We start from the raw sequence: 144179 nt of genomic DNA on the forward strand, positions 1-144179 counted from the left end.
AGGTCAAACCATGATTTAAAATATTATTAGGGAAGAGGGACTACACAATGTCTCAATGGCCATACCTACTGGTAGCTCTAAAAATTGATTGCATGAAATTTTCAATTTTTGAGCTCAAAACATTGATTTTTAGGTTTTACTTGTATCCTCTATGAACGATCAAATGTCTAGGGTATAGGGTTTATCAAAACTTCTTACATTTTTTGAAGAAAACCCTAGTAATGATATATTTTGTTGTTACTTTTTTCCCACTTAAAGTCATGGGTACTCTTTCCATGACCGGGCCATCTTATTCCCTAAGCATTAAGTGATGATCAACCGGTTTGTGAAATAATAATTTCCCTAAGTCATGCGCATAACATTTCTATTACCGGTCTCCTTTTAAAATACTTATGCTCGCGCTTGTATTTTCCTAAGTCCAAAGAATCCTAAGTACTCTGACCGTTTGCTAAAGACAGGATAGATCCAATGGCTACTGCTTCCCTGTGATCAAAGATGCGAGGATTTTAATGACCATGACATTGCGAGATTGTGCCATGTGTTATGGACAGAAACTAGCAAGGTTAGCAGTGTAACCAGTCAAAATAATTTTATTACCAGTTCATAGGCTGTAAAGGTTGATCTACTAACAGTCCCATCAATTTGCACATGCTCAGAATGAATGGAGATGTTTTATCCTGAGGTAAAAGGTGCTTGACTTTTAAATCCTGGAAGAGTTAATGGGCAGTATGCAAAGCGGTAAAGATTGAATAGATCAAACGGCCCTCGTATTCCAGCGATGGAAGTTGCAAGGAGATTAAAGACCATGGCATCATGAGATGGTGCCATGTGTCCTAGGCTAATCAGGAAGACCTACAAAGAGGTTGTTGACGAAGTTTGGTCGATGGATGATATGGCACTGTTTAGTTAGGATTTTGTGGGTCCACGGATATAGATGGAAATTCAAAGTGCTAAGTCGGTAAGAAATGACCATTATATTTGCCAAGCTGGATGAGATCTACGGTTGAGTTTGAAATGAGAAGTTGGGATGGATTTTGGAGGCACTGGTCGTAGCTTGCGGGAAAAGGCAGAATGAATGGGTTTCAGACTTGTCGATTCAAGATTGATTAGACAGTCAAAGATGATAGCTCAGAGATGCCATAGAATTTGATAAGCAGTTCAGATGAAGGATTATAAGCAGAGCAATATTGTAAGGTAGTATTTTTTTAGGCTAGACCAGCTATTAGACGAAATTTTGTTAGATTTTCAGTAACACTTTTCATAGACTTTGTAACCCAAATAAATAAGGCACTGGTATGTTGGATATTGTTGGCATATGATGAACCGACATGATGATATGATGATAATGTATGTTTTCATTGATGTCAATAAGTGAAAGTGAACCGGTATGCAGATTGGAAGAAGATGGTGAACCAATATGAAGATATGTAGCGAACCTATGTCGGGGTTTCACTAAGTGTGACTACCGGTTGGTAGTCTCAGCTCTAGGGTTTCTAGTTTGGCAATCCAGCTTGTGCGATGTAACCGAAGACATCCTGTGATGAGTTAGCTAAGAGATGTGAATGAGATCGAGGTGCCACGTCAGTTTTGTGCATGTGAAGGATTTCCTTGAGAATCTTGCATGTGAAGATTGATTTCATTAAAAGTCTACCTCAGGAATGAACATTCTTCTTGGTGGTATGAGAAGAGAGTGTGATGGGTTATTGATTCCCATATGTAGTGAAGAATGAATGATGCAGATTGTCTTGTGATCTATTTAAGATTGTATTTCTCTATGCAAAGTGTTTGGACGTTCAGGATTGGACAACATGTATTATAAATCTAAATTCTTAGAGTTTAGGGTTTACACTACCAAGCTAATTGTTGTCTATAAGGTCGATGATGTTTGTTATTGTTTGTTGTTGGAAAACTTTGTGTGTGTATCTGAGTGATGAAATACTTTCCAGACTAGTAAGAGGAAAACTGTAGAGTGTGATTGTAGAAGAGAGGAACTGAAAAGGCTTTGCCTTGGCATGTAGTTGTTATCAGATCAGTGTTTTACCTATTGTCTTCTAACCATTTCAACAGTTCAAAAATCCCTTTACTGGGTAGCTTTAATAGGCTTATTGTAAATCCTTTAACCGGGTGACTCAAGATCATTGAGTTCTTCAAATCCTCTAGCGAGGTAACCTTTAATAGGGTTTCAACCTTTAACAAGGTATATAGCCATCCCTTAACCGGGTGATCTTTAACAGGATCAGTTCCTAATAGAACCTTATTGTAAAGTCTTTAACTGAACTAGGCTCTTAACAGAGCGAAGCTCAAAAGAGTTCAAAACAAGCTTGTGGGTATTCATCCCCATCGTGGTTTTTCCCATTTAGGTTTCCACGTGAAAAATCTGTGTGTCATGAGTTGTGCATTTTTCATGTGGTGATTAAGTATTCCATGTTTGAGTGATTATGCATGCAGAGCTAATAGGTTATGGTATTACTAGTATACCACATGCATATGTTTATGGGTGAAGTTGTTATCAAGTATTGAATTTATTTGAAGTGATCTAACTTATCAGTTTATGTTGTTTGAAGTCTTACTGTGTTTAACCGGTATTACCATGGTTAAGTTCTAAATGAAGACAACCGATTGGTATTGTTTTAACTTGATAAGTTGTTGAGAAAGTTTTTGTCTGTACTGATTCACCCCCCCTCACAGTACCAATTAGGGTATTTGTTGTTCATCATTATTCATCAATTGGTATCAAAGCAACTCCAGGTCCTCGGTGATATAATCTTAACCGCTTGAAGTAAAAGATCCTGCTGTAATGATGAAGAGGGAAGGTCCTAAGTTCAATAGAGATAACTTCAAGATATGGAAGGATAGAATGAATATTTACATCAAGAGTATGGGTGTTCAACGCTAGAGCTATGTTGAGAATGCCTGTGTGATTCCCACTGGCACTCTGACCGATGATCAGAAGAGAGAGATTTAGGAAAATGGGCAAGTCATGGAAGCCCTTATCAACATCCTATCAGATATTGAGTTTATTGATGTACAATACAAGGACACTCCTAAGGATGTATGGGATGCACTGGAAACTATTTATGGTGGTGATGAGCATGTAAAGAAAGCAAAGGAAGAGAGCCTTAAAGGAAAATTTGAAGACATGAGGATGGTTGAAGGAGAGACCATTCAGTAATATGGCATTAGGATTAAGATTGTGGTTGGAGATATCAAAAGTGCTAGTGGAATGATTGAGGATGCCACCATTGTTAGTAAAGTCATGAGATCATTGTTACCAATCTATGCAATCAGAGTTGCTGCTATCAAGGAATTAAGGTCTATTGATAAAACCAAGGTATCCTTAGACTCTATCATTGCAAAGTTGACTACATATGAGTTGAATAGCTATGATGGCAGTGTTCAGAAGGCTGAGTCAGCTTTTAGAGCATGTGTTGCATCATCCAGAAAAAGGAAAAGAAACTAGTACCAATTATGAGTCCAGACAATACAAAGATATGGATGATGAAGAGATTCTAATGGAGTTTGAAGCTCTTCTTGCTAAAAGACTTCCGAAAGGAATTGGTAAATATAGAGGTAAGCTTACTTTAAAATGTTTCTCCTACAACAAGATAGGACATATAGTTGTTAATTGTCCTAATAGTGATAATAAGGATAAACCAGAGAGGTTTAGAAAGTATAAAGGGGGAAGTAGAAGAAATTGTCTTGTTGTTGTGGATGAAGGTGTTACTGATGAAGAATCAAAGGATGAAGAGAGTGAAGATATAGTGTTTGTAGCTTTAAAGGAAGAAGTATCTGACAAGAAATCCCTTGTCTCTCGCATTGACAACTCCAATGAGTGGATTATAGATAGTGGGTGTTCTCACCACATGAATGGTGACAGGAGAAAGTTTCTGTCTCTGGAAGAATATGATGGAGGTGTTGTCTAATTTGGCAACGATACACCATGCTTGGTAAAAGGCAAAGGATCCATCTCACTGAATGGAAAGAGCAGTGCAGATGATGTCTACTAGGTAGAAGGTCTGAAGCATAACCTTTTAAGTGTTGCTCAGCTTAATGACAAAGGACTCACTCTGAAGTTCAAAGGTGGAATCTGCAATATAATTGGAAAGAGTGGTGAACTTATTGCCACTGGTAAGCAGACTAGAGGTAACCTATTTTAGTTGAATTCCAAGATTAGTCAGTGTTTGATGGCTAAGTTTGATGATAGTTGGATATGGCATAGGAGACTCTATCATATGAACTTCGACAATATTGTTAAAGCTGATAAGATCAAGGCGGTAAGAGGATTGCCTTTGCTGAACAAACCTAAGAATTCTTTATGCAGAGAATGTCAACTTGGGAAGATGTCTTCCTCAACTTTTAAAGGTAAGTCTTTTTCAGCAGAGAATTTACTTGATCTTGTGCATACTGATTTGTGTGGTCCTATGAAAACTAGAAGTATTCAAGGAGATAGGTATTTCATGATTCTTACTGATGACTACTCAAGAATGATGTGGGTCACATTCTTGAAAGACAAGTCTGAAGCATTTGGAAAATTCAAAGCCTTCAGAGCATTAGTAGAAAAGGAAAGTGGCCAAAGGATAAAGTGCCTAAGAACTGATCAAGGAGGAGAATTCACTTCTGATGAATTCAACAAGTACTGTGAAGAGAATGACATCAAGAGGCAATTGTCTGCCTGAAGGACACCACAACAAAATGACATAGTAGAAAGGAATAACAGGATTGTAGTTGAAGCGGCGAGAACAATGTTGATCCAAGGAAAGGTGTAATGCCCCTACCCTAGTCGGTCTTGTAAAACTTGTTTGACCTTGGTTGACTTCCTATGTGGCATTCTTGAATGGTTGATTTACTGTTATGTAATGTGGTAGAGTAGATAATATAAATAATTGTGCCTACCTATTATTGTGCTTTTGCATCGATTCTTGTGTAAAGGTAATTGTTTCCCTAATTCTTGCTATAAATCTCGAGCTAAAGCCTTCACTGAATATGTATATATATGTATTCTTGCGTCACACATGGTTGCAGGAGATTGGAGGTACTATACCACCTAGGTGTGAGGTTCATCTCCATCGAGATTCGCAGGGTGGAGTATATCTCCTTTATCCTTAGAATTTGGATTAGGTGGTCTTAAAACTCTCGTCTTGCCTTAGCCATGATCAGGTAAGCGTCGTGTGTGGTCCGTCGGGTTCCTTTTTCATTGGGTTATGTGTCATGTGATTGGTGGACTTTCTTGTTTTGCGTGCTTTGCGTGTGGTGGAATAGAGTATTCTATCCTAAGTATTTAATTTAATTTAATGTGTTCATTTACGCATTTGTAATTGAGAAATCAAAATAAATAGGTTTCTTTTAGGAGATTAATCATTAATTAAAAAGATCGCTTTATTTATGTTGTAGCGAATTTAATTTAATGGTTAATTTTAAATAATGAATTTAATTAGTTTATGCGTTTAAAAAAAAAGAAGAAATATTTAAGTTATTTGAAATATAATTAATTTAACCTCTTTTGCATTTTGGAAAAGAAAGGTTAATTTTACATATTTAAGAAAATCATTTTTTATTAGAAAAGCAAGTTTAATTTATAAGTAAATTTGATATAGTGTGAAAGATGGATTTTGGGAATTAATTTAATTAAATATTTACCCTTGTCAATATTGCGAAATATAAATGTTGGCTTAATTAATATTGAGAAATTAAAAAAAATTAATAAGAGAGAAGCATTTTAATTTTAATTAGAAAATCAAGTTAAATTATTCGAATAGTTGAAAAGAATTATTATTTCCTTTTTATTTAAAAAGTGCTTAAATTTTGAAATTAGAAATTAGGTCAAAATGTGATTCATTTAACCTAGGTTGAAAAATATTTTGGGGGGTTGTTGAATTTTTGGAAAAAAAAAATATGGGGATGGAGATTTGGGGATTTTGGCAAGGATGGATTTCTACAGTTGCAGGTTGGGGGCTCTTCTTCGAATCTTACCAGGAATGCTAAAGAGGTAGGATCTCAGTTTTTCCCTTTTGTTTCTTTGCTAAATCAAAATAAAAAATGGTATTTGGTGGATCTTCATGAAATGCTGGTTTAAAAATATCCATGAATGTTCTTTAAATTTGAGTATTAGTTGTGAATATTGTTTGTTTTTGGGTTCAAGAATGTTTAAATGGTTTCGTGTTTGAGAAAATCTTGTTATCTGAAAGCTATTAGTTTTTTGGGAAAATCATGAACTTGCTGGGAAAATTTCTCCATTTTATTGTTTTGAACATTCTGGAAAAATATATATATCTGTGACTGTGAATGAATGAGATTTGGGTTTTTGAGAAATGAGAGAAAATGTTGTTTTAGAATGTCAACAATATCTCCAAATTTACAAATTGGGTTTCTACAAAAAATTTTAGATTTCTTTGTGACTTTGCATTATAACTTCTGCATAAATTTCGTAAAAATAAAGTTTTGGGTTTTTGAGAAATGATAGAAAAAGTGTGGCTATTAAAACAATTTTTTTTTTTTTTTAATTAAATTTAAATTTTGATTTTTTTTTTAAATAAAATAAAATGTTTTAATGTTATCAAATTCTAATTAATATATTTTATTAGTTATATATTATATATTAATTATTAATTAATGTATAGATTTAAATATATGTTAATTGTGATAATTTTTATAATAATATATATTAATAAATATATATTAATTGCTGATTCCCAATTTGGAGTATACTTTCAAATGCATAATAATTATTGTTTAGTCATTGCTTTATTGATTTAGGCATGTATATACATAGAGAAGTATATGCTAATTCATACCTTTAGATCGTGTTTTTGTTTAGTATATGCAAGGGAATTATATTTTAATGGGAGATTTTTGAATTAAAATATAGTTATTATTTGGTGATGTTTAAAAATAATATATTATCCAAGGATATATTATTTTCGGATTTTAATATTATAGGTCATCTGGGAAATTTAGAAGTGCAATACTAAAGTTTAGGAGTAATTGGAAAATGAAATGATTTATCATTGGATCTTTCTTTTGAAAACTAAAATGAGATGCTATTAGAAATAACGGAAATTTAATAATGTACCATTGGAAAAATTAGTAAGTTAATGATAAATCATTTGATAAAATAAATGGGTTAGTTTTACTCATCCTCGGCATTGGGAAATAGACAAATGGAAATATGGCAAGTTTAATTTATTAGTATTTGCTTAGTTTAAAGTGATGGCAAGACCCTATTATGTTTGTTTAGACTCTTTCGTCCATTTGGTTGCTTGTGTTTGGTCATAGTCGGTCAAGTCCCTAGTTAGGGAACCGTCAGACAAGAGACTTTTGCAATTGCTTTTGATGTGTTCAGTTGGATCAACTTCTATGAAGGAATCATTTATGTATTTATTGACTGAAGTGGTCGTTGTATAGTGGTTGTGTTCGCCTATAAGGCAAGATGTAAATGACATGAAACTTATGTAACCTTAACTATATTAATTGCCAGAGGGGACTTACAGTTGAGCAGACCCAGAGATGTAGCCCTCTAGGGGTGAACTCCGAGATCATTTCTGTGTTATGTGATGCTTTTGTCTCTCTTGTTTCATTCTTAGTGCTAGTATGTATGGATGTATTTTGTAAGTGTGTAATGGGGATTAGATGAAGTTAAATTTAGAATGTAGGTATATAGTCCCCTTGTTAAACGTGGTAATTATGATCATAAAAGATTGTAGATATGAATATGAAAAGTATTTTGTTAATGTTAATGAAAAGAAGTAAGCATGGGAGGAAACTCACTAGGTTGCAATTAATGGATTAACTGGTCATAAAGCATGTAATTTGAACGTAATGAATGGATATCAATTATGGAATTAACTTGTCATAATACCTAAATTGTAAATCTAATGGATGAACTTCTGTTAGTTACTCACCTTTTTATCTTAACAAATGAACATCGTCATATTAGTTAAATTTCACTAAATTGGATGAAATCCAAATAGTTATTTACGTTTTATTCTAAATAAATAATCTTCACCAAATTAGCTTCATTCTAACTATAAATGGATGAACTCAATTGGTTATCCACATTATAACCTTAATAAATGAACTTCATCATAATAGCTATAATTGAACTAAAAAAGGGGAAACTCATTTAGCTATTTATATTTCAATCTTAATAAATGAACCACATCATATTAACTCTATCTTAGCTATAATGGGTGAACTCATCGAGTTAGTTATATTTTAACCCCAATGGATGATCTCCATTATGCTATTTACATATTTAATCCTTAATGAATGAATTTCATCTTATTAGCTATATTTAAATTAATTGGATGAACTCATGTGGCTATATTACATTTACACCTTAATGAATGAACCCATTAGGCTATTTACATTTTATCCTCTATAAATGTACTATGACTTATTAGTTAGTTATGTTTTAACCCTAATGGATGAACCTCATTATGTTAGTTTACATTTTAAACCCTAATAAAAGAATCTCCTCTTATTAGTCATAATTTAACTATAAAGGATGAACTCATTTGGTTGTTTACTTTTAAACCTAAATAAATGAACCTTGATATATTGGTTACATTGTATCTAAAATGGATGGACTCGTCAATTTAACCATGCTTAAACCTTAATGGGTGAATTATTAAGTTAACTATGTTTTAACTTCATTGAGTAAAATCCCTCTTGTTAGCCGCTTCTGCGATCATAATAGATGAATGCTTCATAATCTCTATAATGTTAATTCATTGAACAAATCATATCCATGTTCCAAGTAATAACATATAATTAAGTTATTTAGTTTAATTGGATCTAATTTCGTGAGTTGAGTTAGGTGCTAAGTTACGTAATCATGTTAGGAAACTCCTTAGGTTCATTTAGCCTTCCGCTGTGTTATCTAAGCGTTAGATAACTCCAATGTATCTTAATGTTGTGACTTAATATTAACACTCTTATTATTATTATAAAAAAAATATTTACACTCATTTGAGTGTTTTAGCTTTAACCCTTCGGGGTTTCCTGGCGGGGCATTACAAAAGGTTGTTCACACTTTTTGGAGAGAAGCGGTAAGCACTACAGTCTATACAATGAATCGAGTACTTATCAAGAAAGGAAAAGATCAAACCCCTTATGAGTACTGGATTGGGAAGACTCCCACTATGAGTTACTTTAAGGTATTTGGGAGTAAGTGCTATATCAAGAGATGTGAGAATTTGAGCAAATTTGATGCTAAATGTGATGAAGGAATATTTCTAGGATATTCCACTAAGAGCAAAGCCCTCAAGTGCTACAATAATAGAACTCAGAAGATTGTTGAGAGCATCAATGTCAAGGTTGATGAATCTCTTGAGAAATCTGAGGGAACCAACAACAAGCAAGTGGAAGGTGAAGTAGGAATAGCTTTCTGGGAATTGGTTACAAAAGAAACAAGCAAAGATCTCAATGTTCCTATACCGGTAGAAGTTGTGGTAGGAGAAGAAGATGATGGAGAAGAAGGAGAAGAGAAAAAGAAAGAAGAACCAGCTAGAGTCATTCCTAGATATGTGAAATTACATCATGATCTGAAGCAAATCAAAGGAGATAAAGATGTAGGGATACTCATGAGAAGAAAGGTGAAGGAGAACTCTTGCATGATCTCAAAATTGGAGCCTAAGACTATTAAAGAGGTGCTTATAGATGAAGATTGGACTAAGGAAATGGAAGAGGAGCTAGATCAGATTGAAAAGAATGCAACATGGTCTTTCGTACCCAGACCTGAACATAAGAATGTCATTGGTACCAAATGGATCTTCAGAAATAAACTGAGTGAAGAAGGTACAATTATAAGGACACAAGGCTAGGCTTGTATGCAAGGGATACTCTTAGGAAGAGGGAGAAGACTATAGAGAAACCTTTTCCCCTGTGGCTAGACTAGAAGGTGTTCGAATGTTACTTGCATTTGTAGCATTTAAGGGATTCAAGGTATATTAGATGGATGTGAAGTCTTCATTCTTGAATGGAATCCTTGAAGAGGAAGTATATATAGAGCAACCAGATGGGTTTGCCCTATCAAAAGATAGTGACATGGTGTGTAGATTACACAAGGCCATGTATGGATTAAAACAAGCACCAAGGGCATGGTATGAATGATTACACTCTCATCTTATGAAGATTGTATTTGAGAGAACAAGTGAAGATAGCAACATCTACTTGAAATCAAGAGGTGATCAAATTCTGATATGTGAAGTGTTTGTAGATGACATAATCTTTGGAGGAGATGATGAAATGAGCCATGCATTTGCAGATGTAATGAAGAAAGAGTTTGAGATGTCTCTGATTGGGGAGATAAAATTCTTCATTGGTCTACAAATTCAGAAAATAAAATAGGGTGTCTTTATTACCTAATCCAAGTATGTCAAAGAGGTATTGAAGACTTTTGGCATGGAGGAAAGAAAACTAGTTGGTACATCGATGGTGACTGATTGTAAACTGACTAAGGAAGATGATTCAGTGTTGGTGAATGAGAAGGAGTACCAATCAATGATCGGTAAGATGCACTATGTGGTGCACAATAGACCAAATATTGCTCATGCAGTGGGCATAGTAGCTCATTTTCAGAAAAGTCCTAGAGAATCCCACTTGGTAGCAGTCAAGAGGATTCTTAGATATTTGAAAGGAACAATTGACTATGGATTGTGGTATCCATATAATGGTTACTTCAATCTCAAAGTGTATACTGATGCCGATTGGGAAGGTTATGTGGATGACTGAAAGAGCACAATCGGTGGAGCATTCTTTCTTGGTGGAAGATTAGTATCATGGATGAGTAAGAAGCAGAGCTATATTTCCTAGTCTATAGCTGAAGTAGAATATGTGGCAGCATTTATGAACTGTACTCAAGCAATCTGGATGAAACATGTATTGGAAGGTTTAAAAGTACCTATATCTGAGTCGGTGAATATATTTTGTGACAACACAAGTGCAATAAATATTTCCAAGAATCTGGTATTACATGCTAGAACTAAGCACATTGAGCTTAAATATCACTTCTTGAGAGAGAAAGTTCAAAATAAGGAGGTTGTACTACAACATGTTTCTAGTAAGGAGCAGCTGGCAGACATATTCACAAAGCCCTTACCGAAGACTATATTTGCCTTTTTGAGAGGTGAATTAGGGGTTCTGCCCCTTCATGAAGTCAACTAAATTTGTGTGCTCCGCATCAGTCAGGAACTATAGTGTCAAATCTTTCAGGATTGATGTGTTGAAGGATGCTACTCCATAGGGGGAGTAGCATAATAGAGAATGAAAGCTTGTGCCTCCACTTTGGCATTGTTGTCAAAGGGGGAGAAGATATCTGATGAGTTATGGGGAGAAGATATCTGATGTATGGGGAGAAGATATCTGTTAATGCAGATACACTGGTCTATGATGTCTACAGTTGCAATGCTACACTGAGTATTTCCATCAATGTCAAAGGGGGAGATTGTTGGATATTGTTGGCATATGAAGAACCGACATGATGATATGATGATAATGTATGTTGTCATTGATGTCAATAAGTGAAAGTGAATTGGTATGCAGATTGGAAGAAGATGGTGAACTGGTATGAATATATATAGTGAATCAGTGTCAAGGTTTCACTAAGTGTGAATACCAATTGGTAGTCTCAGCTCTAGGGTTTCCGGTTTGGCAATCCAGCTTGTGTGATGCAACCAAAGACATCCTGTGATGAGTTAGCTAAGAGATGTGAATGAGATTGAGGTGCCATGTCAGTTTTGTGCACGTGAAGGATTTCCTTGAGGATCTTGCATGTGAAGATCGATTGCATTAAAAGTCTACCTCGGGAATGAACATTCTTCTTGGTTGTATGACAAGAGAGTGTGATGGGTTACTGATTCCCATATGTGGTGAATAATGGATGATACAGATTGTCTTGTGATCTATTTAAGATTGTATTGCTATATGCAAAGTGTTTGGACGGTCAGGATTGGACCACCTGTATTGTAAACCTAAATGCTTAGGGTTTAGGGTTTGTGCTACCGACCTAATTGTTGTCTATAAGGTCGATGATGTTTGTTATTTTTTGTTGTTGGCAAATGTTGTGTGTGTATCTAAGTGATGAGATACTTGCCAAACCAGAAAGAGGAAAACTACAGAGTATGATTGCTAAAGAGAGGAATTGAAAAGGATCTGCCCTGGCATGTAGTGCTATTATCAGATCAGAGTTTTACCTATTGTCTTCTAACCATTTTAACAGTTCAAAAATCCCTTTACCGAGTAGCTTTAATAGGCTTATTGTAAATCCTTTAACCAGGTGACTCAAGATCATTGAGTTCTTCAAATCCTCTAGTGAGGTAACCTTTAACAGGGTTTCAACCTTTAATGGGGTATATAGCCATCCCTTAACCAAGTGATCTTTAACAAGATCGGTTCCTAATAGAACCTTATTGTAAAGTCTTTAACCAGACTAGGCTCCTAACAGAGTGAGCTTCAAAAGAGTTCAAAACAAGCTTGTGGGTATTCATCCCCACCATGGTTTTTCCCATTTGGGTTTCCATGTGAAAAAGCTATGTGTCATGAGTTATGCATTTTTCATGTGATGATTAAGTATTCTATGTTTGAGTGATTATGCATGCAGAGCTAATAGGTTATGGTATTATTGGTATACCACATGCACATGTTTATGGGTGGATTTGTTATCAAGTATTGAATGTATTTGAAGTGATCAGACTTATCATTTTATGTTGTCTAAAGTCTTACTGTGTTTAACTGGTATTACCATGGTTAAGTTCAGTGATGAAGAAAACCGGTTGGTATTGTTTTAACTTGATAAGTTGTTAAGAAAGTTTTTGTCTATACTGATTCACCCCCCTCTTAGTATAGATTAGGGTATTTGTTGTTCATCATTATTCACCATGGTATTTGCTAGCAAATGTCATTAAGTTTTTAGCTTCCGGTTTATCTTCTTTATGATTTCTTAGAACGAATCTTATAAACATCGGAATATCATTTGCTAAGTTTTATATATTTTCTAAAAATCGTCCCACCCTCTTTGATACTCCAATTTAAGGTCAAGGATCACTGAAGGATTTTCCATCCTTGAGCATTCTCCCTTTTTGTCGAGTCTTATTATGAGATAATCTGCTTTGTTTTAGTAAGTTCCTGAGTATTGTTGCAGAGAGCAGGAGATCTTGCTGAAGGGATCACCCTCCTTGGTTCTGTAGAGCCTAAAGTGCAGAAGGACTTTCCATCCTTGTTATTGTTGGTCCAAGCCTGAAAGACATTGATAGTTGGAGGTGGATCTCCATAGATATATGGAGGAAATCAATTTGGTATCTGCCCTATAGCAATGTAAACCCATCGTCCATTTTGGGAACCAACAAAAAATGGTGACTCTGATGGGGAATGAAATGAACTATTGAGAATCTCTGGTTAGAAAAAAATTACCTAATATATAGTGGAGATTTCACCCACAGAGTGAAAAATATTCTTAATTTGTCCCTTGTTGGTTTGAGTGAATTCTCATAAATGTCACTGAGAAATTTGTTGTAGTTCTTTTTCTATAAAGAGTTTGGTCCAGATTTGTCCATTTTTCAAGATTATATGTAACACCTCACATTTGTAAGTGGCAACTCTGAGACTCTGAGATCTATGCACCAGTGTGTGTCTGCTTGAAGAAGAACCAATAAATTTGCAAGAAAGATGAAGCAGATTTCAGCTCTTATGATGAAGTACCCTGACAAGTTGAGGATAGAATCAGTAATGCCATTTGATGATAAGGAAGTGATGTAGTGCTATGTTGAAACAAATCTGACCTGTGAAGAAATTCCAGATTGTTTGAGTATTTTTCCTTTGCAAGGAGGTGGCGAATCTGTCAAAAGATCAATGTTAAAGGTTTGAAGGATTGAAGGTGATTTTGCAAGTCCCAGGTTAAAGAAGGCAACAATAGCTTCAACATTTCCAGGTATTTAGATTTTCATGAGTCAAGTGTATTTTCATGAAAAAAATTTTAAAAAAAATGTTCCCTAAAGAGTGAAAGAAGCACTAAGGAAGGGAATGGTAGTGATTATTTTACATGCTCCTGTGATTCACTTTCCATTTTTTGTATTAGATTAGATGGAGTATGTTTTGAGCCTTACAATGTAATAGTTCAAGAGAAGGGAATGAATGAAAATATGTATCATGTGCATGTGTTTCCCTATGAAGTGTCAAATATAAATGTGCAACCTATGCTGAGTCATCATAGAGATTCTTTAGGGAAAGATATAAGCCATTGAATTTTGATGGTATCCAAGGTTTCCCAAATCCTGTTCCTGCAGGGGTTAGGGAATAATTACCAAGATTCAATGGGAAGAGGTCAGAATCAACATGACAACATTTGCAGGAGTTTTATGAATTGGTGGAAGATTTTGAAATAAATCAGGAAGATGTTTTCATGAAGTTGTTTGTTCAGTCTTTGAAGGAAAATGTCAGACTGGTTCTCCTACATGCCAGTATGCTCTATTTCATCATGGGATGAGTTGAAGGTGGCATTCATGGAATAGTTTTGTGAAAGAATTAATCCATGCTCAGTTATGAAAACATTCATGGACATTCAGAAAGAAGAAGATGAGTTAGTACCTACTTTTAATCTCAGGTTTGCTAGGGCATTGGATGACATTCCTAGCAGTTATAGACCAAATGGTGCAGTATGCCTAGTTGTTTATTTGGCTGCATTTGAAGAGGAAGAGATTTATTTGCTAAGAGATAAGGATCCTAAAACCTTACATCAGGCTTATAGGATAGCAATGGATATTGAAAACAAAGTGAAATATGGAATCCCTAGGGGTTATCTGTCTGCAAGGGTATATTATCATAAGATGTTAGGGTTTGAAGCAAAGCATGAATCTAAAACTAAAGAACCATGTCAAGGCCCTTATATCCCTACTAATTACATTAGCCCTATTACTTATTATGATTTGAACAAAAATATGAGTGAAGAGAACTTGTCCTAGACAGTGGTTATTCCTCATATTGATGAAGAAGAGGTTAATGAGAAAGTATCTAACATATTAGATGTAGAGATGGATGTGGTGTCAATCACGTTACTGAAAGACATCAACAGTGATTTCTCCAGCAAGAATACCACACAGGAAGTTGGTTTGCAGTCTTGTATTTCAGATAGATCTGACAGTGAGTGTCAAGAATTGGAAAGTTTTACGTCTAAAATGAATGCAAGTCTACAGGATTATGATATGAATTCAGATGATAAGATCCCATCAATTTTAGTCAATAAAATTATGGAGATAGATAGATGCATGATGTGTACAAATCAGGAAGTTGTCCTAATACAATCTATTTCTAGCATCAAGGACCGAACTGTTATAAATTGCTCTCATTTCCAAAATGTCTGAGAGGTGACCTCTATGTTTGAGGGAAATCTAGTTCAAAAGAGTCAGAACGATCACAATAGTTGTGCTGGGGCTTATGCATATCTTAATATGGAACATTCATATTATGGAAATCATAATATTAGGTGTTGCTCCACTTCAGATTCTGATTCCTGGATTCCAGATGAACCTAAAGATAAGATGAGAAATAACTTTAGTGAAAATATCAATGCACTATTTGATGAAGATGCAGATGAAGATCAATTGGTGCTTTGTTATAATATTTGTGAGAAGGGTTTTCATATTGTTCTTAAACCTTTGTATGAATAAACAAATGAGAATCTGGATATTATTGTATCAACTTTTGAAATGGAATATTATAAAGATAAAGGTGTAATACCTTATTTAAAGATAGGCAGCGATGATCAATTTTCCCTTGTTGCTGACATCGTTGATATTAAATTGGATATAGAGCAAGAAAATGAAATATATGAAGAGTTCATCTCTGATCCTTTCCCTCCCCTCAATAACAGTTTGTTTATTATGATCAATAAGAAGGTGGATTTTTCAGAGACTCCCTATTTCAGTGGGCAAGTTGATATTGTAAGAGATGCATGTTTTCTCAGTTATTTTCCAGAATATGAGATTTTCCTTTTTCAACAAGATGATGTTTTTGTAGAAAAGGATATCGGTTGTAGTCAGGATGTGTGCTATGTTCAGTACACTGCATATATGTCACAAAATAGAAAATTTTCTATACCATTGCACAAGTTTCAGATTTTCAGTAGTAATTGAAGTGATAAAATTAAGCATAGTGGATGGATAAAAGTAGCCAGCAAGTTTGAAAAAGTGTTTTCCACTTATGTTATTAAATGATATTTGATTCTTTTAGAAGAGAATTATATTTTTGATAGGGGAAAATATCGATTGACATTGGCTGATGGTATTGGGCCATCGTATGTGGTTTGATCTTGCAGGCCACAAAGCATTTTGGGGTAGATTATGTTTTTCTGACTCTATTCCCAATGGATATATAAATAAATCCCCTCTTAAATTGCCCGTTCATGGAGAATTTTTGAGGTTCTACTTTTCTTAAAGTAGTTGTTATCCATGAGCATTAGTCAGGTTTGCTTTGATAGTGTAGTTTCTTTTCTGTTGAAGTTACCCTGTCTAGGTAATTTCTTTTTGGTTTGCCCTACAGTTGGTCTGCTTCACTCAAAGATTCTGTTCTCTCGCTTCATTCTTGTAAAATGAGCATCCCCAACTAGAGCCACTAATAGCTCTGAAAATTGATTGCATGAAATTTTCAATTTTTGAGCTCAAAACATTGATTTTTCAGGTTTTACTTGTATCCTCTGTGAGCGATCCAAGGTCTAGGGTTTAGGGTTTATCAAAACTTCTTACATTTTGTGAAGAAAACCCTAGCAATGATATATTTTTCTGTTACTTTTTTCCCACTTAAAGCCCTAGGTACCCTTTCCATGAGTGGGGCCATCTTATTCCCTAAGCATTAAGTGATGATCAATCGATTTATGAAGTAATAATTTCCCTAAGTCATGCGCATAACATTCCTATTACCGGTCACCTTTTAAAAATACTTATACCTGCACTTGTATTTTCCTAATTCTAAAGAATCCTAAGTACTCTGACCATTTGCTAAAGACAGGATGGATCCAATGGCTAGCGCTTCCTTGTGATCAAAGATGCAAGAATTTTAATGACCACGACACTGCGAGATTGTGCCGCATGTTATCCGTGGAAACTAACAGGGTTAGTAGTGTAACCGGTCAAAAGCATTTTATTACCGATTTGCAGGCGATAAAGGTCAATCTACTAATAGTTCCATCAATTTTCATGTGCTTAGAATGAATGGAGATGTTTTATCCTAAGGTAAAAGGTGCTCAAATTTTAAATCCTGGAAGAGTTAACGGGTAGTATGCAAAGCAGTAAAGATTGAGCAAATCAGATGCCCCTCATATTCCCACGATGGAAGTTGCAAGGAGATTATAGACCACAGTATCATGAGATGATGCCACATGTCCCAGGATGATCAGTAAGACCTACAGAGAGGTTGCTAATGGAGTTTGGTCAATGGATGATATGGCACTATTCAGTTAGGATTTTGTGGGTCCATGGATATAGATGGAAAGTCAAAGTGCTAAGTTGGTAAGAAATGACCAATAGATTTGCCAAGCTGGATGAGATCTGCAGTTGAGTTTCAAATGAGAAGTTAGGAGGGATTTTAGAGGCACTGGTCGTATCTTGCAGGAAAAGGCAGAATGAATGGGATTCAGACTTGTCAATTTAGGATTGATTAGACAATCAAATATGATAGCCCGAAGATGCCATAGGATTTGATAAGCAGTTCAGATGAAGGATTATAAGAAGAGCAATATTGTAAGGCAGTATTGTTTTAGGTTAGACAACCTTTTAGACAAAATTTTATTAGATTTTCAGTAACACTTTTCATAGACTTTGTAACCCATATGAATAAGGCACTGGTATTTGCTAGCATATGTCATTAGGTTTTCAACTTCCAGTTTATCTTCTTTATGATTTCTCTGAACGAATCTTATAAACATCAAAATATAATTTGCTAAGTTTAATGTATCTTTTAAAAATTTTCCCACCCTCTCTCATACTCCAGTTTAAGGTCGAGGATCACTGAAGGATTTGCCATCCTTGAGAATTCTCCCTTTCCATCGAGTCTTATTATGAGATAATATGCTTTATTTCAGTAAGTTCCTGAGTATCGTTCAAGAGAGCAAGAGATCTTATTGAAGGGATCACCCTCACTGGTTCTACAGAGCCTAAAGTATAGAAGAAATTTCCATCCTTGTTATTGTTGGTTCAAGCCTAACAGATATTGATAGTTGGAGGTGGCTCTCCATAGATATTTGGAGGAAATTAGCTTGGTCTCTGCCCTGTAGTAGTGTAAACCCATCGTCCATTTTGAGAACCAACACCTACCAATGTCAAATCACATTTACAACTACTACTAGATTGGATTGACTGTACATATCAGATTTTTCTTATACATCAATCTTGAATATTTTATTCAAGTTGGTTGTCTTGGAGATCTGTAACTCTAGAGATTTCATTCTCTATCTTAATATGATCTCATACTTTTCATATGTAGTAAATGCATCCAACCTTTCTTATGATCATTCTCTATACTAAGTTACTATTTTTAGCAACCCCAGTCTCTCTAATAGATTTCATTTTTCCTCTGTCAATTTCCTAGAGCCCATCAACCATCTGCAACTCAGTCACCATTAATGCATTCTCCATCCTCTCTGAAAAATTTGACAACTACCACATTAAAATCCACCATCACCGACTTCAACATATCAGATATCTTCTATGATTAGCCAGGGAGCTATATGTCTCCACATTCTTCATCCAAATTAGATTGTCAAGTTCGGTCGACCACCATGTAGATCATTTTACCTATTGGCATGCAGACATCTTCTTATTCAACGTCCAAGTCACTTGGTCAATCCTAGTCAATCGTCCATGTGGACCTCTGAGTCTATCAACATGCAAACATCTTCTTATTCAGTGTCCAAGTCACTTGGTCAATCCTAGTCAATCGTCCATGTAGACCTCTGAGTCTATCGGCTTGCAGACATGGCCGCAAAGTTGATCACAATCTTCAATGCTGTCAACAAAATACCCTTTCATTATTTTGACAAGTGTCCTCTGATTCGCTCCGTACATGCCATGTCATCGGGTCAAACTTGATCAACACCTAGGTGGGCTATCGGGCTGCTCAATTACATTGAACTCCATGCACATCGTATGTATGTTCTACTCACACATGACAAGCTTCTGTTTGATCTCAATAAGCCTTCCTCTTTCTTTGTTAGCCCACACCATATTAGCATAGTCTCTTAACCCATACAGGGTAAGGTTTTCCTCTTTTTTCTTTGCTTTTCTTTATCATCCGAGTTACTCTTTACATCTATTTGTAGGCGTGAAATAGTGGGATCCTTCTCTCACTTCAATTTCTTGTCTTGCACGACCATCACCTTGTCCTACTTAGCGCCATGGGATAGCAAGATAAGGTTTTCTTCATGGCATTCTTTCACTTGTTAGCCCGTGCAGCATTCTGTGTGCCTCTTAACCCACTGGGATAAGGGAACCTGCAATCTTCCCTTTAGTTTTTTTGTCCTGTGCAACATTTGTTGGTTACTTTTGACACCGTGGGATAGAGGGAAGCACTCCTTGCTTCATCTTTGGTTACCCCGCAAGACCTTAAGTCTCAAATCAAACAAGTCGTAGGATAGCGGGAGTCACTATGCCCATCTTGGAGTTATCCCGCGTGAATGATATGCCACACTTTGTGTGGCACGGGATAGTGGGGGAATCATTTCCCTTTGACTTATCTTGTCCTGCATGGTCAATCAAGACTGAACAAACATGCTACGAGATAGCGGGGCTTTTTTTAGTTAGTCTTTTATGTTATCCTACGAGGTAACCACTCTTTCATCCTTCTCGGCGTGAGATAGCGGGGAGCCTTGAGCTTCTTTGATTTTTGTTACCCCATGAGGTCTTTCTATCCATCCTTCTTTGCTATAGGATAGTGGGATAGACCATTTTTCTCTGACTTTGTTATCTTGTAGGGTCATCTGCCTACCTTCCAATTTGTCATGGGGTAGCAGGATGCCTGCTTATACATGATGGGTCCCATATGTACAACTCACCAATGCGTAACTGTAGACTGATGCTGGCACATGTATATATGCAAACATCTAGACAAGATAGGGACCACTTGAATCCAATTCAACCTTTCTAGTTAAGCATGATACTCTGATGAGTGACAGAGGCCGTCGAGTTGAACTACCATTCTAGTCAAATTACCATGAATCAATGTATTTTAATCTGCAATCCTCATGAATCAAACCCGACGGGTCCAATGCACTATGAGGCATATGTAGATCAATTTCAACACTAATTGCACTCTGTAATCTATGTTCTTCTATAGCCTACAATGTTACTTACTACCTAACCTGCGTATTATGCACACCTACTACCTATTTCTCTGCAACCTCTCTGCAACCACTTGACATTCCCTGACATCAATGACAATATTACCAACAATATGATTTACAAGAGTAGTTTCTAGAAGATCTTTTGCTCTGAAATCTAGTATTTTGCTAATCTTGGTTGAGCTTTGCCTTTTGTATCAAGTATTGGTATTAGTTGTGGCAGTTGAATTGCTACTTGGATGTTTGTATTGCAATATGATCTATTAATCCTATACTCCGGAATGTGTGGAATTCATATCTTGAAGGTAGAAGTCATTGTGCTTGGAATTTGTGCCCATGGGTTCATGTCTATGGTTCTAATAGACCCTTGTTGTGTTCCAGTAATAGAAAGGTGTGTTCTAGTAATTAAGAATTGTGTATAAGATCAGTAAAGGATGAACTGGTTACTCTTTTTTGGTCAAGTCATATTTGTATAGCATGTTGATCCGAGCAATGAACTTGTTGTATAAACCTTTTGTGTTTGGTTGACATATCATCTTTGTGTATGTGCTTACCAGTATATATATAGAAGACATGTGTATGTGGATGCAAGCAATGTGCAATATCAATAGTAGAGAGCAAAGGTGTGACTAAGTATGGATAGTGCGAGTGTAGATAGTGTTGCAGAGATTACGTATTGGATCTATAAGTTATTGTTTTGATATCTAAGATTATCTTGGAACTAAATTCATGCATTTGGAGATGAAATTTTCTTCAGTTCATTTTTTCTATTGTCGTGATCATTCTGCAATAAGCCATGTTGTAATATGGCAGTGATCCATGTTTTAATCAAACAGTGAGCCACCCCTTTTGTAAACACCATATAACTAGTTATATTATTTTTGAGAGTTAACCCACTCTGTGGTGTTTCCCATTTGGGTTTTCCACATATAAAAATATGGTGTCTATCTTGTGATTATGTTCTCTACATTTTTGTTTCATGTTGATAAGATTAATTGCTAAGGTTAAATTTAGTAAAAAATTTTTATTGTGGTGGGAATACTGATTCACCCCCCCTCTTAGTATTCGGGTCCAATCAACTATGCTTCTAACATTGATCCCATCCACAAAGCCCAAATAAAGGTTTTTTGGGAAAATTTGTACCATGGATAAGTAAAGATCAATTTGGATGAGGCCTCGAAAGGAAACCCCGAGACTTCATGTGCTAGGTGTGCAGAAAAAATGAATATGGCAATATTTTAGCAATACGGGCCCAAAGAATCAGGGATGGAACCAATAACAAAGAAAAATCACAAGCGACTCTGCTTGCAATTAAGATAGAAAATAAACTTTTAGTTTCAAAAATTCATTTAGAAGGGGACTCTCGGATAATATTGAATGCTATCTCCTCGGGAGATGCTCAAAACTGAAAGATTGAGGCTTTGAATTGAGGGTCTGAAATTAATACCATGGATGATATTAAGTGGTGGGAGGATTTGAATTTGATTCCCTTCAAGGTGAATGTGGAGGATATTGGCGAGTGAGAGGAAGATGGGAGGGTAATGTTTTGTTAGAGGATAGATGGCATATGATGCTTGTAGGGTAGAGTGAAAGATATTTTAAGGCTGATATCTACCATCTTGAATCCTTAAACAAGTTAGGGTAGTGTTGTATGTGGTTTTGTAATTAGGATTTTTTTTATGTTGCTTGAAATTAAGTTATTACTATAGACACTCAAAATTGGTCATCACTCATACATCGCTAACCTATTTTTTAACATGTCTTCTATGTCGCATTTGATCTTCATCATATGTTGACATTGTGTCATTCCTCTGGTTTCAGTTCATTTCAAATCCAACCCTAATTAGTCTTGTTCATTTACATTTGGTCCTAAATCATCATGATTGGCATTCTCTCATTTTCAAATCATCTGAATTGGTCTCATCTTGACAATTAGACTTAATTCTTTCTTTGTTGATAACTAATCATCATTAATTATCAACCTCTTTATCTATCAATTTCAATCACTCCCCTGTGACACTCTATCAACCTTTCATTACACTTTATTAATTGATCTTATCAATTCTTTATCAAGTCCTTGTCAATTGATCTTATCAATCTCTTATCAAAATGATTATCAATCTTGAGTCTTTTTTCGATCTTTTGTCCTATTTTTTTGTCAACCTCAGCCAATTGTCATTAATTTTGATTATTTATTAGCCAATCAGTCAACACTATTAGGACCTAATTCAACAATCAGGTTGGTATCTTAAATTATTCAAATCATTTCCCCTCAGTTGATTAATTAAATAATTATTCAACTCCTTTGTTGACATGTCCCTTTCTGAATAAATAAATTTATTTTTATTTATTCACCCCCTTTGTCTATGTCACAATTAATATTTTTATATATTAATTGGCTAATTTGAGCTATGAGTGGAATTAATAATTTTAAATTATTAATTCCACCTCATTTCCCCCTCCCCTTTTCTCTCCATTTGTCATAGTTTGTGTTGAGTTTAAATGGAATATTTGGAGTGCAAATGGAAGTTTCCATTTTCTTTTTGATTTAATGACTTTTTCTCTTCACTTCTAATGGCGATTTCTCTTTTAACTCATCCTTGCACAAAATCTCAACCATCACATTGAGTTGATCTTGTCTGTTCAATGTGATTTCAAAGTCTATAAATTAAGTTCTCTCATTTCTCATTTTCAACAACCACGCTTCGAGTAGTCTTATGTTGTCTCTTTCAAATAATTTTTTTTGTAATCATTTTGCTTTCAATCACTTGCATTTGTAGGTGACACCCACATCAAATTTGAAGGTGAAAGAAGAACAATGGAGGCCAATGAAGGGAGACATTTGTGATTGGTTTGCATTTTTGTTTAAATGTCTTATCTTTCATTCTCTCATTGAAGGTATTAGGATAGATTTCATAGCTTGTTATGTTTTGAGGTTACATAATTTGGGCTTTGATGTTTTCTCAATTTCCTACATACAATTACATATAGCAAAGAAACATTAAGAATATGATCTACTGGTGTATGGAGTTGGTTGATAGAGTTGCTCAAAGATCTAGTAAATCCTAGAAAGAGGTGTTACGGAAAATGTTATGCAATGCGGCAATGCCACTTTTGTAATTCCAATTTGTAACCATTTATTATCAATAAAAATACTACAAACTTAACCTATAAAAATAAAATAGATAATAATAAAAATCCTATGCTATATGAATATGTTAGGGAGAATTTTTTTTTGAAAAGAAACTTAGATTTATTTCTAAAAAATGATTAGAATTTTGACATATCTATGTTGAAAGTGTTAGACAGTTCAAATAACTAGAAGACAACTAAGAGGGGGGGGGGGGGGGGGGGGGGGGGTGAATTAGTTGTCACTGATTACCAGAACCCAAAACATTAATACTAGAATGCTTAAACTAGATATCCGAATAGGAGTTAAACCAATTAAGCATAAACAACAATCACAGAATAAATACCATCCACATGACACCAAGATTTGTACGTGGAAAACCCGGTAAAGCGAAAAACCATGGTGGGAAGCCTACCCAGAGTCAGATAATAATTTTGTAGTAAGTATGTGATTAACAATTGAGGGCCTTGCACTTGTAGGAAGGCTAACATCCTAGAGCACACTGCTCATCACAAAAGGAGCCTCACTGATTACATAGAAATCTAGACTACAATCCAGAGAAATGTTTGAACTACAAAGATAGCATCTCCTTGTTGGTATTTTATTGAAGATTGCATTGATGAACTATCGTATTGTCATTGATGTCAATTGTAACCAGTAATAATGTTGTTATGATGTTGTTTTGCAACTAGTAGGAGAGCTAGTTAAGGAAACCGATATTACTTAAGAAGCAGTGAGATTAACCAGTAACCCTACCTATTGATCTGCCAAACCCTAATCGATGGAGCTTGGTGAATCGGTTGTATTGGTTTATGATAAAAAGGTGAAGGGTAATGATTATGCATCATATGCATGTTGTATGTGAAGAGTTTCAAATGGTTTTTGGCACATAGAGATAATGGTTTTATCTAGGGAATGAGTGAGTACATTGCATGAAGTGAAAACTGTGTGATGAGCTACTAGAATCGATGAAGTGGTGATCAAGGAGCAATGGAGGTTGTCTAGAATAATGTGCAATGATTTCTATGTAATCCAACACTCGTACTGAAACCAATTTTTTTGTAATCTCTATGAGATCTTAGGTTTGTGATGTGTTACCGATCTATTATTTTGCTTATAAGTTTGAGGAGTTGTTTGGTTGTAGTGTTGGCAATTTTGGTTAAGTGTAAGTGTGATTGGTTGCCGAACTAGAAGGAGTATCTACAGTATGTGTGAAGGCAGATAGGAGCATGAAAAGGATCTAATCAAGTAGTGTAGTGTTATTTATGAGATCAGCAAACCCCTGTTGTTCTCTAACAATTACAACAATTAAATCCCTCAACCGGGTAAGCTTTAACAGGCTTAGTTCTATCTAAATCCTCTAACCAGGTGATCCATTAGCTTGGATTTCAAATCCTCTACCGAAGTTACTCCTAACAGGGTATTGCTTCTAACAGGGCATTATAGTCAATCCCTTAACCAGGTGGTCCCTAACAGGATCTGTTCTTAACATGACTTTTTGTAAAGCTTTAACAGGCTTGGCTCCTAACAGGGCAAACTTCAGAAGAGTTTAGAATACTTGAGGGTATTCATCCCCACCATGGTTTTTCTCATTTGGGTTTCCACTTCAAAAATCATTATGTCAAGTGGTGAATGGTTTTTGTGGTTATGTTTGCTATGGTTAATTTTCATAGCTGTTAAATCCACTTAGATATGATAAGATGACCGACAGTAATTTGAAATGTGATTTTACTATTGTTAGTAAAGTATCTGAATGTTTTTGTTAAATTTTTGGAGAGTTTCAGAGCCCTTATACTATTATTTTGATATGTGAGTTAAACCGGTAAACTGTCAGTGCTATTGAAGTTTGTAGCTCAGTGTTTGAACAAGTTACTTCTGAGATTGGCTTGTGAGATTGTTTTAGAGGTTGGTGAAAGTTTAGTCAATTTTCTATCTACTGATTCACCCCCCCCCCCTCTCAGTAATTGTCCGCATCCTTATTGATTCATCATACCATCAATTGGTATTAGAGCATTTTAGGTCCTCTAGTGTCTAAGCCTAATATCTTGAGGTAAAGATCTAGAAGAACATGATGAAGAAAGATGGTCCTAAGTTTAATAGGTAAAATTACAAAATATGGAGTGACAGGATGAAAATATATATCAAGAGTCTAGGAAGTCAAATACTGGGAACATGTTGTTACACAATATATTGCACCTAGTGGGACTATGTCTGATGATCAAAAGAAAGAACAACAATAAAATAATCAAGCAATGGAGGCCATTATCAGTTCTTTGTCTGATTCAGAGTATGTTGATGTCCATGGTCTGGAGACTACTTATGATGTGTGGAAGAAACTTGACAAAATCTATAGCGGTGATGAGCATGTGAAGATTTCCAAAGAAGAGAGTATGAGAGGTAAATTTGATGGCATGCAGATGGTTGAAGGTGAGAATATTCAATAGTATGGTCAAAGGATCAAAGAGATAATTAGTGAGATCAAGAGTGCTGGTGGTAAAGTGGAGGATTCCATAGTGGTTAGTAAGGTGTTGAGAACCATTTTACCGGTCTACGCTATCTGAGTTGTAGCCATTCAGGAGCTAAAGTCTATTGATAAAACTAAGGTAACTCTTGACTCCATCATTGGTAAACTTACTGCATTTGAATTAAATGGTTATGATGGTAGTGCTCAGAAATTCGAATCTACATTTAGAGCTTTAGTTTCTAACCCACCTGTGAGGAAAAGAAGAGATGTTAGTCACAGTTATGAGTCTAGATCCAGCAAAGAAGTTGATGATGAAGATAGTCTGATCAAGCTTGAAGCATTGTTGGCCAAGCGGTTACCTAGAGGTACCAATAAGTATAGAGGTAAATTACCTTTGAAATGTTTTCATGTAACAAGATTGGACACATTGCAGCTAACTATCCTAATGGTGACAACGAGCATAAATGTGAGAAGTATAAGAAGTACAAAGGAAAAAGGAAAAATAGATTGCCTCATTGTAGTTGATGGTGGTATCACTAATGAGGAATATGAGGGAGATTCTAATGAAGACATTGTCTTTATTCCATTAAAGAGGAGACATCTGATCAGAAGGCATTAGTTTCTCGCATGGATAGTTCTAATTATTGGATCATAGATAGTGGTTGTTCACACCACATGACCGATGAGTGGAGTAAATTTCTTACTTTGAAGGAATTTGATGGAGGATTTGTGAGATTTGGAAATGACTCACCTTGCGTGGTGAAAGGAAAGGGAACTATTTCTCTTAAAGGAAAGAGCAACGTAGATAATGTCTACTGGGTTGAAGGATTAAAGCACAATCTATTAAGTGTAGCTCAACTAAATGATAGAGGTTATCCATTGGAATTTAATAATGGAATGTGCAAAATCTATGGGAGAAAAGGTGAACTTATTGCAACCGGCAAGTAGGCAAAAGGTAACCTATTTCACTTGAACCCTAAAGTCAACAATTATTTAATTGCAAAAGTAGATGATAGTTGGCTTTGGCATTAGAGATTTTGTCATATAAATTTTGGTAACATTGTCAAAGTTAGTAAGTCCAAGTCAGTAAGAGGTTTGCCTCAGTTGGAAAAACTAGTGAATGCTCTGTGTAAGGAATGTAAGTTAGGGAAGATGACATCCTCCACTTTTAAGAGCAAATCTTTCTTAGCAGAACATTTGTTAGATTTGGTTCATACTGATCTCTGTGGACCAATAAGCACTAAAAGTATTCAAGGTGATATATATTTTATGATCTTCACTAATGATTGCTCAAGAATGATGTGGGCCACATTTTTGAAGGACAAAATAGAAGCCTTTAGTAAGTTCAAGGCATTCAGGGCATTAGCTGAAAAGGAAAGTGGTAAGAAGATAAAGTGTCTGAGGATTGATCAAGGAGGTGAATTTACTTCAAAGGAATTCACTAGATATTATGAAGACAATGTAATTAAGAGGCAACTTTCTGCACCTAGGACAACACAACAGAATGGTATTGTAGAGAGGAACAACCGGTCAGTTGTTGAAGTTGCTAGAATGATGCTAATACAAGGAGGAGTAGCAAAAAATTTCTGGAGAGAAGCTATCAGCATAGTTGTTTACACTATGAATAGGATATTGGTAAAGAGAGGTAAGGATAAAACTCCTTATGAATACTGGTATGGTAGATCACCTAATGTCAGTTATTTTAAGATTTGTGGTAGTAAATGTTTTATCAAGAGAGGTGAGTATGTTAGTAAGTTTGATGCTAAAGTGATGAAGGAATATTTCTTGGTTACTCTACCAAGAGTAAAGCCTACAAATGTTTCAACAACCAGACAAAGAATCATTGAAAGTGTTGATGTCTGAGTAGATGAGTATCCTGAAGTTTCTGGAGAAACCACTAAGGAGAAAAAGAAAGATGAACCTTACATTCTGATTTTGGAACCAGAACTAGTGAAGTCAGAAGCTGGTGAAGTGAATGTTGTAGTACCCATTCAACCAAAACAGGTAGATTTTGCAGAAGATGATGATAGTGAGAAAGAAGAACCTAAAGATAATGATCATGTTATTCCAAGGTATGTGAGACTCAATCATAATCTTGACCAGATTATTGGAGATAAAGATGCTGGAGTGTTAACTAGAAGAAGAATTAGAGAGAATTCTTGCATGATCTCCACTATTGAGGCCAAAACTACTAAGGAAGCATTTGGAGATGATCACTGGATCAAAGCTATGGAAGAGGAGCTTGACCAAATTGAGAAGAACAATGCATGGACCCTAGTACCCAAACCGGTGAACACAAATGTGATAGGTACTAAATTGATATTCAGGAATAAAGTGAATGAAGATGGAGTAGTAGTCATAAACAAAGCAATATTGGTATGCAAAGGTTATGCAGAGGAAGAAGGATAAGACTATGGTGAGACATTTGCACCAATTGCTAGATTGGAAGGTGTTGGGACTCTACTTGCATTTGCATCATATAGGGGATTCAAAGTATATTATATGGATGTGAAGTCAACATTTATAAATGGAATACTGGAAGAGGAAGTATACATTGAACAACTAGATGGTTATGCTTTGACTGATGCAAATGATATGGTGTGTAAACTACACAAGGAACTATATGGTTTGAAGCAAGTACCGAGAGCATGGTATGAAAGACTACATTCACACCTGATGAAGACAGGTTTTTAGAGAACCAATGAAGACAAAAATATATATCTCAAGACTGAAGGAGATAAGATACTGGTTAGTGAAGTGTTTGTGGATGATATCATTTTTGGAGGAAATGATGAGATGAGTGATGAATTTACAAATGAGATGAAAAGTGAATTTGAAATGTCTTTGGTAGGAGAGATAAAATTCTTCATAGGTTTGCAAATTCAGCAAATGAAGAGTGCTATTTTTATCACACAGTCCAAATATGTGAAAGCGGTATTGAAGACATTTGGAATGAGTGACTGTAAACTAGTTGGGACACCAATGGTTACATGTTGTAAACTGTCTAAGGAAAATGTTGCCGCATCTATTGATGAAAAGGAGTATAGATCAATGATAGGGAAATTGCATTATGTTGTTCACAACAAATTGGATATTGCTCATGTATTTGATTTAGTTGCCAGATTTTAGAAGAACCCAAAGGAGACACATATGATTGCAACTAAAAGGATATTTAGATATTTGAAAGGAACTATTGATTATGGATTATGGTATCCATATGTAGGTAAATTTTATTTAAAGGTTTATACAGATGCAAACTGGGCAAGAAATGTTGATGACATGAAGAGCACAACCGATGGTGCATTCTTTCTTGAAGGAATACTTGTATCTTGGAGCAACAAGAAGCAGAGTTGTATATCACAATCCACTCCTAAAGTTGAATATGTTGAAACATATATGAAATGTACCCAAGCAATCTGGATGAAACACATTTTGGAAGAATTCAAGTTGAAGATCACAGAGTCAATAAAGATTTTATGTGATAACACGAGTGCAATAAATATTTCAAAGAACTCAGTGTTGCATGCTAGAACCAAGCATATTGAGCTGAAATATCATTTCTTGAGGGAAAAAGTGCAAAGTAAAGATGTATTATTGGAGCATGTATCTACTAAGGAGCAGCTAGCGGATATATTTACTAAACCTCTGCCTAAGAGTACTTTTGAGTATCTTAGAGGTCAGCTAGGGGTGGTGCCCCTACATAAGTTCAATTGAGAAGATGTGGAATACATCAGTCTCGAAGCTAATTGAATAATCTTGAAGCAGGATTGGTGTAGAGTGGAGTTATTCCACAGGGAGAGCATCAAGTTGTAGATTGTTGATGTAGAACAGTGAAGTATGACACTGCATGTTTTACTTTCACTTTGGCATTGTTGTCAAAGGGGGAGAAGAACTATATGATTATGGAGAAGAATTGTATGATTGATAGAGAGGTTGATAGTAGCCAGTTATCTACTGAAGACATGAAGGAGAGTACATGGTAAAATGTAAACTAGGATTCCTATACCTATGTATGTGCATTATTCTCAATCATCATAATCAAGGGTATTGATATTTGTATTGCCCTCAATGCCAAAGGGGGAGATTATTGGTATTTGATTGAATATTGTGTTGATGAACTATTGTGTTGTCATTGATGTCAATTGTAACTGGTAATAATGTTGTTATGAAGTTGTTTTGCAACCAGTAGGAGAGCTAGTGAAGGAAACCAATATTACTTAAGAAGCAGTGAGATCAACCGGTAACCCTACCTGTTGACGTGACAAACCCTAACTGATGGAGCTTAGTGAATCAATTGTATTGGTTTATGATCAAAAGGTGAATGGTAATGATTATGCCACATATTCATATTATATGTGAAGAGTTTCAAATAGTTTTTGGCACGTAGAGATAATGATTTTATCTTGGGAATGAGCGAGTACATTTCATGAAGTGGAAACTGCGTGATGAGTTACTAGAATCAATGAAGCAGTGACTAAGGAGAAGTCGAGGTTGTCTTGACCAATGTGCAATGATTGCTATGTAATCCAATGGTCATACTTCAACCGATTTGTTTGTAATCTCTATGAGATCTTAGGTTTGTGATGTGTTACTGACGTATTGTTTTTCTTATAAGGTCGATGAGTTGTTGTGTTGTAGTGTTGGCAATTTTGGTTAAGTGTAAGTATGATTGGTTGCCAAACCAGAAGGAGTATCTGCAGTATGTGTGAAGGTAGATAGGAGCATGAACAAGATCTGATCAAGTAGTGTAGTGCTATTTACTAGTTCAACAAACCCTTGTTGTTCTCTAACAATTACAACAGTTAAATCCCTTAACTGGGTAAGCTTTAACAGGCTTAGTGCTATCTAAATCCTCTAACCAGGTGATCCATTAGCTTGGATTTCAAATCCTCTACCGAGATTACTCCTAATAGGATATTACTTCTAACAGAGCATTATAGTCAATCCCTTAACCGGGTGGTCCCTAACAGGATCTGTTCTTAAAATGACTTTTTGTAAAGCTTTAACAGGCTTGGCTCCTAATAGGGCGAACTTCAAAAGAGTTTAGAATACTTGTGGGTATTCATCCCCACTGTGGTTTTTCGCATTTGGGTTTCCATGTCAAAAATAATTGTGTCAAGTGGTGAATGGTTTTTGTGGTTATGTTTTCTATGGTTAATTTGCTTAGCTGTTAAATCCACTTAGATATGATAAGATGACCGAGAGTAATCTGAAATGTGCTTTTACTATTGTTAGTAAAGTATCTGAATGTTTTTGTTAAATGGTTTGAGAGTTTCAGAGTTGTTATACTATTATTTTGATATGTCAGTCAGACTGGTAAACTGTCAGTGCTATTGAAGTTTGTAGCTCAGTGTTTGAACAAGTCAGTTCTGAGATTGGCTTGTGAGATTGTTTTAGAGGTTGGTGAAAGTTTAGTTAGTTTTCTATCTACCAATTCACCCCCCAGTCTTAGTAATTATCCGGATCCTTATTGATTCATCATACCATCACTCCTATGCCTGAGTACAGTTCTGGTTAAGCTCAATACCGGAGGACTAAATTCTCTTACATAAACCCAATTTGATCTCCAATGATCAACCAAATATTTTACCTGAATGATATTATATTATTCACACATTACATACCCATTTCCCATTCTTAAAACCATTAACATGATGATCTACAATGAGATATTATATATACAAACCCTCGACCATAAACAATCAGGTCGGCCACTAGACAATTAAAAAACCATGTTAGCCTTAGACCAAACAAATAATATCCAACACATAAGACATCCCAGAAGCACATCGAGAGGTCCAATCCATACGTTTCATTAAAGTCGGTCCATGACGTAGATCAACCGGGACCCAATATAGGTCCATACACTAAAGCAATGATCTCCATCCACCAAGTCTCTAACATGATCACCATCAACATCATGAAACTCCACCAGAAGCTGCACCAACACCACTTATGCAATTCATCAAGGATCTTCATCAAAATCTCTACCGGTGAAACCCTCGTTAGAACCAAAAGCTAGGATTCTAAGCAAACATGATAGCATCTGATCACCAGACCAAAACCATCTTACTGAATATGAACATGAGTATCATGAAAAAGTTAATTCCATAACCAAATCATATTGGAGCCTACTGGATCATGCCGGATCCAAACCAACCAGAAACCACTCAACCTACCAAGACCAGAAGAGTGTTGGTAAAGCATCCAAATAGCTAGTGTTGGCATTAATGATAAAACATCAATGCAACACATAATCAATTCCTCCAAATGGCTAACAATCTCCCCCTTTGGCATTGGTGGCAACACTAGATGTGAAAAACATCTAAGTACCAAGAAATGCCAAACAAGTCTCCCCCAATGGAAGACAACCAACAATCTCCCACAACAATGAAGTTTTGAAATAAAGACCAAACTCCCCCTATGAATGATATCTTTGTAAAGATCTGAATTATACATATATCTCTCCCTCTTTCTTTTTCTTTTTCACATCAATACCTCTCTCTCTTTGACATCAATGCTAAAAATATGACAAAAATATCAAAGAAAAGACATAAACCACTGAATCACAAAGCTGACTACTCCCCCTGAGTAGTAGCATCCCCACATCAGTGCCAGAATGAAAAGTATCTTTGATAATGCATATTAGACTGATACCAAGCCGCATCAATCAAGTCTCTACCAGAGGGGCAGAAACCCCTAGTCTTTCTCTCAGGTACTCAAATGATTCTTTAGGAAAAGGTTTAGTGAAAATATCTGCAATCTGCTCTTTAGTGTTCACATAAATCAGTTTAACTTCATTTTCTTCCACATTTTCTTTCAAAAAGTTTTACTTGATAGATATGTGCTTTGTCGTAGAATAAAATATTGGATTCTTTGATATATCAATAGCAGCAGAGTTATCACAGTGAATAACTACTGGTCCATTACAATCCACCTTTATATCCTTCAACATTTGCTTCATCCATAAAACTTGTGTACAATTAGTAGTAGCAGTAACATACTCATCTTCAATAGTAGATAAAGAAGTACATGTTTCTTTCTTGTTGATCCATGAAACCAACTTCTTTCAAAGAAAGAAAGCTCCACCGGAAGTACTTTTCCGGTCATCAACATCTCCAGCCCAATCAGCATCTGTATATGCACATAAAGTAAATTTATCATCCTTAGGGTACCACAAACCATATTTTGATGTACATTGCAAGTATCTAAAAATCCTTTTCACTGCACTGTCATAATGTTCTCTAGGATCACTTTGAAATATTAATACAATACAAACATCATTCATAATTTCAAGCCTAGTCTGAGTCAAATAATGCAGACCTCCAATCATAGATTTGTATCTTGTAGGATTTACCAATGCAGAAACATCTTTCCTTGTCAATTTCTCACTTTTAACCATAGGAGTACTTACTGGTTTAGAATCTCCCATACCAAATTTCTTCAACAATTCCTTAACATACTTAGTTTGATAGATGAAAATACCTTTATCAGTTTGAGTAATCTGTAAACCTAAGAAAATTTTCATTTCTCCAATCATAGACATCTCAAATTATTTGTCCATATTCATAGAAAATTCTATGCACAACTTATCTTCACCTCCGAAAATAATGTCATCAACAAATACTTCAATAATTAGTATATCATCATCAATGATCTTATAATATAAATTACTGTCAGCATTACCCTTAGTAAAACCAAGCTTCAAAAGATATTTATCCAACCTTGCATACCAAACTCTAGGTGCTTGTTTCAATCCATATAAAGCTTTCCTTAACCTGCAAACCATGTTTGTATCATCTAATAGTGAAAAACCATCAGGTTGCTCAATATAAACTTCCTCATCAAGATCCCCATTCAAAAATGCACACTTAACATCCATTTGATAAACCTTGTAGTTCTTATAAGCAGCATAGGCAAAAAATAGCCTTACAACTACAATCCTAGCTACATGTGCAAAAGTCTCTCCATAATCAATTCCTTCCTTTTGAGAATATCCTTTACAAATCAATATAGCCTTATTTATTATAACTTGACCATCCTCATTCAATTTATTATTAAAAACCCATTTAGCTCCAATAACATTCTTATTTTTAGGTTGGGGAACCAAAGTCTGTGTGTTATTTTTCTCAATCTGATCTAATTTTTCTTCCATAGCTTTCAGCCAATATTCATCTTTACATGCCTCAATTATTGATACCGATTCAACTTGTGAAATTAAACATACCTCATTAGTTGCCAGTGTTCTTCTTGTCATCACTCCATTGTTCTTATCTCCAATGATGTGATCTTCTGAATGATTCAATCTCACATACCTAGGAATCCTCTGACTCTCTATTTCTTTTCCCTGTTCTTCAGTTACTACAGAATTCTCTGATACTTCCAGAGTAACTGGTTCAACACTCTTTTTTGGTAAGGGTTCTACCAGTTCAGATATAATCATTTCCACTGATTTTCTGGTAAGGGTTCTACCAGTTCTACCTCTATTCAACTCATCCACTTTGACATTAACACTTTCCACAATTCTCTGCAATCTCTTATTATAACATCTATATGCCTTGATTTCATTAGAATAACCAAGAAATATGCCTTCATCACATCTAAGATCAAATTTGCCAATGATATCATCTCTCCTGATATAATATTTACTACCAAAGATTCTAAAATACTTAACTCTAGGTGTATTGCCAAACCATAATTCATAAGGTGTCTTACTGGTTTCTCTTTGATATGTACTATGTTGAATGTATAAACTGTTGTTCTCACTATTTCTCTCTAGTAGATATGAGGTAGACTAGCTTCCATCATCATTGTTCTAGCAGCATCCAAGATAGTTCTGGTCTTCCTTTCCATAAATCCATTCTGCTGAGGTGTCCGAGGAGCAAAAAATTGTCTTCTTATACCATGCTTCTCACAAAAGTAATAAACTCACCGGATGCGAATTCCCCACCATGATCTGATATTAAACATTTAATCTTCAATCCTGTCTTAGTTTCCATTTTAGCTTTCAAGATTTAAAACTTTTCAAATGCCTCATATTTTTCTTTTATAAAAGTAACCCACATCATTCTAGAATAATCATAAATGATTAGCATGAAATATCTATCACCTTGAAAACTTTTAACTCTAGCAGGGCCACACAAATCAGTATGAATAAGATCAAGAACATCATTAGATTTATCTTGTATACTCCTAAAAGAGGTTATGACCTGTTTACCCATTTGACATTCTTTACATACTGGATTATAGGGCTTCATAATCTTAGGTATATCCCTAACTGCCTTAGTTGAACTGATCTTCATAATGCAATCAAAATTCAAATGACACAATATTTTATGCCATAGCCAACTCTCATCAATATGTGTAATCAAACATGTCTTCTCACCAGAGTTCAAATGAAATATATTACCTTTTGTATGTGTACCGGTTGCAATCTCCAATCCGGATATGTTAATGATTTTGCATTTTCCATCCTTGAACTGTAATTGAAATCGCTTATCCACCAATTGTCCTACACTAAAAATATTATGCCTTAAACCTTCAACATAATAAATATTTTCAGTATTGTTCTTACCATCCAGTGATATAGTTACTTTTCCTTTGATCATACATGTTTTGTCATCTCCAAATCTAACTAGACCGCCATCAAACTCTTGCAAAGATAGAAAATTCCCTATATCTCTAGTCATATGATGTGAATAGTCGTTGCCAATTACCCATTCATCCTTGTCTTCAATTTTAGCAGCAAGTTCCTTCTCTTCATGTACATTCTCTTCCAGTGCCCGAACATCTTCCTTGATAGCCAGGGACACCCATTCCTTCCCATTGTCAGAACCACTAGCAAAGTCTTCTGTCGGTTCATCATCAGAATCAGTAATTCCTTCCTCATCCTCTATGTAGCATGATTTGTCTTTGTTTTTCCTTTACTTATACTTGTTCTGGTATCCAGGGTTAGGCTTAAAATATCTTCTAACTCTTTCTTCAAATCTTGAATTCCTTTCAAGACATCTAGATGCAAAATGACCAATCTTAATTATTACATGCAAAACATTTAAAAGGTTCTTTTCCTTCATACTTACTTCCTACCGGTCCTTTAGGTACTCTTCTAAAAAATAGTGCTTCAAGTTGCTCAAACTCATCATCTTCTCTCTTCATATCTTCCAATTCCTTTGCATATAAAGCTTTCCAATCTTTCTTACTGGTTGCAGATGTAGATGCATGAAAAGCATGTTCAGTCTTCACAGCTCTAGAAGGTCCAAATTCTTCAAGCTCAAAAGTACATAGTTTCCCAACCAAGGTATCTCTGTTGACAGATGTATTATCCACTATTCTCAACTCATTAATAGTAGTAGCCTTCATTTTGTAAGCCAGTGGTAGGGCTCTCTAGACTTTAGAAATGATTTCATCTTCTCTCAGAGTTCCACCACAAAATTGAATTCCCATAACAATCTCATTTACCCTTTTCATGAATGCAATATTCCTTTCATCTTCTTCCATCTTCAGGTTTTCATATCTCACCTGGTAACCATCAAGTTTAGCAATCTTCACTATAGGCTCATCTTCATTAAGAGTCTCCAACTTATCCCATATAGCCTTTTCAGATGATTTTTCAGTTAATCCCATTATTTTCTTATCAGAAAGTGCACATAAGAGGGCTTCTCTTTCTCTACAATCATTCTCAATCTCCTTATCTAGGTTTGCCAGAGGAGGACTGCCAGATGCCAAATTATAAGGTGTGACACCATTTTGTATGATCTCCCAAATTTCCTTACCAAGATATCTCAGATGAGTCTTCATCTGAATCTTTCATACTGTGTAATTTGTTCCATCAAGCCTAGGAACATCTCTCTAAAAGATAGCTCCAAATGAACTGGATAAACTTGAACTGTTAGTCGCCATAGGATTTTCCTCAAGTGGTTAAGCTTTCTGTAGAGATGACCAATGCTATGATACCAATTGTTAGATAGTTCAAATAACCGAAAGACAATTGAGAGGGGGGGTGAATAAGTTGTCACGGATTACCGAAACCATTATCAATTAAAACTTTAATATCGAAACCCAAACATTAATACTAGAATACTTAAACCACATATCAAAATAGCAGTTAAACCAATTGAGAATTAAAAAAAATCAAAGAATAAATGCCATCCACATGACCCCAATATTTGTACGTGGAAAACCCAGTAAAGGGAAAAACCACGGTGGGAAGCCTACCCACAGTCAGATAATACTTCTACAGTAAGTATGTGAATTACAATTGAGGGGCCTGCACTTGTAGGAAGGCCAACAACCTAGAGCGCACTACTCATCGCAAAAGGACCCTCACTGACTACATAGAAATCCAAACTACAATATGGAGAAGTGTTTGAACTACAAAGATAGCATCTCCTATGCCTGAGTACAGTTTTGGTTAAGCTCAATATCAGAGGACTAAATCCTCTCACATAAACCCAATTTGATCTCCAATGATCGACTAAATCTTTTGTTTGAATGATATTACATTATTCATACATTACATACCCATTTCCAATTCCTATGACCATTAACATGATGATCTACAATGAGATATTATATATGCAAACACTCAACCATAATCAATCAGGTTAGCCACTACATATAAACCAATTACATAATTACAAACCATGTCAGCCTTAGACCAAACAAATAATATCCAACACATAAGACATCTTAGAAGCACATCAAGAGGTCCAATCCACACATTTCATTAAAATCAGTCCATAACCTAGATCAACCGAGACCCAATATAGGTCCATACGCTAAATCAATGATCTTCGTCCACCAAGTCTTGAACATGATCACCGTCAGCATCCTAAAACTCTACCAGAAGTTGCACCAACACCACTTATCCAATTCATCAAGGATCTTCATCAAAATCTCTACTGGTGAAACCCTTGCTGAAACCAAAAGCTAGGCTTCTAAGAAAACACGATAGAATCCGATCACCAGACCAAAACCATCTTACTGAATATGAACATGAGTATCATGAACAAGACAATTCCATTACCAAATCATGCCGAAGCCTATTAGATCCTACCAGATCCAAACCAACTAGAAGCCACTCAACCTACCGAGACCAGGAGGGTTCCAGTAAAGCATCCAAATAGCTAGTGTTGGCATCAATGACAAAACATCAATGAAACACATAATCAATTCCTCCAAATGGCCAACAGAAAGACACTCCAAATGTATTGCAAAAAAATGTTGTACACATGTGTTGATTAACTATAAAGAGGATCCTATATTCAGACATGTAGTGTCATGGTTAAAACACTTAGTTGGTGAAGCGACCACTGAGGTTCAAATCCCTATTGGGTCACAGAGCTCATATGCCTCGTGCTTTGATTGGGTCGTTGTGCTTGCGGGTTTGATCAAGTGAAGTGTGAGGATGAGGTCCCTCATTTTTGATCTCACCAATTCATATCTCTAAGTCAAAAGTGTTTCACATGGAGTTGGAGGGGGTGTCATGCTAGCATCATCGGTCACGTTAAAAAGTTTACTAGGCATAGGAAAAAAAGACTGTAAAGAGGATACTCATCAATTTCTACATAGTTTCTTGTATAAATTTTTAAAGTAATTACTATAGCCTAACCTGCTCTGATACCATGTTAGAAATTAAAATCTTAGGATAATAATCATTATAAACAAGATATAAAATAAATACATAAAGAATCATACAACCATAAATTAACACATTACATAAGATATACATGGGGAAAACCCTTTCGGATTAAAAACCCCATAAAGCATCATTTTATTAAACACTTACAAATGTAGTCTATCATAAAATAGACTTGAACCTAGCGACACTCCTCCAATACTTCCACATGGCCAATAATACATTTTGTGCATAGTGATGCAACTCGCTACAAACCTCCAAATTCACACACCGCTCAAATGGGAGATAACCTCCTTAAATATAGGAGGAAGGATGACTTCACTAGTCACACCTTTTCAATAATCCCCATTCACAAATAATTAATAATTTAATAGTTATTAGATTATAATTATTTCAAATGGGATATGCTCATAAAGGATATAATATATAAGGTTTTATAACCTTATATTAGAATATTATATATAAATGTTATAAGGATGCGACCCCTAATAATATTATGTTCTAACAATTATGCTTATAGTGAAAATAATTGGGCAACAAATTTGTTAGCACCATTTTTAACATTATTTATATTTTGTGAGAATTTACCATCTATGGATACATGCAACCATATTAATTCAAATATCCCATCCTATAAATGAAAATGCATGAACATCTCCTAGAATGTCATTTCAATTATTCCAAAGCTAATATCCATTAAGATTCCAAAATAATGTCTTTTCTACCCATGGGAATAGAAAATATAGACTAATATAGATAATTTTATCCCAGGATATTTAATACTATGGTATTTTCCTCAATAATTGATTATACCCCGCCCACAATCATGACCTGAAACTCTAGAGCTATATTTAAAAACATCCATGCGAGAATCCACTATATTATTGATGAATTTGTGAATGATTCTTGAGTCTATCAATATTATTTTCCCCTCTATTTTTAATATTCCTACTCTACCTTAAAAATTAGTGGAGTATCAATCCTAAAAAAGTGTATGACAAGAAATAGTTGTTTGGATTTCCCCCAATTCCTTATCTAGATCATAATTTTTTTTTAATATTTATTAATATTATTCTTCTTCAATAGCACCTTTAATGTAGAACATAGTTTTAATATATGTATTTAATTAGCACCTTGAATATAGAACATAGTTCTAACATATGTTATCAGAGCAATATACCTAGTCCTTGATAATATCCCATATCTGACTTGATAGAGATACCAAATGATATTCCATCGTTTCCTTTCAATGATAGTAATTTGTGCCATCAAATTTTAGTGCTTTCTAATTAACTTCATATTCCATTCCAAATCTTCCTCAAGTAGTCAAGCTTCTCTAAGAAGAACCTTGGTTGGATACCATTTGTTAAACGCACCATAGGACCAAGTGGGGAGGGTGAATCAATCCGGACCTCAAAATAATTTTTTCTAATCTTTTAAACTTCAAACAAAAATTAACTTATTACTACAATTATGAAACATGAAAGCACAAAGCACAATAAATACATGAACCCCATATTTATGTGGAAAACCCTAAATAGGAAAATGGTGCAGGAGCACCTAGGACTTAGACTAACTAGTTTTTTCAATTTTGGCTTGGACTGACCCTCACCAAGTCATTAGTGAATAAGAACTCTAGGAGGGTCCAAGAGTTAGTGTTTTGAGTCAATGTAGGCCTAGGTTGAGTTCATTCTTCTTAGGTTTGCATTTTTGTGTAAATAGTGGGTTTGAGTAGGTAATTGACCTTCTTGATGGTCAAAAATGTCAAAAATTGGTATAGGAATTAGGGAGGCTTAAATTAGTCTTAGAAATGTTTTAAAAGTCATGTGTGATGACTTAGAATAGGTCTCATAGGTTGGAAAGACCAAAAAGTGCAAAACTGCAAAGTTGCAAAAAGTTGTCATGACAACTTTTGTCCTGAATTGGTTAGCGATGGAGTTAAGGATTGTCCAATGCCCTAGGATGACTCCACATATGGGAAAAACTATAAGCACCCTATCTTTCATGGTTACCAAGGTTGGAGAATGTGTCATGTAAGTTCAACAATCTGAAATACTCATATCTATACTAGTTGGCAGCATTTTGGCTTGATTTTACTCATTTTGTAATTGAAAATGGATTGAATCCATTGATCCAGAAATGGATTGAGTTTCTCTAGTGTGTTACAATGTTGTTGGTTCAATTTCAAGCTTTGTAGATAGTTTTTATTAGGGTTTTCTTTCTTTAGTTTGCAAATAGCCAGTTTTGGCTTGTATATAGCAGTTTTATGTGAAAATGGTTGCCCCATGAACTCCACACGTGCTGCCATCATCGCTTGTTGGAACATGAAGGGAAACCACCTGTACAGTGTACATATGTAGGGTTAGGTGTTGGAGAAGAGTTTCAATATGACTTTCACCTTGTTCTAGGCGAGTCCAGGAGCAACCTGGCTAAAGGAAATAAGGCAAAAATGTGGTGCAAAGTGCAGGGGTGAATACCAAATCACTATCCAAGATTTTGGATGGGTCCATGGAGTTGGGAAAAAGTTTCCAATGCAAGGAGAAGCCTTGACAAGGTCATTTAATGCTCAAAACCCAACTTGACCATTCACTGTCGGCTAGAGGCCTAGAAAACCCTTCAAAACCCTCATTTTGGGGTTAGCATATTGTATGGTGGAATAAGAAGCCAAAACCACAAAAATCTCTTGAGGTTAGATGAACCATTGCTAGGGGTTCTTTTGGACCATTTTCACTCAAGCCCTAAAAAACCGGTTTTAGGAGTCCTAATTGGACTAATTCCTTGTAGCCCTTTTCTAGGCAAGATTTTGAAATTGGTAAGAAACCTACTGATTAAAAACCTCAAATGGACCCTAAATGAATTCAAAACATAAAAGAATACACCTCCACACCTATGCATCATCTCACAATGGTAGGAGTTCAATTTGACAACTTGAAGCCAAGAAGCCATAATTGAGCACATGGGAAGCACTGTGAATTGGTAGGGTTCCTAGCCAAAACACTTGAATAAAACACCTTGTAATGGTCAAGAGTCAAGCCCTAGAAGAGACTGAGAAGGACTTGGAGGTCTAGAGAGAAAATAGGCCTTGTGAGTTGGTGGAATTGAGCAACACCAACTAGGTGAAGTGTTGAGCAAACTAGGTGAACCCTATCAAATTGGTATCAGAGCCTATAAGATTTGGGCTAGGTGAGTAGATGTACTCAGTGGAATATATAGGAGATAACAACATGGTTACCAATGCAGAGTTGGAAAATAAAGTGGATGATTAGGAGTAAGAGAATAGACTCCTAAAGGAGAAGTTACTAGAATTGGAGAGTAAGCTTGGTGAGGTAGAAACCAAGGTAGATGAAGTGTTGGTAAAGGTAGAAGGAGAAGAAGGGAAGGGTAAAGAAGTGTCAGAGATAGACAAAATACCTGAACCTGATCCTATCCTAGAGAAAGAACCTTTCCAGAAGGAATTGAAGGCCTTGAGTGGTAAATCACTGGAAGGATTGCCATTGTTCACTGGTAAGATGGAGGCAGAAGTAGTCCTAGAATGGATAGAAGGCATGGAGAACCATTTTGAATGTGAAGGCATAACTGAAGCCTAGAGAGTCAAAGTAGCCAAGTCAAGGATGAGAGGAGCTTCTCTCACATGATGGAAATTTGTACAAGATGAGAGGAAGAAATGGGCAAAGCACCCATCTCTTCTTGGAAGGGGATGTTAGTCAAAATCAAAGAAGTCTATCTCCCTAATGACTATGAAGTGAAAATTCATAGGAAGAGGCAAAACTTAAGACAAAAAGACCTTGATATCAGTAGCTATACAAAGGAGTTTCATAAACTTATTCTTAGATCTCATGCAGTGGAAGAAGAGATTCTTAAGGTTGCTAGGTACCTAAATGGGCTACGGTGGAATATCCAAGAAGAAGTCAGTCTAATGAGCCCCAAAATAGTCCATCAAACCTATCAACTTGCCCTTAAGGTGGAGGAAAAATTGAAAAGAAGACATGACTCAAGAAGCAATAGGGGCAAGGGTAGAGGAAAAGACAATAGAGGCTCTAAATTCACTGAACAGCAAGAGAGTAGCACTAAGAGAGTAAGATTTTATAGAGGAAGGGGATCCAACAGTGGTTTTAGAGGAAGATCTAGTGGCCAAGGTAGAGGTTCCTCATATTTTGCAACAATGAAGTGTTACCATTGCAACCAACTTGGTCATCCAACATATAGGTGTCCAGAGAAGGGATCATCATCACATGGTAGTGAAAGAAGAGTGAACTATCTTCAAGAAGAGTCTTCAAGAAGCAAGACTTTAGAGGTTGCCTTAGAGTCAGAGGTAGGTGACAACTTGATGATAAGGAGAACTTTGATCAAAGAACCGGTCAGAGAGGAGCCAAGCCAAAGAAGGTCCTTATTTAGGATCAAATGCAAGATTATGCACAAAGTGTGCGAAGTGATCATTAATTTAGGGTCTATAGACAACATTGTGTTAGAAGAGGCAGTGAAAAAGTTCAAATTGCAAAGGATACCTCACAACAATCCTTATAGAGTCACTTGGTTAAACAAAGGCCAACATGTCCTAGTCAATGAGCAAGCATGGGTGAATTTTACCATTGGAGGTATAAGGACAAGGTGAAATGTGATGTCCTACCCATGGATGCATGTCATCTTCTATTAGGAATACCATGGAAATTTGATAGAAAAGCTATCTATGATGGAGCCGAGAATGCATACTCATTCAAGAAAGATGGAGTCACATTCAAGATTTAGTCGATCCTTGAGGAAGGTGAAAAGAGGGCAGCAGGTCCTAATGTTCTTTTGGTGAGTGAAAAATAGTTCTTAAAGACACTTGAGGAAGGTGAAGGTATAGGGTTTGCACTAGTAATGAAGCCCAAAGAGGAAGACAAGAAAGAGTGGCCAAATTTGCCATTAGAGGTGCAAGATTTGTTGAATAAATTCAAATGCATAGTAAGTGATGGATAGCTAGCCACCTTACCTCCTAAAAGAACCATAAGCCATCAAATAGACTTCATTCCCAAAGTATCCTTGCCTAATAAGGAAGATTATAAAATGACTCCTCAACAAAACGTTGAGATTGCCAAGCAAATCCAAGAGCTCTTAGACCAAGGCCTAATTAGGAAAAGCATTAGCCCTTGTGCTGTCCCTACCGTATTAGCACCAAAGAAAGGTGGTACTTGGAGATTGTGTACTGATTCTAGAACCATAAATAGGATCACCATCAGATATAGGTTCCATATTCCTAGAATAGAAGACCTAATGGATTGTTTAGGGGAAGCCAAGTACTTTACCAAGATTGACCTTAAAAGTGGATATCACCAAAATTAGGATTAAGAAGGGTGATGAATAGAAAACTATATTTAAGACTATTGAGGGTCTTTATGAGTGGCTAGTAATGCCATTTGTCTTATCCAATTCTCCAAGAACCTTCATGAGACTCATGAATGAGGTGATGAAGGACTTCATAGGTAAATTTGTGGTGGTATATCTAGATGATATTCTCATTTTTAGTAAGGATAGGGCAAATCATATTAATCATTTGCAAGATGTATTACAAAGATTGTATGATGAAAAGATAACCATGAACTCATATAAGTGTGAGTTTGTTAAGGAGTTGGTTTACCTTGGGTTTATGTTTTCTCAAGGAAACCTCAAGTTGGCTCCCAGCAAGGTTGAAGCCATTATAAATTGGCCCACTCCTGAGTCAGCAACAGAGGTGAGAAGTTCCATGGACTAGCTCAGTACTATAGGAAGTTCATTAGCAAATTTAGTCCTATATGTGCACCAATGCTAGACACCATTAGAGGTGGAATAGAGGAAAAGTTTCAATGGGGTGAAGAAGCAAACAAAGGTTTTGAAACCTTGAAGGAGAAGATAGCTACTCAACCGGTGCTAGTGTTGCCTAGTTTTGAGAAACTTTTCATAGTAGAATGTGATGCAAGAAATGTTGCAGTAGGTGATGTCCTAAGCCAAGAAGAAAGATCAATAGATTTCCATAGTGAGAATCTAAGTGATTCCAAGAGGAAATAATACTCTTATGATCTTGAGTTGCATGCTTTAGTGTAGGCTTTGAGGAAGTGGAGACACTATCTCTTCCCTAAGGAATTTGTAGTCTATACGGACAACCAAGCATTGAGTTTTCTAAACTCACAAGACAAACTCAGTCATAAACACATGAAATGGGTGGAGTATATGCAGGCCTATACATTCACCATTAAGCACAAAAAAGGGTAGTTAAACTAGGTAGCTGATGCATTGAGTAGGAGACTTTTGATAGTCCAAGAAATCCAATTGAGAAGCATAGGTGTGGATAGTTTTAGAGACTTGTACCCAGAGGATGAAGACTTCTCAAATTCCTACAAGGTGTGTAAGGAGTATCAAAATCACTTCCACAGTGAGTTTTCTGATTTTACTTTGCAAAATGGGCTATTGTTTAAAGGTGGGTAGCTTTGTGCACCTAGAGGCTCAATGAGAGAAACCCTTATACAAGAGAAGCATAATGGCAGCCTTAGTGGACATTTTGGAGTCAATAAGACTCAAGAGTTGGTTCAAAGGTAATACTATTGGCAAAGGATGAATCAATATGTGAAGAAGTATGTGGAGACTTTCATAGTTTCCCAATAGGCCAAGGGTACTTCTACAAATGCCGGTTTATACCAACCTCTTCCCATGCCAAATAGACCTTGGGAATGCATTGGTATGGACTTTGTAGTAGGTTTACCAAGGACAAAGTAGGGATATGATAGCATTTATCTCATTATGGATAGATTTAGCAAAATGTCTCAATTTTTGCCTTGCAAGACTACTCATGATACATGCCAAATAGCTCATTTGTTCTTCAAAGAGGTAGTGAGGATACATGGTTTACCCATGAGCATTGTTTCAGATAGGGACTCAAAGTTCATGAGTCATTTTTGGAAGACACTATGGCAAAAGCTTGGCACCAACCTCTCTTTTGGATCAGCCTACCATCCTCAAATAGATGGGTAGACCGAAGTGGTAAATAGAAGCTTGGGAAACTTATTAAGGTACCTTACTAAGGAGTATGGTCAGACTTGGGATCAAGTACTCTCACAAGCTAAATATGCATATAATGACACCATGAATAGGACTACCGGCAAGAGCCCTTTTGAAGTGGTCTATGGTGTGCACCCAAGAGACATTTTGGAGTTGAGAGACTAAGGAAGTGCAATAGAATTAAGTGGATATGCAGAGGACTTTGCTCAATCAATAAGGAGGTCCATGAATCAGTTAAGAAAGCATTGATGGAGAATACAAGCAAACTCAAACAAAAAGTTGATGAAAGAAGGAAGAACCTAAAATTTTAAGTAGGACATCTTGTCATGGTGCACCTAAACAAATCAAGGCTACAGCAAGGAGTTCCAAACAAGTTGCAAATGAGAAGGATAGGTCCATGTGCCATTCTAGCCAAGTATGGAGAAAATGTATACAAGGTGGATCTACCTAGTGACATATCATTGTCACCAGTTTTCAACATAGAAGACTTAGTTGCATACAAGGGACCAGTTCAAGGTTCAGATTGTAGTCACTCAGAGGTATCAGATGATGTGAACAACCTTCAGTTACCACACAAACCAAATCCAAAGGCCGAGAAGGTGTTGAGTTCAAGGATTGCCAAGAAAACAAGGCATCAAGCCTATTGGGAGAACCTAATCAAATGGCAGGGTATGGATGATGCTAACACTACATGGGTGCTTGAGACAGAGTTTAAGAAGCTTGGAATTGATTAGAATCTAATTCCCAAGGAGGTCACATGATCTTCTTTTGTTTGGGAGAATGGTGCAGGAGCACCTAGGACTTAGACTAACTGGTTTTTTCAAATTTGGCTTGTACTAACCCTAGCCAAGTCAATAGTGAATAAGGACTCCATAAGGGTCAAAGAGTTAGTGTTTTGAGTCAATGTAGACCTAGGTTGAGTTCATTCTTCTTAGGTTTGCATTTTTGTGTAAATAGTGGGTTTGAGTAGGTAATCGACCTTCTTGATGGTCAAAAATGTCAAAACTTGGTATAGGAATCAGGGAGGGTTAAATTAGTCTTAGGAATGTTTTAAAATTCATGTATGGTGACTTAGAATAGGTCTCATAGGTTGGAAAGACCAAAAAGTGCAAAAGTGCAAAGTTGCAAAAAGTTGTCATGACAACTTTTGTCCTGAATTGGTTAGCGATGGAGTTAGGGATTGTCTAATGCCATAGGATGACTCCACATGTGGGAAAAACTATAAGTACCCTCTCTTGCATGGCTACCAAGGTTGGAGAATGTGTCATGTAAGTTCAACATTCTGAAACTACTCATTTTTCAGACTAGTTGGCAACATTTTGGCTTGATTTTACTCATTTTGTAATTGAAATTGGATTGAATCCATTGATCCAGCAATGGTTTGAGTTTCTCTAGTGTGTTATAGTGTTGGTTCAATTTCAATCTTTTTAGATAGATTTCAATAGATTTTTCTTGCTTTAGTTTGCAAACAGCCAGTTTTGGCTTGTATCTAACAGTTTTATGTGAAAATGGTTGCCCCATGAACTCCACACATGCTGCCATCATGGCTTGTTGGTACATGAAGGGAAACCACCTGTAAATTTTACATATATAGGAGAAGGTTTTGGAGAAGAGTTTCAATATGACTGTCACCTTGTTCTAGGCGAGTCCAGGAGCAACCCGGCTAGAGGAAATAAGGTGTGATGCAAAGTGCAGGGGTGAATACCAAATCACTATCCAAGATTTTGGAGGGGTCCATGGAGTTGGGAAAGAGTTTCCAATGCAAGGAGAAGCCTTTACAAGGTCATTTAGTGCTCAAACCCCAACTTGACCATTCACTGTCGACTAGAGGCCTAGAAAACCCTCCAAACCCCTCATTTTTGGGTTAGCGTGTTGTATGGTGGAATAAGAAGCCAAAAGAAAAAAAATATCTTGAGGTTAGATGAACCATTGAAGGAAAACCAAACTTTCTAGGGGGTCTTTTGGACCATTTTTACTCAAGCTCCAAAAAACCGGTTTTAGGAGGCCTAATTGGGCTAATTCCTTGTAGCCCTTTTCTAGACAAGATTTTGAAATTGGTAAGAAAGCTAATGATTGAAAAACTCAAATGGACCCTAAATGCATTCAAAACATAAAAGAATACACCTCCACACCTCTACATTATCTCACAATGGTAGGAGGTCAATTTGACAACTTGAAGCCAAGAAGCCATAATTGAGCATATGGGAAGCACTCTGAATTGGTAGGGTTCCTAGCCAAAACACTTGAATAAAACACCTTGGAATGGTCAAGAGTCAAGCCCTAGAAGAGACTGAGAAGGACTTGGAGGTCTAGAGAGAAACTAGGCCTGTTGATTTGGTGGAATTGACCAACACCAACTAGGTGAAGTGTTGAGCAAACTAGGTAAACCCATTAGAAAAAACCATGGTAAAAATCACATTCACAATTTGAATAACTAATTATAATGTTTTAGGTGCAATGCTAAGAATCTCAATGCACATAATTGGACTTGAAAGACTAAGTTACACAACCTTAGGGATGTTGGCAACAACAATGAAGGAAAACTGAGGAGGGGGGGGGGGTGAATCAGTTTTCATCGAATCTACAAATTTAACCACAAATACAGATCTGACAAAATGTAGCTATAAAAAAGATAATTAAATAGATAGCACAAAATATAATACCAATATTTTGATGTGGAAAACCTGGTTGATGCAGAGAGTCTTGGAGCTTAGTACAATTCACCTTCTGGATTGACTTGTCTTACTCAACCCTTCAACTATTCAAGACCATCCAATGGCACTTAGTAGGGGTTTTTATATTGAGACATCCAAGGTCTGAACCACTTTTTCTTTCCTCCAAGGTGTAGCCATTGGTCTTAGACAATAAACTCCTCCTATTGAGGTTGCCCCCTCAATCTCCACACACCACTTCTAGGCTCCAACAACTCCTGCAAGGATCACAACACTCCAACCACATTCAATGGGCTCAAAATACATCTACATAGTGTCTTTGAAGTATTTTGAGGCTTTTAGAATCTCCAAAATCATCACCACAGTGTCCTATCCTTTCTTGGTCTACCGGGCTCAAATAGGCCTAATTGAATTAGCCCTCCTAGACAGGTTTTCAAGACTTAGTTTGAAAATTCCCAAAAAAAGGCTACAAATAAATTATATATTTGAGTACCCTTTTTAGAGTTACAGATAGTATTAGAAAATTGCATCTGGGTTATTTTTACACATATGGTTTCCAATACTGCACTAATTTCAAGGGTTTAGGCCTACCCGGGTGACTTGGAAAGATGGTTCTAAAACCCTTCACCAGTCAAAAAACCTGCTCAAACAAATTTACTATTATTAAAGGGAACTCAGAGGGATTTACAACCATGTGATGTTTTGTCTTCCACCAATCCACATGTGCTCAAAATTTGCACATCTTTTGTTGTCCTAACTCACCAACTCCTAGCAGTGAGTCTAGGGCTTCATTGTATCTCCTCCACGAAGACCTGAAAAACAAAAAACCCTATTATAAAAATATGTACAGACCCTAACCTATCATTCCCCTTGATTTCAATAGGTGCCATCAATGAATGCTTAGGTTAGAGCCATTTTTGCTCTTAAACCCTACTTGCAAGGGTTTTACACCTAGTTGCAAAGAATGGGTGATATCTCTACAACTAAAGACAATCAATCCTACAAATCAAAATTATAGGAAATTAAATTCATTTAACACTCATTCCCTGTAATGAGATTCTACAATCTAGTTCATACTAGACCATACAAAGCAATGAAAACAAGGGAAAACTGTCACAAATGGTGAAAAGACAAGATTGCTTCAAAAACCAAAAACTTGTTCTTGCATTCCCAGTTATCCAACTCATACAATGAAGTATATTTTGGCTTATATGCTGATGTTTTATTTGTCTCAACCAAATTTGCAACGCCATCTTCCAAAAATGCAACTTTTGCAAAATGTTGCTTAACAACTTTTTACATCTTTTTACTCCTGAGATGCAACTTTTCACTCTAATGCATTTCAAAGCTCCTGAAGGTCCTCAAACACCCTATAAGACCTAAACACAATACAATAGACCCCTATTACATGATAAAAATCATCTAGAGTGCTACTCCTATGATCTACCTTAGCATTTCAACTCCTTAGGCTGACAACATCCTGAACACAAATGACACAATCCACAACTTGGACAACTCAACCATGGCTCTACTGAGTCCCAAATGGTTGGTCCATTATTACATCATAAAAGACAACACACAAAACTTAAAAGAAAAAAAAATTCATGCTTGGATTGTTAGGTGCCCTACACCATACTCCCTTGGGACAAAGAACTCAAGTCCCTTGAGTTAAGAGGTCTACAATCTCCACTCCATGCTGCAGTATATCTGATTCTGACATCTGCATAGCTTTTGAATCAGGCAACCATTCCTGATAGGATAATGCTTATAGACTCATTTCCTTGTCTTCTTTACTGCCTTGGTGTCCAAGATACTCTCCAACTTGACCGGTTGGCTTGGTGGCAAATCCCTCACCCAATCTTCATTAACCTGTGATGATATGTCCAACTGATTTGTTTGTGATTCTCCCTTGTATGGATAGAGATCACATACATTGAAGATAGGAGATCTACCCAAGGTGGGAGGAAGTTCAACTTCATATGTATTCTATCCATATTTGTGCACCACCTTGAGAGGTCCAATCTTCTTCATCATTAGCTTGGTAGGTTTCCCTTTTGGAAGTCTCTCCTTCCTAAGGTATACTAACACTAAGTCTCCAACTTTGTATTGTACATTCCTTCTTGTTTTATCAGCATGCACCTTATACTGCTTGGATTTTCGTTGTAAGGACTACCTTACCTTATCATGCACTTCTTTAATACCTTCTACAAAGTTCTCACCTTGTGCACTCTAAGGTGCCATAGAATTGAGATCTTTGAGCTCTAATATGCCCCTAGGATGAAATCCATACACTATATCAAAGGGAATTTTACCTGTGCTTTGGTTCACTGAGTCATTGTATGCATATTTTTCCTGACTGAGTACTAAATACCAAGTTTGCCCATGTTGTTTTGTAAGACATCTTAGCAAGTTACCCAATGATCTGTTGACTACCTCTATCTGACCATCTTATCAAGGATGATAGGAAAATGAAAAGGATAACTTGGTGCCCAACTTTCTCCAAAGTGTCCTCCAAAAGTGGCTTAAAAACTTCACATCTCTATCACTAACAATGTTGATTGGAAGACCATGGATTCTGACTATCTCCTTGAAGAAGAGACCTGCAATATAGGTGGCATCATTGGTGGTTTTTCAAGGGATGAAATGTGCCATTTTTTTGAACCTATCTACCACCACATACACACTACCAAATCCCCTTGGAGTTCTTGGCAAGCCTAACACAAAATCCATGCTCAAAGATTCCCAAGGCCTCTGAGGGATGACCAAGGGTTCATATAGACCTGCATTACTTGATGATGATTTTTCTCTTTGGCATATTGTACATTTCTCTACAAAACTTCTCACTTTGGATTGTAACTTGGGCTAATACTAAAACCTACGAACCTGCTCCAAAGTCTTATCTATGCCAAAATGACCTCCTAGACCTCTTTGATGCTTCTCTTGGATAATATTTTATCTCATAGAACTTTGAGGTATGCAAATAAGATGAACTTTGAACAAAAAACCCTCCTCTATCATGGATTCTGAATAAGAGACATGTGAGGTGTTAGAAAAATCAGAACAAACATTATATATCTTTGCAAAATCCTTATCATCCTTGTAGAGGTCTTTTAACTCACTCAAACCCAAACTTTGCAATTATATCTCCTGCATAGTCATGACTCTCCTACTTAGTGTATTAGCTACCTTGTTTGTTGTGCCCTTCTTGTGTTTGATAGTGAAGGTATAGGATTGTAGGTATTCAACCCACTTTAGGTGTCTCTGGTTCAACTTCTCTTGCCCATTGAGAAAACTAAGAGCATGGTTGTCAGTGAAAACTACAAACTCTTTGGGAAGCAAGTAATGATGCCACTTCTTCAATTATTGTACCATTTCATACAACTCCAAGTCATATGTGGAGTACCTTTTCTTAGCTTCATTTAACTTCTCTGAGAAGAAAGCTATAGGATGACCCACTTGGCTTAAAACTACCCCTATTGCCCTTTGGCTAGCATCACATTCTATTGTAGACAACTAATTGAAATCAGGAAATCTAAGGGTTGGCAGCTCTGCTATCTTAGTTTTCAACATTTCAAACCTCTTATTGGCTTCCTCTATCCACTTAAAGTGACACTTAATCCCTCCTTTAATGGTGTTGAGTATGGGAGCACAAACATGGCTACAGTTTCTCACAAACTTCCTATAAAAATATGACATTCCATGAAAGCTTCTAACATCACTTATGCCCCTAGGGATAGGCCGATTAATTATTTCTTCTACCTTACTTGGATCCATCTTTAAACATCCTTGAGAAATAACAAAAACAAGGTATACTAGCTCTGTTTTCAAAAAGTCACATTTTTCAAGGTTGATTTTGAGTTGATCCTCCTTCAACTTCTTCAAGACCATCTCCACATGCCTAAGGTACTCCTCCTTGGATCTGCTGAAGATCAAAATGTCATCAAGAAACAAAATAACAAATCTACCAATAAACTAAGCTAAGACTTCATTCATGAGCCTTTGAAAGGTACTAGGTGCATTGGTGAGGCCAAATGGCATCACCAACCACTCATATAGGCCTGCATTGATTCTAAAGGTTGTCTTCCATTCATCTCCAGGTTTGATTTTGATCTGATGATAACCAGACTTCAAGTCCACCTTTGTGAAGTAGCTTGCACCTCCTAGATTGTCCAATAGGTCCTCAATTATTGGCATAGGAAACCGGTATCTTATAGTGATCTTATTGATTGCTCTTGAGTCAGTGCACATTCTCCATTTTCCTCCTTTTTTAGGCACTAACATAGTAGGAACAACACATGGACTCGAACTCTTCTTGATAAACCCTTTGTCTAAGAGTTCTTGCACTTGTTTGGAGATCTCTTGATTTTGACTAGGTGTCATTTTATAGGAAGCTTTGTTAGGCAGATTTGCCCCTGGTATTAAGTCTATTTGATGGTTTACATCTCTCATTGGAGGAAACAAATCAGGAATGTCATCTCCTATAACTTCTGCATATTGTTTTAGTAGACATTGCACCTCTTGAGGCACTTCACTCATTGGATTTGTCTTAGCTTCTTCTTTAGGCTTCAACACTATAGCATGACCCTGATGACCTTCTTTCTTTAATACTTTGAGAAACTCTTTACCTCTCATTAGCATCACACTTGATCCTATTTTCTTTTCCTCTTTTGGATCAAGTAGTGGATCCATTTGGTACTTCTTCCCATTCTTGGTTATAAGATAGTTGTTCTTTTCTCCATCATGACTAGCTCTCACATCATATTGCCATGGATGGGCCAATAACAAATGACAAGAATCCATAGGTAATATGTCACATAGTAGTTTGTCTTTATACTCACCAAGTTCAAATTCCACCCATGCTTGTTCATCAACTAAGAAATGTTGACCCTGGTTGAGCCATGATGCCTTGTAAGGAGTGAGATATGGAAGTATTTTTAGTTTGAGTTTATCCACCATTTCAATTGAGATAATGTTCTTAGTGGAACCTGAATCTACAATCACCTTACAAATTTTCCAATGTGACTTACAAGTGGTCCTAAACAAACTTTTCCTTTGTGGTGGCTCTTGAGATTGTTTGCAGTACCATAACTTTCTCCAACTTCAAATCCAAGTCCATTAGTATCTCCATCAGGTTTTTGACTTTTCGGCATGTCATCAAGCTCCTTTGAACTTTTCTTGAATTTTCCTTTGTGTTTATTTGTAGTAGCCAACTCATTTTCCAGAATTCCCTTTTGTCTCATAAGCTCAGTTTTATCATGTTGCATGTGAATCAAATATGTCTTTAGCATATCATTTTCATGACTAAGTCTTAGATTTTCATTTCCAACATCATTAAGTCTCCTAGTCAAGTCTTCTTCATTCTTCTTCATGTCTTCAATATCTTTACATAACCTCATAGTCATATCTTGCATTTCATTCTTCATATTACTGTTTTCCTATCTCAACTTGTTTGCAAGTTCTCTAAGAGTTTCTTTTTCATCATCATCTTTCTACATCTTCTCATGAAGTTCTTTCCTTTTATTTTGTGCTATAGCAAAGTTCTCTTGAAGTCCTTTAATGAGTTCCTATGCAGTCCTTAGATCATCTTCAAGTTTGATATTCTTCAATTTCTCTGCATCATAATCTACACGAGCTCCTTCCAATTGTTTTCTTAAGTTCTCCATCTGTACCGGTGTTAGAATCTTCTTCAAGCTATTAGGCTTTTGAAAATAGAGGACCAGGCTCTGATACCAATTGTTACAACAAATGACAGTCCCAAAGACAATGAGAGGGGAGGGTGAATCAGTGTCTAACCAGTTAGGAGAATATTTAAACTTATTAAGAACTTTGTATCCCAAAACAGTGTACCGGTAAATAAGAATTAATGCAGCAAATAAGAATAATAGAGACAGCATAGAGAACACACCATAACACAAGATATTAACAAGGAAACCTAGTCTGGGAAAAACCTCGATGGGATTTGTGACCCACAATATTCACTCACTGGCCAATGAATAAATATTACTTACAATGAGGGGCCTGCACATGCAGGAAGGCTAGCAGCCTAGAGCTCACTGCTCAACTACAAAATGAAAGTATCACTGATTTACAAAATGGATTATCAAAATCCAATACAATGTATTGCTTCATATCAGCATCAACTATGCCAGGTTCAGTATCGGTTTAGGCTCAGTCTATAACCAAAACCTTCACTATCAACTATATCACCTTATACAAAAATATCATCTATCCTCTCTCTCACTACATATCAAAATGACCTATAGGATCTCATACATATATGAGTCTTTTACAATATGCCATGTCAGTTTTTCCAAGAGATAATTACATTATAAAACAATAAACAAAAGTTTATTCCATGTCGGCTTGAGTGTTAGTAAGAATTGTTGCCGCTGCCGGTGAAGTGCCTGTCGGTGGATGTAAAAGTCTATTGCCGATGATGGCAATTGTCGGTGGGTTGCCAGGTGATTGCCAGTTGGTTGCCATCAATGACAACATTAACTATTCTCATAAGAGTGTAGAATGCCAACATGTATTTCCTCTTCCTAAGTTTCCAAACCTACCTCTAAAATTGCTCCTTCCCCTAAAGGATCCTCTAAATGTTCCTCTTTGTGAGTCCCCACTACCTTCTTGGCTTTGCTACTCTTCATTTCTTGATGTTTTCTGCCCTCTACCTCTGAAATTCTTACCACCTCTATGTTTCTAATTTTTTTCACTTCTCCTCTTGATCTTCTCCTCTGCCCTTAATGCCAACTGAAAACACTTATGGACAGTGTCTGGTGTGAGGATACTTATCTCATCTTGTATGTTTTGTCTAAGGCCATTCATGTACCTAGCCAATTTATCCACTTCATTCTCATGCTTCCTATCCCTCAAATTGAGTTTGTGGAATTATTTCATGTATGCATTGACATCTAACTCCCTTTGTTTTAGATTTTACAGTCTGTTGTGGATTTGAACCTCATAATCCCCTTGTAGGAATTGAGCCTTAAGCCTTATCTTCATACGCTCCCATGAAGTTATCTTCTTCTTACCTTCTTGTACCCTTTCTTCTTGCATCATGTTCCACCAAACTAATGTTGATCCTCTCAATCTTGACTTGGCCACATTGACTCTTTTCTCCTCTGCTACCTCCTTATAATCAAAATGATTATTTAGGGCCTATATCCAATCTAGCAACTCTTCTCCATTGAGATTTCCTCCATAGGTGGGTAGTCCATCCAAGTTATCTTTAGAGATGGATTTGACTGCATCCAAGAATAGCTTTTGGTCTTGAGGAATTTCTACTATAGTTTGTTCCTCTCCATATTCCACTTCTTCATCTATCTCAACACCCCATTCTGTCTTAACCTTCCCCTTCTCCTTATTAACATCTTTGGTTCCTCTACTTCCTTCTACATCCTTCAATCCTTCTATGATCTTTGCCACCATCTATTAGATGGCTTATAGATTCATTGCCTTTGGAGGCATTGAACTTGCTTCTGATTCTTCACAATGAAACATACACCAAATCTTTCAAAGAATGGCTCTGATACCACTCCGATACAGAGAGTCTTGGAGCTTGGTACAATTCACCTTCTTAATTGACTTGTCTTACTCAACCCTTCAACTACTCAAGACCATCCAATGGAACTTAGTAGGGGTTTTTATATTGATACCTCCAAGGTCTAAACCACTTTGTCTTTCCTCTAGGGTGTAGCCACTAGTATTAGACAATCAACTCCTCCTATTGAGGTTTCCACCTCAATCTCCACACACCACTTCTAGGCTCCAACAACTCCTACAAGGATCACAACACTCCAACCACATTCAATGGGCTCAAAATACATCTACATAGTGTCTTTGAAGTATTTTGAGTCTTTTAGCATCTCCAAACCCATCACCATGGTGTCCTAGCCTTTCTTAGTCTCTATCGGGCTCAAATAGGCCTAATTGAATTAGCCCTCCTAGACCGGTTTTCAAGACTTAGTTTGAAAATTCCCAAAACAAGGCCACAAATAAATTATATATTCGAGTACCCTTTTCAGAGTTATAGACAATATTGGAAAATTGCATTTGGGTTATCCTTACACATAGGGTTTCCAATATTGCACTAATTTCAAGGGCTTAGGCCTACCCAGGTGACTTGGAAAGATGGTTCTAAAACCCTTCATGAGTCAAAACACCTGCTCAAAAAAATTTAGGATTATTAAAGGGATCTTAGAGGGATTTCCAACCATGTGATGTTTTGTCTTCCACTAATCCACATGTGCTCAAAATTTGCACATCTTCTGTTAGCCTAACTCACCAACTCCTAGCGGGGAGCCTAGGGCTTCATTGTATCTCCTCCACAAAGACCTAAAAAAAAAAAAACCCTATTATAAAAATATGTACAGACCCTAACCTATCATTCCCCTTGATTTCAATAGGTGCCATCAATGAATGCTTAGGTTAGAGCCATTTTTGCTCTTAAACCCTACTTGCAAGGGTTTTACACCTAGTTGCAAAGAATGGGTGATATCTCTGCAACTAAAGACAATAAATCCTACAAATCAAACTTATAGGAAATTAAATTCAATTAACACTCATTCCCTACAATGAGATTCTACAATCTAGTTCGTACTGGACCGTACAAAGCAATGAAAACAAGGCAAAACTGTCACAAACGGTGAAAAGACAAGATTGCTTCAAAAACCAAAAACTTGTTCTTGCATTCCCAGTTATCCAACTCATAAAATGAAGTATATTTTGGCTTATATGCTGATGTTTTATTTCATTCAACCAACTTTGCAACACCATCTTCCAAAAATGCAACTTTTGCAAAATGTTGCTCAACAACTTTTTACATCTTTTTACTCCTGAGATGCAACTTTTCACTCTAATGCATTTCAAAGCTCTTGAAGGTCCTCAAACACCCTAGAAGACCTAAAAAAAATACAATAGACCCCTATTACATGATAACAATCATCTGGAGTGCTATTCCTATGATCTACCTTAGCATTTCAACTCCTTGGGTTGACAACATCCTGAACACAAATGACACAATCCACAACTTGGACAACTCAACCATGGCTCTACTGAGTCCCAAATGGTTGGTCCATTATTACATCATAAAAGACAACACACAAAAATTAAAAGAAAACAAAATTGCATGCTTGGAGTGTTAGGTGCCCCGCACCACCGGTTAAGGGAAAAACCACGATGGGAACCTACCCACAATAAGATAATACTCGGTAGTAGTATGTGAAAATATTACAATGGAGATTGCACATGCATTCAGGCACACTGGCTAGAGCTCACTTCTCAAAAGATAATGACTTGGAAGGCTACAAGCCTCAGGGAAGTCTCACTGATTTACAACAAGATTTTTACTATAATCTAGAAGGAATGAACTGCAATAATAACATCTCCAAATGCCTGATGACAGTTCTAGGTTAAGCACAATTGTCTGCTCTACAACACCAATCTCTTCAAAATCACAATGTCAAAGGATGAATAACTTGTTCACACATACACCACTCTCTAATAATGTAGACACAACCTTGATACCTAAATTACATGACAATATCACCTATTTATACAATTCATCAACCTTGAGAACAAGGTTGGCTAAACCCTCAACTCACAATTACAAAATTACATCACATGATACAAAGATCTACCACTAGACGAATACAATGATATACATGACATGAAATGGACCTAATTCAAATCTCAAAACATGCAAGACCATCGGAAATCACACCAAGATCAAGTGCAACATGCTATGCCACCAGGAAAACTACATAGCACAAAGAATATCACAGGTTCAGGAAAATTACCATCAAATCACACAATGATCAATGCGGATCATCAAAAAAAATAGGACATAATTAGGAAACACCAGAAAAAATGTTAAAATCATCAACGATATCTGCACCAACACCACTTATCAAATCTTCATCGATCAACATCTGAAACTCAAAAACACTCAAACAACAACAACTGTCAGGAAGAAAGATAACTTGAGGAGCACCAAATCACAAACCATCTGAAATGAAGATACACAAGACCATCCAAAACAGTCTCCCAAAGACTCAGCTCAAGATCTGATCACACAGGAATATACTAGAGGAAATACTAAACTCTCCAAAGCATTGATCATAAAAACTAACTGCGAAACCGGATCATATGATATGATCAATTAAGCTTCCCAGATCACCAAAAGCAATACAAAAGAATATAGTGATACCATAAATACTCTATACACCAAACCATAATCCCAATAAACTAATCTACAATCACCGGAGCATGAGTATGTTGACATCAATGACAACAACATATCCTAGGAGCAACAATGTCCAAGAATCTCCCCCTTTGGTATTGATGAAAAAATATGAATGTGAAAAATAATCAACTCAAAGAAAGAAATTAACTTCAAAAAACACCCCCTAAGATCAATCAGATAAAACTATTTTTGACATGCTTCTCTCCCCGTTTGACAACAATGCCAAAGCTCTCAAAACAAAAAACCAAACTCACTCCCTTAGAATATAAATCATGAATCTCCCCCCTTAAAAACACATAAATAGACTAGTCCACTAGAGGAGCAACACCAACTCATCAATCCATATAAAAGGAATAAGACTGTGAATTCCACTGGATTGATGCATCACAATACATCTAGTTCTCATCAGGAGGGTTGGATACCCCTAACTTGTCTCTCAAATAGATAAATGTATTTCTAGGAAAAGGATTAGTGAAAATATCAACAATCTGTTCCTTTGTAGACACATATTCTAGCTTCACTTTCTCTTCACTGACTTTTTCTCTCAAGTAATGATATTTGATTGACACATGTTTATTTTTTGAATGCTGCAATGGATTATTTGACATGTTAATAGCACTAGAATTATCACAATATATGACAATAGGATCATCATAGATAACTCTCATATCCTTCAATATTTGTTTCATCGAAACCACCTGAGTGTAGCTACCAACAACAACAATGTACTCAACTTCAGCAGTAGATAAGAACATTGAATCATGTTTCTTACTAGCCCATAAAACTAACTTCTTATCCAAAAAGAAAACACCACCAGATGTAATCTTCCAGTCATCAACATCATCAACCCAATCAGTATTAGTGTAAGATCATAACATTAAACCATCATTCCTCGAATACCACAAACCATAATCCACAGTTCCCTTCAAGTATCTGAATATTCTCTTTATAGTAGTGACATGACTCTCTTTTGGATCAAATTGATATCTAGCAGCCATGCACATAGCATGCATAATGTTTGGTCTAGTCTAAATAAGATATAACAGTCCACCAACTATAGATCTGTACAATCTCTGATTAGCTTTTAGAGATTCATCATTCTTAGACAATTTGCAGTCAGTCACCATAGGAGTTCCAACCAGTTTGGAGTCATCTAGCCCAAACTTCTTCAACAATTCCTTCACATATTTAGTTTGAGATATAAAAATGCCTTTGCCAGTCTGTGAAATCTGCAAACCTAAGAAAAATTTCATCTCTCCTATCATAGACATCTCAAATTCTTTCTGCATATCACTAGCAAACTTTATGCTCAAGTTATCATCACATTCAAAGATAATATCATCAACAAAGACTTCAACAATCAAAATGATACCATTCTCAGTCTTGAAATACATATTACTATGAGTAGTCCCTTTATTAAATCTCAATTTTAACAAGTACTTATCCAATCTAAAATACCAAGATCGAGGGGCTTGTTTCAATCCATAAAGAGATTTCTTCAGTTTACATACCATGTCTCCATCATCTGATAATGAAAATCCATCAGGTTGCTCAATATATACTTCTTCCTCAAGATCACCATTTAGAAAAGCCAATTTGACATCCATCTGATATACCTTGTGTAGCTAGGAAATCGGAAAATCATCACAAAGCATATCAACACTAATCATAGCCCAATCACGAAAGCAAAACTGCAATGATCTATCCTAAACAACACTCAATAGAGACATGAAATAAAAAAACATTCAAAACTAGAAATTAAGCAAACCAAAGGTATGATTTGAATGCTCCTTCATGCGGCTCCATTGTTCTTCTTTCCTCTTCAAATGGTTTGGTTGTGGATCTCACCTACAAGTGCACACACATAATTGAAAGCAAGTAGACAAGATTATTGATCAAGAGTACTAGAAATTCGATAGTCTGATTACCAATTAGCTTTGATTAATGAAGATCATCCAATTTATAGAAGAATTGGAGAGATGACAAGATTAGCATGATTCAATTCAAATGAAAATTGCAAATCAATTATGTCAATTATGACAAATTTATGACAAATTATGCACCTTCTATGCAAAATTTGTTGATTGATGATTTATGACAAATTATGACAACTTCTATGTCAAAATTGATTGATTGTCAATTATGACAAATTTATGACAAATTGTCATGTCATTTCCATGAATTTAGGAGAGAAATAGGAGGAATTTGAAATTAGGATTTAGAAAATTAGGAAATTAGAGAATTAAGAATTTAGGAATTAAGAAATTGATAGCAATTAGAAATTAGGTAAATTAATTAATAATTTGTCATTTATTAATTAATTCACAAAGAGGAATAATTAGCCAATTAAATGAACATTTAATTGCAATGAGAAGACTTAGGATAAATAAACAATTTATTAATCCTAAAGGAAGAAATGACACACAAGGTTAAATGATGAAATCACGAAACCCTAGAAGACGAATTAGCAATGCGAGAATGACAATTAGGTCTTGACAAAGGATAATTGATATCGATTCGATTTGATTTTGGATTGATAAATGACCAATGTGATAAATGATTTGATTGATAAAATGCGCCAATTGACGAGGAACAATGACTAATTGATCCAAATTGACATAATTGAGACAAACAACGATCGATGATAAATTTATCGCAAGATGACAAAATTGACAAGAGGACAAGGATTGATGACAAAATAGATTGCAAGACGACAGGATTGAAAATGACCACGATTGATGACAAATCAATCACAAAATGACAAGATCGAACATGACAACGACTGATGACAAATCGATCGTTAATCGACAAGATTGAAGGATTGATAATAAATCGACAAGATTGATAAGAGGACAACGATCGATGACAAATCGATCGCAAGATTGACAGGAGGACAAAACCCTAATTAGGATTGATGATGTCCAAAATAATGACAAATGAGCATGCACATTGATGCAATAAGATAGAATCGATTAAAATCATGACTGGATAGTGTTGTTGACAAGACCAAATTCGAGAGTGAGAAAAATGAAGAATGCAGAAGAAGGACTCGATGCTCACAAATGATAAAAACCAAGTACGAATCATAGGAGAAATGTTAATGCGACGCAAAAACCTAAAATGAGGTAATGCGCAAATGTTAAAGTATGACTCCACAAGCATTGACCATTTTTAGGTGTCTACATTTTGCCCCTCTTTGAGACAATGCGATTTTAAGTGTTGTTTCAAAGAACAAGAATGAAAATGCCCCAGATAATAATAATGACATATGCATGCCCCCTCGAGGAATTGGCTGGAAACATGTAGAAAAGAGGCCAATTGATCGATAAAAATGATAGGATCGAACAGACTGACAATCGGAGATCGGATGCATGAAGGACAAGCAATTGAAGACACAAAAGACCGCGACCAACATAAGATAGAGAGGGTGCACGTCCATCTATGCACTGACAAAGATCTATAAATGAGACCAAGAGAGTGACAATTTTCTCATTTGCACTAGACAAAGAGAAGGATTTGTTGCTCTGGACAAGGACACTTGCAGATAGATGGCGAACATTCCAATGGTGGATCACCTCGGCAAATGTGTATGCACATTCAGATGACCAGACGATGTAGGAGTAGCGGTATGGATCTCAAAAACCCATGTTTTCAATTTGATGAATTTTGAGTGCTTACGGGACATTGCGGGGCCCACAGGGGATGCAGAAACTGACTTATGCGCTTGTGTAGGGCGAATCCTGCGCTTGTGTGGGGTCTTCTATGCTTGTGTAGGGAGACACAAGCGCAAGTTACCTGACACAAGCGCAGGTTACCTAACACAGGCACAATTGTGCAATGCAAACCATAATTTTGGTCAAAATGACATGCAAATGATCTGGAAAAAGGGGACAAGGGTCGGATAGGTCAGATTAGATGAAAAACACCCTGATTAGGCATGAAAATGAGGAAATGCAACCCATAGGAGAAAATGCTAAAACTGACAAAAATATGCCCCAATTGTGATGCAGAGTCGACAGTATCCGTTGATCACGCGAGAGAACCGACCAGATTGCTTCATGCTACAACATAGACTCAGGAGCATAGAGAGAGATACCTTAGTAGGACTTGGGATATACTATGTCACGTTCATGCCCAAGATTAGGGCAAACACAGGACTACTTACCGCATTGGCAGAGCGATGGCATTCAGAGACTTTGTCCTTCCATCTGACGACTGGAGAGGCGATGGTGACACTAGAGGATGTATGGCATATCCTCCGCATTCCGATTCATGGAGAGATGATAGAGTATGACCTAGTGACAGGGAGAGATGCATTGTGCAGATTGTTTGAGTGCAACGCAGATGATCTGGATATCATCGAGAGGGAGATTGGCTGGGAGACTATGGCATCAGAGTATGATCGATGATACGTGGTGATAGCAGTGGTGATAGCATGTCTACTAGCAGGAGATAGACAAGGACATGGATTCCCTATTGGATGGGGAAGAGTGATAGAGCAGATGGTGACAGAGGGGACGGTCTATGCATGGGGACCATGTGTACTGGCTATGCTGTATTTTCAGTTGCATCAGATAGCATATCAGGGAGTTCAGACTTTGAGCTGTGGAGTTACACTGCTACAGGTATGGGCATTTGAGCACATAGCCATATGTCGACCGATTACAGATAGACAGGTAGTACCACACTAACCATATGTGTATTGCTATGGGGGAGCACTGAGATAGGGTCCTTTTGGATACATACTATACTGGCAACATGAGCTAGACAGACTGAGAGAGTTCATATGGAGGCCATATCGTGATTGTCTGGGATGGTCAGATGATATTGATGAGTTACCATATTGTAGACAGGAGAGGTACCTTATTGGGCGACCAGTGAACCACCAGAGAGTGATTGAGTTGTACTTGCTAGAGAGAGTGAGATGACAATTTGGAGAGAGGCAAGATGTACCTAGGAGAACTGCACACTTTGCCCGATCTCACAGAGAGACGAGTCAGTGGGGGAGTATGATTTAGCCACACACAGCATATGCGGACTTCTCACAGCTACATCAGAGACAGTGGGATTGGAGATCAGATGTGGTGGACGCTGGGATGACAGATGAGTATGATAGATGGTTTGCACGACGGCGGCCAGTGCCATTGACAGATCCGGATATTCCCGTACCTAGGCGACAGGAAGACTTCCCACTCATAGGAGAGGAGGAGGGAGATGAGGAGGACGAGGAGGAGGACGGTGATGAGGATGGGGATGATGAGGACAGAGATGAGGATGAGGGTGGGGATGACGAGGACAGAGATGAGGATGAGGATGACAATGACGGAGATGGGGATGGGGATGACGAGCAGGAGGCATGGCAGGATATACCCATAGAGCCGGAGACAGCTAGGATAGAGGAGATGGAGGTGTGCAGGGCTACCATAGCGAGCCAGCAGGATCATATTGCGACATTAGAGAGACAGCAGGACCAGTTCAGAGTAGAGATAGCCAGACTCACAGTGGCTCAAGATACAGCTATAGCGCAGGCACAGCGAGAAGAACAGAGATTCATTGAGTATATTGGGTCGATTCGGGATGGCAGTGCACGGGAGATGGCACAGATGCTGGTAGAAACCGGAGAGGAGATACGCCATTGGAGGACACTATATGAGGGTGCCATTCCACCAGAGCAAAGAGAAGCTTCATATCAGGCACGATTGAGGACAGAGAGCAGGGCACGCTCTCGGAGGTCATTGAGCAGCATGGGGGTGAGTGGACCTATGAGACCACCACAGCCAGGACCAGGAGGGACATCATCTGTGAGACATGGCAGGGATGAGGAGGACAGAGGGAGCACCCAGTGACAGAGGCACGTGCTCCTTAGACAGATAGTGGACATTATGTAGTTTAACATTTTGTAGTAGTCAGCTTGTGGGCCATACTTAGGACAGACAGTCCAATTTTGTACTCTGATATTATTGTGACATATGATATGATATGCATCGATATGATGGGATGCAATATATTATGACTGATGTTACTTTCTATGTATGGATGACTTATGCATTGTTTATGTACCATTGTGGAACATGTATGGATGCATATTTTGTTATATGTGTTTTGATGCATTGATAACATGAAATGGATAAAATGCTTGATGTGATGCTTGATGTAATGCAAATGTACGAACTAATGAATGCAGGATGCAACAGACGTGTTTGGGGAAATCAGAGCACTAGACCAAACTAACTATCTGAACTGATGGAAGAAATGTTAGTAAGAAGAAAATGAGACGGAGGACAGTTAGAGATGAATAAAAACTTGCTTTCAATAATGCACTTTGTAGGTGAGAACCTTTATTTTTATGTAGCAAAATGGATGCATAGCATCATGGCATTGAAGGCCAGAGCTGAAATGCAACCCTTTTTGCAAAAGATAGACACATCATAGACAAACAACAATCACAATCAAAAAAAATGAAAGGGACCATGAACCATCTTGATCACTCTAAATCACTCAGTGACATCATCAAGCAACATAAGAACATGATCGAAGCCAAAGATAAATCAATAAAAAGATAAGATGCACAAATTCCAACAAAACAAACACCTTGATCTTCGTTGTCAAAAGTTGAACGTGCTGATAGGACGATCATGCTGTCTGGTTTCAGGACATGTGACACCCCATCTAAGATAGGACACAGTCTGGTTTCGAGTATACCACACCTTGTATAAGACCCATGATAGTGTGCCAAGGACGAATGATTGGCGGTTGATTGATATGACAATTTTGATCAGTTTGAATGTCTGATTTGATGGAAAAGCTCATCTGTTTAACACATGATTTCATTAAAGCGCAGCGTTGGATTGCGAGTCGTTGGATGTATGCTCAGTGATCTATCTTATGCACCAAGAGGATATTTATTGCAAAATGCGTGTTTTTTGGATTTTAATGTTTTGAAAATTTTTTTGTTCATTTTTTTCAGGACTTTATTTGACCTTTTAGAGATTTTTTTCAGGACATTTTTAAATGTTTTGGAGATTTTTTCAGGACCTTTTTAAATGTTTTGGAGATTTTTTCAGGACATTTTTAAATGTTTTGGAGATTTTTTCAGGACATTTTTAAATGTTTTTGAGATTTTTTCAGGACATTTTCAATTTTTATGATTTTTGCCCCTAGTGTCTAGCAAGGCAAGGAATATGACAGTTGAATAAATAGACTTTCTGAAATGATGGGGGATAGAGGGAAGACAAAGGCCTTTTATCATGGAGACAATATGGATACAATTTTCAAGGGCTATTGCGTGATGGGACAAGAGACTGGATATGACAATGTAAAGCAATGACATGGCATGAGGGACATGTCAAGAGGTTTTTGAAAAATATGTTTAAATTTTGCATCCTTATGTCAGATCAAGATCAAGGGACAGAAAGAGTGTATGGATAGTGATAAGATATAGATAGGATAAGCAAGACCAAGAATGGATAAGGGACATGGACTGAAAGTCGAGATTGGCTAAGGGATAGTGGCAGAAAGTTGCAATAAGCCAGGGAATATGGATGAAAGGTTAAAATAAGAAAATGGATAAAGACCAAAAGCTATGATAGACTGAAAGCTACAAACAAGATCCTTGATGCTCATGAAGATCGTCAGCCTTGTCAAGATCAAAGGTGGAAAGAGGAAATGGACATGAGGGACAATAGGATATGAAGGGTAATGACATGGGTTTGATAGGATAATGAAGGAGGAAATCTGCCCCCAAGTGTGGTGTGCAAGAAGTTCATAGATTACGCATGACGCCTGTTTGCCAGGTTTTCATCACGGTACTTGCCCAAGGCACCTATTTCCCAGGTTTTCACCAGTGGACGAATTATTTTTGCTTTACTTGTTTTTCTTTTTTTTTCTTTTTTTTTTTTTGCATTTTGACTTTTTCAATAGAAGATGGACACATGATAGGGGATGGAAGAAGGACTCAAACATCTTTTTTTTTTGGATAGTAGCCTTGAAAAAAATGGACCATGACTGTTAAAAGTATGCTCAAAGATGTTGGTAGGATAAAGACATGGAAAATGAGATGAAACTAAGGCAAGGATTTATGCAAAGGATTGGATCCAAGGGATGGAAGGATGGAAAATATGCATTGGATAATGGATAGGGTATTGGAAGAAGTGGGCTTCAGTGGATGGAAATGAAGGCAAGATTGACATTGGCACACACCTTGAGGGGTGATGGACTGATGGAGGGAAAATGTATTTTGGATATTGAGATTTTGACGAAGGAACAACTATGGATTTTGGGACATAAGGGCCCAAAATAGATGAAGAAGGTGGTGGAGAAATAGACTTGGAAGGTTTGGATGGAGGAATAGCAACTTTGGATGCCAAGTTGGATGTTTCTTTAGGCTTTTGTGCTTCAAGGAGCTGCTTAGGGATCCACATGGTTTTTGATTTTTCATGCTTTTGTGGTTCCTTGGAGTGCATTGCTTGCACAAGGGATTTAGGAACCCATATATATTTTGACTTTGCTTTATTTTGCTCAGTGGGCCTTTGTGGCCTTTTGGATATTTCTTTTTCTTTATAGATCATATTGTTCTTTGTTTTGACATGTCGATTATATTGGACATGTTGATCCTTGAATACATGTGGATTTCTAGACTTATGACTTTTATACTTGGCATCCAAATTGCTTGGAAGAGGAAAGGAATGCATGGATGGATAGGAATGAAATGGACTTATTTTGGATGGATGAAAGTTACTCAAGGATGTGAGCCTTTGCTGACCTTGCATAGAGGATGAAGGGATATAAGGAGCTAAGATGGATGGAAGGTATGATGGGGAAGGTGTATGTTTTGATTTTGATGGAGGGATACCAACATCTTGAGAGTGAGTTGTGTAGACATGACCCTTAAGATCTTCTTTGATATGGAGAGATTCTTGCTTATGGAGATCTAGTCCTTTGCCTTTATGAATATCTGGACTTGTAGGATACTCTTTTCTTTGGGAAGAAGACGCGAGTCCATTATGAGGTGGATATGATATGAGAGAAATAATGAGATCTTGGAGTGGATCGGATTGCACCAAAGTGGAAGAACCCATTATGCATATCGAGGGTTCATGAACATCTTGCACTGACATGTTAGAATCATGAGGGGAATTAGGATCATAAGAGGGACTAGGATTGTGTAGTGGACATGGTTCAATGACAGGCTCTTCAAGAGATGGAATGGGAGAAATAATGGGATCATCAAAAGAAAAGAGATCTTGGAGTGGATATGCTAGATTAGGATGTGGAGATGGAGGAACAAGTGGATCTTGTGGAGGATCTGAAGGAATGATTTGATCTTGACAAGGAGGAAGATCATTGGAATCCTCTTTAAAGGTGCTTTGCTCTTGACTTTTAATGGGATCATCGGAAAGGATGGAAGGGATATCTTGATCTTTCTTAGGAAGTGGAATGCCAATGGGATTTGAAAGGACATTTTTTTCATGAAATGGAAGGGGATCATTTGGGATTGGATGGACTGGGATATCTTGATCTTGCTTGGGGAATGGAGTGTCAATAGGATTTTGGATAGGATGGACAAGAATAAGGGAATCATCATGAGTGTCTAGGAAGATGAGATCCTGGTTAACAATTGGATAGGATGATAAAGTTTCAGGATCTTGATCTTGATCTATTTTAACACGCATTTCTTTATGCTCTAAATTATCCTCTTGACATGGGGTTGGACTTTGGATATGCATGGAGGATTTTGGTGAGGTATCAATGCTTTGGCACGAAGGGGATGCGCTTTGAACATTTGTGATGGATTCTGACAAGGAATCAATGCTTGAACATGAGGAAGAGGGACTTCGAATGGGGTCCTCTAAAATAGGTAATGGCAATAAAGTGCATGGTGGCATTGGGTCTTGTATTTCTAAAACATGACAAGGATGTGCATCATGAATTGGATTATCTTGGCAATCAATGATGGATAGCTCTTGGATAATTGCATCCTTGGGTGTATTGTTTGATGAGGACAATATGGAAGGTTCCTGCAAAACTTCTAGAGGTGTAGGGATAGATGCCACTGGAGAGTCAATTTGTTTGCGGGGGGATGAGACATTGCTAGACATAAGTGTATTATCTTGATCTTCTTCAAAGAACTCACTTGGTAGTTTCCTTAAGAGCATTTCAATAAAGCCACCTTTCTTTCGAGGTTTTGACATAGTTGTATCTGGAATTTGAACTTGTTTGGCAAGAATTTGTTTCTGATCTAATGTCATGTTTTGATTTTGAACTAGATGTTGCTCAAATTGGTTTGACATGTCCAAAATTTGGCTTGGTGCATGTTGCAAGTTTTGTTTTTGAATTTGTGATTGTGGTTGTTGACATTGATATTCCACCATTGGTTGAACTATTTGTTGACATTGTATAGTTGGTTGGACATATTGTTGAAATTGGACCATTGGTTGTATTGGTTGTATATGTTGAACAATTGGTTGAACCATTGGTTGTATTGGTTGAAAATCTGATTGATAGTAAACACCTTCTTGTTCTTGTTGTGGAGGCGCATAATGTTGAAATTGATGTTGTCTCCTTTCTTGAAATTGTTTCATCATCTCTATTTGGGAGAGGAGAGCTGGTATGTCTGATTGTTCAAGAAGAGATGTTACATCAATTGGCTCAATATTTGGATTTTGACCTGGAAATTTTCGAAACATTTTGGACATTTGTGATCTATTCTTCTCAATGTTTTTCACTCTTTGTTCCAAAATCTCATTTTCTTGAGCGAGTTTCTCCTCTAGTTTTTATATTTGGACATTTGTTTCATCATAAAAAGTTTGATCAATGTTGCTTTGTTGTTGGGCTGGATAGAATTGTGATTGCATTGTCGGTTGATATGTCAAACTTTGTTGCATCATTGGTGCTTGGAACCTTGTTTCAATAGACATGTCACTATGCAAATGCAATATTTTTGGAATTTTTTCAAGGATAATGTATGCTATGCAACTAAATGCAAACTATGATAAATGAGAATGCAATCTATGGCAACAGTGCAACCTATGTTTTTTGTTCTTTTTCAAGATTTTGACAAACTTTTTGGAATGCAAATCTAAAAGAGACCCTTAGGAAATTGAAATGATGTCTAGACCTCAAAGGACAAAAGGACCAAGTGACAAAAGGACCAAGTGACAAAAGGACAAAATGACAATGTCTCCCCTATATGCTTGGATACTAAGCTAGGTTTGACCAAATGACAATAATGACAAAAATAGAAAAGGATTTGATAAGGTCTAGATTTCCTAACAATGACTTAGGGTTTATCAAAGATTTGGATTACTCAAGTATGACAAAACTTAGTTTTGGCACTATATGCTAAGGGACAATTACTATGCAAATGACCTTAATATGATATGATAATAACCTAAGCTTAATGAAGAGACCTAGGGTATGCAAAGTATGACAATGGTATGACTTTAATGCAAGAGGACATATGCAAATGGATGACCCTTATTGATATGCAAAGGAGTATGACTTAGGTGAAACCTAACCTTGGTACTTGACAATGAACATTGCAAAATGCAACCTAGGATGAACCTAAATGTAAGTGACATGAATGTTAAGACAAGATTTTGAACAATGTTTGATAACCATGTTTGAAGGTGTATTGAACTTTGTTGAATGAAATGTTCTTGTGTTTAACCTTGTTTTGAATCAATTTGCCTTGTTTTTCTGAAATGAGATGCAATTCAACTTTTGACAAGCAAAGAATACAAGATATTTCAACTTAGACTCAAGACAATCATGCTCATTCCCACATTTCTTATGGTAGGCAAGGACATTAGGTACTTGAGAGGTAGACTTGTTATGGGATTCAAGGAGAATACATAGATGCTTGACCCCATGGTCTCCCCTCCATGGCACTCACTTCTCAGGGCAGCCAAGCATCAGTCCCCATGGAAATCTCCCCATGGTGAACTTAGTATCTCTTCCAAGTATCCGAACTTGTCCTTTGGCCTCTAAAAACAAGATTTTTAGTAAGGATTTCTATTAAGCGTTACTCCTTGATGTCACGCAAGTGTGATTGAGACATTAAGCCCATCAAGATACCAAACAAATGTAGTCGCGCAAGCATGATTTAGACCAAGAGGCCCTACTTAGATGTTGATATGAGAAAGAGTTCAAGGGTCATCACTTCCCAAGTAACTGCAATTCCCACGTAACGCTTCCTTCAAAGCTTTCGCTCATCAGGTATTTGTTTATAGTGAGTTATAATGCCAAGGTATTCTAGCCATACTCACTTCGGGTCATTCCCTTCTCACGATTATCACTTGCTTGCAAAAGCAAAGTGGTTGGGAAGGCATGCCCTGTAAAGGTGACACACAATCAAAAAATGAGCATGGTATCGAAGATCTGGATTTCTGATCACCCTAAAAGGATGAGAGCATACTCTCCTACTCCAATGCCACACTCAACAATCAAAGAAAAAACATGTTCATTCCAATGTATTAGAAATCACTAGGTTCCTAAAACATTAATAACAAACACCAAGTTTAGTTGTTTCTCCAAGGCAACCTGCAAAACCCAAGTTAGAAGTTTGATTTGTTGTCTTTGACTATTGATTCTGCATAACACATGTTAGTAGTTTGATTTATTGTCTTTGCCATGCGTATGCCAAGATTCTGCACAGATAATTAGTACCAAAATATAAAGCACAGAAAATAGAATGCAAAAACTAAACAAATTTCAAGTAAAACACTGCATTTTTACCCCTGTTCTGGACTTTACACAGGTGCAGAACCCATGAAACAGGCACATAACTAATAACACAAGTGTAGAATGTCTTCAACATAGGTGTAGAATGCTCAGCACAGGCGCAGGTTGCTTCACACAGGCGCATAAGTCTCCAGAAAACCCTGCACGACCCTGTTTTTGGGTTTTTGGCCTGCAAATCAACTTGAAAGCACTCAAAAACACCATAAAGAGGTTAGATGGTTAGTGTTCACGTTGGGTTCACCAATTAATGTAGCTAGGAAATCAGAAAATCATCACAAAGCATATCAACACTAATCATAGCCCAATCACGAAAGCAAAACTGCAATGATCTATCCTAAACAACACTCAATAGAGACATGAAATAAAAAAACATTCAAAACTAGAAATTAAGCAAACCAAAGGTATGATTTGAATGCTCCTTCATGCGGCTCCATTGTTCTTCTTTCCTCTTCAAATGGTTTGGTTGTGGATCTCACCTACAAGTGCACACACATAATTGAAAGCAAGTAGACAAGATTATTGATCAAGAGTACTAGAAATTCGATAGTCTGATTACCAATTAGCTTTGATTGATGAAGATCATCCAATTTATAGAAGAATTGGAGAGACGACAAGATTAGCATGATTCAATTCAAATGAAAATTGCAAATCAATTATGTCAATTATGACAAATTTATGACAAATTATGCACCTTCTATGCAAAATTTGTTGATTGATGATTTATGACAAATTATGATAACTTCTATGTCAAAATTGATTGATTGTCAATTATGACAAATTTATGACAAATTGTCATGTCATTTCCATGAATTTAGGAGAGAAATAGGAGGAATTTGAAATTAGGATTTAGAAAATTAGGAAATTAGAGAATTAAGAATTTAGGAATTAAGAAATTGATAGCAATTAGAAATTAGGTAAATTAATTAATAATTTGTCATTTATTAATTAATTCACAAAGAGGAATAATTAGCCAATTAAATGAACATTTAATTTCAATGAGAAGACTTACGATAAATAAACAATTTAGTAATCCTAAAGGAAGAAATGACACACAAGGTTAAATGATGAAATCATGAAACCATAGAAGATGAATTAGCAATGCGAGAATGACAATTAGGTCTTGACAAAGGATAATTGATATCGATTCGATTTGATTTTGGATTGATAAATGACCAATGTGATAAATGATTTGATTGATAAAATGTGCCAATTGACGAGGAACAATGACTAATTGATCCAAATTGACATAATTGAGACAGACAACGATCGATGATAAATTTATCGGAAGATGACAAAATTGACAAGAGGAGAAGGATTGATGACAAAATAGATTGCAAGATGACAGGATTGAAAATGACCACGATTGATGACAAATCGATCGCAAAATGACAAGATCGAACATGACAATGACCGATGACAAATCGATCGTTAATCGACAAGATTGAAGGATTGATAATAAATCGACAAGATTGATAAGAGGACAACGATCGATGACAAATCGATTGCAAGATTGACAGGAGGACAAAACCCTAATTAGGATTGACGATGTCCAAAATAATGACAAATGAGCATGCACATTGATGCAATAAGATAGAATCGATTAAAATCATGACTGGATAGTGTTGTTGTGAACCAATAACACATAACATGGTCCAATCTAGGAGATAGAGGGGACCAAAAAACATCACAACACATCCTCTTAAAATGATTCTGATGAACCATACACGATAAAAAAATCCCCCAATGTCAACACCAAATAAAAAATGTAGATAAAAAAGTACATTAATTAGTCGACCCAAAAATATCCTCCAATGCAAAATGCACAATGTGGATCTACACACACTATGATGAGATCCATATCAACATCCAAACTCAACCTTTAATGCATATCCTAATCAAAAGAGCATGATCCAAATAAGATACACCACCTTGAGCTGTCAGCTAAAGACCAAAATAACTGACAACACTAAACATGGAGCAACATAACTTCTCATGCCAATAAAACCAACACCAAAAAAATAAACTGGAACAATACACAAACGAAATGAACATGTCCTCCAAGTTACAACACTTAAATCCACACATTAGAGAACTATCAAGCATTATCCAAACAAATTTTGATAGATAGCTTCATTGTCAAAAACAACAACAACCAATTCTACCATCCAAGTAACAAAGGACCTAAAAACCTGATAGTGTAATATACACAAATCATAAACATAATGCCCAAAAACACAATCCATAATATTCACAAACTAGAGGAATGCAAAGAATTATTCCACTAAGACATTAAATACTATTTCCTACATATAATAATTGTTTCCTACATATTAAAACTTCCACTACACCAGCCTTCTGGAAAAACCTCATAACATCTCTACCAGACCACTTAACAACATATTAACACTCTCTCACAGGACCATATACAACACATAGTGACATCAATGACAACACTAGATAGGTTGACATCAATGACAACACAACTCAAGTTTCCAATAGTAAGACCCCTCCAATGACACTAAGAATAATTTAAAGCCACATGACCAGTAGTGAAGCGATGATAATATTGAAACTGGATGCCCTCATAATCCAAAGGTTGAGACAAAGTTCAATCCCCGATCATAAGAACCATGTTCCCATGAAAAGGCATGGAAATCTCAACATCCACCAAAATATGATCACAGGTAGAGCATCTCATGTGGGAAGTAGACTCATCTACCTTCAGGAACTAATAAATTAAATTACAAATGGCTTCATAACAAGACACCTCCCAAAATTGGAGGGGAAGATTAGGAAGACATACCCACATTAGATGCATAGAAAGTGGTTCAAAAAGGGTGTTCAATTTATAGTCTAAGGCTTGAGAGAGAGAGAGAGAGAGAGAGAGAGAGAGAGAGAGAGAGAGAGAGAAAATTTTCTCTCCTAGCCCACAATTGACCCAAAATCAAGTTATTGTCCTCCAAAGATGCAAAAGAAGTTGTGAAGAAGCCTTTAGCACAAGGGTAATTACAATCTTACAAATCTGAGGGGCCACCAAGAACCCAAACCTCAATCTTGAAGTTCCAACGGAGAAGGCTAAAGACTAGAGAATTTGGAAACTAAATCCTTACAAAGTTATAATTCCTCATTTTCCAACATAACCTAACCAGAAATCACCACAGGATAGCTTGGTACAAGGAAGAGGCCTATAAATCCTATAGGGAGGAGAAACAACACCAAACTCAATCACTTGGGAAAAAATACAAGAAACCCAACCCGAAGACACAAGACCAGAAGCCCCCATAGCCCTAACCCAAGAAGGATGAATACTAGTAGAGATAGGCACAAAGGAATTCAAAACTTGCAATGGAAAAAGGGGGTGTTCGACACACCAACCTTTAGGGGAGAGCCAAAAAAACCATTGAGAGTTGAAGAAGGGGGACATGATAGAACCAAGGATGGAGACCCCAACACACTTGAAGATGCAAGCTAAAAAGGTAGAATACATAACAACAAATAGAGGGTGTGAACAAGAGGGCTCAACCCTAACAAAAGGTAAACAAATTGCAAAATTAGTGACCCCTAAGGGAGATCCCAACAACAACCTACTAGCACCCAACGAAGTGCAAAAAGAGCCCCCAATGATCTAAGAGCTAAAGAACCAATAGACCCAAGCAAAACATAGAGCACAGATGATAGAGACCCATCAAGCTTGACTACAGCTAGATGCAACAAGATTCATTACAAAAACCATTCCTTGGCCACTTGCAATAATGATTTGGGTCTTATGCCATATTTTTTATGCATGTGTTTCCAAGGTTATGAAAAATATATTTGCATCATCTTCATAAAAAAATTAAATTTATATAAACCATTTTTCTTATTATCCTTCTCTTTACACTCTTTATGGAAGTTATTGGGACTTCCATAATTCAAACAATTACTCTTGGTCTTCCTGAGAGATTTGAATCTCCTATAGGATTTGGATCTTAATTATTTTCTCTATTTTCCTCCATCTTTCCTTTCTCTTTGATCTTCCATGAACTAATTTGGCCCTCATAAATATTTTCTAATCATTTGTTTACATATCCTTCGAAATTAATGGTGTTCATTACCTTGTACATCTTGAACTTAGAGGCAATATTCTCAATGGCCATGATAAGGTGATCTCACGAGTTTGGAAAATAACAAAGGAGTTTCATGCAATAATCCTCCATTTTTACTTCAAAAAGTATAATTAATTCATGTGTAATGTCCCAAATTAGATTTTTCAATGATAATAGTATATTTGAAAAAAAATAAAAAAAATTCACTAGTCAACACCTAAACTTACACAAATTGAAACAAAAAGGCATGTGACTTTGTATTGATGTAATTATGATTTTTATAGCATAATGAATTGATGTAATTTTAATGTCATAAATTGCACCCCATGCAATTCCACATCACATAAGTGCCTTTTCTTTAAGATGCTTGAAATTATTCATCGCCTATTTTTCCTTTTACCCACATGGATTGGAATCTAGTGCACCGCAGAGATGTCTATGTGTTGCACTAGCGCACTGCATATATGTCAGTCCGCAAGTGCCCATTTGAGTGTTACATCTACACCTAGAAGAGTTTGTAATGCCTCTCTTTGTGGCCACCAATGTCAGGGTTCTTCCTGGGGTCTATATCTCATGCATTTGGGATGGTTTTTGGACTTCTTGATCACTTGGGAAATCTCTTGAGCTCTTGGTACGGTTTCTATATCATTCTTATAGGTGTTTTGAGCATTGAATAGTATCCATTTTCATAGCTTCAAGGAGTTTTGGGTGCTTGATTCATTCCTTCAAGAGTCAACTTCTTGGGTGTTGGAGAGAAAGAAGTTCTCTCCCTCTTCTTATTCACATTTTATTGCATTGTGTTCATTATCTTCTATTTAGTGTATCCATTGTTGTATATATCTATTTCTATCTCTATTTGTTTTCTTCCAATCATGGCTATCATCTTGGCTGTCTACGAAGGTGAAAAACTAAAAAGAGGGTCTGACTGAGGTAGGCCTCTATACACAGCCCTAACATTTTTCCCTTTTTTCTTGTGTGTAGGTTTGTGATTGAGAGAAGGAGTTCACCTTGCGAGAGGCTTCAATCATGGACCAATTGTAATTTTCCTTCACCCACTTTCATCTTCTTTTAACTATTTTTATTATGTAATTTCTATTTTACTTATCATAGCATTTTTATATTAGTCATATTGTCATGTCCATGTCCACTATACAGTCTTTATACTCTATTCATACATGATGTTAGTGCACCAAACTGATATCCCAGTTCTACACATTCATCTCAAAGACAGAGACTTAGCAAAGTCATCTAGTTCTATCTATGGTCTGTTTTCCTAATTTTGTATTTTGCATCACTTGTCTCAACTTTAGTGCTAGTTTAAGAGGTAGAGTGAAGGTTGGTGTTGGAAAAATGGTGTCTCAACCTTGCATTTACATAGGTTACCATTTATAGTAAGTTTTTGTTTGAGCATGAAATGGTGCAAAATTCTCCCCAAAGCTTCTGGTTGGCTAGATAAGCATGTCGACAAATTTTCATCGCAAAATCATAGCTAGTTTTGAAAATATTAAAGTTTCCATCTTTGGATGATGCATTGAAAGATTTAAATTTATAAATGAGTACTTTAGACCCTCCAAAACTATTTCAAAAGTGGGTGTAACCAACATAATAGGCTACAAGGTGATAGAACACTTCACGAGCTTTCCGATGCTTCAAACGGTTCATCAATCGGATACACAGTTTACAAGTTTTGGCCTCCAAAAGTTTGCACTCCTGAAATAGGAAATATAAATTGCATCAGATAGATAAATGAGTAGTAAATTGGAGAAACATGTGTTGATGTGTATTTCACATGTCATAGGGCATCTACAATGGAGATAAGGTTGGCTCTACTTTATTGGGTGGTTTTAGCCCATGGTTTTGTAATATCGTTTGTCGGTTTCTTGTATTGTATCTCCTATATATGAGGTTTGTGAGATAGAGGTTATGTGTAAGTGTCTTATGGCTACTGAGTTACCTCTTAGTCTCTATTTAGTGGTACTCCTGTGAAGAGCTTTCTCTGCAAGTATATTGTAATTTGTTAGTGATTGTTGAATAATGTATTGAGCTGCTTTTGAAGTGTGGGCTTTTCTCCCAAAATGGTTTTCCCCATGTAAATAATTGTGTTATGGTATGCATGTTATTATGTCTATTTCTATTAACTTTTTGTAACTGTTGTAATAATCTATAAAAGTTTTTGCATTACCTTCCTCTCAAGATTATCATAGGAAGTCGTTCTGCTACTTAACTTCCTTAAAAGTGGTATCAGAGCTTGATCAACTTTGGTTTCAGTTGTGGGTTGTTGGGTTTTTTGAACGAATCCAGATTTGAGTGGAAGCTTGTGTAGAAGATACTTTTTTATGTTGTTGTAGGAATTTTTAGATGGCAATTTCATCAAGGAGAATAGAGGTGGATAAATTTAATGGAAGTAATTTTGAGATGTGGAAGCTAAAGATGGAAGATCAGCTAATAGATCGAGATCTACAGGTTGCTATGGAAGTGAATGTCTCAAGACCCTTGAATCCCACTGTGGTTGCTCAATATGATGTTATGAACCATAAATCCAAGAGTCTAATTAGATTGTGCCTAGAAGACTTTGTTCTGATCAATGTCCATGAAGACAACTCTACAAAGAAGCTATAGACTAAGCTTGGTGAAATGTATCAAGCAAAATCTTTATTAAATCACATTTTCTTGAGGAAGAAATTGTATTTATTGAAGATGGAAGATGGTGGATGAATTATAGACCACCTGGAAGAATTTGATATGTTGGTGGCTCAATTGGTATATGTTAGTGTTAAGATGGATGAAGAGGAGAAATGCTAGATCTTGCTTTGTTCTTTTCTAGATTTGTGGGTTTCCCTTGTTATGGCTATTGGTAGTACTTATGTCATTTTGAATTTTGAAGATGTGGTGGGTGCCCTAATTGGTGAAGAGATGTGGAGGAAGGTATCCATCAGTTCAAAGGAATCCATAATTGTTTGTGGAAGACCTAAGGAAAAAGGCAAGAAGAATGAGAAGCGCAATAACTCCAAATCCAGAGGGAGATCAAAATCTCTTGGAAAGTCCAAAGTCATATGCTAGAGTTGCAGAAAACTAGGTCACATCCGTAAGGACTGCAAAGTAGAAAAGAAAAAGAAAAAGAAGAAGTTTGATTATGATTCCAAGTCTAAGAAGGAAGATGGTGATGCATTCATTGCATATTTTCCTACTCATGCAGGTAATGATGCATGGCTAATTGACTCAGGTGCATCTTTTCATATGACTTCTAATAGAGATTGGTTTTCTGAATATGAAGAATTTAATGGAAGTAAGGTGTACTAAGGTGATGATTCACATTTAGACATTGTTGGTCGAAATAAATTTAGGATCAAGTTTCCTGATGGTAGAATAAAAAGGATTAGTGGTGTGCTACATATCCCTAGATTAAAATTTATTATCTATCAACAAACTGATAGATGTGGGTGTGCAGGTAGTCTTTTCTGATGCAGGATGTAAGATGACTAAGGGTGCTATGGTGATTACTAGAGGTGCTAGGTTCAACACTTTGTATAAGCTAGAGGCATACATTGTAGAGTCTAATAGCACTTTAGTAAAAAGTAAATATATGGATACTTTATCGGAAGATTTGAGGGTTTCACCTTTAGTGGATGGACAAGGCTTTTGGGTACCTAAGGGTTTTTTTTCTTCCGAAGCAAAGTTACCTATAGAGAAGACTATGTTATGGCACCATAGGCTTGGCCACATTGGAGAAATGGGTCTAAGGACCTTGAAAAATAAAAAACTTTATGAAGGTTTGAACAATTGTAATTTTGACTTTGATTTCTGTGAGCATTGTATTTATGGAAAACAAAATTGCATTCAATTTTACTTGAGTTCTCATAAGTCTTGTGGTGTTTTGGATCTTATTCATTCTGATGTGTTTGGTCCTCTAGGTGTTCCTTCCATTAGAAAATCAACATATCATACACAGGTACACTTTCTAAAGAGTAAAGATGAAGTTCTCAGTCATTTTAAATAATTTAAAACAATGGTTGAGTTGTATATTGGAAAGAAAAATAAATTTCTGAGTGATAATGGTAGTAAATTTTACTCTAATGATTTTGATAGATTTTGTAAAGACTATGGCTTTAACAAACATAAGACAACTTTGTATTCTCCATAGAAGATTGGATTTGCAGAAAGAATGAACAAGACACTAATAGAGAAGGCTAGGAATATGTGAAGTGGTGCTCCTCTAGAACAAAATTTTTGGGCTGAAGTTGTTGCCACTACTTTCTACCTGGTTAATAGATCTCCTACATTAGCTATTGTTGATAAAACACCTATTGAAGCATGGTTAGGTCACAAGCTTTAATTGAGACATCTTAGAGTTTTTTTTTGCAATGCATATGCACATGTGCCAGGGAGAAGCAAACAAAATTGGAGAAGAAGGTTGTGAAATGTATCTTCATTGGTTACAGTTATGGTGTGAAATGATACAAGCTTTGGTATCCTATTATACAAAAGTTAATTCATAGTAGAAGTATTATTTTTAGAGAAATTAAGTATCCTTTTGTTACATTGTAACCAAAACAGACTAAATAAGAAGATGTGATTAAATTCCCTTTTGTGCCTAAAAGAGTTAAATTGAGACCACTAGATAAGCAAGAAATTGAGGAGAGCTCATCTAGCTCCGAATCTTCAGAAGAGGAGGAAGAACCTTCAACTTAGTTTGTTTGAAGATCTAGAATACATAGACAACCACATGAAAGGTATTCACCTGATGATTGGATATGTATTTTTTCTTTGAATATTAATGTGGATGATCCTAGATCTGTAAAAGAGGCAAATTAGGTATGAATGATGTACGTTCTTGGAAGATTTATATGGAAGAAGAAATGGCAGCTTTGAAAATGAATGATACATGGGATCTTGTACCATTGTATGAAGGACGAAAGCTTGTTAGTTGCAAATAGGTGTTCAAGAAAAAGATTGGTCTAGATGGAAGCATTGAGAAGTACAAAGCAAGGTTGGTTGCAAAAGGCTACTCTCAAATTGAGGGTGTTGATTATGGTGATATTTTATTCTATTGCAAAAATGACATTCATTAGATTTTTGTTTTCTATTGTTGTTGCCTATGATTTAGAGGTTAATAAAATGGATGTGAAAACTACCTTCCTTCATAGTGATTTGGAGGAGGATATTTATATGACACAGCCAAAGTACTATGTGGTGAAAAGTAAAAGTAATTTGGTTTGTAAATTGAAGAAATATTTGTATGGCCTCAAACATAGTCCTTGGATGTGGTACCAAAAATTTGATACATGTGTTGAGTCTAGGATTTGAACAATTCTAAATCAGATCACTGTGTTTATTATAAATCCGATGGTGATAATTTTTTGTACATTGTATTATATATTGATGATATATTATTCATTGGTAAAGGGAAAGGTGTGATTTTAGAAATAAAGTCTCATCTTGCTGCTAAATATGAAATGAAAGATCTTGGTGCAAATAAACACATTCAAAATGAAATTAGAAGAGATAGAGTGAACGAAAAGATATGGCTAGGCCAACGTAAGTATGTGAATTCAATTCTAGAAAGGTTCAATATGTAGGATTGTAGACCATTATGTGTTCCCCTTACAGTTGGAACAAAATTATCTATTTTAGATTGTCCTACATCTCCATCAGAGATAAAAGATGAGAAAATTACCTTACCATAATGCAGTTGGAAGTTTGATGTATGCTATGGTCTATACTAGACCAGACATTGCCCAAGTAGTGGGAGTTCTTTCAAGATATATGTCTAATCCTAGTAGAGTTCATTGGGTTGCAATCAAAAGAGTCTTTAGATATTTGAAGGGTACCTCAAAGTATTCTTTGTTTTATCATGGTAATTTGGTTGGAGATGTGATTTCCCTTGATATTCATGGTTATGTGGTGGTGTAGTTATGACAGGAGAGTCCTCAAAGAGAACAATCTAGACCATGCAACAAGAGTTACACAACAGAAAAAAACACAATCATGATGGAGACAATGCAGAACAAACTTTCTTATATCAGGAAAATCAATTACAAACTATCAGCAACATGTGGTCTTACAAGATTCAACACCCAGGCCTTCTTACATACATTCTCAAATACAATTTTCAGCTCAAGCAAGACTGCTAGCCAACTCTGGACCTCCTAATCTTCAGATTTATTTTCTATGTTCTAATAACCGACTTCTACATGCTTGATTACATTGATTTATATGATGAAGAATGATCCACATCGACCCAAGATGAAACAAATGTTGAAGAACAAGATGAAACGTGTAAAACAACCAGGTCAGCCTCCACCAAAGAGATCCTTCTAAAAAATTCAAAGAATAAAGTGTGGACCTAAGCAAAGGTCAGCCATAAGACAAGGAATGTTGGAAATAATGAATTGAGGCTCTGCAAGATATGAAAATGATCCGCAATATTTTCCCATAGAAAATAGGTCTAGATGGTTCCGATGTCCTATGACAGATAACTCTCTCAAATTTTGAAAGCGATAACTTATTGGAAAAATATCCAAACATCTCGCAGACTTTGGATAAGGTAGATGAACATGGCCATAATCAAAATCTAGCTCGATAAGATCTGGTGATCAAATTCAAGGAAACACATAAAGAAATGTTGAACTCCAAAATAGGAAACAAACTAAAAGAAAATGTATTTGGTTGATGCAAGATTGCCAAGAATCGGGGATGCCCTGCATCAGAAATCTGGGGTTGATGAAAAAGTGAGTCACTCACTTTGCTAGGGTCAGAGGAAAACCAAGATGGTCTACCTCTTCTTGATAAATCCATGATGAATCTTCAACTGGTCTTCCCTTTCACTTCACAAGATACTCTCTGTATTGGTTGCTTCAGGTGCTATGCCCAATCCAACTATCTAAAATGTCTTGAATTTGATCTGATTCCCTTTGGGGTATCTGCTTTTCCAAGTCTGCTCCATTGTCTTCACTGAATTATGTCTCATGATACTTATGTAGGTCTATAATGTTTAATATAGGTGAAATTTCTAAAGTATCAGGTAACTCCACTTCATAAGCATTTCTAAAACTGAATTTCTTCAAGATCTTACAAGGTCCAAACTTCTTCATCTTCAACTTGTTATAGGTTCCAACTAGAAATCTCTCTTTTCTCGAATACACCATCACTTCGTCTCCAACTTCCAATTCCTTATGTCTCCTCTTTCTATCTTCTTTCTCCTTATACTTGTTGTTCATGTCTTCCAAATTTTGTTTTACCTAAGTATTTATTGTCTTCATATGCTCTGCAAATTCTTCTACTTTTGCACTCCTTTTATCTTCTTTACTGATATCCCTCATCTCTGATATGCCTCTAGGGTGTGCTCCGGTAACAATCTCAAAAGGTGTTCTTCTGATACTCTTGTTCACTAAATTATTACAAGCAAACTCTTCTTGTGCAAGAATCAAGTCCCAACTTCCAGTTTTATCTCCAACTAAGTATCTCAACAAATTTTCCAATCTCCTATAAACTACTTATGTCTATCCATTAGTTTGTGGGTGAAAATTAGAACTAAATTTCAAGTATGTCTTCATCATCTTCCAAAGTGTTCTCCAAAATATTCAACAAACTTAGTGTCTTTATATAAAACTATGCTCTTAGGTAATCAATGTAACCTCACCAGTTTCTTGAAAAATAGGTTAGCAACATGTACTGCATTTGTTGTCTTCTTACATGGTATGAAATGTGCTACATTTGAGAATCTATCCACCACCACAAATATAGAATCATTTCCTCTATGTGTCGTAGGCAGCCCAAGTATGAAATCCATGCTTTTGTCCTCCCAAAGTCTCTCTAGAATTGTCAAAGGCTTATACAATCCAATATTTTGACTGCTGCCTTTTGTAAGTTGACAAATTCTATATCTCTACACAAATTCCTAAAATCCTTATGAATCCGAGGGAAAAATTAATTCTCACTAATCAATGCTACTATCTTATCAACACCAAAGTGTCTGACTTATCCTCCACTATGATTCTCCTTTATTATATTCTCTCATAGAACTCTTAGGTATACACAACTGAACTCCTCTGAACATCTCATCTTAATGAAATAATCTAACCACTTACTCATGTCCACCATAACTGGTTCCTTACAAGATTTCCAAGATTCTACAGAATTCGGGTCATCCTCATACAAGTTCTTCAATTCCTCAAAACCTAATACCTCCACTTTCATTTCTATCAGCAGATTCCTCCTTCTACTCAATGAATCAACAACTCGATTTGACTTCCCACTTCTATGCTTCAAAACAAAGGTATAACTCTATAATAACTCTACCCATCTCATGTGTCTTTGAATAAACGTACTCTAACTGTTCAAATACTGCAAATCTTGATGATTAGTATACAACACAAACTCCTTAAGAAACAAATAATGTCTCCATGTCTTCAATGCTTGAATTATGGCATAAAAATCTTGATCATACATTGAATATCTCCTCCTTGCATCATTCAACTTCTCACTAGAATAAGCTACCGGTCTTCCTTCCTAACTTAACACTTCTCCAATTGCATTCCCACTCACATCACAGTCCACTTGAAATACTTTGCTAAAATTTGGTAAAGCTAACATAGACTGCTTTGTCACCTTTTGCTTCAACAACTAAAAACTCCTATTTTCTCTGGTTGTCCACTTGAAGTCTTTTCTATCTCCTCTAATTGCTTCTTTCATAGGGATACAAAGTGAGCTGAATTTTTTTATAAACTCCAGTAGAAACTAGCCAATCCATGGAATGATCTTACTTCTTCAATGCTTTTTGGTGTAGGCCATTCAACAATTGCTTTTACCTTCTCAAGATCCATCTTCAATCCATCCACAGATATCATAAATCCCAAATAGACTAACTCTTCCTTCATGAAAATACATTTCTTAATGTTTATCAACAACTTTTCTTCTCTCAACCTCTACAAAAATTGTCTCAAATGCAACATATGTTCTTCCTTTCTCGTACTGAAAAATCAAAATGTCATCCAAATATATAATAAAAAACTTACCCAATAATTTCTTCAATACCTCATTCATCAACCTCATGAAAGTACTCAGTGCATTAGTTAATCCAAAAGGCATCACCAACCATTCATACAGTCTTTCATTTGTCTTGAATGTTATCTTCCACTCATCTCCTTCTCTGATTTTGATATGATGGTATCCACTCTTCAAGTCTATCTTTCTATAGTATTTGGCTCCACTCAAGCAATCCATTATGTCATCCACCCTAGGCAAGAAAAATTTGTACTTCACTATGATCTTGTTTATGGCTCTAGAGTCAGTACACATCCTCCAATGTGTTGGTGCCCGAAAATGGGTTTACACTGACACAAGGTAGAGACCAAGCTATTTCCTCTAAATATATATGGAATGCCACTTCTAATTGTTAACATTCTTCAGACTTAGACCAACATCAACAAGGATACAAGATCATTCTACACTTTGGGCTCCGCAAAACCCGAAAGGGTAATCCCTTCAATGAACCTCCTGATCTCTGCACCACACTCAGGAATTCACTAAAAAACAAAGCAGATTATCTCGTAAAAGGGCTCAACAGAAAGGGAGAATGCCCAAGGATGGAAAATACTTCAGTGTTCCTCAACCTTAAACTGTAGCATGAGATGGGTGGGACAACTCATACAATATATGAAAACTTAGCAATAACGTTATGATATTTAGAAGATTGTAGATACATCATTAATGAAACCAACACAAGGTTGATTGATAAAGCTAGTTACAAGCAGTGATTAGTTCCTTACTCCATTGGGCAACTGAAGATATGAAATGTAAACTTGAAAATGTGACAAAATTTCATCTGATAGTATAAAATCTAAGATGATATTGCTTTATAGTATATCTCATTTGCAATCCCAACCCAAACTACTTATCTAAAATCCCTACACAAGCCCTATCATTCTACAACTCTATTTGAGAAGTTTAATTGACCCCTTGGGCCAAAGCATAAACATAAAGCTACATACATCACAACAATGCACTGAATAAAATAAACCCTTAGTTGATTTCATTCAAAAATTGATGGAATCATGCAATGGAGAGAAAAGAGTCAGAATTCTATTTTTATTTGAATAAAAAATACTACTTCTATCACAAGATGAAATTTACATATAACTCCTTCAAGAACATGTGCAAAGCTTGACACTAAAACATTTCTTTATTTTTTATGTAAAAGACTTTACAACTTTCTCAATTCACCTAGACTCACTACTGGAAATAGATAAGGAAAAACCCAAGGAACAAGAAAATTTTGAACCTACAAGAGACTCCCCAAAAAATCTGAACCCCTCTTTTGGCCTTGATTTCCCTTTTAATAGAAGAAAGGGAGAAACAAGCTTCCGGCCATAAGACACATGTCAACAACATATTCATTCTCAACAATGAGGCCTAAAAGGCCATATCCAACTCTATTATAGAGATATTTTTATATTCATGTGCTGGCACCTGTGAATCGATATCTTCAACTGAAAATTAGTAGAATTAAAACCGCTTGAGCCATGTCGTTATCACCCTGACACCTTTGGATGGAGTGTGATATGTTATTCTTATATCCTACAGAGCATTTCCCTTCTTGTAAGGGAAACCGGGTCCTAGCAAGAAGAAAATTCACCTCCAAAATAGAAGAGGGTCTCAAGCCTCATGCCCTGGATCAGAGAAAGTGAAAGGAGGAGCTAAAGGGGAAACATAATATGTTGGGGAGGTCTCACAACTTCCATGAAGCCACATGGGTGATTAGATGCCACTCCCTATGCAAACATGTTCTTCTTTCATTCCTCTATGGGCTCTCTCTTAGAACCCCCTGCCATCCACTAATAAAGTAGAAGTAGAGGTTGTGCCATGCGTGGTCTTTCTTCATAAGAAAAATATTTCACACCCCCTCTGGCAATCCTCTCCACTTTCAGAACCCCTCTGACAATAAAAATACTCACACGGGAGAGAAAACATCCATCCGATATCACAGAATATACAACAACTTCATTTATGACCTTTTTCAAACATCAGTTTCCTTGCAGAAGAAAGAATTGCACTCAAAAAATAGAAAGGCCTCATTTTTCTCTTACCAATTAAGTCACCACCCTATTGCATTTATAGTTAAAACACTTCATCTAGTAGTTCTTATTCACATGAAAAATCCTCATTCTGGTGCTTTCAATTCAACCTATTAGCTATGGACTCTAGAAATCATGCCTATCACATCCACTGTATTTTCCTGCCAATGTTCATCTTGTGCGAGCAATTTTGTTCTAATTTTATTCTTCCATGAGTGTACATTTTCTACTTCAGGATCCCTGTCAATAGGCAATCTCTGAATTCATTAGAGAACTTGTGATCCATCATATCTAAACCTGAAGCTTATCCCAATCCGTTCACATCTCTGAGATATTGTCCTTGCCTTGTCGAATCAAGTTTGATTCAATAGAAAAATTGAAAAATAATTCTTCTAGAATGAGTCGGCATCTAAATCTCCCAACCATCGCTATCCATTCTGAGTTGACAAGTCTGCGTTCTGCTCATCCTATGCTTCCCACGTAGGCTACAAACAATACCTTTAATGATCTCTTTTAAATTCAAATTTGAAAGTCAGGCACAGATCCTGCCCAACCTGGCAAATCGAACGATCATTATTGATTGATGTGGAAATTTACCTTCCATTAGTACTTGTAGACCCATAAAAAACTGTGACGAATCAATGCCATATCATCTCTTAACCCAATGTTGTCAGCGACCCCACCATAGGTCTTTCTGGTCATCCCGAGACATGTGGAATCATCTCATGATTCTGTGGTCTATAACCTTCTTGAAACTTCTATCCCGGGGATCCGAGGGCCATCAGATATGTTTGCACTTTACTTAGTGTCTGCTAACCTCTTCAATTTTAAAAAACAGGCACCTTTTCGCTTCATACATAACATCACTGTCTGTTTGCAACATGTGCTAATTGATAGGACCATCAGTAAATTGATCTTTATTGCCTGAGAACAGGTAACATGAGGTTTTGGAAGGTTGTATCGCCAGCTTTCCCTTTTCCACCAGAGACACATGGCATCATCTCATACCGTAGTCTTTATCTTTACTGCACTTTCAACCACGGGGAAGCGTAGACCATTAGATCCGTTCTTCTTTTATCAACCGACTAAAATAGTTAGGAATTTTGGACTTAGGAAAATTATGGGCACGGGCACAAATGTTAAAATGAGACTAACTATAGGGAAATTTCTCGTGACTTAGGAAAATCATTAGATGGACCGATCTAACACAACTTAACGCTTAGGAAATAAATTGGCCCTGCCAATGGTGAACAATCCTCGGCCTAAGTGGGAAAAGGTAACGACAAAATATAACAATGTTAGGGTTTTTTCTTCGCAAGGCTTAGGAAAATTTGATGAACCCTAAACCCTAGACTTTGAATTTTTACAGAGGACACAACAAAGCCAAAATGATCAATATTTAAGCTCAAAACTGAAAAAATTCTCATGCAATCAATTTTTAGGGCTATTAGTGGCTCTAGTTGGGGATGTTCATTTCACAGGAATGAGGAGAGAAACCAGAATCTTTGGTGAAGTAGACCAAAAATAAATTACCTGGATAGGGCAAATTCAACAGAAAACTAACAAAGAAAGCCTAACTATTGCTCATGGATAACAACTACTTTAAGGAAAGTAGAGCCTCAAAAATTGTCCATGAACTAGAAATTCAAGAGGGAGCTTATTAATTATCCCATTGGGCATAGAGTCAAAAAACTACTCTACCCCAAGTTACTTGTGGCCTATAGGTCAAACCACATGTGATGGCCCAATGCCATCTATCAATATCAACCAATATTTCCCTCTGTCATAAACATGGTTCTCCTCTGAATGCACTAAAATCAATTTAATAACACAAGTGGAATACCATTTTCCAAACCTGTTGGCCCCTTTTGTCCAACTACTATGCTTAAAATTATCATTACACTTGCTATCAAAATACTAAAACTTATGCAATGATTTAAAATATTGGTCATCTTGTAATATATATGTGTGGCATTGAACATAACACATATCATGATTGAAACCAATATCACATTCTATAAAAACATCATTCAGCTGAAAGAAGAAAATATCATATTCTGGCACACAACTGAGAAGATAGGTTTCTTTTAAAACATCAGTCTGACTATTGAAAAAGGAACTCCTGAAAGAATCAGCTCTTTTACTAAGAATAACAAGCAATCTTCTATCAAGAGGAGGAAAAGGATCATACATAACCCTTTTATGTAACTGCAAATTATCAAACCAAAGAAAGACTTCAGCCTCCTGCTTTATATCCCATTTGATGCCAACAATATCAGCAATAGAGAGAAACTCATCATTGTTATTTAACATCAATTCAGGTATCACATCTTTATCTTTGTAATTATCCATTTCAACAATTGATGCAATAGTGTCTTGACTCTCAATTGTTTCTTCGTACAAAGGTTGAGAACAATATGAGCACCTTTCTCAAAAACATTATAGCAAAGCACCAACCGATCCTCATCTTCATCCTCAACAAACAATGCATTAAAATTTTCACTAGAACCACTGCTCATCTTAACTTCACATTCACCTGGAATCAAGGAATCATAATATGAACTAGAAAATAACCTAGCAATATAGCCCTCATCATACAAGTGTTCCATGTCTTGATCTTCATAGGCTTCAGCAAAGTTGCCATGACCATTTTGACCCTTTTGAACTACATTCCTCTCAAACATACAGGTCAACTCAGGGACATTTTGGTAATGAGAACAGCTAAAAATAGTCTGATCCTCAGTACTAAAAGTAACTTGTAGTGGGACAACTTCTTCATTGGTACACATCATGCAACTTTTTATTTCAATAGTATCATCAACTAAAATAGGTAGGATCTCTCCACCTGAATTTTTGTTATCTTATACAACTGATTCCTAGGACACTAAATTTATGTCATTAATATCCTGCATACTTGCATCTGTTTCAGACATATAACTTTCCAATTCTTCATACTCACTTTTGGATCTATCTGAAATAAAAGACTACAGATGAATCTCTTGTGGGATCTCCTTCCCAGAACAATTATTGTTGCTATCATTTGGTGAAGTGACTAACATCATCTCCATCTTGATATCAATTATGTCACATAATTTCTCATCAACCTTTTCTTCATTAACATGAGGAATAACCACTGTCTTGGACAAGTTCTCTTCATTCACATTTTTGTTCAAATCATAATCAATAACAGGGTTAATATGATCAACAGGAATGTAAATGCTTTGACATTGATCTTTATCTCTTGGCTCATCTTCTTCCTTTTGAATACCGATGAATCTCTTCATAACTGAACTTGGATTAATTCTTTCACCAAATTTCTCCATGAATGATACCTTTAGTTCATCCCATGAAGAGACAGAACATGCTGGTAAATAAGAAAACCAATATCTAGCATTTTCCTTCAAAGATTGAACAAATAGCTTCACGAAGACATCTTCCTGATTTATCTCAAAATCTCCCATTAATTCAGAAAACTCCTGCAGATGTTGGCGTGCTGATTTTGATATTTTCCCACTAAATTCTAGAAGGTGTTCCCTAACCTTAGTAGGAACAAGCTTTGGAAAACCTTTGATACCATTAAAACTTAATGGCTTATATCTTTCCAAAAAAAAATCTCTATGGTGATTTGGCAGAGGTTGCACATTTACACTTGACATTTCATAGGGAAGTATAGGCACATAATACATATTTTCATTCATTTCCCTACATCTTTCCTTTTCTACAATCTTAAATTATTACAATGCATAGCTCAAAACATACTTCATCTAACTTAATACAGAATGTGAAAATTGTGTCATAGAAGTATGTAAGATAATCACTACCACTCCCTTCCTTAGTGCTTTACTCACTTTCTAGGGAACTTTTTTACACATAATTTTCATGAAAGTATACTTGACTCATGAAAATCAAAATACCTGGAAATGTTGAAGCTGTTGCTACCTTCTTTAACTGGGGACTCAAAAAATCACTCTTAATTCTTCAAATCTTTAACACCGATCTCTAACAGAGTCACCACCTCCTTGCGGAGGATAAATATTTCAAACAAATAAAATTTCTTCACAGGTCAGATTTATTTCAAGTCAACACTGCAACACTTCCCTATCATCATATGGTATTGTATGGATTCCATCTTCAACTTGTCAGGGTACTCCACCATAAGAGGTCAAAACCGCTTCATCTCTTCTGAAAGTTCTTTGGTTCTTCTTAGTTCTTCAAACAATGCACACTGGTGTAGAGATCTCTGAATCTCAGAGTCGCCACTCACAACTTGTGAGGTACTATAAAATAATCTTGAAGCATGGATATATCTAGACATAACTTTATATCAAAAGATGAATTACAACAGATTCTTTGGCAACATTTATGAGAATTGACACAAATTGACAAGGGATATATTAATAAACTCTTCACTCTATGAGGCAAAGATTTGGTTCCTATGATGCGGGAGAAAAGATCAACCATCAAATCATAGGACGACATGAAAAACTAGTCCCCAGTAGAGTCACCATTTTTGTTGGTGACTCAGATGGGATAATCTCAACTATATATTAAGCAAATCTTTTTTTAACCAAAGATTCTCAAGAGTTCATTTCCCCAGCAGAGTTGCCATTTTTGTTGGTGCCCAAAAACGGGTTTACATTGATACAAGGAAGAGACCAAGATATTTCCTCTAAATATCTATGGAAAGCCACTTCCAACTGTTAATATTCTTCAGACTTGGACCAATATCAACAAGGATACAAGATCCTTCTACACTTTGGGCTCTGCAAAACCTGAGAGGGTAATCCCTTCAATGAACCTCCTTATCTCTACACCACACTCAAGAATTCACTCAAAAACAAAGAAGATTATCTCGTAAAAGGACTCGACAGAAATCGAGAATGCTCAAGGATGGAAAATCCTTCAGTGATCCTCAAGCTTAAACTGGAGCATGATACTGGTGGGACAACTCAGACAATGCATGAAAACTTAGCAATAACATTATGATATTTACAAGATTGTGGAGACATCATTAATGAAACCAGCATGAGGCTGATTAATAAAGCTGGTTACAAGTAGTGATGAGTGCCTTAATCCATTGGATAACTGAAGATATGAAATGTAAAATTGAAAATGTAATAGAATTTCATCTGATAGTATAAAATCTAAGATAATACTGCCTTACAACATATCTCATTTGCAATCCCAACCCAAACTACTTATCTAAAATCCCTGCACAAGCCCTATCATTCTGCAACTCTACTTAAGTAGTTTAATTGACCCCTTGGGCCGAAGCATAAATAAAAAGATACATACATCACAACAATGCACTAAATAAAATAAACCCTTAGTTGATTTCATTCAAAAATTGATGGAATCATGCAATGGAGAGAAAAGAGTCAGAATTCTATTTTTATTTGAATAAAAAATACTACTTCTATCACAGGATAAAATTTACATATAAATCCTTCAAGAACTTGTGCAAAGCTTGACCCTAAAACATTTCTTTATTTTCTCTATAAAATACTTTACAACTTGCTCACTTCACGTAGACTCACTACTAGAAATAGATAAGGAAAAACCCAAGGAACAAGAAAATTTTGAACCTACAAGAGACTCCCCAAAAAATCCGAACACCTCTTCTGGCCTTGATTTCCTTTTTTATAGAAGAAAGGGAGCAACAAGATTTCAGCCAGAAGACACACGCCAACAAAAGATTCATTATCAACAATGAGGCCTAAAAGGTCATATGCAATTTTGTTACATAGATATTTCTATATCCATGTGCTAGCACCTATGAATCAATATCTTCAACTGAAAATTGGTAGAAGCAAAACCACTTGATCCATGTCGTTATCGCCCTGACACCTTCAGATGGAGTGTGAGATGTTACGCTTCTATCTTATAGATAATTTCCCTTCTTGGAAGGGAAACTGGGTCCTAGCAAGAAGAAAAGTTGCCTCCAAAAAAGAAGAGAGTCTCAAGCCTTCATGCCCAAGATTAGAGAAAGAGGAAGGAGGAGCTATAGGGGGAACATAATATGTTGGGGAGGGGTTGCAGCTTCCATGCAGCCACATGGGTGATTAGCTGCCACTCCCTACCCAACCATGTTCTTCTTTCATTCCTTTTTCAGATCTCTCTTAGAACCACCTTCCTTCCAGTGACAAAGTAGAAGAAAAGGTTGTGCCATGCGTGGCTTTTCTTCATAAGTAAAATCTTTCACCCCCTTTGTTAATTTTCCCCACTTTCACAATCCCTCTAAAAATAAACATACTCACATAGGAGAGAAAATATCCATCCGGTATCATAGAGCATACATCAACTCCATTTACAACCTTGCTCAAACATCATTTTCCTTGCAGAAGAAAGAACTGCACTTAGAAAATAGAAAGGCTTCATTTTTCTCCTACCAATTAAGTCACCACCCTATTGCATTTATACTTAAAATACTTCATCTAGTAGTGCTTATTCACATGAAAAATCCTCATTCTAGTGCTTTCAATTCAACCTACCAGCTATGGACTCTAGAAATCATGCCTATCACATTCACTGTATTTTCCTGCCAAGGTTCATCTTGTGTGAACGATTTTGTTCTGATTTTATTCTTCCATGAGTGTACATTTTCTTCTTCAGGATCCCTGTCAATAGGCAATCTCTGAATTCATCAGAGAACTCATGATCCATCATATCTAAACCTGAAGCTTAACCCAATCCTTTCACATCTCTGAGATATTGTCCTTGCCTTGTCGAATCAAGTTTGATTCAATAGAAAAATTAAAAAATAATCCTTCTGGAATGAGTTGGCATTTAAATCTTCTAACTTGTCACTATCTATTCTGAGTTGACAAGGCTGCATTTTGCTCATCCTATCCTTCCCATGCGGGCTACAAACAATACATTTAATGATCCCTTTTAAATACAAAATTGAAACTCAGCCACAGATCATGCCCAACCTAGCAAATCAAATGATCATTATTGATTGATGTGGTAATTTACCTTCCATCAGTACTTGCGGACTCATAAAAACCATGACAAATCAGTGCCATATCATCTCTTAACCCAACGCTGTCAGTGGCCCCACCATAGGTCTTTCTGGTCATCCTGAGACACATGGCATCATCTCGTGATGCCGTGGTCCATAACCTTCTTACAAATTCTATATGGAGGATACGAGTGCCATCTTCCCACTTTACCACTTCAACATAGTGTCTGTTAACCTCTTCAATTTTAAAAAATAGGCACCTTTTCACTTCAACCATAACATCACCGTCCATTTACAACATGTGCTAATTGATAGGACCATCAGTAAATCGATCTTTACTTCCTGAGAACCGGTAACATGAGGTTTTGGAAGGTTACACCACCAGCTTGCCCTTTTCTGCCGAAGACATGTGCCATCATCTCGTGATGTCATGGTCTTTATCTTCACTGCACTTTCCACCATGGGGAAGTGCTGACCATTAGATCCGTTCTTCTTTTATCAACCGACCGAAACACTTAGGAATTTTGGACTTAGGAAAATTATGGGCATAGGTACAGACATTAAAATGAGACTGACTATAGGGAAATATCTCGCTACTTAGGAAAATAATTAGATAGACTGGTCTAAAACAACTTAACGCTTAGGAAATAAAATGGCCCTGCCAATGGTAAACAACCCTTGGCCTAAGTGTGAAAAGGTAACGACAAAAAATAACAATGTTATGGTTTTTTCTTCACAAGGCTTAGGAAAATTTGACGAACCCTAAACCCTAGACTTTGAATTTTGACAGAGGACACAACAAAGCCAGAATGATCAATATTTCAGCTCAAAACTAAAAATTCTCCTGTAATCAGTTTTCAGAGCTATCACATTGTCCATTCTTCTTAGGCGCTAATACTATTGGCACTACACAAGGACTCAATCTTTCTCTGATCAAACCTTTTCTCAACAATTCCTGATTTTGTCTATTCAACTCCTCATTCTTCGTCGGTGTCATCTTGTGTGTTGCTTTATTAGGAAAACTAGTTCTGAGAATCAGGTCCATGCAATGACTAATACTCCTCATAGGAGAAATCCATCAAGTACATTATGTGAAATGATGTCTCCATATTCTATCAACAACTCCTTTATTTCTTCTGATTGTTCTACTTCGTGCTCCAGATCTTCAGTCTTTTTAAGAACTAAGACAAAACACACATTCTCATGTCTCATCCCATCTAGGAATTTCCTTCCATCCACCAAGATAGTTCTAGCACTTGTACAAACTTCAATTTTCAGAGGCTCCTCCGAGGGTAACAAGGTCTGCTTCATACCATTTGCAACAATGGTGTATTTGTTCTTCCTCCCATCATGTATCACCTATCTATCAAACTGCCAAGGTCTACCCAACAAGATATGACATATATCTATAGGCATAATATCACACAAAACTTCATCATGATAAGATCCAATCTTCAATTTTACCAAACTTTGTTCACTTACTATTATCTTATTCATCTTGAATCCATGGTATCTGATAAGGCTTACGGTGCTTCAATCTCTCTAACTTTAGTTTATTCACCATCTCCTCTGAAACAAGATTATTTGAATTACCACTATTAATAATGACTTTACAACACATACTAGATACCTTACATCTAGTCTTGAACAAATTCCTCCTTTGCAAGGGCTCCTCATCATCTCTAGTATGACACAAAGCTATCCTCATCACCAACAATTCTCCATCTTCTGGTTTATTAGCTGAACGGGTATGGTCTTTTTCTACCAATGTCATTATTTTTCTACTCTCTATCTTCTTACATTGAAAAGCACAATATCCTTCTCCTCTACACTTAAAAAAGGTCCCTCTAAATATTCTCTTATCCTATCTTCTATCTTCTTTTCCATAACCCTCATTCTGGTATCCATCAGGTTCTCTTCTCCAGTAGAAATTTTTGTCATCCTTCTAGTATGAACTACCATCTCAGCTAACTTCGTTGTCTTTGTTCAGATCTGCACAGGGTCCTCTTCCTTTGGAATAGCTTTTTCCTCTTTGAAATCTTCCACCTCTACCTCTTTGCTTCTGCTCATGTCTTTTGTTCAATTTCTCCTCCACCTTCAGGGCATATTGATAAGCTTCCTCAACACTCAGCAACTTGATTAGACTGAGTTCATCTTGTATAGATATCCATAACTCCATCAAATACCTAGTAAATTTTTCAATATCATCATCAGTATGTTCGGACTTGATATTCAACTTGTTGAATGCTTCAGTATACTCCTTCACAGTAGACTTCTTTTGCTTCCAGAATAGATTTACTTGATAATCAAGTAGCATAAACTTTGATTTCAACTTGTTAACCATCCACTCCCAAGATTTAATCTTCTCTTTACCTATTCTTTGTCTATCTACCTACAAATGTTCCCACCAAAGAGATGCATGCCATTTCAACTTAATGCAAGCATATCTCACCTTCTTATCTTTAGTGGTGTCTTCAAAATCAAAATACTTTTCCATCTCCATGATCCAATCAGGTAATTCATCCGAATCCAACTTGCCATCATAATTCAGTGGGTTGAAATGTGGTTTGGTATTCACTCTAGATAATTCTCATATAAACCTTTCTTTATCTAGGTCATTCACTGGTGGATTTTATCCTTGTTCTCTAGCTGCCACTTCCTCTTCTTCATCTTTGCTTACATCTTCAATATGTCGACCCCTTTTTTGGGTCATTTTAATAGCTTCCAATCAAGTTGCAATTCCTCACAACAAGGTCTGCATTTCCTTGTGCTCCACCACCTTTAACATTTTCTATCTGCACCATATTTAATCTAGTCCTCTGGAGCTGTAGGTCAGATCCTCAATCTGCAACCCTACAACAAAATCTTCAGAACCAAAACTCGCTTTGATACCACTTAGTGAAGTCACAACATGAGAGTCATAAAAGAGAACAATCTGGACCATGCAACAAGAGTTACATAGAAAAAGCAACACAATTGTAATGGAGGCAATGTAGAACAAACTTTCTTATATCTGTGTGTGTGAAAAAGTGGTCTATAAGCTGCAAGCACAACACTTCAATTAATTCATTATATGCATGGTTAATAATCAATAATCAATAAGTAATAAACCATAACAAAGCGACTAATTTCCTTCTAAAAGATGCGAGTATAAGATTGCTCTTAGATTGTTATAAGCAATATCAGTGACTAGACTACACCAAGACAAAGGATTTAATCTATATGATATTAAATATATGGATGCAAGATGGATGAATAATTCAAGCAATAATGGATTCAAACAATGATGAGTGAGTAAAATGGATGCAAATAATCTAAAAAAGCACAATAATCTTCAATGACTCCAGAGCGAAATTAGCGTGATAATAATCTCCAAGCGTGTTCTCAAAAATATCTGGGGTAAATTGGAATGAGAGCTGAAGACTGAATTTATAGAGAATCACAAAAGAGAAAAGCTCAATTTAGGATTAATTGAAAATAATTGAGAAATCAGGTTAAGTTAACCTTGAGATAGATTCCAATTATAGTTTAATTGAAATGCATTCAAATTAGAAGTCCAAATTGCATTGGAAATAATAATAAATTAATTCCATGCATTTGTGATAAAAATAGATAATTCTTTTATTTATTCAAGAAAAGAGTCTTTTCAATGCAACTGAACTTCTTTTTTCTAAAAAGCTTTGAGTTCCAATTTTAAAGAATAATTCAATAATTCAATTAATTGCTTTTCTGATTTCAAGTTCTAAATTTAGAAAAAGAAATAATATCTCAAGTTTGATTTCTCTCTCAATTCAATTCAATTCTTTTATTTTAATTTCAATTCAACTCTTCCTTTGTAATTAATTCCTCTTTTGTAATAAATTAATTCCTTTTGCATGATTGAATGGCAAATTTATTAATTAATTAAATATGCAAGGATATTCAATAAATTAAAATAGGATAATTGATCAAAATGATATTCTTGGAAATGATTCAATTAATTAAATGAATATTTAATTAATATTGAGTAATTGATTTGCCATGTGATATTTCATGATTAAAGAATTAATAATATGCTCAAGATTGATTAAATTGCCTTTGGTTAGGACCTTGGTGATGTTGTCGAGATTAGGGGCCCATGGTTTAGATGACCATTTTTAGGGTATTGCATTTCTTTGAATTAATGTGCGAGCAACACATTGGTTCAAAGAATGTGTGATGTCTAGGAGATACCAGTTCTGAACTTGAATGATCACGAACTAGATGAAAGCGAGGTGTTTAGCTTGATTTGAAGCGACAAAGCTGAATGAAGTTTGATTAAAGCGATACCATTCCCGAAATTGATTGAACTGAGGAACGATAGAAACAAAAGATACCAAACTTGAACTTGATTGATCAAGAAGCAGATCTTATTGATCTAGAACTTGATTGAACTTAGATGCAGTGAGTGATGATAAAAATCAATCTTGAACTTGAATGATCAAGATACGATGAAGATAAACTATTCATCTTGATCAAGAAACAAATACTGAACACCTGCTTAGATTGAGTGTGATAAAAAATACCCTTTAAGCTTTTGATTAAGTCTAAACGAATAATCAGCTTGATTTGAAGCGATGAAACTGATTAACGTTAAGAGACTAATTCAAATGAAAGACAAATATCAGTTTGATTTGAAGTGATGAAACTTATATGCCCCTAGCGATTGATTCAATTCAGATGATCGAGAAATATCAACTTGACGTGAAGCGATGAAGCTGAGATGTCCCTTAGCAATGATAATTGATTTTCTTTAGTTAAAAAAAAATATTTTGCTCAACTTTTGATGAAGATTTAAAAATTTTCTCGACTTGTGAGATATGATGTCATAAGGTCATGAGTATGCCCCCTCAGGAACAAAATCGAAAGATAACGAGGGATTGATGATAGGAAATTGTCGACGATGAATAAGTTATTTGAGCACAAATTGATTCTGAGGAATATTTGAAAAATTCAATGTTGATTGATGAGTTAAGCGCAGAGTTAATCGTAAAGTTGATATGTAGAATTGAAATGGGTATTCAACATTGAAATTGAACACAATTGGAAGAAAAATGAACATTTGATGAAAAGAGTGCTAAGTGGTCAAAATTGTGAAATTGACTAGCAAAATGATCTCTAATTTTGATTTCGATCCCAAAAATGGAATCATAACGGGCAAATTAGCTAAGGGTACAATTTTCATGTCCATCGGAGCAAGTTGAAAAATTAGGTTTTTAGCTATATATGGGACAAAAGTGTCATTTTCAAAACATTTTTGTTAGGAAACTTACAAATACTGAGAGGGGGGGTGAATCAGTATCTAACCAGTAATTAGAATTTCTCAACTTAAAACATGTAGAACATATTGCAACAGTGTACCGGTATGCAAGAAATAATGCAATAAACAGAAATGAAAGAAACCACATGAAAATCACACCATAACACAATGATTTAACGAGGAAACCCAGTGTGAGAAAAACCTCAGTGGGATTTGTGACCCACAATATTCACTTACTGGCCAATAAGAGAATATTACTTACAATAGGGGCCTGCACATGCAGGAAGGCCAACTACCTAGAGCTCACTGCTCAAATGGGAAGTCTCACTGACTTACAATGTGGATTAAACAAAACCAATAACTTGTACTATTTTACAATAGCATCTTCAATGCCAGATTCAGTACCGGTTCCTGCTTTGTTCTTTACATATACCCCTTACCTATATTTTGCATAATAGGTCTACTTAATCTTTTCTCCTTACTTTTTTGCTTTCATCACTTTCTTACTACCTTACAAAATGTCTACAATGATCTCTTTTATATATAAGAGTCATTTTACAATGATATCAAGTCCGCTTACAAAGTTTTTCAAATAATAAAAAAAATATGATATATCAAAAATCCTATCGGCCTCTATGCCGATATACTTCCTTTCTCTGTGCCGGTGTTGGTGTCTTGAGTGCTGATGTAGAGTGTGTTCTTGTGATGCCGGTGTAATGCCTTGCCGGTGACATAGGATTGTAAGGTTGCCATCAATGAAAAAACCTTCAATCACATACAATGTCTCATTGGAGTGTGCATATGCCAACAATATCCCCCTTTGGCATTGATGGCAACACTCATGAGAAATTTCAAAATTGTATCCAAAAATGTGAAGTCCAAAAATGTTACCAAAAATGTGTGCTCCCCCTGAGCATATGATTCCTATGATATTTGAATTTTCTCATACCACTACTCCCCCTTTGGCATCAATGACAAAGGTTGTCAAGATGTCAGTAGAGTTTGTAGTTTCAACCTTGTAACTGGGTAGTTACAATTTGAAATAGATCCGCCAAAATCAAGTTTATACTCTCCATAAACTTTTTACTATCTCTTATTGTTGTCTTTGTCCTTTTAGCTATACCAGTGAGATGCTGCAAATGCTCTACCGGTGTTTTCTGTCCCTGTAATATTGCCTCGGATATTTCTTTCCGTAATGAAGCTCGATAGTCCAATCTTGGACTCAGTTTTAATCTCAGAAGCTTTTCCTTATTCACTATTCTCTCCTTTTCTCTTTCTAATTTAAGTAATTCTTCCTCAAAATTTGTTTTCTTCCCCTCAAAAATTGATAATGTATCAGGTGAGTTAACAAAATTATCAGCAAGTTTATTGATTTCATCCTGTACCTTGCTTATTTTCTTATCTATATCTACAGTCAAAAAGTTTGTCTTACAGGTGTCTTTGTACAGAGTTTTGTACTCTTTCAATAAGTTACACAGTTCTGGTAGAAGTGTGTCAAAATCTCTGGTACACTTCTTTATTTACTCATCAAAGAATATTTTCTTTTCAATTTCTAATTTATCCTTCAATGCCTCTTCCTTTATTTTCTCAATGTTTTCTGTGATATATTTACACAAGGTATCAAGTTGTCCTAAAGAATCTTTATTGTCTATATTACAGTTAGGAGCAATTACCTTCAAAATTGGTATGGTGTCATCTATTGCCTTATAAGCTTGTGAGTTGCAATCTGTTATCTTTTTAATTAAATCTAATAGTACTTCAGTCACATTAGTTGATTTGTAGCCTGATGATGAGGAACCTACATTCAGAGTACCGCTGGTGGAAGTAACCAAACTTGCATTGACCTCTGGTAGGTTTGTGTGCTTCTCCAGTTGTTGGTGGGACTGTTTCCTTATGAACTTGTTCCTGTTGATGTCCCTGTTCCAGAGCTTTTTGCTATGTTTGTTTCTCTATTTATTGCATTGTCTCAGTCTGAGTCTTAGTTTCTACCTATTTCTCTTTGACATCTGCCGATTTCTCCTGTGTGTTTTCAGTTTGCTCATCTACTGGAGGCTCACTAGCCATGTCAGTCTTATCAGCTGTATCTTTGTCTACCACAATGTTGATCTTTTGAGTGTCAACATCTACTGTGTATAATACTTCAGGATTAGGATTAACATCCTCTATATCCATACTTTCAACTGCCAGTTGATCTTTTGTAGCTATTGTTGCTACCGATGGAGTAATCAAAGGAGGTGGGGGTAAGTTGTCTTTAACCTTGATACTAGGTGGTCCACCAACTTTACCTTTACCCTTGTCTCTTTCCTTCTGATAAACCTTTATAGGTTTGTGGCTCATGTATTCTTCTTGTTTTTCTTTTTCCACTAAGAAAATGTCCCATGCATTTTCTGTCTCCTCAATCACCTCATTAACCCTTCCAACCATTAAAGCAATGTGCCAGTGTGCAGTAGAAAATACTGACCGGTTGGCTTCAGCAATTAAGTCATCAATTTCTCTAGGTGAGTTTACCGGGTATACAGCAAGTAGCTTTTCTATCTTTATTTTCTTGTCAAGTTCTATTACTACTTGTCTTCTTGCTTCCAATCTCTTAAATAGTTCATCTGGTACTTCATCTACTACTTCCATCAAAAGTTTCTTATACATATCCATATGTAATATAACATTGTTTTCTACTTGTTCTTTTTCATCAACTGTCAAAGTGTCATACAGTTTCTCTATATTCTTCAATTTCCCTTCCTCTGTAATTTCATTCAATAGTATGTCAAGAGGAGCCAAGTCCTTATTTGTCCTCTTCTTCTTCTTGGGTGTCAGTTTCTTCTTCTTTTGTGTAGCCTTTCTTACCGAAGATCTCACTGCTTGTTGTTTTTGTCTTGTCCTCCTAGGTGAGGGTGTGGTTGCCAGCGAGGGATCTCTTTTCCTTACAACTCTATTGAAAGTTGTAGGCATGTCATTCTCTGAAGATGTGCCTACCGATGATAGGTGAGTTTTAGGTTGTGGAGCTGCTAACTCATCCTCTGTTATACCAGTTTGTTTCATTACTTTTTCTTTGATTTCCTTTGCTTGCCGGGAACCTCTTTTCACAACTGCCTCAACCTTTTTCACTCTTTTATGGGATTGTATTTGGATTTCAATAGTTTTTGCACTACCAAATACTTCTTCCTTAGGTTCTTTAGGGGCTTCTAGAAGTGCTTTAGCATATGTTTCAATTATATGATCATTTGTTTCGTAGCCCATCTTTGTTACCCAGATTGTCCTAGGAATGACTGCTTCCATCCAGATCTCATCCTTTTTAATTACAAAACATATTTCATCCTTATATTTGTTAACAATCTTTTGTGATAATCTAATTCTTTTCTTTATTTTGGCCTTAAGTGCTTGAAAGAAATCATGGATATTGTTTTCCTTATCTTCTCCCATATTATTGAATAGTTCAATTGGTTGTTTACCTACCAGTATATCATATCCAAGTTCTTTGTAACCTATACCAGGAACCTGTTTGGTTATATGCATCAAACATACTAGCAGATTTCCAAACCTGAAAGTTCCCTTCTTGTCCTTCTTAATCTTGCCTAAGTTGTCAATTAATTCATCCTTCAACCACTCACATATATCAATCTTTGCATTATCTGTGACCATGTCATAAGCACTCTTAATGCACAGACTTGACACTGAATTGAGTCTGTTTGCATGAGTTGCCTTATATCCCAATATCATGCTGATAAATCTTACATTAGTATCTTTTACATCATTTACTCTTAAGGACCTTTTATCAGATGTGGCACCAGTTAGGTTCATAACTAGGTCATTGTAAACCTTCTTGGATTTGTCTGGCCTTTTACTAGTGGTCGGTAACCCTGTGATAGCTTTCACAGCTTCCTTGGTGATTTTGTGAATTGCATCTAACCAGAAAAATTCACCATGTACCCTGCTTAGGACTATCCTAATCACATCCTTGGGGAATTCAGGAGTGCTAAGGATCTCTGTAAATCCTAGGGTTTCAATGATCTTATGTTCATCTTTTACATTGTCGAATTCATCACATATGATAGATTTAAACATGGTTTTAATCTCTTCATCTCCTAGTTCCTCAATGTTGCAGTGAATGTAAATTTTGGGGTCTTCAGCATAAACAACTCCTTTAGGAATTTGAGAAAAAGCACCTAAAGTATCATCTTTCTTTGCTACCTCGGGAACTAATTGAAATACGGGCCTAGGTCTTTTTACAACTTCAACAATAGTAGGGTTCGCTATATATTCAAGTGCAGAGGTGGATGCCATGATAAAATACCTTTTACTACCTTTAGGATGGATGATTGCTTGAAGTGTTCTTGCCTCTTGCTCGAAATGCCTTAGCTCGGAATCTTCACGCTCTTCGTAGGTTTGAAATCTTGGTGAAATGAAATGGAGCCAAAACCTCAAATTTATAGTGTTAATTTGACCTCTACCACATTAAATGCATGCCAGTTAAGTATTCACTTAACATTGTCAGCCGGTAATAAAGTAATTTCAAACTTCTCATCTCTAACCGAGGGAATAATAGGACATGTGTCATTAGATTGCCAAACCCTCAAGGAAACTTTCTTCAATTCAATGAAGAACTTCTTTCCAGTGGAGCATCACTCTGTCATGCCAGTGAAGCATCACTCTGTCCTACCGGTGAAGTATTGACTAGTTCTATCGGTGGAGGAGTATTCCCAATATTTAGATCAGCTTTTCTAATCCATTGTTTTGAGAATTCTTGCTTAACCTCTTCAACTTTTTCTTTACCTTTCAAGCTAGAGCTTTTGTTGTCTACCGGTGATCCTTTACTTCTACAGAATTTTGCAATATGCCCAATCTTGTTACATGCATAACAAGTTACATTATTCTTCTGAATAGCTTTCCCATAACCTATGCCAGTTTGTGTTCTGCATTGATTAGATAAATGTCCAAATCTTCCACAAACATAACATCTCACATTCATTCTGCAATTCTCAGAATTGTGACCAACTTTGTTGCATTCAGAACATTGACTGGTGGGTGTGTTGATATTCTGATAATTTCTAGATCTACATTAATTTTCTCTATGACCATACTTATTATAGTTAATGCATTTTCCATTGAATTTATAAGCATTAGGTTGCCTTACCGGTTTGCTATGATCTTATGTGTTTGCAGTACCGGAGCTTTCACCAACTTCAAAGCTAATTCCAGAAGTGTCACCTTTAGGTTTTTGATTCTTCAGCAAGGTGCCAAGTTCCTTTGAGCTTTTCTTGAAATTCTCTTTATGTTGATTTGCAGTTTCTAGTTCTCTTTCTAAGACTTCTTTTTGTCTCATCAATTCATTTGAGTCATTTTGAGTGTCATCAGATCTATCTTTAATAGATCATTTTCATAGCTAAGTCTTGTGTTCTCATTTTCTACATCACTTAGTCTTCTGGTCAATTCTTCTTCATTCTTCTTCCTATCTTCAATCTCTTTACAAAATCTCATAGTCATATCCTGCATCTCATTCTTTGTAGTTATGTTCTCCAGTTTCAGCTTACTTAACATATCATTAAGTGATTCCTTCTCATCATTCTCATTTTGCATCTTTTCACAAAGTTCTCTTCTCTTATTTCTTGCAATAGTAATATTCTCTTGAAGTGCCTGAATGATATCCTGAGCTGCTTTTAGATCATCTTCTAGTTTGATATTTTTCAATTTTTCTGCATCATAGTCTGAGAGAGCTACTTCAAGTTGCTTCATCAAATTTTCCATCTTTACCGGTGTCAAGATCTTCCTCAAGCTATTAGGCTCTTGAAAATAGAGGACCAGGCTTTGATACCAATTGTTAGGAAACTTACAGATACTGAGAGGGGGGGGTGAATCAGTATCTAACTGGTAATTAGAATTTCTCAACTTAAAACATGCAGAACAGATTGCAACAGTGTACCGGTATGCAAGAAATAATGCAATAAATAGAAATGAAAGAAACCACATGAAAATCACACCATAACACAATGATTTAATGAGGAAACCTAGTGTGGGAAAAACCTCAGTGGGATTTGTGACCCACAATATTCACTTACTGGCCAATAAGAGAATATTACTTACAATAGGGGCCTACACATGCAGGAAGGCCAACTGCCTAGAGCTCACTGCTCAAATGGGAAGTCTCACTGACTTACAATATGGATTAAACAAATCCAATAACTTGTACTATTTTACAATAGCATCTTCAATGCTAGATTCAGTACCGGTTCCTGCTCTGTTCTTTACATATAGCCCTTAACCTATATTTCGCATAATAGGTCTTCTTAATCTTTTCTCCTTACTTTTTCACTTTCATCACTTTCTTACTACCTTACAAAATGTCTACAATGATATCAAGTCGGCTTACAAAGTTTTTCAAATAATAAACAAAATATGATATATCAAAAATCATGTCGGCCTTTGTGCCGATATACTTTCTTTCTCTATGTCGGTGTCGGTGTCCTGAGTGCCGATGTAGAGTGTGTTCTTGTGATGCCGGTGTAATGCCTTGCTGGTGACATAGGATTATAAGGTTGCCATCAATGACAAAACCTTCAATCACATACAATGTCTCATTGGAGTGTGCATATGCCAACAATTTTAACCCTCCAAGTTTGAAAATTCAAAAAGCCTTCTGTGAAGAAAATGGTGGTCCCTACTCATGAGCATCGATTCAAGCACCAAAGACGTCATAATCAACCCCAAAACTATGAGCCAATGGTAATTGATCTATCTTAAGCCTCTTTATGTTTTCAATTTTGAATTTTTTTGCTCATTTTTCAAGTTTTTCACATGTGTGGGGTTGGGTTTCACGTTTTATTGTGCGAGACAGGATTCTATCTCGTACGAGTAACTGGTAAATTTTCTTTTGTTGTTTAGGGTTATTAGAATTGTCGTTCGAGATGCACCCTTGTATCGTATGACTGGTTTGTTAAAAGACCATTTTGTCATGCAGAGTCCAATAATTTGTCATTTGGGGTTATTTTATCGTACGATAGCTATTCTTGACTCGTACGAGATTCCACTTCTTTGTGTTTTGTCGTTGGAGAGACAGTGAGCATTTTTTAAGGTCTAAACATGAAATTTTGATTTTGCATTTGACTTAGTTGGATTTGCGTGATGTTTTACTTCTCTTGTAGGCTCATTTGGAATGTTTTATGATGCTTCATTGTTGGGTTTTTGCAGGTTCATTTACCTCTTGTGCTCTTTAGATGCGTTTATCCTCCTACTATGGCATTAGTTCAACATTTATTTGAGGTTGAGCGAGCTCATATTGACTTGTGCGGCATGAATCATCTATTGAGATTACCTAATATCCGTGTGAAATATGGAATGCTCATGACATTGGTAGAACGTTTCCATTTAGAGCATAACATGTTTCATCTACTAGTGGGGGAGTTGACTATCACTCCCAAGGATGTATATAGAATCCTCCATATCTCTTTTGCTGGGGATAAGGTGGATTATGATTTAGGGTACCTTCTAGGATTATAGGCGGTGAGGCATGTCTTCAGTGATCCTGACATTTTGACTCGTTCCATTAGTTGGGACATATTGATGAGCAGGTACAATGAGGAGTTTCCTCTTGCATGTGTTCTAGCAGGATTCATTGGTTGTTTTCTGATGCTAGATAGAGGGCAGCAAGGTTTCTAGTGCAGATGGGGTCGGATGCTAGAGAGATTGATAGAGACCCCTCAGAGACTTGGCTGGGGTTCATGTTTATTGGCCCACATGTATCGAGAGATGCATGAGATGGTGTATAGAGATGGTCAGAGCATGGCCACTAGTGTATATATTTTGCAGGTGTGGGCTTGGGAGCACCTTCCCGTTTGTCGGCCCATAGAAAATGACAGTAGAGAGCTCGAGCAACCGATTATATATAGGTATGTCAGTTATATTACGTAGCCCCATCTGGGCAAGACAAATTTTTGGAGACGATTGCTAGATGACCTGATAGACATTGTATGGAGACCATACAGAGGTTTAGAGCCTTGGGATGACTGGCAACTAGTCCGTGGGGACCTTTTTGTCACACATCCTCTTATTGGGAGATCACAAACCATTGTGGAGTGGTTCATTGTATCACTGGTGATGAGGCAGTATGGCTAGTCTTAGGGGATCTCGCAGGAGTTTACAGCATATGTGTGTTACGCAGATGAGGAGAGACAGGGATGGTCTCCACAGTTGTCCTATGCTTTGGCGATGTAGGAGCTGACTAGTTTACATCGCCTGAGGTGGGATTATATGGATGATGTGGCAGATGTAGGGGTATCGCCCTAGTATAGAGATTGGTTTCAGCAACATCCATTCCCTCGATTCACAGATCCAATAGAGCAGGCTCCTCATATTGAGGATGTTGAGGATGATGCCCTCACACCGACATAGGGATAGGGACAGGGCCACAGGTAGGGATAGGCACAAAGAGTTGAGGCTCCATGGTGGAGTGGTGGTGATCCTGGTGCAAGCAGCAGTAGGGTTCCAGCTGAGGGTGGACAATAGAGGGGTGAGGGTGGATCCCTAGGGCATGTAGGAGTGAGATTGGGTGGGACTGAGGAGGAGCAAACAGCTCTGAGATAGGTCCGACAGCGGCAAGATGAGCAGGGTGGAGCTACAGGTGGAGATGGGGGTGGGGAGCCTGTGAGAGAGCAGGGGACTGACGCAGGGCAGTCGATGAGAGAACGTCTTGTAGAGCTGCAGTCACAGTTGATAGTGGCTCAGACTCAGCTAGCGGAGTGAGATCAACAGCTTATCAAGGTGAGGGCTAAGCGTGATCACCTGATTGCATCATTGAGAGCAGAGTCTAGAGAAGAGATAGAGGCTTTACGATAGGAGGTCCTTCTCCAGAGTAGTAGGGTAGCCTACTATGTGGCAGCACATAGTGTCACAGTTCCTGTTGCACAGTAGGTGATACCCTACTCACAATATATGGCATGATCAGAGGGAGCTCGGGCATCTCGTCTTGATCCTAGGCATTAGACTCCTCCTCCTCCACTAGGCGATGAGGGAGAGGGTGCTAGCTAGATTATTTCTTTTTGTAGCTCAGATATTTTTTGTAGACACACCCATTTTTTGTAGCCTATACGATTCTTGCTCCGATGGGAGTTTGTATATGTCATTCAACATCATTTTGTACTCTTATACTTGACATGATATATATACAAGATCCGATTTGACTTCATCGTACTTTTGTTGATTCATTTATGAGATATCTTTTATATGCTTTATTCTATATGTATGGATTTCTTTTCAATATGAATGTATGTAATGCAAATGATTATGGATGTCTATTTTTGTTTCTTTTCATATGCAAATGAATGAATGTGCAATGAGTAATGAGTAATGTAATGTTTTAATTTTTCTATGCAATAAGATGAATGCAGATGAGTAAATAATGAAATGTATGAAGTTATATTAAATGTTAGTATGCAGTCAACATCTAAAAACACAAGTACTCGATCGAAGAAATGATGATAGATAGACCACTTAGCGTAAGAAATGATGATGCTTTTGGCTCTCATTTAGAAGATAAAGAGATTATTATCATACCAAAATCACTCTAAAGTCACAAAAATGCAGAATGATATGCAAAATGATATGCAAAATGCATCCTAAACCTAGTCACTAGATTTAAAATACTTAAGATTCATCACTGAACATAACGAACACAATAGGAAAGTTAGAGTTCCTTTCTTTTTCAATGTGCAATATGTATTATCTTGTCTGCGATGACCCTTTTTCATTCATATCCTTGGATAGATTTCGTAGGGACCCGAATTGCATCATAAAGAAATTCCCTCAAAACAAACAAAGAAATGATATGGACCTCCCTGTAGCATACAAATAAGCGGAGTCGAGGTATGTGAGGCGATTTCACCTTGTTGTGAAGGCTCTTATCACAGACACCCAGCTAATTTATATGTTTCCAGATCATTGGGATCATTCCTACAAGTAGAAAACAAAGAAAATATTATGCCCCCAATCCTTGCTCCTCTTAGTCACAATAGACTTCCTCGAGTTACTCAGAGGGATAATAATCGAAAACCAATATAAAAGATAGCACACAAAGAAAATTTTCATTCATAGCTCAAACTGTTTAGTGATTGTTTTCCATTATGTTGTTTTGTTTGTTTACTCAGTGATAAAAACTCTTTGGTAGTTAGGAGACAGGTGACTGACTCAGAGTGGACGACAAGGTTTCACTAATGAAAAGATGACTTGTTTGATACTGCTTAGGATATGTAAATTGCTTTGTCGTGTAACCTAAGACTAGGACGCTGATTAGTTTCAAGTCATGAGGGTTCCAACAAACCAGGATGTCACAAAAGTGACCAAAAAATTATGTACAAGAGAAAGCAAAAGATGCATGAAAGCGGGAAATTCCAACATTGCATTGATAGATAGAGCACTTGAGTACAAGAGGCGCCTATTTACCAGGTTTTCACCTGCTTGGCAGAGATTCTTTTTTTTTTTACCAAGGTGCCTGTTTACTAGGTTTTCACCAAGGAATTTTCTTTTAATATTTTTTTCTTTTAATGATTTCTGATTTTTTTTAAAAAAATTTCAGGACTTTTTCCAGCTGTACAAGTTGGTGGCACAGAAAATGCTAAGCGGAGAATTTTTTCAAGTGGATAGTGTTAATCGGTTCACGGAGCTGTTCTCCTTCTGAGTTTGAGAGTTGATAGGCACTAGAGCCAAATACTACAGTAAAAATGTAGGGACCCAGCCAGTTGGGTTCAAACTTCCCTTTATTATCGCAAAACTATTGATTTTTTGGATTTTCTCTCAGAACTAGGTCACCAACCTGAAATTCTCTTTGTCAGACTTTTTTGTTATATCCTCTAGACATTCTCTTTTGATACACTCTGAGATGATCAAACGCCACTTGCCGATGCTCATCCAGCAATTCGAGTTCTTGCAATCTAGATATTCTATGATCTTCATCAGTAACAAGACCTTGCAAAGAAACTCTTAGAGATGGTATTTCTACTTCAATAGGTAATACTGCTTTGGACCCATACACCATAGAGAAAGGTGTAGCCTCAGCTTGTCTATTACCTTGAGGGTAATATACCGATGACCAGTGTTGCTTTATTTTGAATTTCTCACAAAGCTCGTCTAGATCTTTATTCTTAAACTGTCCTCCATTATCAGTCACGATGGACGAAGGTATCCCATACCTGTAGATGATATAGTTTAGGATGAACAAGGCAAATTTTTTACCGGTTGCTTTAATGAGCAGAACTGCTTCTACCCACTTGGTGAAATACTCGGTGGTAGTTATGATGAATTTATGTCCATTGGATGAAGCAAGATATATCTGACCAATGAGATCAAAGGCCCATTGTTAAAAAGGCCAGTGTTTTATAAATGGTATGAGGTCCCTTGCCAGGGCATGCATGAGATTTCCATGAAGCTGACATTTCTCACAAGTCTTAGTAAATTTTATGGCGTCTTTTTTCATGTCTGGCTAGTAGTAGCCAACCCGTAATAGTTTCCAAGCTAAAGTAAGACCATTCGAATGAGATCCACAAATACCTTCATGAACTTCCGATAATGCACGTTTAGATTCTTCAGTTTCTAGACATCTAAGCAATGTACCATCCAAACCTCATCTAAATAAATCATTAGCTATGATAACATACTGGGAAGCATTTCGAGTTAGGTTTCTTTTCTCATTTTGGGTAAGATTTTCCAGGATAATTTGGTCGCATAGATAGGAATAGATGTGGTTGTATCAGGATGAGTCATGTCCAATAATATAACAAACTATTTGGGTCTCAGGAGAATCATAAGCAGGGTAATATAACTCTTCCACCAGGAAATCAAAGCAAAAATTGGACTCCTGTAACTCAGGTATAGATGCCAAGGTAGCCATAGCATCTGCTACTCTGTTTGCAGATCTAGGAATCTATTGGAATGATACAAAAGAAAAATACTTCTTAAGATCATCAACCATCCTCTTATAAGGTATCAATTTCTCATCTTGTGTCTGATATGTATCATTGATTTGATTAACCACTAGCTGAGAATCTCCATAGATATACAATTCTGCAACCTTCCATTCAATAGCTAGTTTTATCCCATTCACCAAAGCTTCATATTCTGCAATGTTGTTTGTACAAGGGAATAGAATCTTATAAGACTTTGGGATTGAATACTTCTAAGAAGTAATGAATAATATGCCAGCACCTGAACCATTTTGAGTAAAGGACCCATCAAAGAACATTTCCCAAGGTTGTTGAGTAAGGTGCATTATAGATTCATTTGGAAACTCTATATGTAGCGGTTGAGTGTCCTCAAGTAGAGCTTCAACAAGTTGATCAGCAATTACCTGTCCTTTTATGGCTTTGCATTCCACATATTCAATGTCAAACTCTATAAGGATCATGACCCATTTTTCCAATCTTCCTGTAAGTGTTGCCTTATTGAGAAGATACTTGAGTGGATCAATTTTGGCCACTAGCTTGACTGAATGTGCTAGCATGTAGTTTCTCAGTTTTTGTGATGCAAATACTAACACCAAGCATGCTTTTTCTATTATAGTGTAGTTCATTTCATAAGACACCAATGTCCTGCTGATGTAATAAATAGCTCGTTCCTTTTTGTTGTCATCCTATTGCGCTAGAAGTGCCCCCAGTGATGAATCAACTACTGATATATATAAGATTAGTGGTTTACCTTGAATCGGTGGCATCAATATCAGTGGATTTGATAGGTACTCTCTTATCTACTGAAGATGTTGTTCGCACTACTGATCCTAGTTGTATATTACTCCTTTTCTCAATACCTTTGTGAAAGGTTGAGCTTTGTCTACTAGCTGAGAAATGAATCATCTGATGGATTGGAGACATCTTTGTAGACTTCTCATTCGACTGATGTTCTTTGGGGGCGGCATTTCCATTATAGCTTGAACCTTCTCAGGATCAACCTTGATTCCCTTCTTTGAAATGATATAGCCAAGTAGTTTACCAGATGTCACTCTGAATGCACACTTCTTTGGATTTAATTAGAGTTTGAACTTTTCCATTCTGTCGAGTATAGGACCTAGCTCTTGAATATGCGTTGATCTTTTCATAGTCTTCACTAAGGTGTCATCAACATAATATTCTATATTCTTATGCATCATGTCATGAAAAATAGTTGTAACTTCTCTTTGATAGGTTGCTCTTGCATTCTTTAGCCCAAATGGCATGACGTTCCAGCAAAAGGTTCCCCATGTATAGGTGAAAGCTGTCTTTTCTTGATCTCCAGGAGCTATTTTGATTTGATTGTATCTGGAGAATCCATCCATTAATGAGTACATTTCATACCCAGTAGTCATGTCGACTATCATATCAATGTTTGGTAATGGAAAGTCATCCTTTGGATAGGCTTTATTAAGATCTCTCAAGTCTGTGCAAACTCTAATAGACTTGTCTGCCTTTGACACAGGTACTATGTTTGAAATCCATTTGGCATAATCTATAGCTCTAATGAATCTAGCTTTGAGCAATTTTTCTAGTTCAGCCTTGACTAATAGTGCTACATGCGGGTGCATCTTACGGAGTTTTTTCTTAACTAGTTTTACTCCTGGTGTAATTGAAAGATGGTGCATAATGAGATTAGGATCCAATCCTGGCATATCAGAGTACGTCCATGCAAATTTTATTTTCTTTTCTAATAATAGCTGAGTGAACTTCTTCAATTCTTCTGCTGATAGTGATTGAGCTACATGAATGATGTGTGGTGTCTCTTGACTAGCAATGTTCACTGGCTGAGTTGGCTCGATTAATATGGAGGACCTTTCCTGGAAATGACTTGGCAGTATATCAAGTATCTCACCTTTAGGCACCTTAGAGAGGTTTTCACCTTTAGGTACATCCTTTATTTTCTCTTTTTTAGATTCTGACACCACCACAATGTGATTTTCGCCATCAGATCTTTTATTTTTATTTTTCTTGTTTTTGTGACTAAGATACTTGATATCCACTTCAGTCATGTTTTCACTCTGTTCATTGGTGGACGAGTCTATAGGTTCAATTGCATTGAGATAATAGGCTAATGTATAGTCATTGGCAAAAGTAGGGATATTCATTGGCTGGTTTTGTAAAGTACAGTCAATCAATTTGGGATGTACTAAGGATAAATCTTGGATAGGTTCAAGAGTGTTCATGGTATTGTTATCACAGCGGTGGATCAAAAAGTGAAGTTCCAAAAGAATACCTTGCATAAGTGTCTTGAGACCAGGAAGAGTTAGATCATGATTATTAAAGTTCACGTTAATATTTAGTTGATCTAATTTGATAGACATACTTGTAATGTCATTCACTATGCTAGACTAGACTTCATATCGTGGTTTAACAACAATAAGACTAGTAGACAAATTTTCATTGTTTGTATCAGATGATTCATAATTTGAGGCTGAGTAGATATTGTCCTGAATAAGACTATCATCAGGGTCATTAGAGTCATCAGATGAAGTTTCTGAGTCTTCTTCAGGTGATTTAGTAAGCATATGTATGGTATCAATACCAACATCTTTAATGTTGCAAGTTCCTTCATGTTGTGGTTCATTTGTTACTTGTATCTGACACACCTGTTGACATGATCTTGATGTTTTTGTAATTTGTTGTCGTCTACTCCATTCAGCTTCTTCTGGACTGATAACTAGTTCTTGTTCTGTAGCTTCCAACTCTCCTTGTGTAGTGCTATACCTGATTTATTCTGTTTTAGGATAGGGGTACATAGATGAGAAGCTTTCTGGTATTCTTCCTTCTTTTAGTCCTTGTTCATAATTTGCTTGTCTCTTTTGTCTAATTTCCTATATTTCTTTCTCTATTTTTATGTGCATCAGCTCTTGAGCATCATTTATAACATCACTAGACTCTTTTGGAGTTTTTGTAGTGGATGTGTCTAAGAGGTGGTCAGGACCCCATTCATACTCATTTGAATCAGTCTCTGAATCATCTATTTGCTACCTACCAGTATATGTGACTAGAACTTTTAGTGGTGCAAAAAATTCTCTGATTCTTACTACTTCATCTCTTATATCTTTTGAGACCTCAACTTCTTGTATTATTGTAGCTAATACCATCAAAGTTTGAGCACTAACTGTTTCTTCTTTCTTGACTGTTGATTCCTCTTTCTTTTTTCTACACTCTGCTTTTGTTTGTTGAGTGTCTACTTCCTATAATGTTAAAGGCGATATTCTTTTCCGCCACTTAGACTTAGAAACATGTTTTTGGTCCGATGTCTTTTTCGGGTTGTAATCCAGTCCAGCCTTATCATTTGTGGATTTGGTTTGTAGCTGAATTGGTTCAGTAATACCTTCCTTTTGTTTTCCCAAAGGACCAATACCTAAGTACCCCATGTGTTGGATCATTTTGTAGCTAGGACCATATTGGCTTGAGGAAATCTCACAATGTTGTACCTCCTCATTTTGACTATCTTCCTTAAAGAGCTAGTTAAGAACAACATCTTCTTCTATTTCATCCTCCAAGGAGGTAGAAGATTGTACAAAGAGACCATCATATATAGTATTCAGAACTGAAGTTTGTGTTCTCATAGCCTCTGATGGCTTGCCCAACTATTTTGGTGATGGAGGGAGAGAAACTAATGAAAGTACTGGTTCTATCTTGTAGCCATCCATGCTGGTATTTGTAATCTTCAATCTCTTTTCTAAGTCTTTCATTAGTGCTTCTGGATATGCATTTGGAGAGGCTGCCCTATTATGAGGAACAAAAGTATTTGCACCTTTTGTCAATGCATTATAGATGACATTTGTATCAGCGGGAATACTGACTTTAGCTCTGTTATAAGGAAACTTTAAGCATTGATGGTATGTTGATGGTACTACCTTCATTTCATGAATCCATGACCTACCCAGTAATATATTATATGACAATGGAATATCAAGAACTTGGAAAAGAACATCTCTCTCTATTGGTCCCACTCTGATTGTAATGACACCAGACCTTTAGAAGTCCTTTCTTCTTCATCATAGGCTTTTATTGTTATTTTCTTGCCAGGATCAATGACATTTTTAGAGAATCCTAGTTGTGTAAGCAGACTGTAAGTACAGATATTCAACCCCGCGCCTCCATCTATCAAAACATGTTTGACTCTGTGTTTGTGGATTATGGCTTCAATATGAAATGGCTAGTTATGTGGATGATTTAGTGAGTTATCATCTTCTTTAGAGAAGGTTAGATAGTGAGGTGAAGTCAGATGACCCACCATAGACTGAAACCGATCAATGTCTAAATCTTTTGGAACGTTGGTGGTGAGCAATGCTTTGTCTAGGATCTCTTTGTGAGCAGATGAGAGTTTTAGCAATTCAAAGATTGAGATTTGAGCATTTGTCCTTTTCAATTGTTTAATGACACTATATCCAAAAGATGATGATTAAGTTATCCTTTTAAATTTGTCCAAGGTTGATTCTTTTTGTTTGTTTGGCAAGGTTGATGGGTTTGATGTTGCTTGAGCCGGGTCGAAAGAACTAGCTCCTTGGAGGGTGACTTTCTTTTGAGAATGGGTGAGAGCTCTTGCATATCGTGATTCATTTGGTTTATCTTGGACTATAATAACATTGCAATATTCTGAGTGGGAAGGCTCAATCATGTTGATAATATTGTCCTGACTGGCATAAGTATAATTTACCTTGGCACCTCCTTTGGTCTTTAAAGAATCACCTTGTTTGTAAATAGGTAAAGGGTCTTTAAATGCTTTATGAGTTGCATTAGTCAGATGATTCCCAACAACAACTTTACCAACATCTATGAGATCTTGAATCTCATGTTTTAGCTTCATGTAATTGTTTATGTTATGACCTTTATTCCGATGGAAATCACAGTATTCATTTTCTCTCCACCATCTTGGTTTGACATCTAGATCATATGGTTTGGAGTTATCTGGTAGTATTATCAAGTTGTTTGCCAACAGAGTTTTGAAAGTGGATTGATATGATTCTTCAAGAGGAGTAAAATCACGCTTAGGTTTGGAAAGCCAAGGCTTTTCTTTGGACCATTCCTTTGTTTTCTTTGGCGGATTTTCTGCTGTAGCCTCAGCAACTTTAAGTGCTTGTGTACCACTAGCCAAGTTGAATATTGTGGATTTTAAGTTGGCTTTGATAGTTTCTACTACTCTATCATTAACAAAATTCTTGTTATTGTCTTTGACAAACTTCCAATACTTGTTCTTCTCTTTAGAGCTAGATCCTGGTTGTGTTTCTTTCCAAGGTGTGATGTCCCCCTTGTTTATGAGCACACCTTCCATTCGAATGGAATTATCTACCATTTTATTAAATGATGGGTGTACTTGCATTTGTATACTATATTTCAGTTTGGGGACCAAGTTATTGACAAATATATCCATTTTATCAGTGTCTGGGATAGGTCGTGGATACCTAGAGAACATCTTTCTCCAGCATTGGAGGAAAGTAAGAAGAGGTTCCCCTGTTTTCTGTTGAGCATCACAAAGATCAATCATAGTCACAGGATGTTGAATATTGTATGAATATTGTTGTAAGAATAGTTGGATTAGTTCTTAAAATGTTTTTATTCCTTTGGGTAGACTTGAGAACCATTCCATTGCTTGACCCCCTAAACTCCTTGGGAAGAGGTGCATGAGGTAAGTTTGATCATGCATGAACTCCATATAGGTAGCACAAAACTCTCTGACATGATCTTGAGGATCTGAGGTACCATCATATTTGTCAAACTTTGGGATCTCCACTCATGAAGGAAATGGAGGCATGTATAGATTCTTGTCAAATGGAAAGGGACATATTGTTTCCAGAGAATATTGTTTTCGAGACTTGTCCTTATTCTTCACTTCTGTGACTTCCATTCGTAAGGCTAGTAATTGTTTGTGTACCATGAGTATAGTTGAGTCTTCCTTTTTAGTAACGAGTGTCTGGACATCATATCTAGTAGGAAGTTTGACACCTTGTTTTGCCAGTTCTAAGAAATAGTCTTCCTTCTCTTAGGTCATGATAGGTTTCATCATTTTTCTAAAGTCTTTGTCCTTTTGACAGTCAAGAATTTCTTTTTCTGGAGGTTCAGTGTCTTCGTTAGTCTCACTTGATGATGAGGAATCATTATCATTTCTGGGAATGTTATTATCGTCATTGTTTCCATCATTGTGTTCTGTCTCATGCATAGTCGGAGATTCAGGCTCATCAAAAATTGGTCTGCGTGATGACGATGGTATGTCAGTGAGTGGATCCTTCACATATTATGGATTATCTTGATATTTGAAGGGTTTTTATTTTCCTTTGGCTTCTTTCTTACGAGAACTCTTGGTTTGAATAGGCATTTTTATGGATTAGTGTGACCTAAAGTTGTTGTGATGCAGAGGGCAAGATCAATTTCAGAGCTAGTTGTTCTGTTTAGAGTATTGTTTGGGAGAAACAACTGAGATTCAGTCTGGTTTCAGGAACAATCTATCTTGTATAAGATGTTTATCTAAGTTGATTCTAAGCGTAGTGTAAGATTCAATCTGGTTTCAGGAATGATTCATCCTATTTAAGATGTTATCTAAGTGACTAAAATTTGATAGGTAGTTGATTGAACTAGCTGAAAGATGATCGACCAAATCGTGCCACGCAAATGGTAGAGGTACACTGTCTTGATCTATTTATGCTTAGGAAAATTGATAACCAGTATTATGTTCACTGTAAGCTATTTTTAGGAAAATTTGACTGTTCTATTCTGAAAAAACCAGAGACTCATACAACAGTATTTTCTAAACCAGACGATAATTTAGCAGTTTTAGGACGACAAAAGTTTTGTTTCATAAGAGTTGCTGTCTCTTACCGTATGATAGATGGGTATGTGTAGGATGACAAAATACTCAGAGTAGTTTAGTTTTGTATGACACATGATACAGAACTAGACAATAGATTAAAATGACTCGTACGATATAGGATCAGGTCTAGGATGACAAACCAGAAGACTCATACGAGACAGGATCAAGTGTAGCATGACAAATTATCAGACTCGTACGACTGTTCATAAGACAGAGCCTAAAAATTTTGAGTTTTTTTAATTGTTGAGTATGATAACTGAGTATGACCAATTCTAAGATGGATTGATTTTGGACCAGGATATAGAATTTTGACTTAAGATGGACAATTTTCTGACATAGACAGAGTTTCGACTTAGGATGGACTAGTTTTTGGCGCAGATAGAGTTTTGACTTAAGATGGACAAGTTTCTGACACAGACAGAGTTTCGACTTAGGATGGACAAGTTTCTGACACAAACAAAGTTTCGACTTAGGATGGACTAGTTTTTGACATGAACAGAGTTTCAACTTAGGATGGACTAGTTTCTGACATGGATAGAGTTTTAGCTTAGGATGGACTAGTTTCTAACATGGACAAAGTTTCAAATCACTGAGGTGTTTCTTGTCTTCTCCAATTTTGGTATTTCAATTTTTGTTTCAGGGATGAAAACATAGAAAACAAGTAGTATGTGTAGTGACTCCAATCATAGCATGCAAACCCTAAGGAATTTGGTGAGGAAAGAAAACCTTTGCTTGTAGACTCGGGTACACACCCAATAGCTAATCAGAATATGGCCACTGAGTCTCACGCAATGGATTCTCAACACCATATTATCCGACTCCAAAAACTAATGGGGGCACGAAATGACAAGTATCTTGGGAGAGTTACTATCTCTCTTGCACAAAGATTATCCCCCTTTCAGAGATGAACTGGGTAGCTTCTCATTTTAATTGGAACTAGTCAGGGATCCATTCGGTGCGTCAAGGTATAAACTCAATTAAGAGGTCTCCCAGCCTTGAAAACCAAGGTTTAATATACCCGAAGGTATGGAGGAGAGCTATTCTCAAGCACTGTCATTGACTTGATTTTCATCAAATCACGTTTATTTTATAGTGGGTTGGAGTACTTGGTATCTAGCCGTTCCCACTTAGGTCATTCCCCTCACACTGGCCGTAACGGCTTTAAGAGTTTTTCAACCCCTCGAGAGGGCAGGCCTGCTAGAGATGTACAAATCTCAAACAAAGAAAAAGCCTCAAGGGTCTGGATTTTTGATTGTCTAGAAAAAGACAAGAGCATACTCTCCTACCTCTTAGAATCTTCTAAAAACACAAAAGATAGATTTGTTCTATAACCAGATAGCAAGTTAGGTTCCTAAAAAATGAATTTAAAGAATACACGATGTTTAGTCGATTCTCCTTAGGAAACCTGCAAAGATAACAAATCAGTAGTCATATTGTCTTTGTGCAATAAACATATTCTTTGACAAGCGTTCTGCAAAAAATTGATTAGGCTGTGAAAATTTTTGAGATAGACAGATAAACAGTCAGGGTCAGTCGTCAGAATAATAAAAAAATCATGAAAATTTGCCTCTTTTTTTTTTAATTTTTAACCAAAAAATACAGAGTTGTACGACAGTATGAAAACTCATATGATATAGGATCCCAACTCATATGAGATATGATTCCAATTTGTACGACACCTACATTTTGTCGTTTAAGCTTGTGGGAATTGTCGTACGAGATGTACGGACGAAAAATGGAAAAATCTGAAATCTGGAAAATAACAAAAAAAAAAGCAGTCAGTCTTGGAGGCCGAAAAATGTAGTCTTTGGCCCCACGGTGGACACTAGAGATGTGTGTGTAAAAAAGTGGTATGTAAGCTCCAAGCACAACACTTCAATTAAGTCATTATATGCATGGTTAATAATCAATAAGTAATAAACCATAACAAAGCGACTAATTGCCTTCTAAAAGATGCGAGTATAAGATTACTCTCAGATTGTTATAAGCAATACCGGTGACTAGACTACACCAAGATGAAGGATTTAATCTATATGATATTAACTATATGGATGCAAGATGGATGAATAATTCAAGCAAATAATCAATTCAAGCAATAATGGATTCAAGCAACGATGAGTGAGTAAAATGGATGCAAATAATCTAAAAAAGCACAATAATCTTCAATGACTCCAGAGAAAAATTAGCGTGATAATAATCTCCAAGCATGTTCTCCAAAATCTCTGGGGTAAATTGGAATGAGAGCTGAAGACTGAATTTATAGAGAATCACAAAAGAGAAAAGCTCAATTTAGGATTAATTGAAAATAATTAAGAAATCAGGTTAAGTTAACCTTGAGATAGGTTCCAATTATAGTTTAATTGAAATGCATTCAAATTAGAAGTCCAAGTTGCATTTGAAATAATAATAAATTAATTCCATGCATTTGTGATAAAAATAGATAATTCTTTTATTTATTCAAGAAAAGAGTCTTTTCAATGCAACTGAACTTCTTTTTCTGAAAAGCTTTGAGTTCCAATTTTAAAGAATAATTCAATAATTCAATTAATTGATTTTCTGATTTCAAGTTCTAAATTTAGAAAAAGAAATAATATCTCAAGTTTGATTTCTCTCTCAATTCAATTCTTTTATTTTAATTTCAATCCAACTCTTGCTTTGTAATTAATTCTTTCTTTTGTAATAAATTAATTCCTTTTGCATGATTAAATGGCAAATTTAGTAATTAATTAAATATGCAAGGATATTTAATAAATTAAAATAGGATAATTGATCAAAATGATATTCTTGGAAATGATTCAATTAATTAAATGAATATTTAATTAATATTGAGTAATTGATTTGCCATGTGATATTTGATGATTAAAGAATTTATAATGTGCTCAAGATTGATTAAATTGCCTTTGGTTAGGACCTTGGTGATGTTGTCAAGATTAGGGGCCCATGGTTTAGATGACCATTTTTAGGGTATTACAATATCAAGAAAATCAATTACAAACTATCGACAACATGTGAGCTTACAAGATTCGACACCCAGGCTTGACTACATACATGCTCAAATACAATTTTTGGCTCAAGAAAGACTGCGAGCCAACTCCAGACGTCCTAACCTTCAGATTTATTTTTTATATTCTAATAACTAACTTCTACATGCTTGATTACATTGATTTATATGATCAAGAATGATCCATGTCGGCCCAAGATGAAACAAATGTCGAAGAACAAGATGAAATGTGTAAAATGACCAGGTCAGCCTTCACCAAAGAGATCCTTTTGTAAAATTTGAAGAATGAAGTGCATGCCTAAGGGAAGGTCGACCATAAGCCAAGGAATGTTGGAAATAATAAATTGAGGCTCCACAAGCTACATAAATGATCTGCAATATTTGCCCATAGCAAATAGGTCCATCTGGTTCCGGTGCTCTAAGCTAGAAAAATGTCTTAGATTCTAGAAGCAATAACTTTCTAGAAAAAATCCAAATGTCCCATGAACTTGGGATAAGGTAGATTAACATGTCCACAATAAAAATCAAGATTTGCAAGATCTGGTGATCAAATTCAAGGAAACACAAAAAAATGTTGAACTGCAAAATATGAAACAAATTGAAAGAAAATGTATTTGGTTGATGCAAGATTGCCAAAATTTGGGGATGCTTATTCATCATGTGGATTTGGACTAGGCAGGTAATATTGATAGCAGAAGATCCACCAATGCTTATTGTTTCCTTTATTTGGTGGTGCAATTAGTTGGATGAGTAAGCGACATGCTATGGTTGCTTTGTCCAGTATAGAAGAAGAGTATATGTTAGCTACTTGTGCTAATAAAAAATCCATTCGGCTTAAGGGACTATGTTTAGATATTTAAATAAAACAAGGTGCAGTGATAGTTTATTGTGAAAATTAGAGTGTGATCTGCCTAGCTAAGAACCTAACATTTCATGCTTGGACCAAGCACATTGATGTTCAGTATCATTTTGTCAGAGATATGGTCAAAGATGGCAAGGTATAGAAAATTTGATGAATGTTGTATATTCTTTAACTAAGGTTGTGAGCACAGAGAAGTTCAAATGTTGTTATGATTCTATGGGCCTCATGGCCCCTAGAAATTAGTTTATTGTGGCAATACTCCCTTTTCCCTTGCAAGGTGTTTGACCAGTGGGAGAATATTGGGCAAATGGTGTCTCAACCTTTCATTTACATGAGGTTACTATATATAGTAAGTTTTCATTTGAGCATGAAATGGTGTGAAATTCTCCCCAAAGCTTCTAGTTGACTATATAAGCATGCCGGTAAATTTTTATCGCACGATCTAAGCTAGTTTTAAAAACATTAAAGTTTCTATTTTTGGAAGGTGTGATAAAAGGTTTAAATTTAATTTTGATGACTTAAGACCCTCTAAAATGCCTTGAAAAAGTGGGTGTAATTGACATAGCGGGTTATGAGTTGATAGAGCACTTTGCGAGCTTTCTGGAGCTTCAAACAACTCGTCAATCAAACACATGGTTCACAAGTTATGGCCTCTGGAAGTTTGGACTCTTGAAATATGAAATATAAATTGCATCAGACACATAAATGAGTTGTAAAAGGGAGAAACATGTGTTGATGTGTTTTTTGACAAGTCATAGGGCATCTATAGTAGAGATAAGGTTGGCTCTACTTTATTGGGTGGTTTTAGCCCATGGTTTTGTAATATTGTTTGATGGTTTCTTGTATTGTATCTCCTATATATGAAGTGTGTGAGATAAAGGTTGTGTGTAAGAGTCTTATGGCTGTTGAGTTACCTCTGAGTCTCTGTTTAGTGGTACTTCTATCAAGAGACTTCTCTGCAAGTATATTGTAAACTATTATTGATTGTTGAATAATATATTGAGTTGCTTTTGAAGTGTGGCATTTTTCTCCCAAAAGGGTTTTCCCTATGTAAATCACTTGTTTTTGTATGCATGTTATTATGTCTATTTCTATTAAGTTTCTATAACTGTTGTAATGATCTGTAAAAAAAATTTCATTACCCTCCTCTCAAGATTAGTGTAGGAAGTTGTTCTGCTACTTAACTTCCTTACAAGTGGTATTAGAGCTTGATCACCTTTGGTTTTAGTTGTGGTTTGTTGGGTTTTATGAACTAATGTAGATATGAGTGGTAGCTTGTGCCGAAGATACTTTTTGATCATGTTGTAGGAATGTTTAGATGGTGAGTTCATCTAGGAGAATAGAGGTGGATAAATTTCATTGAAGTAATTTTGATATGTGGAAGCTTGAAGATGGAAGATCTACTAATAGATCAAGATCTGATGGATGTTGTTGATGTGAATTTCTAAAGACCCTCAAATCCCACTATAGTTGCTCAATATAATGTTATGGACCATAAAGTCAAGGGTCTAATTAGATTGTGCTTGGAATAATCTGTTCTGGTCAATACCCACAAAGAGAACTCTGCAAAGAAGCTATGGACTAAGCTTGATGAAATGTATCAAGCGAAGTCTTTATTAAATTAGATTTTTTGAGGAAAAAATTGTATTCCTTGAAGATGGAAGAGGGTGGATGAATTGTAGACCACCTAGAAGAGTTTAATATGTTGGTGGCTCAATTGGTATCTTTTGGTGTTAATATTGACAAAGAGAAGAAATGTCAGATCTTGTGTTGTTCTTTGTTTGATTCGTAGGATTCCCTTGTTATGGTTATCTGTAGTACTTCTATTGTTTTTAAATATGAAGATGTAGTGGGTGCCCTACTTGGTGAAGAGATGTGAAGGAAGGTATCCATCAGTTTGAAGGAAACCCTAACTATTCATGAAAGACCTAATAAAAAAAAACAAGATGAATGAGAAGCACAATAAGTCCAAATATAGAGGGAGATCAAAATCTCCTGGAATGTCCAAAGTCATATGTTAGATTACGGTAAAGTAGGTCACATTCGTAAGGACTACAAAAAATGAAAAGAAGAAGAAAAAGAAGAAGTTTAATTCTTATTCTGAGTTTGTGAAGGAAGATGGTGATGCATTCATTGTAGCTTTGACTACTCATGCAGGTAATGATGTATGGTTAATTGACTCAAGTGCATGTTTTCATATAAAGTCTAATAGAGATTGGTTTTTTGAATATGAAGAATTTAATGGAGGTAAGGTGTACTTGTGTGATGATTCACATTTGAAGATTGTTGGTCGAGTTAAAGTTAGAATTAGGTTTCCTAATGGTAGAATAAAAAGGATTAGAGGTGTGTTGTATATTCCTGGATTAAAATAAAATTTATTATATGTTATCAAACTGATAGATGCGGGTGTTCAGGTAGTCTTTTATGATGCAGGATGTAAGATGATTAAGGGTGCTAAGGGGATTTATAGAGGTGTCAGGTTTGACACTTTGTATAAGGTAGAGGCATATTATATTGAGTGTAATAGCACTTTTGTAAAAAGTAAATCCGTGGATACTTAGTTGGAAGATTTAAGGGTTTCATCTTTAGGGGATGGACATGACTTTTGGATACCTAAAGGTGCTCTTTCTTCTGAAGCAAAGTAAGTTGCAAAGAAGATTATATTATGGCATCAGAGGCTTGGCTACATTAGACAAAATGGTCTAAGGACCTTGAAAAATAAAAACCTTGTTGAAGGATTGAATGATTGTAATCTTGAATTTTATTTCTATGAACATTGCATCATGAAAAATAAAACTTTGTTCAGTTTTACTCAAATTCTCATAAATCTTATGGTGTTTTGGATCTTATTCACTTTGATGTGTTTGATTTTGTAGATGTTCCATCCATTGAAAAATCCACATATCATGTTTCATTTTGTAATTCCCGCCAAAATACCCTAGATAAATAAACATAAACTAACTACAAATAGAGATAATTGTTTAAAAAAAAAACATCTACCAATCAACATATGCAACTATGAACAATTACCATATTCATATCAAGTGCAACATTTAGTACCTACAAGATTTCATAGAACATCATAAACATGATCATAGTATCATATAACGCAAGCAAAAATAAAGATATCATAACATCCATTCCCCTAGGGTATCTCAACATCACTACTTAAAAAAATAACATCTACTTACTATTGTATTTTCCATTTATCCTTAATTTCTAGGTACATTTTATAACACCAAACCAAATGTTCTTAATTACCATTCTTACATAATTCATTTAGCACATCATGAGTCTATACATCAGTCATTATGATTAGGACTGGATCATTTCCTTAAGGATTACATTACATATCACCAAGATTACTATCCTCGTGCAGGTACATGAATCATAATAGCAAGTATTAGCCTTTCTAAAACATGATTCCATATAGGTTTACATATAACAATTCTATCCCAATCTTAACCATAATGAACATTTTCATAATATAAACCATATGATATTACATCATCTTATTACATTCCAAGATTATAGTCTTTACATCATCGTATTACATAATATTTCAAATTCAAGAGTATATAATTCTTCTTTCATATTTACAATGCCATCATAGATACAATGTTATCCCAGATACATGGAAATTAGTTCAATAGATCATCCACATATTGAAAAATAAATGAATCCATATCCATGCATGCTAATACCAATGAATAACATCCCAAAGGAAGAAGGCATCAAACCACCCGACCATGTGGAACCAAGTAGGAACTATTGGTAATTGCCACTACTAGGATATGTTGTTGTCATTGATGTCAACGTATTCATGCTTCAGTAATTGCAGATTGGTTCTTTGGGATTAAGGTTTTATGTATGGAGTATTTTTACTATCATTATATTCTTCTGTCTTGGTGTTGGTGATCTGGGAAGCTTAATTTATCATATCATATAATTCGATTTTGTAGTTTGTTTATCTGATTAGTGCTTCACAAAGTTTAGTATTTCCTTCGGTATATTCTGGTGTGACTAGATATTGTGTTGAGATTTTGAGATATTTTTTGGGCTAGTATTGCATATCTTCATTTTAGATGGTTCATGATTTGGTGTTCCACAAGTTATCTTTCTTCGTGATAGTTGATGTTGTTTGAGTGTTTCAAAGTTTCAGATGTTGATCGATGAAGATTTGATAAGTGGTGCCAGTGTAGCTATTGCTGATGATTCTAACGTGCTTGTTGGTGTTTCCTAATTGTGTCCTATTTGTCCTGATGATCTACATTGATCGTTGTGTGAGTTTTTGGTGATTTTGCTGAACCGGTGATATTCTTCATGTTATGTGGTTTTCCTGGTGGTGCAGTGTATTGCGGTTGATCTTGGCATGATTTCTGGTTGTGTCATGTGTTTGGAGATTTGATTTAGGTCCATGTTATGTCATGTAAATCATTATATTGGTCTGGTGGTTGATCTTTGTATCGTGTGATGTAATTTTGTAATTGTGAGTTGAGGGTTTAGCCTATCTTGTTGTCAATGTTGATAAATTGTATAAATAGGTGATATAGTCATGTAAATTAGGTGTTGTGGTTGTGTCTGCATTATTAGAGAGTGGTGTATGTGCGAACAAGTGATTTATCCTTCGGTATTGTTATTGAGAAGAGATTGGTGTTGTAAAGAAAACAATTGTGCTTAACCGGAACTATAATCAGGCATTTGGAGATGTTATTCTTTCAGTTCATTCCTTGTGGATTGTAGTCAGAATCTTGTTGTAAGTCAGTGACACTTCCCCAAGGGTTGTAGCCTTCTAGGTCATTATCTTTTGAGCAGTGAGCTCTAGGCAGTGTTCCTAAATGCATGTGCATTCCCCATTGTAATACTTTTACATACTAATGTAGAGTATCATCTTATTGTGGGTAGGTTTCCACCATGGTTTTTCCCTTAACCGAGTTTTCCACATCAAAATATTGGTTGTCGTGCCTAAACTTTTGGGCAAAAACACAAACAACAATTTTTTTTTTGAACACTTAATTATATGCATCCTATGCTTAAATAGCCATGACAACTTAATAAGTTGTTCCAACAAAACCTTAATTAATATTAAAATGGGTTTCTTAGTGAGCGATGAAATAAAGTTTAATTAGAAGCCTTAGATTTCAACAAAACTCCTAGATGATAGAATTAGAATATTACTTACATAACAATTACGATAACTCCTATTATCAAGCAGAACAAATAAATTTTATAAGGACAATAATAAATCCACTCAAATGGTCCTTTCATTTCCATTGTGTTTTATGATATTTAATTAGACCAACTTCTACTAAAAAGAGATCAATATAATTACTTGATTCAATATCAATTATTTATCTAATAACAAGTTTCCTCCATCATTGTTATTACATCCTTCCTCTATAACTTGATTAAATCTTGCGTCTATTAATTAATTATTAATACGATTTTAATGTAATAATATTAATTAATCAAGCAATTAAAAATTGGAGTGCCAAACGTTAAAATCTTAATTGCTTTATTTAATATAAGGTTCTATCTTGGTTAAATAAGTTCGCAAGATCAAGGTCATTGATTTATTTTAGAAATATATATAATTCTACTACAATATCCTATCTCAAATAAACATTGAATAACCTATATTATGTTCTTCCATTTAATTATAAATATCATTAAGATTTCTAAAACGTATCTATACAACTTAAATCAAGTTGTAATATGTTAATCCTCCAATTATTAATATGAATATTTAAAATTCAACATTTACATTACCCCTTGGTTAAATTTCCATCCTTATCTTGTATAAAAATTCTCATTAATAAACCTTCTTAATAAACTTAAACAAATATGAGAATAACATTTCTATATAAAAATTAAATCCCAATCTCAAATATCATCCCTAAAAGAAGTCAACTGAATAAAATAATCATCTTAAACTAAATGGGTCAATTTCCATTTCAAATTTTGAAAACAATATTTCTTAAACCTCTTATATATATTTTTATATACCTATATGTTTAAATATAGCATATATATATAATTAGAAACACTAATCTAAATGTGTACACACACACACACACACACACACACACATATATATATGAAGTCATATAACTTATTGATTTAAAACTCAATTAATGATTAAATAAAATCATATAGGTACCAATTAAGCATGGGGATACCCTATTCAAATTTCAAATAGGGTTTCGCCCCCCCCTTTTTTTTACTTAACCCATTTAAAATTATCACATGAAAACCTAAACCTAAAATCTATAAAACTAAACCTAAAGAGCCATACCTCTTTTAAAACTAACTCACGAATACCCTAACCCAAAATCCGGGATAGGTTTTCGTGTTATGCAATAGGGATGAATAATGGTGAAGGGCAGAATATGTGAATGGCCACGGGTTTACCAAGTGCAGACGGTCATTTTTATAGCGCAGGGCTGAGTGTTCAAGGGGGGGGCGGGTGCAGAAGGGGGTGGCGCCACAGCCGCCCTTGCAGGTCACGGCTCGCAACAATGCCTCGATGCCTCTGTGGGTCGCGGTCCATAGAGGGCCCGCACCGCTCAGGGCCTCGCAGGAGCCTTGGTTTCGGGGTACCCTCGAGTAAGGGTTTCGGCCCTAAAAGAAAATCTCTTTTTTTTTTATTTAAATTTTTTTTTGTTATTTTTTTTATATGGTTTATATATATTTATATATATGTACATTTATCATATATATATATATATATATATATATATAATACTCAAATGTGTTTTTTATATATATATATATACAAGTACATTCATTATGTACATATATATTTATATAGATATATATATAGATATATATTTATATAGATATATATATATATATATATATATATATATATATATATTTATATATATATATATATATATATATTTAATACTCTCAAAGAAATATATAGGGTTATATTACCCCTCTTTTCTTTTTTTTTTACATGCAGGAAATAATAAAATAATGACAGCATATAATTAGATATACATTTCATTCCCCCTTTTTTTTTCTTTTACTTAACTTGCAGATAGGAGAAATAATGTATGTATAGATATAAATTATATATTTATATGTTTCAATATGTTTATTTAAATGAATGTAATGTTTCTCTAACTTTTCAATATGCAGGGATATCATAATATAATGACTCTCAAAAGGCAAAATAAAACAGCAATACAATAGTTATCTCTTTTTTTTTTTATTTCTTTAAATAGGTTTAAAGTAAAGAGCTTTTTTATAAGAATACAATAGATGTTTCATGAGAACATTAAAGCAGATTATAGTAGGCTATATTTAATGTATTTCTTTTCATTTTTAATTCCATATAGTTAACTATAGGAAAAGATTAATTTATCTACTTTTATTTTCTGCACTTTATGGCTCCAACACGGTTTATGTGGCCAACTATTGATGGATCCTCTTTGTCTCTGGACTTCATATCCAAGTTTGACGCTATACCTTTCAGATTTTGCTGCACACCAAATTATGATATCTTCTTTCATAGTCTCTGGTATTTTCCTATCTTTAATTGCTTTCCAAAGTTGTTCGCATAATGAATGACTCCCAATGTCGATTTTCCTCCATATTCTTATGCCATTTTGATCAGCTTGTCTTTCCATGTAATCACACACATGCCATCCTATACTATTCTCCACCATGTCCACCCATCCCTTATCTTCAAATGCATCTACTAATGCAGGAAACCCATCCCATGAGTCTCTCCAAAATAGTGTAGTGCAACCATTACCAATTTGCCATGAAATATGATCTATGATAATGTGTCTACTATCCCATAGGAAATTCTAGGTTGTCGACCCTCTCTCCGAATTAGCCATTGTGAGGATTCTATTGGTGTTGTCTATATCCAGATACTTCTTTTGGAACAGTCTGCACCACAATTTCTGAGGTTCCTTACACATTTTCCAAGCTAGCTTCGCCCCAAGAGCACAATTCTACACTTCCATTTTTCTAAGACCAGCTCCCCCCTCTTCCTTAACAAGGCATAAAGTGTCCCAATTGATCTGTGGAATTTTACTGTTGTCTTTGGCTCTAGACCACACAAATTTCTTTAGTAGGTTGTCCAGACTTTTGCCAGTCGCATACAATATTTTGAAACATGACATGCTATATATAGGTCTTGCTAATAGAACTGACTTGATCATGGTAATTCGACCAGCTTGGGTCAGCCATCTATTTTTCCAATTCTCTGATTTGGCTTGACAAGATTTGGTAACATCTTCCCAAATTTTTGTTTGCCTACACCCTTTGTTAATCTGCACCCCCAAGTACTTGATTGGAAGCTTCATAATGCTTATGTCTAGGAGTTGTACAATTCTACCCTGCGTTTGTTTATTGGTATTGAAGAAGAATAGCTGAGATTTCCCTTTGTTCATAATTTGTCTTGAAGCCATAGTGTATTCCTCCAATGTGTTCCTAATGCCCTAAGCTTCCCATATGGCAGCCTCACCGAATATGATAGTATCATCAACAAACTATAAGTGTGTTATTGCCTCAAACTGATCATGGACTTTGATTCCTTTCCAAATGCCTTCATGGTGCCTCCTTTTGATTAATCTCCCCAACACCTCTGTCATAAGCACATACAATGAAGGAGACAACAAATCTCCTTGTTGTAGGCCATTCATGGATTCAAAGAACCCACTTACATTCCCATTGATTAGTATTGAGAATTTAACAGTACTAATGCAAAATTTTATGCATTCAATCCATTTATCAAGGAACCCAAATTTGATAAGAACTTGGCACAAGAAGCTCCAAATTACTTTATCATAAGCTTTAGCTACATCAAGTTTAATGATCATACCTCTTAGTCTTCCTTTATGAAGTGAATGAATGACTTCCAACACCAATATTATGTTGTCCACAATTTCTCTATCCGGAGTAAACCCATTTTGGTTTTCTGAGACTAACTTAGGGAGCACTTTCTTCAATCTTTTAGCCATAGCCTTAGAGATTATCTTGTAGATAGTATTGCACAAAGATATTGGCCTATAGTCAGACATGGAGTTGTAGTCTACTTTTTTGGGAATGAGGCAGATAATAGTATGATTCATTTCCTTAACAAACTTGTGTTTTTTCCAAAATTCTTCCACCACAGCCCATATAGCTATTTCCATAAATTCCCATCCTTTTTGAAAAAATTTCGTCGTGCAGCCATCTGGTCTAGGTGCTTTGTGTGGGTGAAGTGCGAAAGTAACCAATTTGATTTCCTCCAAAGAATAAGGAGCCATGAGCATGTTGATGTCAGAGCTGGAAATCAAGGGGTCTATGACTTCTTCTATGATTGTTTGTCTTCCCGTGTTTCCTTCCTCGGAGTTTCCCAACATGTCTTCAAAGTATTCAAGGGAAATTCGTTCCATGTCTGTATCCAAGGTTTTTAGTATCCCATTCTTATCCTTGATTGAGCAAATTCTGTTATTAATCCTTCTTGCTTTTGATGATGCATGGAAGAATTTTTTATTGAGATCCCCCTCAGAAATCCATAGCTCCCTAGATTTATCCTTCCAAAAAAATTCTTCCCTCTTTCGAATTTCCATATATTGCATTTTAAGCCCTTTTCCATTTCATACTCCTTATTTGTCATGCCAAATTGCATTACATTTTTGCCAATTTCTTCCAATTTTTCCTCAATTCTACCTTTCTCCGCAAAGATGTTTTTAAATGTGTTCGTATTCCATTCCTTTATCCAATTTTTTAAGTGTTGTAATCTCTTGATAAATTTAAAACTAGGGGAGCCAGAGTATATGTTACCTTCTAGCCACCAAATCTTTAGGTTGTCCAAGAATGTTTCATCTCTCCACCACATGCTTTGGAACTTCAAATAATTCTTCTAACTATGCACCTCTTGTGCAATGGATAGGGATAGAGGTAGATGATCCGATCCAACTTGAGGCACAATCTTAGTTTCTAAAGAGTAGTCTCCATTAATCCACCACTCCCCAACCAAAAACCGATCCAACCTTTTTGATATATTGGCAAAATTCAGTCTTCTATTTGTCCAAGTGAATCTACCATTCTTTGGATGGATATCCACCAATTTACAATTCACTATAAAATCCCAAAAATCTTCCATTACTTTGGTGGGCTTTCGGAGGCCACCCATCTTTTCATCAATGTCTAAAATGGTGTTGAAGTCCCCAGCAGCAATGACCTTACCACCATTCATTTGGCTTGTTTGGTTATAGACCTCATTCTAGACTCTTAACTTTTCCTCCTTTTTATAGGGGCCGTATATATTAAAGAATGGAAATGATATTTTGGACTGCTTGCAGGTAATAATGCACGCCATCCAATGATCACATGAAGCAATGGGATGTACCTCCACTTTGGCAGCATTCCACAAGATTCCCAAGCCCCTAGCCAGACCCTTGGCATCCTGAAATAAGCCTTCCCACTTATAGCAGTATTTGATGAATTCACACACCTTATCCCTGTTTAGTTTAGTCCCCTATAGTGTATAAATGTCTGAGTCTAACCTGGCCATGGTTCTCTTGACCAGCCATTTTTTGTCAGGGGCCGAGAGGCCTCTTACATTCCATGAGGTCATCATCATCTTCCCCCAAGGGAGGCCTTGCCTCCCTTGTCTGAGTTCAAGAATTTCATCATGCTAACAATGCCCTTTTCTTTTTCCCTTTGCTCCCTAACTGTTTTGTGACTCTTCCTTCCTCTTGTGGCTTTTTCTCTTCTGAGTATGATATTCGCAGATTGACTGATGTGCCTTGGTTCCACAATGTTCAGGTCATCATCATCACTCCCCTATTCAGCAATGTCCGATTCTGAGATCTGCAAATCTTCCTCCACCACCAGTTCCTCAATTAGATACACCACAGTGTCATTGTTCGGGATTTGTTCATCACCTAATGGAGTGTTTTCGGTGGGAGTATTCGAACAAACATTCTATCTCTCCTTGCAATTACTAATTTTAGGACCTTCCAAAAAATGGATTTCCTATACTTGTGTTTTTCTTTCGCCCTCCAAAATTGCTCTGTCTTTTTCCCAAGATGCTTAAAAGCTTTCCTTACAAACATTCTTCAATTGGCAGTGTTGTGGAATTCGCTTCCACATTGGAGACAAACCTCTATTTCCTTTTCAATTTCAATCTGTTGCTTCCAATTCCCATCTGCAGTGAGGAGCATAACTGAAGAAGGAATTGTTCTTATGGCTACAACTTTGAGTTTGGCATATGTGTAAAGGTCTCCTTCCACAATTTCTTCACCAATTTCTAACAGCGTGCCAAGGGATCTTCCAATCATCTCTAGGTAGACCTCACTCCAATATTCAATCGACGAGTTATATAAGTGAATCGACACTGGTTTGTCATATGTTGCCATCGCACTAGGGTCAAAATTTGGAATCCATGGCTGAATGTACAGGGGATGTTCTTTTCAAAACCAATTTTTGAGTGTAATGGTGTGGTCTCTATCTTCTTCATAGGGAAAAACCACCACAAAGAAACCCTTAGGAAGAAATTTAACCCTAATGTGACTCCCCCAATTTTCCAATACCCATGCTTGAATGTCTTTTCTTGGAAATTTAGGCCCTAAACATTTTGCTATGATGGCATGCTGGTCGAAAATCTCCTTCTCATTCTCAATATAGTCAGATAGATCAATTTCCAGAACGCCATCTGTAGAGCCCCTTCCTACTTCTGTGCGATGGTTCATCTCCCGATCAATGTTGCCATCACTTTCCTCCGACCCAGTCCATTTGATGCCATAGTCATCCCAATCTACCTCCAGGGTACACCATTTGACAGGACTTCTTAGGCTAACAACCTTCATAACATTGCTTTGCTTTTCGAAGGCGTTCTCCTATAAACCGCTCTGCTTGTCGTAGGCTTCCTCCTCCATTGTTTTTGTCTTTAAGTGCTTACCTTATTTTGGGAAAAAAAAATATTATATATGTACATTTATAATGTATATATATATATATATATATATATATATAATACTCAAATGTGTTTCATATATATATATATATATATATATATATATATATATATATATATATATATATATATATATATAATACTCTCAAAGAAATATATAGGGTTATATTACCCCTCTTTTTTTTTTTTTTACGTGCAGGAAATAATAAAATAATGACAACATATAATTAGATATACATTTCATTCCCCCTTTTTTTTTTTCTTTTACTTAACTTACAGATAGGAGAAATAATGTATGCACAAATATAAATTATATATTTATATATTTCAATATGTTTATTTAAACGAATGTAATGTTTCTCTGACTTTTCAATATGCAGGGATATCATAATATAATGACTGTCAAAAGGCAAAATAAAACAACAATGCAATAGTTATCTCTTTTTTTTTCATTTCTTTAAATAGGTTTAAAGTAAAGAGCTTTTTGATAAGAATACAATAGATGTTTCATAAGAACATTAAAGCAGGTTATAGTAGGCTAGATTTAATGTATTTCTTTTCATTTTTAATGCTATATAGTTACCTATAGGAAAAGATTAATTTATCTACTTTTATTTTGTGCATTTTTTTTTTGAATAAATGACAGAAGTAAATAAAATTACAGCAGCATTATAATAGCCTAGAAATCATTTAAAAACTTTAAAAATGTGAAATTATTATTCCTCTAATATCTATTTAACCATATTTTGGATTAGGATCTAAATAACTAGGACTAAATGTTATTTCCAGCTTACTAACATTCATGCTTTCTTTGAAATAAATTAACTTATCTATCTAAATTTCCTGCATTATTTAAAAGGAGAAATGACAGATTCAAATAAATGACATCAGCATTAACATAGTTTCATGTAAAACTATATCACCTAGTTAAATACAACATAAAGAGATAGAATGCCTTTCTTTATTTTCAAGAAATAAAAGTAATATATTTTAATTCAAACTATAGAAATCTTAACCCATAAATATATATTTCATTTTGCAATAACAACTTAACAAAATAATGAATTTCTTAAAAGAATACTTGAATACAATATGCTAACTTTACAAAGCTGTGAAATACCCAACTAGCCTCTCATTTCTAATAAATGAGGACTTAAATAAATAAATACATTATTCTTTTGCAACTCAAATAAACAATATTTTAGCATCTCATAGCTTTCTTTTTTCTTCTTTTCCAAGAAACCTTCATTACAAACTCTTAAGGTTGTGACCATGGAGGGCTCACCTCCCAACCTAGGCTTACTAGAAGCCACCCCCGAGCTTGGAGAACCAAGACCTAGATAGGTTACACTCAAGAAATACACAAACAAGCATGAAAAACTCACAACAAACACATTCCCATCCCAAGGCTAAACATCATCACATAATGTGATTTTTACATGGGTGGAAGTGGACTAAGTACCCTGAGGAGAAACTGTATAATAGTAGAACACAAGCCATCTCATGGCAACCAAGAACACATCACAAGTCCAACTTGTCCCAACATCCTTATGACCCCCTAGGCACACATGCCATAATATCTCCCCTTATGACCCCCAAATGCATAAACAAAACTATGCAGCAAGGGTCAGATAAACAAACCCTTGAGATCACTCTCTTAAAGAGAGCCTCTCACTCTAAGGCTGTCAAAAAACCTTCCACCCCCAAGACCCCTCTACCATCCCAAGGTTAACATGGCCTTGGATACTCCCAAAACACAAGTAAATGCATAACCAAAAAAAACCAAGTGAAAGATCACATATATATCTTCAAAAATTAAACACAAGGGAAGAAAATAACTACATTCAAGCAATGTTTTAAAACAAAGTTTCAACATACAGAGTAAGAGATTGAACCAACCTTGAATTTTCCAACGGTTTACAAGGGATAGTTTGGAGAAGAGCAGCCCAAATCCACACTTCTTTTCTTCAACACTTAGCCAAAAATTTTGTCCTAAACTTGTTTTCAAAACTGCAAGATCTAGTCTCCAAAGATGGAGAGTGCCTAAGAAGTCTTCTCTCACTCTTTTCAACCTCTTGGATAGAGTGAGAGCTCTCATTGGTTGGTCTTCCCAAAGCCTTACACACTCCCTAACCAAGGCACCTCAAAAAGGGAAATGGAATGGGGAAAAGGAATGACACATACCAAGAAGGTTATCTAACCAAGGAAGAATCCTCCAAGTTGGATTTTCACTCATCTTGGGAAAACCAATTTTTGAAGGGTCAAATCAGTCACATGGGAGTGGTTACATGCTTAAAAATACCCCTAACCCATAGGTATACCCTATGGACCTTTGGAAAAGCCCCTAAACTAACCCCAGGAGTCCATTTGACCCCTTAGAAACCCAACTGAAGTTAACCTACGGGTCAAACCTGAGTTGACCACCCCAAAGACTCTTTACCCAAGGAAAATTTGGGACCACACTCAAATATTTGCAAAAGGCTTTGGTTGAAACAATTTCCTCCAAGAGACATGTCAAATCAAAACACTATTCAGCACATGTGTCAAGTGACACAATAAAATACATTACTTAATTTACACATGGAAATTGTCTCTTGTTGGTTTTAAACAATTTAATAAATACAATTTAACACACATGCAAACATTTATGTTTACAAATAAAATACGATACATACGGGGTGTTGTCTCTCCAAATAGACAACCCCTGGTTTTATGAATGCACAAAGGTCTAGGCTTGATTCTCCATAATGTTTCCATGGTCAAATGGATAATTTTCTTGCGCATCTCAATTACACATTAGTAATTCCCAAATAACCTCATATAATTTTAAACATATAAATAAGAAAAACAAATCAATCACTTTGCATATAATTGCCATCATACAAATCAATTTACCATATATCCAATACAATCCACATAAAGCAATTCACTGAACGATATTATCATAATCCTCCTAAATTTAAACCATTCATAAGACATGTGTCATATTTATAACATCATAATAAAGTTCTACAAATTCAGATATAGCTGACATACATCAGATCAAGATTATCCCAACAAGGGATCATATAGGATTTCAAATCCGTAACACATCAAAATGTACACCGAAAGGTGAAATGATTCTGTAACTTGGTTCAATTACTTTTCTCACCAACCTATTCATCTAACATAGCCCATCCTATTGAATTATAGCATTTATTAATAGGGTCAACCATGGTCAACTAAGTTAATCAAAGCTTGATTGGGGAGGGGCCCTACATTAGTGTTGTGTGGCGTGCTATCAATTTTCTTATATTTGTTGTTGCTGCAGTTTATCAAATCTATTTTTGTGATTAAGTTTATAGATCTGGTTAAAACTGATTCATCCCCCCTCTCAGTTTTCCCTCATTGTTGTTGCCAAAAATTGGTATCAAAGTTAAATCCTCCGAAAGAAAATTAACCACTTGAGGATATCTGGGATGGCAACTAGAAGTGAAAGTGTTATCTTTGAGAAGGAGAGTGAGATTTGATGGTAACAACTATGATATATGGAAGAACCAGATGGAAGTGCACTTGAGATGTCTTAGAGAAGATTACTAGAAGATTACAAACAATGCCTATTCTTCTCCTTTGAATGGATTAGTTACTATTGATGAGATCAAGGAATTTGAACATAACATTAGAGTGAAGGAAGCATTGTTGAGTGCCCTGACCGATTTAGAGATGACAAATGTAATGGGACTTTAGACTGCACATGAGATCTGGGAGAATCTTGAAACCCTGTATGAAGGAGATAAACAAGTGAAAGTTTCTAAGTTGTAGAGTTTGAAAGAAAAATATGAGATGTTGAAGATGGGAGAAGATGATAACATAAATACCTTTATGGCTAAGGTGAATGATCTTGTCCTACGTATCAGATGTGCCGATGGAACCCTTGAAGAGGATAAAATTGTTGCTAAGGTGCTGAGATTTTTGCCTCCTTCTTATAAACACAAGGTAGCTATTGTAGATGAGATCTGAAGTGTGACTATTGTGAAAAGAGATGTGTTGGTTGGAAATATTGTTGCATTTGAGCTAGGCAAATTTGATGATTCACATGGAATGCCCAAGACAACATTTAGAGCATTTGTATCTGAAAAATAGAAGTATGAACCTAAAGAATGTAAAATATCTAGATATGAAAGAGAAAGGAGAGATGGAAGAGTAAGAAAGAGAAATGGATGAGCTTGAAGCATTGATTGCCTAAAGATTGCCTAAAGGAGCCGGTAAGTATGATGGAAAATTTCCTTTGAAATATTTCTATTGTAATAAAATAGGACATTTTTCTTCTAGATGCCTAAAGAGAATGACTAAGTATGACAAGCATGATAAATTTGATAAGCATGACAGAAATGATAGATATGAGAAGCATGAGAAGTATGATAAGCCTTACAAGTCTAATTGGAAGTATACGAATAAGAAGAACTGCTATTATGTTGTTGATGAAGGTTTTACAAATGACTATTGAAGAAAAATCTTTAGCTACTAAAGTTGAGGAAAGAGATGAATGGGTAATAGATAGTGGTTTTTCAAATCATATGATCGGTGATAAAAGTAAATTTGTGAGTATGGAAAGGTATGATGGTGGAATAGTGAGATTTGGAGATGACAAAGCCTATGTGATCTATGGTAGAGGTTCTATTTCTTTTGATGGTAAGAATAATACCGATGATGTCTTGTATGTTGAAGGTTTGAAGTTTAATCTTTTGAGTGTTGGACAGATGGTTGACAAAGGTTATGATTTACAATTCAAGAATGACAAATGTAAGATCCTAAATGCCTCTGGTATAAAGATTGCATTTAGGACTAAGACTGAAAGTAATATTTTCATTTGAATGTTGGTGAGAAAAGTTGTTTGATTGCTCAGATTGATGAAAGTTGGTTGTGTCATAGGAGAATGTGTCATGTTAATTTTGATTCTATGTTTAAGATCAGTTCTATTCAAGCTATTAGAGATCTGCCTAAGATTGTTTAGCCTGCTAATCCGGTATGTAAGGAATGTTAATTGGGTAAGCAAAAAGGGATTACTTCCAAGATCAAGCAGTATACATTTGATGGATTGCTAGATCTTGTGCATACGGACCTGTGTGGATTAACAAATGTTAGAAGTGTGCAGGAAGATAGATATTTTATGTTGCTGATTGATGATTATTCTAGGATGATGTGGGTTGTCTTTTTGAAGGAGAAATATGAAGCATTAGACAAGTTCAAGATATTCAAAACAAAAGTTGAGACTGAGTCAGGATTGAAGGTGAAATATCCAAGATTTGACAGAGGTGGATAATTTTGTTCCAGTGAGTTTAATTCATTTTGTGAGAAGCATAGGATTAGAAGACAATTATTTGCTCCTAGAACCCCTCAACAGAACTGAGTTATTGAAATAAAGAGAAAGACTATCTTGGATGTTGCAAGGACTATGCTAATTGAAGGAAATGTTCTGAAGATGTATTGGAGAGAAGATATTAGCATTGTTGTTTACACATTCAACCGAGTTCATATTAAAGGTGATACCGTAAGACTCCTTATGAGTTATGGTTTGGTCATATTCCTACTATGAGATATTTCAGAGTATTTGGTAGCAAATGTTATATCGAGAGAGATGAGGACACAGGAAAGTTTGATGCAAGAAGTGATAAAGGAATTTTCTTGGGTTATTCTACAAAGAGAAAAGCCTATCGGTGCTACAATAAGAGATTGAGGAAGGTAGTGGAAAGTGAAAATGTGAAGGTGGATGACAACCTTGCAAAAGAGATTAGATCTTGTGGATATGATGATGGTTAATGCATCATTCTAAATCCTATTCAGGTTGAGGAATCAAAACAAAATGATTTGGTAGAAACTGTTAATCTAGATGTTGTTGCTGTCAGTGGATAGGTGCAGGAACCTAAAAATCAGAATTATCAAAAGACTTTGAGGTATGTAAGATTGAATCATTTAGAAAATTAGATTATTGGAGATAAAAATAAAGATGTAATGACAACGAGAAGGGTAGCTGCTGAAGAGGTATGTTTGATTTCTAAAGTTGAACCTAAAGATGTTGTTGAGGCTTGTAAATATTAGAATTTGATGAGATCTATAGAAGAATAATTAGATCAAATTGAGAAGAATAAGACATGGGAGCTTGTGCCTAGACCTAAGGATAAGAGCGTGATTGGTACTAAATGAGTATTCAGGAATAAATTGAATGAAGGCAACAAAGTTGATAGAAATAAAGCAAGACCGGTATGAAAAGGATGTTCATAGAAAGAAGGAATTTATTATGAGGAGACTTTTGCTTCAATAGATAGACTTGAAACTGTTAGATTGTTGCTTGCATATGCTTCTTATAAAGATTTCAGTGTATATCAGATGGATGTCAAATATGCCTTTTTGAATGGTCATCCTAAAGAAGAATTCTATATTGAGTAACCTGATGGATTTTCATTATCAGATGATGGATACATGGTATGTAAACTGAAAAAATCTCTTTATGGATTAAAACAAGCCCCTAGAGCCTGGTATGCTAGATTGGATAAGTACTTGTTTAAATTGGGATTTAATAAAGGGATTGCTGATAGTAATCTGTACTTTAAGATTAAAAATTATAACATCTTGATTGTTGATTTCTTTGTTGATGATATTATCTTTGGAGGTGATGATGACTTAAGCATGAAGTTTTCTGGTGATATGCAGAAAAAATTTGAGATGTCTATGATAGCTGAGATGAAATTTTCCTTAGGTTTGCAGATTTCACAAATTGGAAAATGTATTTTTATATCTCAAACTAAATATGTGAAGGAATTACTATAGAATTTTGGGTTAGATGAATCGAAATCGGTTGGAACTCCTATGGTGTTTGGTTTCAAATTATTTAAGAATGATGAATCTCCAAAAGCTAATCAAAGTTATTACATGTCTATGGTTGGTGGACTGCAATATATTACTTAAACTAGGTCGGACATTATGCATGTTGTGTGCATGGCTGCTAGATATCAAGCTGATCAAAAGAGAGTCATGTCACAGCTAAAAAGACAATATTTCGATACTTGAAGGGAACTGTGGATTATGGTTTGTGGTATCCAAAGAATGATGATTTCATGTTATGTGCTTATACTGATGCTGATTGGACTGGTGATCTTGATGACCAGGAGAGTATGTAATGCCCGCCAAAATACCCTAGAGAAATAAACTAAAAAACTACTAACAATTTTTTTTTAAAACATCCATTACATTATTCCAACATTAACATACATCGATACAACATTATCCAAATGAAATAACACATGTAACATCAAATATAAACATTGTAAACCCATTCTACATAAGAAAATTAAACCTTCTAACATTATCATATTCCAAATATACTCTTGCAACACAATTATTCCCTAGGGTATCTTAACATCGCTACCTAGCAACATTCTATCATAACATCCATTTATCAAGAAGATCAAATTTCTAACTACTCAAGTGAAGCTTCAATGCAACTATTCTATTATTTCCATCTATCATTCTAAGGCATAACATAACTCAATTTTCAAAGCATGAATATATATATATATATATATACAACACAAATAACATGTTTACTCCATTTCACAATCACATAGATTACATAATCACTTTTTAACATATTCATTATTCTATACATTAAGAAGACATCAAAAAATTCTTCCTAACCTCTACATCATATTCCTTCTTCATTTCATTTAGATACCTAACACAAAGTCATACAATATCATATTATTTATCTTTATTAGATGTATTCCTAATACCCAACCCTCTAATCAATTATTATTATTTTATCACTTGAAATTATACCATCAACTCTTCATTTGGTATCCTAGGTTTAGAACCCCTCCCTAGAGGTCTAGCACTCACAACCTAGTACCAACACATGCAAGATCCCACTCCCCCATCCATGAACCAAGGCCATAGGATAAAGATACAATCAAATGAGAAAATAACACCATCATAAAATTTCAATAAAATACAATAACCATATCAACAATCGAGCACAAATAGAGCAATAAGGACTCATAAGTCAACTCAAGGAAGGAAACCGTCACAATGCAACACCAACATAAGACAATCAGGGATGCAAATCATAAAAGAGGTCAAAATAACATTAAATCCTCAACTATGAGGCATACCACATCCCACTAGAGCCATAAATCAATCCCTCAACAACAAGGCATTCTCCCTCTCATCGGTGCATCAAATCACATAGGAAACACCTCATCGATAAGGCATGAACCTTCTTATCAGAGAAAATGAAACAACATAAGGGATAAAAAAATATCATAATCAACTCTGAAAATGTCAATACATACGGCACAAGCCTCTGGAGCATTCACATCAATCAGAAATGCACTTAAACAAGCTAAAAACTGACTTCTAGAGACCCCTAGAATAGCTCAGCACCCCTAAAAACTAGGATAGTGTTCCTATGGTAACATTTATAGCATGTATGGTAGCATTTCTGAATAGTGTGATTTTGTTTCTAGTCTCTAGGGTGGCGTTTCTGGCCAATTTGGTTGAATCTGCAAATAAGGACCTCAACTCTTATGGTAAGTTTGTCAGAGCATATGGCATGAATAGTGGCATTCCTGGTATGTATGGTGGCATTATTGGTATGCAGGGTGGCATTTCTGGTGCATCCTATAGCGTTCTTGGGTTATTACATAGTGTTTCTGGTAAATGTGCAGAAAACAACTCAATACTATGGCATATGGCTTAGGAGGGGTCTCAGGAAGGCTCAGGGGTATAAAACGACCCACATACTACACATGGGTGGTTTGGAACATCCAAAAAACATCAAGAACAACTAACATAATCATTGCATAGTCACTGGCAAAAAGTTGCAGAAGAAAATCCCTCTCCTACTAAGCATAAACTGAGAAATAGGAGCCAAAACCATGAGAGAGAGAGAGAGAGAAGTATCAATCAACCAAAGGAGGTTCAACAAAGATGGGTAGAGTCTGAATGCAATAAATAGAAGTGGAAGGATGTGTCCACATTCCCAAAATGCATTCACTGAAAGATTACATAGTACACAACAAGGATATAGAGACAAATATGCATTTTCCCATTCCCAAACTTACACAACACACTAAAATCCATCAAGACAAATAATTCCACAGTCAATCAATCCCCTAAGAGAAATAAAAATTCAACTTGCAGACATGGAGAAGACAAACTTTTCAGGAAATGAAAGGCAAGAGTAGAGCCACAAACCTGCAAATCGCAAAACCAAAATTAAAGAATAAATATGAGATTGTCAAGCCTTCCAAAATCCAAAACACAATCCAAACTCTAAATCCAATTCCAAAATCCTCTTGCAATGATCTACAAGATGATTAACCCATGCACATACCAACAAGCCAAAATAAATAGAAAAAAAATTTAGACTATAGTATTCTCAACCAATAGAAAAATTCCAAAAATCATATATTTTACTTACCATTAATTGGGAAATGCAAATATTTTCTCATAATTAGATGGTAGGTAAAAATAATATTATTTACCCATACTCAATTAAATAATTCCCATATAATAATTTATAATTAATCATTATTAATATTCATACCAATAAATAAATAAATAAAATAAATAGAACCCAAATAAATAATTAAATTAAAAATAATAAATAATTAAAAGTCATCTTCAACAATAAATCAAACAAATTAAATAATTAAACAATAAATAAAGCTCAATTACATACTAATAAATTAAATTAAATAGGTTAATTACTTAATTAGATCCTTAATTAAAATGTATAATACAATCATGCAATAAAGCCAATAACCAAGCCACGACTGAGCAAAATAAGAAGCCAGAGAGATTTGACCTCATGACCTATGAAATAAGGTGGAGGAGACTCAACCGATACACCACATCTCTTAGTTGATCCTAAAGAAAGATCAACCAAGAAAAAGACATCAAGATGAACTAACAAGGTATACTTCTTAGACCTAGAGTGTGTGAGGGAAACTGTGTCATCTCCGACAACTTGCCATTAGGATAGAGACACACTCAGACTTGTGAAGCTAGTTGGAGTCAATGTCTGGTACCTGCAAACTTGCATCAAAAGCCAACATGACATATACAATACATATATTTCACAATAACAAGACAAGTGATAGAGAATCACAATGATATATCCTACTCACAATGAGTGATATGATACCATCTCTACTCACGAAGACAGTCACCCAATATGATAACAAGACACTACATAGAATCATCATCATGAAATAGGGTTAGTATCATCATCAGCCATAAAATTCTCCAATCATAAAGAGTCATAAAAGATAACATGAATCAACATAAAGTCCTAGTATCAATGATACCATCTAATATAGCAGAAGAGTCATAAATAACCATCCAAGTAACCATCATATGTCTAAATAAGTCTATCAGGATACAAATCAAAATGCAAGTCTAGGAGGGGCACTACATCCTCCCCCCCTTAGGCTCAACTTACTCCTGGAAGTCACCAAGGGTTAAGTTGAAAACAAATACACATCAACACTGAACTTCTGAAACCAAACAACTTCTAACTCAAAATATGGTAATGATTACAAAAAAATTCCTTTGTATACTTTAATTATCCAAGAAAATATGTTATATAAGAGATAAAAACAAGTTGGAAAACTCTTAATAGTTACAATTAGCATGATAAATCATTGAAATATCTTCAAGATAAATTTATTTAATCACATTTTGAAAGACTAAACTATAATTTTTGTATCCGAGTTAACATCTATAAGCAAAAATCATAGTAACTCACGCAATTCAAGTATGGAAACACTTCCTTTAATGTCTAATTGAATTTAATTAGGAAGACAAGTATACATTTTACACATTACTTCACACATAGGCACAACCTTAAGAAGCCACATGTCATATTCCTATATGAGGAAAGTTGAATAAAATCCCTTCAAGACTAGATAAAATCAAGAGACTCTCGTGATTACCAGAAATCTATACTCTATAATTA

The sequence above is a fragment of the Cryptomeria japonica genome, chromosome 9 (assembly GCF_030272615.1).
Source record: "Cryptomeria japonica chromosome 9, Sugi_1.0, whole genome shotgun sequence".
NCBI classification, from domain to species: domain Eukaryota; kingdom Viridiplantae; phylum Streptophyta; class Pinopsida; order Cupressales; family Cupressaceae; genus Cryptomeria; species Cryptomeria japonica.